The following is a 123,701-nucleotide window of genomic DNA, read 5'->3' as shown; positions in this document are numbered from 1 at the left end:
CCTGTCACGGCAGGCTGACTTCCTCAGAGTTACGTGCAGGCTTGACTTCCTGTTAGCTGGGGAGTGCAGCGTCGGCAGGACCCCGGCGTGGCTGCACGGAGCCACGGTGCTGCTAGCCAGCATTGAAACGATCTTAAAGAAAAACCACAACCAATCTTCACATAATCACTAGTTAACGTATCACAATGGTGAACGATATTACTAGGTTCAACTCAGCTTGTCCCGGCGCTGCACATAATCAATGCGGTGCCTGTCTCATTTATCGCTGTTAAATCACAGCCTCACTTCAACTTCGCCAAATGGCTCGATGATTTCACAAAGCACAATCAAGTCCCACCAATGTACCTTAATCATTTAAACATCAATGCCGTTTCTTAAAATGAATGGCTACAGAAGTCTATATTTTTAAACCTGCATATTTAGTTAAAAGAAATTCATGTTATAGCAGGCAATATCATCTCGGGAGGATGGTGTCACTCTCTCTAAGTGCTCAGTGCAGGCAGAGTCAGGCTATATGGAACGGGTTTCGGTATTTCGGTCTGAAAGAATAAACGCTTTTGTCCTCAATACCAGATAGTTTTCCGGATTTACCATATCAATGACCAAAGGCGTCGTATTTCTGTGCCCCATTATATTATAACTCAGTCTGCGAATTTGGATATTCGACAGAGTAGTCCGGACCGAGCAGTGGTAGGCAGCAGCAGGCTCGTAGGCATTCATTCGCTATTGCATTATACCGTGCTTCGCCAGCAGCTCGGGGCAACGCTCGAAGCTACTGTGCCTCTGTTTATGACTTCAAGCCTCATCAACTCCTGAGATTAGGCCGGCAATGCCAAAAGTGCCTATAAGAGCCATCCAATAGGCCAAAAGGTAAATGAAAATACAAATGGTATAGAGAGACATAGCCTGACGTTGCTTTCACAATTCCTAATAATAACTACAACCTAAAAAACTTCTTAACTGGGAAATATTTGGAAGAACTGGGAATATTGAACCCTCCCAGCTTTGATATGGTTTCATGTTCTGAAGTTGCAAAAGACCTTGAAAGGTCAGCTTCTTTCACATGGCACATATATTGCACTCCTTTACTTTCTTCTCCTCGCACTGTGTTTTTGCATCGGTTTAAACCAAATTGAACATGTTTCATTATTTATTTATTATATTAAGTTCAAATGAAAGTGTCTCATTCAGTATTGGCTGTAAATTGCCGTATTATTACAAATATATATATATATAAATATGTCGCATTAATCGGTATCGGCTTTTTTGGGTCTCCACAAATCGGAATCGCGATGAAAAATCATAAATCGGTCGGCCCTCAGTACATACTCCCAATCCAGAAGTCATGGATTACAGGCAACATCCCCACTGAGATAAAGGGAGCTGGGACTCTAATCCGGAAGCTTATCAGAAATCCCGCTATGCCCTCCGACTAAACCATCAAACAGGCAAAGAGTCAATACAGGACTAAGATCGACCGTTCTACACTGGCTACGAGGTTCGCTTGATATTTGCAGGGCTTGTAAACTATTATCAGACTATAAAGAGAAGCAGAGCCAAGAACTACCCCGTGACACGAGCCTACCAGATGAGCCACAATACTTCTATGCTCGCTTCGAGGCAAGTAACACTGAAGCATGCATGAAAGCATCAGCTGTTCCGGGGTCAACATCTCCCAAGGCAGCAGGTCCAGACGGATTCCCCGGATGTGCACTCCAAGCACTGACCAACTAGCAAGTGTCTTCACTGACATTTTCAACCTTGTCCTGACCGAGTCTGTAATACCAACATGTTTCAAGCAGACCACCATAGTTCCTGTGTCCACGAACACCACTCACGTGTAACCTACCAAAATTACTACCGAATTCGTAGCACTCACGCCTGTAGCCATGAAGTGCTTGTGAAAGGCTGGTCATGGCTCACATTACACCATTATCCCAGAAACCCTAGACCCACCTCCAATTTTCAAACCGCCCCAACAGATCCACAGATGATGCCATCTCTATTGCACTCCACACTGCCCTTTCCTAACTGGACAAAAGGAACACGAATGTGAGAATGCTATTCATTGACTACAGCTCAGCATTCAAAACCATTGTGTCCTGAAAGCTCATCACTAAGCTAAGGACCCTGGGACTAAACACATCTCTCTGCAACTGGATCCTGACCTCCTGACGGGCTACCTCAGGTGGTAAGAGTAGGTAACAACAGCACTAGCCACGCTGATCCTCAACACGGGGCCACCAGGGTGCGTACTCAGCCCTCTCCTGTACTCCTGTTCACTCATGACTGCACGCCAGGTACGACTCCAACACCATCATTAAGTTTGCCAATGACAACAGTGGTAGGCCTGATCACCAACAATGACTGAGACAGCCTATAGGAGGAGGTCAGAGACTTGGCCTGGTAGTGCCAGGACAACAAACTCTCTCCATCACCGTGATGAAGACAAAGAGAGGTGATTGTGGACTACAGGAAAAGGAGGACTGAACACACCCCACTCTCATCACCTGGGCTGCAGTGGAGCAGGTTGAGAGCTTCAAGTTCCTCGAGGTCCACATCACCAACAAACTAATATGGTCCAGACGCCCTAAGAAAGTCGTGAAGAGGGGCACGGCAAAGCCTGCGGCCTCAGGAGACTTGAAAAGATCGGCATGGGTCCAATCAGATCCTCAAAAGGTTCAACAACTGCACCACCGAGAGTATGACTGACTGGCTGCATCACTGTCTGGTGGCGGCAACCGCTTGACCTCGCACCGGCAAGGAACTACAGAGGGTAGTTGAGCACAGCCCAGCACATCACTGGGGCCAGTCAACCTGCCATCCAGGACCCTCGGTACAAGGTGGGAAGTCAGATAGGAAGGTCTCTAAAAAATTGTCAAAGACTTTCAGCCACTCCCCTAGTCAAAAAGACTGTTCTCTTTTACTGCACGGCAAGCTGGTACCAGAGCTGTCCAAGGTCCAAAAGGTCTTTTTTCGAGTTGTGTAAACAACAACAGTAACTGAGTGGATGGTGGGTAGCTGCTCATATATGGTCGATTCCGTGGGAAAGTCAACCTGAACATGCAACGGAGGTGAGAACGCAGCCGTAAACTCACTCCACAGCTTGAAACGTCAGCTGATGGAGCTGTCCAACTGGTACCTTTAAACTCACTCCACAGCTTGGAAACGCCACAGATGGAGCTGTCCAACTGGTACCTTTTGTATCGCCCATCGGGAACCATTGTCAAGGAGAGCGGTCACATGTGTTGAGAAGCAGAGGATCACTAGTTTGAGTCCAGTATGGGGACAGGAGGAGGAAACTAAACTGTAAGCAACACACTGATGTCAAAAAGTTAGTAATTTCCAAAATGGAACTATGTCCTTTAAGGTCTATATAGTATATATATTAAACCATGTTCTTTAAGGTCTATATAGCATATATATATAGTAAAACCATTTATTTAAGGTCTATAGTATATATACATTAAAACCATGTTCTTAAGGTCTGTATAGTATATATATTAAACCATGTTCTTTAAGTGTCCATATAGTATATATATATTAAAACCATGTTCTTTGGAATGGTTCTATATAGATATATATATATATTAAACCATGTTCTTTAAGGTCTATATAGTATATATATATTAAACCATGTTCTTTAAGGTCTATATAGTATATATATATTAAACCATGTTCTTTAAGGTCTATATATTATATATATATTAAACCATGTTCTTTAAGGTCTATATAGTATATGTATGTTCAGCCTTCATTCTTTAACCTGTTAGATAGAATGATAATGAATTTTGTCCATTAGAGACCATAAGAAATGAGTTTGTTTTAAAAGTAGATATAATTTGAATCGTGATGGCCAAGTCTCACAAGAAATGCTTTTCATTCATATCATATTTCATGGCTTTTAGAAAAGGCTTACAGAGCTTGTTTTAAACTATATATTTGTTGTGCAGATCAGATGTTAATGCAAGCAATACTGACATTTTTAACAAGTTCTGTAGATCAGATGTTAATGAAGCAATACAGACCACATTGAAGTGTCTGGAGTTTAGTTGTATGTTCTAGAGTCTAGTGAAGACGGGGGATTGACTGGGACAGGCAATGTAACATCCATAATGTTTTGAGAAAATGTTTTCGTAAAACACAGAACCTTACACTCAGATCATCTTGAAACGCTCCCTAAAGCTAACTTCATCAAGGTTTTATATGGTCTATTAGTTTCTCTCTAAATCTAACTTTCATCAAGGTTTAACAGATACCAGGGGCAGATCTATTGTATTCGTTCAAACTAAACTACAGCACTTACCTTGATGACGTCAAATCTGATCCTTTCTTTCTTCTTCCTCCTCCCACAGTTCCTCTCAGCCCCGCTTGTTTTCCTGCATGGTCCATCACAGCAGCACAGACAACCTCTTCATACCCAGCAGTAAGGCTACGCTACTGGGAGAGGCACGAAGCACGGGACTCCTGGGAGGGAGGAGGGGCTAGTGTTGTCCTGGTAACCATAAAGAGGGGACAGACATATCATTATAGGATGCTGATGTCACTGATGTCATGTGCTTCTTACAGAAACCGGTAGCCCATGACCCAGACAGAGAAAGCTGTATGCTAGACCACCAAGCCAGCTCATCTGGTGATCTGATTTGGGAGACTTTCCTGCCCCGGTCAGCATCAGGATGTTGTTGAGGCTCCGAGAGGATCCACTATAGTCATGTCTCTCCTCCTGTGAATGAGAACATCAAACAGATGGTAAACTTAAGGATCTTCTATTACAATCACAGTCTTACAAGAGGCATGAATAGGTCTAAAAAGTCCTAAAATGGCCACTTTCACCACAGATTTTGCAAGCATATTGTCTGTGTTAAAGTGGGTCGTCTCCACAAAATGTTTTATAGATTATTACATTACTATATTGAATTTTAAAAGCCTATTATTTTAGATGAAGTGTACTTTAATATAGACCACCTGGAGAATTCAATATATCTCATTTAAAAGTCCCAAAACATATGTACCAATGGCAGATTGCCCCTTAACAATTCCTACAGTACAGAACAACACCATTCAAGTGTAGAACTTCAGCAGAATGCCCTTTCAAACCCCACATTAGGTCAACAACTGCATAGTTTGTGCCCCTGTAGTTTAAGAGAGTACTCACTGTGTTAATCGGATCTTCTGCCTCCTCACCTAAACGCTTTCCTCCCAGTTTATTGAGATAGCCTCCTCTTCCTCTTTTGCTCTAAAAGGGTCTTCCCTTCTTCTCTACATTCTCTTCTTTCAATGTTATGGCATCTTCCTCCTTTGATTCTGAAAGCTTCTACCTCCTCCTCCTCCACGCTGACAACCTCTTTCCCATCTTCCTTCACTGTAATATCATCCTCTCTTTCAATGTGATAGCTTCCTCTTCCTCCTTTTCATCCTGAAAGCTTCTTCCTCTCCTCTTTCATCTGAGCTTCTTCTCCTTCAGTTTAGTGAGCTCATGCCAGTTCGCAGTTGTAAAGAGAACTTGTTCTCAACTAGTCTACCTGGTTAAATAAAGGTGAAATATATCAAAAATAAAAAATACTCAGGGAGATTTAGCCTAGTGCAGAAACTAATGTAACACATTTGCTAATTTAACAAGCAAAACTGCGTTTAAAAAAAATGAACGAGTAGATAGGTAAACAGTATGATGTTCTAAACACTAAGATTAATATACACAAGATTTGATTGGTCTAAAGATCTTAAACGTTTCAGTTTTATGTTTGCTAGCAAACCACCGCGACGGGTGAATCAGAAAGCCCTTTGTCGCTGTTGAAGAAGCCTACTGTTCCGTCCACTAGATTATACGTCACGCAAGAAGCATCACCTGAAAGACTCACATCGCCGCCTGCTGACTGGAGTGGGTAACGCAGACTGGGGAAAAAAATCCATTACAACGTTTATTCTGGCAAGCAATGTTATAAGAAGTCATTTAAAAACAACCAGATGTTATGTGTTCTCTTCCTTCCTACAGCCAATACTTTCCTCCAGGCCTGACCTGCCCATTAGGTAGGATTAGGTGACAGATTGAAGAGGGTGGCATATTCCAAGTTCAATTGACCATGGTTCATCGCTAACAACACATAATAACACCTCACATAATGCTGCCCAAAAATAATGAAAATTTCTCTCACCCAGTGGCATATGGGATATTTATGTGAGTGTTGGTGTTGCCACATGAAGCAGTGCCCACTTTGCAAAAGGCAACATGGACAGATATGACTCTACCTGTGTAGAGCACATGCCCCTTTACCCTTCCTGTCTCTGAAGTGCCCTTTTGGGTGGTGATAATAATTTGTTTTAATTTTTTGCCATAGTTATTCTGAACCTACTGCCTGCAAGTTGTCGTTATCTTCACCCAATAAATGAAAATATCTAAGATTTGTTTTTCTATTTTTCTCAGACTTCAAAAGTGGTCTCCTGATGTGGTTTAAGTATTGTTGGGGACTTATAACATCCAATGATGTTGTTTGTCTACTAACAGTGTGATTTTGAGAGCGAAAAAACAGAAAAAACAGGGACAAATCAGAAACATTGAAAAACTAAACATAGAATATACATTAGATATTAGGTCCCTGAATGGTCAAAAACCTCTTCAAGTGGAAGTACGTTTATAACACAAAATATCTTACATCATGTCACAAGCTGTCAGGCTCCCAGAGGCAGGGCAATAAAAGGCCCCAGCTCACTCAACTGCCCCTCCCTCTCCAACAGCCATCAACCTAGAACATCCTGAAGACAGAACATCTAAAAGATCATCTGGGAATCCTTTCTTCCTCATGGAGCTTCTTTTTTTTTTAAATGAGTTGCATATTCAATGTGATGTTTGTCCAGTGCCTTCGGAAAATATTCAGACACCTTTTGTTACATTACAGCTTATTCTAAAATGTATTAAATTCAATTTGTTCCTCAACAATCGACACACGATACCCAATAATAATTGAATTTACCACAAGTGGACTCCAATCAAGTTGTAGAAACATCTCAAGGATGATCAATGGGAACAGGATGCACCTGAGCTCAATTCCGAGGATCAGAGCAAAGGGTCTGAAAACGTATGTAAATAAGATTTATGTTTTTTGTTTTTAATAAATTTGCTAAAATTTCTAAAAGCCTTTTATCGCTTCATCATTATGTGGTATTGTTTGTAGATTGCTGAGGAAATTGTTTAATTTAATCAATTTTAGAATAAGGCTGTAAAGTAACAAAAAGTGGAAAAAGTCAAGGGGTCTGAATACTTTCCAAAGGCATTGGAAGTGATTGAGGAGAGAGCATCATTACTATATTCTAATTACAATCATTGACCCATAAGAGAACACCTGACCAAAGCAATGCGTGACCCATATAGAATTAAAACTATATTATTCTTAATGAGAAATATAATCTAATAAACAAATGTTTGCATAACCAAAGACATGAAAACTGGCACCAACATTGTATTTAGCTTGGCTTTCATAAGGCCAGGAAGGTCATTGAGAATAACAATAGACAATAGTTATTGTTGCTAGTTCAGGGATGAAGATAGTGCAGGTTCATGAATGTTAAAGATGTGTTCACAGTGTGGATGTTGACAGAGGGGGATTCGAACCCCAAAGTAATAGTGGTACAAAATATCATAAAGGTCATTTAACATTCTGGTTTAGGGGGTAATAACTTTATGGAAACCACTATTCACACTGTGTACAGATATAGAAAACCATCACATCAAGGAGGTGTAACAGTGATGAATGACTATTCAATGGACAACAGTAGTCTTCTGTAACAAGCAATACGTGGTAAATATGTTTACATACATCCATGACTGAATGGTTTCAAGAAGTCCTGGTTTCATAAGTAGATTGTAACAGGTCCTCATTCAGCAGTCTGAATTAACCCAGAGGCACCACAACATCAATGTTAAGAGAAGTTTGGAAGTAAGTAAGTAACAAGTAAGGTGCAAAGAGCTGATTTACCTAATTAACCCAGAGGCACCACAACATCAACCTTTAGAGAAGTTTGGAAGTAAGTAAGTAAGTAACAAGTAAGGTGAAAAGAGCTGATTTACCTAATTAACCCAGAGGCACCACAACATCAACCTTTAGAGAAGTTTGGAAGCAAGTAAGTAAGTAACAAGGTAGGTGCAAAGAACTGATTTACGTAACTCTGTACAGACCAAATGAATTCCCAGAGCTAGCCATCCCTGAGACTGTGTATGATAACACCAACTCTTACCTCTAATGGTTATTGTTGATGTTTGCTACAGAGGGAGTTATTGTCAAAGAGCTTTATAAATGCCAAGAGAGCAATGAATGGACCTACGTGACCACAAAGAGGGTCAGCCTACTTCCTGATGGAGAATGCAGGGACGTGTACTGAACCTGTACCCATAATAAAACAAAGTGCACTATGGTCAAATGCATCTAATGGCTTTAATGAAGTGGCAGCTGCATTCATATAGATGATGTCACCATAGTCTAGGACCAGTAAGAACATCGATTGAATGATCTGCTTTGTACTATTAAGCAAGAGGCCTGACCTCTTTCTATAGAAGACCATTTTAATACTCAGCATCTTAATGAACAAACTCATCATTATGTTGTTTAAAAGACTGCTTTTAACGTCTATACAGAAACCCAGCCTAAAACCCCAACTCAGCATCTTAATGAACAAACTCATCAATCAACTGAACTTCAGATACACCATACAAGGTACATACACTTCAATCATTGGAATCATTTTTGTTCACTCTAGAAAACAACATATACTTAGTTTTACACAGATTCAATAATAATTGAAGGTCAGTAAAGGTTTTCTGTAAAATAATGACAGCATACTGTAGTTCAGATAGAGCCCGATCAGCATACTGTAGTTCAGATAGAGCCCGATCAGCAGACTGTAGTTCAGATAGAGCCCGATCAGCAGACTGTAGTTCAGATAGAGCCCGATCAGCAAACTGTAGTTCAGATAGAGCCCGATCAGCATACTGTAGTTCAGATAGAGCCCGATCAGCAGACTGTAGTTCAGATAGAGCCTGATCAGCAGACTGTAGTTCAGATAGAGCCTGATCAGCAGACTGTAGTTCAGATAGAGCCCGATCAGCAGACTGTAGTTCAGATAGAGCCTGATCAGCATACTGTAGTTCAGATAGAGCCTGATCAGCATACTGTAGTTCAGATAGAGCCCAGATCAGCATACTGCATACTGTTTCAGATAGAGCCCGATCAGCATACTGTAGTTCAGATAGAGCCCGATCAGCAGACTGTAGTTCAGATAGAGCCTGATCAGCAGACTGTAGTTCAGATAGAGCCCGATCAGCAGACTGTAGTTCAGATAGAGCCCGATCAGCATACTGTAGTTCAGATAGAGCCCGATCAGCATACTGTAGTTCAGATAGAGCCTGATCAGCATACTGTAGTTCAGATAGAGCCCGATCAGCATACTGTAGTTCAGATAGAGCCCGATCAGCAGACTGTAGTTCAGATAGAGCCCGATCAGCACACACACACACACACACACACACACACACACACACACACACACACACACACACACACACACACACACACACACACACACACACACTCAGACCACAAAAGTATTTTGTTGACATTTACATATGTCCCCATTACCAGTAAAACATCATCAAAACCCATTTCTTTCACTTACTTTCGTGGAGTCATTACATCATCTACAGTGCCTTGTGAAAGTATTCGGCCCCCTTGAACTTTGCGACCTTTTGCCACATTTCAGGCTTCAAACATAAAGATATAAAACTGTATTTTTTTGTGAAGAATCAACAACAAGTGAGACACAATCATGAAGTGGAACGACATTTATTGGATATTTCAAACTTTTTTAACAAATCAAAAACTGAAAAATTGGGCGTGCAAAATTATTCAGCCCCCTTAAGTTAATACTTTGTAGCGCCACCTTTTGCTGCGATTACAGCTGTAAGTCGCTTGGGGTATGTCTCTATCAGTTTTGCACATCGAGAGACTGAAATTTTTTCCCATTCCTCCTTGCAAAACAGCTCGAGCTCAGTGAGGTTGGATGGAGAGCATTTGTGAACAGCAGTTTTCAGTTCTTTCCACAGATTCTCGATTGGATTCAGGTCTGGACTTTGACTTGGCCATTCTAACACCTGGATATGTTTATTTTTGAACCATTCCATTGTAGATTTTGCTTTATGTTTTGGATCATTGTCTTGTTGGAAGACAAATCTCCGTCCCAGTCTCAGGTCTTTTGCAGACTCCATCAGGTTTTCTTCCAGAATGGTCCTGTATTTGGCTCCATCCATCTTCCCATCAATTTTAACCATCTTCCCTGTCACTGCTGAAGAAAAGCAGGCCCAAACCATGATGCTGCCACCACCATGTTTGACAGTGGGGATGGTGTGTTCAGGGTGTTGCTTTTACACCAAACATAACGTTTTGCATTGTTGCCAAAAAGTTCAATTTTGGTTTCATCTGACCAGAGCACCTTCTTCCACATGTTTGGTGTGTCTCCCAGGTGGCTTGTGGCAAACTTTAAACAACACTTTTTATGGATATCTTTAAGAAATGGCTTTCTTCTTGCCACTCTTCCATAAAGGCCAGATTTGTGCAATATACGACTGATTGTTGTCCTATGGACAGAGTCTCCCACCTCAGCTGTAGATCTCTGCAGTTCATCCAGAGTGATCATGGGCCTCTTGGCTGCATCTCTGTTCAGTCTTCTCCTTGTATGAGCTGAAAGTTTAGAAGGACGGCCAGTTCTTGATAGATATGCAGTGGTCTGATACTCCTTCCATTTCAATATTATCACTTGTACAGTGCTCCTTGGGATGTTTAAAGCTTGGGAAATCTTTTTGTATCCAAATCCGGCTTTAAACTACTTCACAACAGTATCTCGGACCTGCCTGGTGTGTTCCTTGTTCTTCATGATGCTCTCTACGCTTTTAACGGACCTCTGAGACTATCACAGTGCAGGTGCATTTATACGGAGACTTGATTACACACAGGTGGATTGTATTTATCATCATTAGTCATTTAGGTCAACATTGGATCATTCAGAGATCCTCACTGAACTTCTGGAGAGAGTTTGCTGCACTGAATGTAAAGGGGCTGAATAATTTTTGCACGCCCTATCTTTCAGTTTTTGATTTGTTAAGAAAAGTTTGAAATATCCAATAAATGTCGTTCCACTTCATGATTGTGTCCCACTTGTTGTTGATTCTTCACAAAAAAATAGAGTAATATATTAAATGTTTGAAGCCTGAAATGTGGCAAAAGGTCGCAAGTTCAAGGGGGCCGAATACTTTCGCAAGGCACTGTACCTACGTTATATAGGAATGTAGGTCATCTACCTACGTTATATAGGTCTGTAGGTCATCTACCTACGTTATATAGGAATGTAGGTCATCTACCTATGTTATATAGGTATGTAGGTCATCTACCTACGTTATATAGGTATGTAGGTCATCTACCTACGTTATATAGGTATGTAGGTCACCTACTTACGTTATGTAGGTCATCTACCTACGCTATATAGGTATGTAGGTCATCTACCTACGTTATATAAGTATGTAGGTCATCTACCTACGTTATATAGGAATGTAGGTCATCTACCTACGTTATATAGGTATGTAGGTCATCTACCTACGTTATATAGGTATGTAGGTCATCTACCTACGTTATATAGGTCATCTACCTACGTTATATAGGAATGTAGGTCATCTACCTACGTTATATAGGAATGTAGGTCATCTACCTACGTTATATAGGTATGTAGGTCATCTACCTACGTTATATCAGAATGTAGGTCATCTACCTACGTTATATAGGAATGTAGGTCATCTACCTACGTTATATAGGAATGTAGGTCATCTACCTATGTTATATAGGAATGGCATGTCATCTACCTACGTTATATATGTATGTAGGTCATCTACCTACGTTATATAGGAATGTAGGTCATCTACCTACGTTATATAGGAATGTAGGTCATCTACCTACGTTATATAGGTCATCTACCTACGTTATATAGGAATGTAGGTCATCTACCTACGTTATATAGGTATGTAGGTCATCTACCTACGTTATATAGGAATGTAGGTTATCTACCTACGTTATATAGGAATGTAGGTCATCTACCTACGTTATATAGGTATGTAGGTAATCTACCTACGTTATATAGGAATATAGGTCATCTACCTACGTTATATAGGAATGTAGGTCATCTACCTACGTTATATCAGAATGTAGGTCATCTACCTACGTTATATAGGAATGTAGGTCATCTACCTACGTTATATAGGAATGTAGGTCATCTACCTACGTTATATCAGAATGTAGGTCATCTACCTTCGTTATATAGGTATGTAGGTCATCTACCTACGTTATATCAGAATGTAGGTCATCTACCTACGTTATATAGGTATGTAGGTCATCTACCTACGTTATATCAGAATGTAGGTCATCTACCTATGTTATATAGGTATGTAGGTCATCTACCTACGTTATATAGGTATGTAGGTCATCTACCTAAGTTATATAGGAATGTAGGTCATCTACCTACGTTATATAGGAATGTAGGTCATCTACCTACGTTATATAGGAATGGCACATCAGCTTTGACATCGGTTTTGCACATCGGCGTTAATTAAACTAGACATCAGTCTGATGCCGATGTTGGCATTTTTATCAAATATTGGCCGATTCCGATATGCTCACCAATTTATCATCCATCCCTACCAAATATCACTTGACTTTCAGAGGGTGTATTATGACATCAGATAGAACTACTCAGACATTCCAAATATCACTTGATTATCAGAGGGGTGTATTATGACATCATATAGAACTACTCAGACATTCCAAATAGCACTTGACTTTCAGAGGGGTGTATTATGACATCATATAGAACTACTCAGACATTCCAAATATCACTTGATTATCAGAGGGGTGTATTATGACATCATATAGAACTACTCAGACATTCCAAATGAGGCTTCATCCATATCATGAAGGTGGATATTGATCCAACCATTTCAAAAGAAATGACCGGGCTGATGGAAACAGGATATGCCTGTACACTTTTCTAAATGCCTCCAGAAGATTTGTTGGTTTGTTTTACATGGTGGGACTTTTTGTGTCAGTAAACATTTATGAGCGAGAAATGGTGGAAACTCCTTTATGTGCAAATATTTATATAATAACCATCATATCGAAGTTAACTTGGAGTCACGTGATGATATGTTGTGTGGTCCTCCCACTATGACTTGGGAAACCATGTAGTTTATTAGGCTACATGTGAAATCAAATCAAATCAAATGTATTTATATAGCCCTTCGTACATCAGCTGATATCTCAAAGTGCTGTACAGAAACCCAGCCTAAAACCCCAAACAGCAAGCAATGCAGGTGTAGAAGCACGGTGGAAAAACTCCCTAGAAAGGCCAAAACCTAGGAAGAAACCTTGAGAGGAACCAGGCTATGTGGGGTGGCCAGTCCTCTTCTGGCTGTGCCGGGTGGAGATTATAATAGAACATGGCCAAGATGTTCAAATGTTCATAAATGACCAGCATGGTCGAATAATAGTAAGGCAGAACAGTTGAAACTGGAGCAGCAGCATGGCCAGGTGGACTGGGGACAGCAAGGAGTCATCATGTCAGGTAGTCCTGGGGCATGGTCCTAGGGCTCAGGTCAGTTGAAACTGGAGCAGCAGCATGGCCAGGTGGACTGGGGACAGCAAGGAGTCATCATGTCAGGTAGTCCTGGGGCATGGTCCTAGGGCTCAGGTCCTCCGAGAGAGAGAAAGAAAGGAGAGAATTAGAGAACGCACGCTTAGATTCACACAGGACACCGAATAGGACAGAGAAGTACTCCAGATATAACAAACTGACCCTAGCCCACCGACACAAACTACTGCAGCATAAATACTGGAGGCTGAAACAGGAGGGGTCAGGAGACACTGTGGCCCCATCCGAGGACACCCCCGGACAGGGCCAAACAGGAAGGATATAACCCCACCCACTTTGCCAAAGCACAGCCCCCACACCACTAGAGGGATATCTTCAACCACCAACTTACCATCCTGAGACAAGGCTGAGTATAGCCCACAAAGATCTCCGCCACGGCACAACCCAAGGGGGGGGGGGACGCCAACCCAGACAGGATGACCACAACAGTGAATCAACCCACTCAGGTGACGCACCCCCTCCAGGGACGGCGTGAGAGAGCCCCAGTAAGCCAGTGACTCAGCCCCTGTAATAGGGTTAGAGGCAGAGAATCCCAGTGGAAAGAGGGGAACCGGCCAGGCAGAGACAGCAAGGGCAGTTCGTTGCTTCAGAGCCTTTCCGTTCACCTTCCCACTCCTGGGCCAGACTACACTCAATCATATGACCCACTGAAGAGATGAGTCTTCAGTAAAGACTTAAAGGTTGAGACCGAGTTTGCGTCTCTGACATGGGTAGGCAGACCGTTCCATAAAAATGGAGCTCTATAGGAGAAAGCCCTGCCTCCAGCTGTTTGCTTAGAAATTCTAGGACAATTAGGAGGCCTGCGTCTTGTGACCGTAGCGTACGTGTAGGTATGTACGGCAGGACCAAATCAGAGAGATAGGTAGGAGCAAGCCCATGTAATGCTTTGTAGGTTAGCAGTAAAACCTTGAAATCAGCCCTTGCTTTGACAGGAAGCCAGTGTAGAGAGGCTAGCACTGGAGTAATATGATCAAATTTTTTGGTTCTAGTCAGGATTCTAGCAGCCGTATTTAGCACTAACTGAAGTTTATTTAGTGCTTTATCCGGGTAGCCGGAAAGTAGAGCATTGCAGTAGTCTAACCTCGAAGTGACAAAAGCATGGATTAATTGTGGAGTGGAGGTGATTTGCTTGATGCTCCTTTTCAATACATTTCAATGGTCTTCTTCTGGTGACATGATGATGATTGATGCTTGGTTGCCATTTGACAAATAAAATAAGGTCTCATCTAGAGAGTAGAATAGCCTACCAACACTGTATCTTTGAGCATCCATAATAATCTCATCATGTAGGTAGCCTACCAACACTGTATCTTTGAGCTGTTGGCTTACAGTGGACGGGACAAGAGGACTTTTACAGTTACTATATAACTGTACAGCCTTACCTGCATCCCCACCTTACAGTTACTAGAGAGTAGAATAGGACTGTACAGCCTTACCTGCATCCCCACCTTACAGTTACTAGAGAGTAGAATAGGACTGTACAGCCTTACCTGCATTCCCACCTGTACAGTTACTAGAGAGTAGAATAGGACTGTACAGCCTTACCTGCATTCCCACCTGTACAGTTACTAGAGAGTAGAATAGGACTGTACAGCCTTACCTGCATCCCCACCTGTACAGTTACTAGAGAGTAGAATAGGACTGTACAGCCTTACCTGCATCCCCACCTGTACAGTTACTAGAGAGTAGAATAGGACTGTACAGCCTTACCTGCATCCCCACCTGTACAGTTACTAGAGAGTAGAATAGGACTGTACAGCCTTACCTGCATCCCCACCTGTACAGTTACTAGAGAGTAGAATAGGACTGTACAGCCTTACTAGAGTAGAATAGGACTGCATCCCCCCACCTGTACAGTTACTAGAGAGTAGAATAGGACTGTACAGCCTTACCTGCATCCACACACACACACACACACACACACACACACACACACACACACACACACACACACACACACACACACACACACACACACACACACACACACACACACAGCCTGAGTTTGAAAAATACAATTTAATCAAAGAGCATAACATTGAAACTGACAATTTTAGTTCAAATCAAATGTTATTTGTCACATGAAAACAACAGGAAATGTGAAATGCAGTGAAATGCTGAATGCTGAATACAAAGCCCAGGTAAAACGTTACCTGTGGAATAGGACTGTACAGCCTTACCTGTGGAATAGGACTGTACAGCCTTACCTGTGGAATAGGACTGTACAGCCTTACCTGTGGAATAGGACATAAAATACAGGCTAATTATGTTCCTCTCAGGAAGCTCCGTGGTTAATCAAGCTATATACAGGCTAATTATGTTCCTCTCAGGAAGCTCTGTGATTAATCAAGCTGTATACAGGATAATTATGTTCCTCTCAGGAAGCTCCGTGGTTAATCAAGCTGTATACAGGCTAATTATGTTCCTCTCAGGAAGCTCTGTGGTTAATCAAGCTGTATACAGGTTAATTATGTTCCTCTCAGGAAGCTCCGTGGTTCATCAAGCTGTATACAGGCTAATTAAGCTCCTCTCATGAAGCTGTGGTTCATCAAGCTGTATACAGGCTAATTATGTTCCTCTCAGGAAGCTCTGTGGTTCATCAAGCTGTATACAGGCTAATTATGTTCCTCTCAGGAAGCTCCGTGGTTAATCAAGCTGTATACAGGCTAATTATGTTCCTCTCGGGAAGCTCCGTGGTTCATCAAGCTGTATATAGGCTAATTATGTTCCTCTCAGGAAGCTCCGGTAAACAGTGGTTGTAGTGCACCTCTCAGGAAGCTCCGTGCAACCACCAGACCTGGTTAGTGCATTTTGACTTTATTGATAGCTACTGTGTATACAGGCTAATTAAGCTAAAAACGCAGCAGCTAATTACTTAATTATGTTCCTCTCCAGCTGGCTACCATCAACCTGTTGTGTGTATTGAACATTCATATTGGACTGTAGCAGCTGGCTAACTGGAAGCTCCGAATCAACCTATTGTGTGTATTGAACATTCATATTTGACTGTAGCAGCTACTCCTCTCAACTGGCTAAGCCATCAACCTATTGTGTGTATTGAACATTCATATTTGACTGTAGCAGCTGGCTAACTGGCTACTGATCAACCTATTGTGTGTATTGAACATTCATATTGAACAGTGGTTGTAGTGCCTTCCCTATAGAGTTGAGCTACCAAAAACCACCCATCAGCCCATTCTCATTCTTGATGTCAAAGCTGCAGTGTATTGTTGCTATAGGAGTTTATGATTAATAATCCTATTTCAAGACACACTAAGATGTCACCATACTATTCATTTAAAGCCCTGGCTCTGTCAGATATAAATCATCAGAGTGGGAAACCAACTGACATGGAAACAATGGAGCAAATGTTCTCTTCTTGATCACTATTATGACATGATTAATAATCAGAGAGAACTACTTTAAAGCCCCTCTGTCAGACATTCCAAATATCACATTGATTATCAGAGGGGTGTATTATGACATCATATAGAACTACTCAGACATTCCAAATCAGGCTTCATCCATATCATGAAGGTGGATATTGATCCAACCATTTCCAAAGTAATGACCGGGCTGATGGAAACAGGATATGCCTGAACAATTTTATAAATCCGGACAGGCAATTTGCTTGTTCATTTTACAGGGTGGGATCCTTTTGTGTCAGTAAAACTGTATGAGCAGGAAATAGCGGTGGAAACTCCTTTAAGCACAAATATTGATATAATAACGATAATATCTTAGTTAACTTGGAGTCCCGTGATGATATGTTGTGTGGTCCTCCCACTACGACTTGGAAACCCATGTAGTTTATTAGGCTACAGATTAAATAAATGATGAACTTCACAGGGTGGTGAAAGTGGAGGTGATGAGCTTGATGCTCCTTTCCAATACATTTTGATGGTCTTATTCTGGGGACATGATGATAGATGCTTGGCTGCCATTTGACAAATAAAATAATATCGCTCTCATCCATAATAATCTCATCATGTACAGTGGGGAGAACAAGTATTTGATTCACTGCCGATTTGTCAGGTTTCCCTACTTACAAAGCATGTAGAGGTCTGTAATTTTTATCATAGGTCCACTTCAACTGTGAGAGACGGAATCTAAAACACAAATCAAGAAAATCCCATTGTATCATTTTTAAGTAATTAATTTGCATTTTATTGCATGACATAAGTATTCGATCACCTACCAACCAGTAAGAGTTCTGGCTCTCACAGACCTGTTAGTTTTTCTTTAAGAGACCCTCCTGTTCTCCACTCGTTACCTGTATAAAAGACACTTGTCCACACACTCAATCAAACAGACTCCAACCTCTCCACAATGGCCAAGACCAGAGAGCTGTGTAAGGACATCAGGGATAAAATTGTAGACCTGCACAAGGCTGGGATTGGCTACAGGACAATAGACAAGCAGCTTGGTGAGAAGGCAACAACTGTTGGCACAATTATTAGAAAATGGAAGAAGTTCAAGATGACGGTCAATCACCCTCGGTCTGGGGCTCCATCTCACCTCGTGGGGCATCAATGATCATGAGGAAGGTGAGGGATCAGCCCAGAACTACATGGCAGGACCTGGTCAATGACCTGAAGAGAGCTGGGACCACAGTCTCAAAGAAAACCATTAGTAACACACTACGCCGTCATGGATTAAAATCCTGCAGCGCAAGCAAGGTCCCCCTGCTCAAGCCAGCGCATGTCCAGGCCCGTCTGACGTTTGCCAATGACCATCTGGATGATCCAGAGGAGGAATGTCAAGTGGTCTGATGAGACAAAAATAGAGCTTTTTGGTCTAAACTCCACTCGCCGTGTTTGGAGGAAGAAGAAGGATGAGTACAACCCCAAGAACACCATCCCAACCGTGAAGCATGGAGGTGGAAACATTCTTTGGGGATGCTTTTCTGCAAAGCGGACAGGACGACTGCACCGTATTGAGTGGAGGATGGATGGGGCCATGTATCGAGAGATCTTGGACAACAACCTCCTTCCCTCAGTAAGAGCATTGAAGATGGGTCGTGACTGGGTCTTCCAGCATATGACAACGACCCGAAACACACAGCCAGGGCAACTAAGGAGTGGCTCCGTAAGAAGCATCTCAAGGTCCTGGCCAGTTTCCAGACCTAGCCAGTCTCCAGACCTGAACCCAATAGAAAACCTTTGGTGGGAGCTGAAAGTCCGAATTGCCCAGCAACAGCCCCGAAACCTGAAGGATCTGGAGAAGGTCTGTATGGAGGAGTGGGCCAAAATCCCTGCTTCAGTGTGTGCAAACCTGGTCAAGAACTACAGGAAACATATGATCTCTGTAATTGCAAACAAAGGTTTCTGTACCAAATATTATGATCTGCTTTTCTGATGTATCAAATACTTATGTCATGCAATAAAATGCAAATGAATTACTTAAAAATCATACAATGTGATTTCTTTAGTTTTTGTTTTAGATTCCGTCTCTCACAGTTGAAGTGTACCTATGATAAAAAATGACAGACCTCCACATGCTTTGTAAGTAGGAAAACCTGCAAAATCGGCAGTGTATCAAATACTTGTTCTCCCCACTGTAGGTAGCCTACCCGCACTGTATCTGTGAGCTGCTGACGACAGTGCACGGGACAAGAGCACGTTTTCTATTTCACACAACAGTTTTGTTAAACCATCAGTAGAGTTGAAAATGCGATGGAAACCATTGGGAATTCAACAACAAAAGTTATTTATTTGTCACGCAAAGCCTTTAATCCGCAATAAGTCTGTTTGATAGAAACATTTCTGGTGGGAAAATGCGTATATTGTTTTATGCAGATTTTTGAATATTCACATGAAAATCTGTCGCAAAATTGCACGGAAACTTAGCTACTAAGGTGGATATTGATCCAAAACCTGCTGCTTATTCAAACCAGCCCACTGGGCACAGACATCAGTTCAACATCTACATTTTACATTACATTTAAGTCATTTAGCAGACGCTCTTATCCAGAGCGACTTACAAATTGGTGCGTTCACCTTAAGACATCCAGTGGAACAGCCACTTTACAATAGTGCATCTAAATCTTTTAAGGGGGGTGAGAAGGATTACTTTATCCTATCCTAGGTATTCCTGAAAGAGGTGGGGTTTCAGGTGTCTCCGGAAGGTGGTGATTGACTCCGCTGTCCTGGCGTCGTGAGGGAGTTTGTTCCACCATTGGGGGGCCAGAGCAGCGAACAGTTTTGACTGGGCTGCGCGGGAACTGTACTTCCTCAGTGGTAGGGAGGCGAGCAGGCCAGAGGTGGATGAACGCAGTGCCCTTGTTTGGGTGTAGGGCCTGATCAGAGCCTGGAGGTACTGAGGTGCCGTTCCCCTCACAGCTCCGTAGGCAAGCACCATGGTCTAGTTTCTATTTACATTTCTTTGATTCGTCAACTAATGTGAATTCAACATGAAATCAACACAAAATGTCACTTGTCATTGGATTTAAATTGCAAGTTCAGTGAATAACCTTATGTTGATGCTTTTTTACAAATCCAATCAGTTTTCTACATTGATCAAACATCACATGGAATCATTTTCATTTCATATCATTGAAACATCACATGGAATCATTTTCATTTCATATCATTGAAACATCACATGGATTTATGTAGTTGAAATGACGTGGAAACAACAGTGGGAGGCTTGGGTCAATCCGTGAGTGGGAGGCTTGGGTCAATCCGTGAGTGGGAGGCTTGGGTCAATCCGTGAGTGGGAGGCTTGGGTCAATCCGTGAGTGGGAGGCTTGGGTCAATCCGTGAGTGGGAGGCTTGGGTCAATCCGTGAGTGGGAGGCTTGGGTCAATCCGTGAGTGGGAGGCTTGGGTCAATCCGTGAGCGAGTCAGTGAACAGTTTCATGTCATTAAATCATCAGTGGGCCACAATGAAAATGTAAACAATGGAGCAAATGCATCGCATCCAAATATCACTTGATTATCTGTAGTGCTGGAGGAATGACACACCCAGATAAACACACACAGTCAGAGTTTAAAAAAGGACCATTTAAACAGTTGGAATCTGATCTACTCTATATTCAAGCTGACATACTCCATATTCACTTCATGTTTTCTAATAAAAACATACAAATATATGTTTGAGTATACTTTGTACAATTCAATTTCATATGGTTTCAACAGGTAAACACATTGTCAGTCAACAATATAAGATAATGGGAGCACTGTGTATGTTCTCTGATGAATTTTAAGTCAATGAGATGTGAAATATCAATATACACGCTAGAATAATTAAGTCAATATGATGTGAAATATCAATTTACACACTAGAAGTAATTATTCTACCTGTGTGGATTTTCATATGACTTTTAAGTGACTGTGATGAGTAATATGTCTTCCCACAGTCTGAGCATTTGTAAGGCTTCTCCCCTGTGTGCAGTCTCATGTGTTCTTTCAGCTTTCCTAACCGGTTAAAACGCTTTCCACACTGGGAACAGTGGTAAGGTTTCTCCCCTGTGTGTATTCGCTCGTGAGCTTTCAGGCTTCCTAACTGGCTAAAACTCTTTCCACACTGGGAACAGTGGAAAGGCTTCTCCCCTGTGTGTATTCGCTCATGAGATCTCAAGTTTCCTAACTGGTTAAAACTCTTTCCACACTGGGAGCAATGGTGTGGCTTCGACCCTGTGTGTGTCCTCTGATGTCTGTTCAGGCTTCCTAACTTGGTAAACCTAGTTCCACACTGGGAGCAGTGGTAAGGCTTCTCCCCTGTGTGTATTCGCTCATGAGATTTCATGTTTCCTAACTTGTTAAAACTCTTTCCACACTCGGCGCAATGGAAAAGCTTCTCCCCTGTGTGTATTCGCTCATGAACTTTCAGCTTTCCTAACTGGTTAAAACTCTTTCCACACTGTGCGCAATTGTGTGGCTTCTCTCCTGGTTGTGTCCTCTCATGTCTTTTCAGGCTTCCTAACTTGGTAAAACTCTTTCCAATCTGGGAGCAGAGGTGTTGTCTTGCTGGTTTGGACGTCCCTGGTTCCGCAGAGTTTGGTTTTCCTCCTGCCAAAGACAGTGTTTATTTAAAGAGAGAACAGAATTATTATTATCATGAATGAAATCTCCACATGATAAAACTGCCTTATGAGGTTTAATCAGATCCCTCAATAACCCGAGGCCAGTGTTCAAACATTTCATAATTTAAAACAATCTTGGTGTGATTTGAAAACAAATGTTGTAGAGCTTCCTGGTAATTATTGTTTACAAGACTTATTTGTATTTCTGTTTTACTAGTCAAAACACAATATGTTTACATTACTTATTTTTAATTCTGTTTTATGACATCACTGGGTTCCAACCGAGCAGGTGGTTGTAAATATATAACCTTCATAGCTGTATGATACAGGATGTGACCTACACACTTCCTTAAACATATAATAAGTCATTTAAAGTGGAAGTTCAAAACTAGTTTTTACGTCGAAGACACAAAGTACATCAGTAACATCTCCCCGTTGTTGAAAGGGTTGATACAGGATGTGACCTACACACTTCCTTAAACATAAAATAAGAAATAAAGGGAAGTTCACACATTTCTAACATTTTGACTTTCATTAATGTCACGATATTTTGGGTAAAGTAAAAAAAGAATGTGAAATATTTTGGGAAGATTAAAAATATAACTATGTAAAGTGTTGGTCCCATGTTTCATGAGCTGAAACAAAATATCCCCGAATTTTTCCACATGCATGAAAGGTTATTTACCTCAAATTTGATGTACACATTTGTTTACATCCGTTAGTGAACATTTCTCCTTTGCCAAGATAATCCATCCACCTGACAGGTGTGGCATTTCAAGAACCTGATTAAACAGCATGCTCATTACACAGGTACACCTTGCGCTGGGGCCAATAAAAGGCCACTCTAAAATGTGCCATTTTGTCACAATGCCACAGATGTCTCAGAGGGAGCTTGTAATTGGCATGCTGACTGCAGGAATGTCCACTGGAGCTGTTGGCAGGGAATTTAATGTACAGCACCAATCAAAAGTTTGGACTCACCTTCACATTCAAGGGTTTTTCATTATTTTTTACTATTTTCTACATTGTGGAATAATAGTGAAGACATCAAGACTAGGAAAAAACAATATGGAATCATGTAGTAACCAAAAAGTGTTAAACAAATCTAAATATATATTAGATTCTTCAAAGTAGCCACCCTTTGCCTTGATGACAGCTTGGCATTCTCTCAACCAGTTTCACCTGGAATGCTTTTCCAACAGTCTTGTAGGAGTTCTCACATATGCTGAGCATTTGTTGGCTGCTTTTCCTTCACTCTGCGGTCCAACTCATCCCAAACCATCTCAATTGGGTTGAGGTCGAGTGATTGTGGAGGCCAGGTCATCTTATGCAGCACTCCATTACTCTTCTTCTGGGTCAAATAGCCCTTACTCAGTGTGGAGGTGTGTTGGGTCATTGTCCTGTTGAAAAACTAATGATAGGCCCACTAAGCCCAAACCAGATGGGATGGCGTATCGCTGCAGAATGCCGTGGTAGCCATGCTGGTTAAATGTGCATTGAATTCTAAATAAATCACAGACAGTGTGACCAGCAAAGTAACCTCACTCCACCTCCTCCATGCTTCACGGTGGGAACCACACATGCAGAGATCATCTGTTCACCTACTCAGTGTCTCACAAAGACACGCCGGGTGGAACCCGAAAATCTCAAATTTGGACAAAGGACAGATCTAATGTCCATTGCTCGTGTTTCTTGGCCCAAGCAAGTCTCTTCTTCTTATTGGTGTCCTTGAGTAGTGGTTTCTTTGCATAAATTCAACATTGAAGGCCTGATTCACACAGTCCCCTCTGAACATGTTGATGTCTGTTACTTCTACTCAGTGAAGCAATTACGTGTGCTGCAATTTGAATAGTGAACTTATCCTCTGCAGCAGAGGTCTCAGAGGGAGTTTGCAATTGGCATGCTGACTGCAGGAATATCCACTGGAGCAGTTTCCAGAGAATTGAATGTTTATCTCTCTACCATAGGCTTAGGCAGAAATGAACATTCAATTAATTATAGAGAATTTGGCATCCAACCGGCTTCACAACCGCAGACCACGTATAGCCAGCTCAGGACCTCCACATTGTCTTAGACCTGCCACCCAGACAGCTTCATTGGCTGGGCTGGTCTTGGCTCCCCAGCGGGTAGGCCTGTCTTCCAAGTGGGTGGGCTTATGCCCTCCCAGGCCCACCCATGGCTGTTCCCCTGCCCAGTAATGTCAAGTACATAGGCCGAATGAATTTATTTACAATGACTGACTTACTGACTGATTTCCTTATATGAACTGTAACTCGTTGAAATTGTTACATGTTGCGTTTACCAAAAAGTGTTAAACAAATCTAAATATATATTAGATTATTCAAAGTAGCCACCCTTTGCCTTGATGACAGCTTGGCATTCTCTCAACCAGCTTCACCTGGAATGCTTTTCCAACAGTCTTGTAGGAGTTACTGACTGATTTCCTTGTATGAACTGTAACTCGTTGAAATTGTTACATGTTACATGTTGCGTTTCTATTTTTGTTCAGTATATACCAGACAAACGTTTGGACACACCTACTCATTCCAAGGTTTTTCTTTATTTAAAAAAAAAAATTCTAAATTATTATTCTACAATGAAGACATCAAAACTATGAAATAACACATGTAGTAACCAAATATATATTTTATATTTGAGATTCTTCAAAGTAGCCTCCCTTTTGCCTTGATGACAGCTTTGCACACTCTTGGCTTTCTCTCAGCCATCTTCATGAGGTAAAATCAAATGTTATAAACATGTTTAGCAGATGTTATTGCGGCTTAATGCTTGTTTCTCCAACAGATGAGTAATAACTAACAAGTAATATCTAACAATTTCACAACAATACACACACATCTAAAGTAAAGGAATGGAATTAATAATATATAAATATTAGGACGAGCGATGTCAGAGTGGCATAGACTAAGATACAGTAGAATAGGATAGAATACAGTATATACATATGAGATGAGTAATGCATAGACTAAGATACAGTAGAATAGGATAGAATACAGTATATACATATGAGATGAGTAATGCATAGACTAAGATACAGTAGAATAGTATAGAATACAGTATGTACATATGAGATGAGTAATGCATAGACTAAGATACAGTAGAATAGTATAGAATACAGTATATACATATGAGATGAGTAATGCATAGACTAAGATACAGTAGAATAGTATAGAATACAGTATATACATATGAGATGAGTAATGCATAGACTAAGATACAGTAGAATAGTATAGAATACAGTATGTACATATGAGATGAGTAATACATAGACTAAGATACAGTAGAATAGTATAGAATACAATATATACATATGAGATGAGTAATGCATAGACTAAGATACAGTAGAATAGTATAGAATACAGTATATACATATGAGATGAGTAATGCATAGACTAAGATACTGTAGAATAGTATAGAATACAGTATATACATATGAGATGAGTAATGCATAGACTAAGATACTGTAGAATAGTATAGAATACAGTATATACATATGAGATGAGTAATGCATAGACTAAGATACAGTAGAATAGTATAGAATACAGTATATACATATGAGATGAGTAATGCATAGACTAAGATACAGTAGAATAGTATAGAATACAGTATGTACATATGAGATGAGTAATGCATAGACTAAGATACAGTAGAATAGTATAGAATACAGTATATACATATGAGATGAGTAATGCATAGACTAAGATACAGTAGAATAGTATAGAATACAGTATATACATATGAGATGAGTAATGCATAGACTAAGATACAGTAGAATAGTATAGAATACAGTATGTACATATGAGATGAGTAATGCATAGACTAAGATACAGTAGAATAGTATAGAATACAGTATGTACATATGAGATGAGTAATGCATAGACTAAGATACAGTAGAATAGTATAGAATACAGTATGTACATATGAGATGAGTAATGCATAGACTAAGATACAGTAGATTAGTATAGAATACAGTATATACATATGAGATGAGTAATGCATAGACTAAGATACAGTAGAATAGTATAGAATACAGTATGTACATATGAGATGAGTAATGCATAGACTAAGATACAGTAGAATAGTATAGAATACAGTATGTACATATGAGATGAGTAATGCATAGACTAAGATACAGTAGAATAGTATAGAATACAGTATATACATATGAGATGAGTAATGCATAGACTAAGATACAGTATAATAGGATAGAATACAGTATGTACATATGAGATGAGTAATGCATAGACTAAGATACAGTAGAATAGTATAGAATACAGTATATACATATGAGATGAGTAATGCATAGACTAAGATACAGTAGAATAGTATAGAATACAGTATGTACATATGAGATGAGTAATGCATAGACTAAGATACTGTAGAATAGGTTAGAATACAGTATATACATATGAGATGAGTAATGCATAGACTAAGATACAGTAGAATAGTATAGAATACAGTATATACATATGAGATGAGTAATGCATAGACTAAGATACAGTAGAATAGTATAGAATACAGTATATACATATGAGATGAGTAATGCATAGACTAAGATACAGTAGAATAGTATAGAATACAGTATGTACATATGAGATGAGTAATACATAGACTAAGATACAGTAGAATAGTATAGAATACAATATATACATATGAGATGAGTAATGCATAGACTAAGATACAGTAGAATAGTATAGAATACAGTATATACATATGAGATGAGTAATGCATAGACTAAGATACTGTAGAATAGTATAGAATACAGTATATACATATGAGATGAGTAATGCATAGACTAAGATACTGTAGAATAGTATAGAATACAGTATATACATATGAGATGAGTAATGCATAGACTAAGATACAGTAGAATAGTATAGAATACAGTATATACATATGAGATGAGTAATGCATAGACTAAGATACAGTAGAATAGTATAGAATACAGTATGTACATATGAGATGAGTAATGCATAGACTAAGATACAGTAGAATAGTATAGAATACAGTATATACATATGAGATGAGTAATGCATAGACTAAGATACAGTAGAATAGTATAGAATACAGTATGTACATATGAGATGAGTAATGCATAGACTAAGATACAGTAGAATAGTATAGAATACAGTATGTACATATGAGATGAGTAATGCATAGACTAAGATACAGTAGAATAGTATAGAATACAGTATGTACATATGAGATGAGTAATGCATAGACTAAGATACAGTAGAATAGTATAGAATACAGTATATACATATGAGATGAGTAATGCATAGACTAAGATACAGTATAATAGGATAGAATACAGTATGTACATATGAGATGAGTAATGCATAGACTAAGATACAGTAGAATAGTATAGAATACAGTATATACATATGAGATGAGTAATGCATAGACTAAGATACAGTAGAATAGTATAGAATACAGTATGTACATATGAGATGAGTAATGCATAGACTAAGATACTGTAGAATAGGTTAGAATACAGTATATACATATGAGATGAGTAATGCATAGACTAAGATACAGTAGAATAGTATAGAATACAGTATATACATATGAGATGAGTAATGCATAGACTAAGATACAGTAGAATAGTATAGAATACAGTATATGAGATGAGTAATGCATAGACTAAGATACAGTAGAATAGTATAGAATACAGTATGTACATATGAGATGAGTAATACATAGACTAAGATACAGTAGAATAGTATAGAATACAATATATACATATGAGATGAGTAATGCATAGACTAAGATACAGTAGAATAGTATAGAATACAGTATATACATATGAGATGAGTAATGCATAGACTAAGATACTGTAGAATAGTATAGAATACAGTATATACATATGAGATGAGTAATGCATAGACTAAGATACTGTAGAATAGTATAGAATACAGTATATACATATGAGATGAGTAATGCATAGACTAAGATACAGTAGAATAGTATAGAATACAGTATATACATATGAGATGAGTAATGCATAGACTAAGATACAGTAGAATAGTATAGAATACAGTATGTACATATGAGATGAGTAATGCATAGACTAAGATACAGTAGAATAGTATAGAATACAGTATATACATATGAGATGAGTAATGCATAGACTAAGATACAGTAGAATAGTATAGAATACAGTATGTACATATGAGATGAGTAATGCATAGACTAAGATACAGTAGAATAGGATAGAATACAGTATGTACATATGAGATGAGTAATGCATAGACTAAGATACAGTAGAATAGTATAGAATACAGTATGTACATATGAGATGAGTAATGCATAGACTAAGATACAGTAGAATAGTATAGAATACAGTATATACATATGAGATGAGTAATGCATAGACTAAGATACAGTAGAATAGTATAGAATACAGTATGTACATATGAGATGAGTAATGCATAGACTAAGATACAGTAGAATAGTATAGAATACAGTATGTACATATGAGATGAGTAATGCATAGACTAAGATACAGTAGAATAGTATAGAATACAGTATGTACATATGAGATGAGTAATGCATAGACTAAGATACAGTAGATTAGTATAGAATACAGTATATACATATGAGATGAGTAATGCATAGACTAAGATACAGTAGAATAGTATAGAATACAGTATGTACATATGAGATGAGTAATGCATAGACTAAGATACAGTAGAATAGTATAGAATACAGTATGTACATATGAGATGAGTAATGCATAGACTAAGATACAGTAGAATAGTATAGAATACAGTATATACATATGAGATGAGTAATGCATAGACTAAGATACAGTATAATAGGATAGAATACAGTATGTACATATGAGATGAGTAATGCATAGACTAAGATACAGTAGAATAGTATAGAATACAGTATATACATATGAGATGAGTAATGCATAGACTAAGATACAGTAGAATAGTATAGAATACAGTATGTACATATGAGATGAGTAATGCATAGACTAAGATACTGTAGAATAGGATAGAATACAGTATATACATATGAGATGAGTAATGCATAGACTAAGATACAGTAGAATAGTATAGAATACAGTATGTACATATGAGATGAGTAATACATAGACTAAGATACAGTAGAATAGTATAGAATACAATATATACATATGAGATGAGTAATGCATAGACTAAGATACAGTAGAATAGTATAGAATACAGTATATACATATGAGATGAGTAATGCATAGACTAAGATACTGTAGAATAGTATAGAATACAGTATATACATATGAGATGAGTAATGCATAGACTAAGATACTGTAGAATAGTATAGAATACAGTATATACATATGAGATGAGTAATGCATAGACTAAGATACAGTAGAATAGTATAGAATACAGTATATACATATGAGATGAGTAATGCATAGACTAAGATACAGTAGAATAGTATAGAATACAGTATATACATATGAGATGAGTAATGCATAGACTAAGATACAGTAGAATAGTATAGAATACAGTATGTACATATGAGATGAGTAATGCATAGACTAAGATACAGTAGAATAGTATAGAATACAGTATATACATATGAGATGAGTAATGCATAGACTAAGATACAGTAGAATAGTATAGAATACAGTATGTACATATGAGATGAGTAATGCATAGACTAAGATACAGTAGAATAGGATAGAATACAGTATGTACATATGAGATGAGTAATGCATAGACTAAGATACAGTAGAATAGTATAGAATACAGTATGTACATATGAGATGAGTAATGCATAGACTAAGATACAGTAGAATAGTATAGAATACAGTATATACATATGAGATGAGTAATGCATAGACTAAGATACAGTAGAATAGTATAGAATACAGTATGTACATATGAGATGAGTAATGCATAGACTAAGATACAGTAGAATAGTATAGAATACAGTATGTACATATGAGATGAGTAATGCATAGACTAAGATACAGTAGAATAGTATAGAATACAGTATGTACATATGAGATGAGTAATGCATAGACTAAGATACAGTAGAATAGTATAGAATACAGTATATACATATGAGATGAGTAATGCATAGACTAAGATACAGTATAATAGGATAGAATACAGTATGTACATATGAGATGAGTAATGCATAGACTAAGATACAGTAGAATAGTATAGAATACAGTATATACATATGAGATGAGTAATGCATAGACTAAGATACAGTAGAATAGTATAGAATACAGTATGTACATATGAGATGAGTAATGCATAGACTAAGATACAGTATAATAGTATAGAATACAGTATATACATATGAGATGAGTAATGCATAGACTAAGATACAGTAGAATAGTATAGAATACAGTATATACATATGAGATGAGTAATGCATAGACTAAGATACAGTAGAATAGTATAGAATACAGTATATACATATGAGATGAGTAATGCATAGACTAAGATACAGTAGAATAGTATAGAATACAGTATATACATATGAGATGAGTAATGCATAGACTAAGATACAGTAGAATAGTATAGAATACAGTATATACATATGAGATGAGTAATGCATAGACTAAGATACAGTAGAATAGTATAGAATACAGTATGTACATATGAGATGAGTAATGCATAGACTAAGATACAGTAGAATAGTATAGAATACAGTATATACATATGAGATGAGTAATGCATAGACTAAGATACAGTAGAATAGTATAGAATACAGTATGTACATATGAGATGAGTAATGCATAGACTAAGATACAGTAGAATAGTATAGAATACAATATATACATATGAGATGAGTAATGCATAGACTAAGATACAGTAGAATAGTATAGAATACAGTATATACATATGAGATGAGTAATGCATAGACTAAGATACTGTAGAATAGTATAGAATACAGTATATACATATGAGATGAGTAATGCATAGACTAAGATACTGTAGAATAGTATAGAATACAGTATATACATATGAGATGAGTAATGCATAGACTAAGATACAGTAGAATAGTATAGAATACAGTATATACATATGAGATGAGTAATGCATAGACTAAGATACAGTAGAATAGTATAGAATACAGTATATACATATGAGATGAGTAATGCATAGACTAAGATACAGTAGAATAGTATAGAATACAGTATGTACATATGAGATGAGTAATGCATAGACTAAGATACAGTAGAATAGTATAGAATACAGTATATACATATGAGATGAGTAATGCATAGACTAAGATACAGTAGAATAGTATAGAATACAGTATGTACATATGAGATGAGTAATGCATAGACTAAGATACAGTAGAATAGGATAGAATACAGTATGTACATATGAGATGAGTAATGCATAGACTAAGATACAGTAGAATAGTATAGAATACAGTATGTACATATGAGATGAGTAATGCATAGACTAAGATACAGTAGAATAGTATAGAATACAGTATATACATATGAGATGAGTAATGCATAGACTAAGATACAGTAGAATAGTATAGAATACAGTATGTACATATGAGATGAGTAATGCATAGACTAAGATACAGTAGAATAGTATAGAATACAGTATGTACATATGAGATGAGTAATGCATAGACTAAGATACAGTAGAATAGTATAGAATACAGTATGTACATATGAGATGAGTAATGCATAGACTAAGATACAGTAGAATAGTATAGAATACAGTATATACATATGAGATGAGTAATGCATAGACTAAGATACAGTATAATAGGATAGAATACAGTATGTACATATGAGATGAGTAATGCATAGACTAAGATACAGTAGAATAGTATAGAATACAGTATATACATATGAGATGAGTAATGCATAGACTAAGATACAGTAGAATAGTATAGAATACAGTATGTACATATGAGATGAGTAATACATAGACTAAGATACAGTAGAATAGTATAGAATACAATATATACATATGAGATGAGTAATGCATAGACTAAGATACAGTAGAATAGTATAGAATACAGTATGTACATATGAGATGAGTAATGCATAGACTAAGATACAGTAGAATAGTATAGAATACAGTATATACATATGAGATGAGTAATGCATAGACTAAGATACAGTAGAATAGTATAGAATACAGTATGTACATATGAGATGAGTAATGCATAGACTAAGATACAGTAGAATAGTATAGAATACAATATATACATATGAGATGAGTAATGCATAGACTAAGATACAGTAGAATAGTATAGAATACAGTATATACATATGAGATGAGTAATGCATAGACTAAGATACTGTAGAATAGTATAGAATACAGTATATACATATGAGATGAGTAATGCATAGACTAAGATACTGTAGAATAGTATAGAATACAGTATATACATATGAGATGAGTAATGCATAGACTAAGATACAGTAGAATAGTATAGAATACAGTATATACATATGAGATGAGTAATGCATAGACTAAGATACAGTAGAATAGTATAGAATACAGTATATACATATGAGATGAGTAATGCATAGACTAAGATACAGTAGAATAGTATAGAATACAGTATGTACATATGAGATGAGTAATGCATAGACTAAGATACAGTAGAATAGTATAGAATACAGTATATACATATGAGATGAGTAATGCATAGACTAAGATACAGTAGAATAGTATAGAATACAGTATGTACATATGAGATGAGTAATGCATAGACTAAGATACAGTAGAATAGGATAGAATACAGTATGTACATATGAGATGAGTAATGCATAGACTAAGATACAGTAGAATAGTATAGAATACAGTATGTACATATGAGATGAGTAATGCATAGACTAAGATACAGTAGAATAGTATAGAATACAGTATATACATATGAGATGAGTAATGCATAGACTAAGATACAGTAGAATAGTATAGAATACAGTATGTACATATGAGATGAGTAATGCATAGACTAAGATACAGTAGAATAGTATAGAATACAGTATGTACATATGAGATGAGTAATGCATAGACTAAGATACAGTAGAATAGTATAGAATACAGTATGTACATATGAGATGAGTAATGCATAGACTAAGATACAGTAGAATAGTATAGAATACAGTATATACATATGAGATGAGTAATGCATAGACTAAGATACAGTATAATAGGATAGAATACAGTATGTACATATGAGATGAGTAATGCATAGACTAAGATACAGTAGAATAGTATAGAATACAGTATATACATATGAGATGAGTAATGCATAGACTAAGATACAGTAGAATAGTATAGAATACAGTATGTACATATGAGATGAGTAATGCATAGACTAAGATACAGTATAATAGTATAGAATACAGTATATACATATGAGATGAGTAATGCATAGACTAAGATACAGTAGAATAGTATAGAATACAGTATATACATATGAGATGAGTAATGCATAGACTAAGATACAGTAGAATAGTATAGAATACAGTATATACATATGAGATGAGTAATGCATAGACTAAGATACAGTATAATAGTATAGAATACAGTATATACATATGAGATGAGTAATGCATAGACTAAGATACAGTAGAATAGTATAGAATACAGTATATACATATGAGATGAGTAATGCATAGACTAAGATACAGTAGAATAGTATAGAATACAGTATGTACATATGAGATGAGTAATGCATAGACTAAGATACAGTAGAATAGTATAGAATACAGTATATACATATGAGATGAGTAATGCATAGACTAAGATACAGTAGAATAGTATAGAATACAGTATGTACATATGAGATGAGTAATGCATAGACTAAGATACAGTAGAATAGGATAGAATACAGTATGTACATATGAGATGAGTAATGCATAGACTAAGATACAGTAGAATAGTATAGAATACAGTATATACATATGAGATGAGTAATGCATAGACTAAGATACAGTAGAATAGTATAGAATACAGTATGTACATATGAGATGAGTAATGCATAGACTAAGATACAGTATAATAGTATAGAATACAGTATATACATATGAGATGAGTAATGCATAGACTAAGATACAGTAGAATAGTATAGAATACAGTATGTACATATGAGATGAGTAATGCATAGACTAAGATACAGTAGAATAGTATAGAATACAGTATATACATATGAGATGAGTAATGCATAGACTAAGATACAGTAGAATAGTATAGAATACAGTATGTACATATGAGATGAGTAATGCATAGACTAAGATACAGTAGAATAGGATAGAATACAGTATGTACATATGAGATGAGTAATGCATAGACTAAGATACAGTAGAATAGTATAGAATACAGTATATACATATGAGATGAGTAATGCATAGACTAAGATACAGTAGAATAGTATAGAATACAGTATGTACATATGAGATGAGTAATGCATAGACTAAGATACAGTAGAATAGTATAGAATACAGTATGTACATATGAGATGAGTAATGCATAGACTAAGATACAGTAGAATAGTATAGAATACAGTATGTACATATGAGATGAGTAATGCATAGACTAAGATACTGTAGAATAGTATAGAATACAGTATGTACATATGAGATGAGTAATGTATAGACTAAGATACAATATAATAGTATAGAATACAGTATATACATATGAGATGAGTAATGCATAGACTAAGATACAGTAGAATAGTATAGAATACAGTATGTACATATGAGATGAGTAATGCATAGACTAAGATACTGTAGAATAGTATAGAATACAGTATGTACATATGAGATGAGTAATGCATAGACTAAGATACAGTATAATAGTATAGAATACAGTATGTACATATGAGATGAGTAATGCATAGACTAAGATACAGTAGAATAGTATAGAATACAGTATGTACATATGAGATGAGTAATGCATAGACTAAGATACAGTAGAATAGTATAGAATACAGTATATACATATGAGATGAGTAATGCATAGACTAAGATACAGTAGAATACAGTATGTACATATGAGATGAGTAATGCATAGACTAAGATACAGTAGAATAGTATAGAATATAGTATGTACATATGAGATGAGTAATGCATAGACTAAGATACTGTAGAATAGTATAGAATACAGTATGTACATATGAGATGAGTAATGCATAGACTAAGATACAGTAGAATAGTATAGAATACAGTATGTATATATGAGATGAGTAATGCATAGACTAAGATACAGTAGAATAGTATAGAATACAGTATGTACATATGAGATGAGTAATGCATAGACTAAGATACAGTAGAATAGTATAGAATACAGTATGTACATATGAGATGAGTAATGCCAGATATGTAAACATGATTAAAGTGACTAGTGTTTCATTCCTTAAAGTGGCCAGTGATTTCTGGTCTATGCCAATAGGCAGCAGCCTCTAATGTGCTAGTGATGGCTGTTTAACAGTCTGATGGCCTTGAGATAGAAGCTGTTTAACAGTCTGATGGCCTTGAGATAGAAGCTGTTTAACAGTCTGATGGCCTTGAGATAGAAGCTGTTTAACAGTCTGATGGCCTTGAGATAGAAGCTGTTTTTCAGTCTCTGGGTCCCAACTTTGATGCACCTGTTCTGACCTCGCCTTCTGGATGATAGCGGGGTGAACAGGCAGTGGCTCGGGTGGTTGTTGTCCTTGATGATCTTTTTGGCCTTCCTGCGACATCGGATGCTGTAGGTGTCCTGGAGGGCAGGTAGTTCACCTTCGGTGATGCATTGGGCAGACCACACCACCCTCTGGAGAGCCTTGCGGTTGCGGGCGGTGCAGTCCAGCCCGACAGGATGCTCTCAATTATGCATCTGTAAAGGTTTGTGAGGGTTTAAGGTGCTGTTGTGCCTTCTTCACCACACTGTCTGTGTGGGTGGACCATTTCAGATTGTCAGTGATGTGTAGGCTGAGGAACTTAAAGCTTTCCACCTTCTCCACTGCGGTCCCATCGATGTGGATGGGGGCGTGCTCCCTCTGCTGTTGCCTGAAGTCCACAATCAGCTGTTTTATTGACGTTGGGTGTGAGGTTAATTTCCTGGGACCACACTCCCAGGGCCCTCACCTTCTCCCTGTAGGCTGCCTCGTCATTGTTGGTAATCAGGCCCACTACTGTTGTGTCGTCTGCAAACTTGATGATTGAGTTCATGGGTGAACAGGGAGTACAGGAGGGGGCTGAGCACGCATCCTTATGGGGCCCCAGTGATGAGGATCAGCGAAGTGGAGGTATTGTTTCCTACCTTCACCACCTGGGGGCGGCCCGTCAGGAAGTCCAGGACCCAGTTGCACAGGGCGGGGTTCAGACCCAGGCTTAATGATGAGGTTGAAGGGTACTATGGTGTTGAATGCTGAGCTACAGTCAATGAACAGTATTCTTACATAGGTATTCCTCTTGTCCAGATGGGATAGGGCAGTGTGCAGTGTGATGGCATTTGCATCGTCTGTGGATCTATTGGTGCGGTAAGCAAATTGAAATGGGTCTAGGGTGTCAGGTAGAGGTGATATGATCCTTGACTAGTCTCTCAAAGCACTTCATGACTACAGAAGTGAGTGCTACAGGACGATAGTTACCTTTGATTTCTTGGGTATGGGAACAATGGTGGACATCTTGAAGCATGTGGGGACAGCAGACTGGGAGAGATTGAATATGTTGAATATGTTCAGCCAGTTGGTCTGCACATGCTCTGAGGATGCAGCTTGGGATGCCGTCTGAGCCGACAGCTTTGCAAGGGTTAACACGCTTAAATGTCTTACTCATGTCAGCCACGGAGGAGATCTCCACAGTCCTTGGTAGCGGGCCGCGTCGGTGGCACTGTGTTATCCTCATAGCGGACGAGGAAGGTGTTTAGCTTATCCGGAAGCAAGACGCCGGTATCCGCGACGTGGCTGGTTTTCCCTTTGTAGTCCGTGATTGTCTGTAGACCCTGTCACATACGTCTGGTGTCTGAGCCGTTGAATTGTGACTCCACTTTGTCTCTATACTGACGTTTTGCCTGTTAGATTGTCTGTAGACCCTGTCACATACGTCTGGTGTCTGAGCCGTTGAATTGTGACTCCACTTTGTCTCTGTACTGACGTTTTGCCTGTTTGATTGTCTGTAGACCCTGTCACATCTGGTGTCTGAGCCGTTGAATTGTGACTCCACTTTGTCTCTATACTGACGTTTTGCCTGTTTGATTGCCTTACAGAGGGAATAACTACACTACCCTGTGACATACGCCATGTTTCCTTGAAAAGGAGTATGCTACAATCCCCAATGTCTCACATACGCCATGTTTCCTTGAAAAGGAGTATGCTACAATCCCCAATGTCTCACATACGCCATGTTTCCTTGAAAAGGAGTATGCTACAATCCCCAATGTCTCACTATGCCATGTTTCCTTGAAAAGGAGTATGCTACAATCCCCAATGTCTCTCTGGAAGGGAATCCTCACCATGAGCTCATCAACTTTACTATCCAGAGACTGAACATCTGCAAGTAATATACTCAGAAGCGGTGGGTGGTGTGCACGCCTCCTGAGTCAGACTAGAAGCCTACTCCGAGTACCTCTCTTCCACAAGTAATATACTCAGAAGAGGTGGGTGGTGTGCACGCCTCCTGAGTCAGACTAGAAGCCTACTCCGAGTACCTCTCTTCCACAAGTAATATACTCAGAAGAGGTGGGTGGTGTGCACGCCTCCTGAGTCAGACTAGAAGCCTACTCCGAGTACCTCTCTTCCACAAGTAATATACTCAGAAGAGGTGGGTGGTGTGCACGCCTCCTGAGTCGGACTAGAAGCCTACTCCGAGTACCTCTCTTCCACAAGTAATATACTCAGAAGAGGTGGGTGGTGTGCACGCCTCCTGAGTCAGACTAGAAGCCCACTCCGAGTACCTCTCTTCCACAAGTAATATACTCAGAAGCGGTGGGTGGTGTGCACGCCTCCTGAGTCAGACTAGAAGCCTACTCCGAGTACCTCTCTTCCAGAAGTAATATACTCAGAAGCAGTGTGTGGTGTGCACACCTCCTGAGTCAGACTAGAAGCCCACTCCGAGTACCTCTCTTCCACAAGTAATATACTCAGAAGAGGTGGGTGGTGTGCACGCCTCCTGAGTCAGACTAGAAGCCCACTCCGAGTACCTCTCTTCCACAAGTAATATACTCAGAAGAGGTGGGTGGTGTGCACGCCTCCTGAGTCAGACTAGAAGCCCACTCCGAGTATCTCTCTTCCACAAGTAATATACTCAGAAGCAGTGGGTGGTGTGCACGCATCCTGAGTCAGACTAGAAGCCCACTCCGAGTACCTCTCTTCCACAAGTAATATACTCAGAAGAGGTGGGTGGTGTGCACGCCTCCTGAGTCAGAGTAGAAGCCCACTCAGAGTACCTCTCTTCCACAAGTAATATACTCAGAAGAGGTGGGTGGTGTGCACGCATCCTGAGTCAGACTAGAAGCCCACTTCGAGTACCTCTCTTCCACAAGTAATATACTCAGAAGAGGTGGGTGGTGTGCACGCCTCCTGAGTCAGACTAGAAGCCCACTCCGAGTACCTCTCTTCCACAAGTAATATACTCAGAAGCAGTGGGTGGTGTGCACGCCTCCTGAGTCAGAGTAGAAGCCCACTTCGAGTACCTCTCTTCCACAAGTAATATACTCAGAAGCAGTGGGTGGTGTGCACGCCTCCTGAGTCAGAGTAGAAGCCCACTTCGAGTACCTCTCTTCCACAAGTAATATACTCAGAAGAGGTGGGTGGTGTGCACGCCTCCTGAGTCAGAGTAGAAGCCCACTCCGAGTACCTCTCTTCCACAAGTAATATACTCAGAAGAGGTGGGTGGTGTGCACGCCTCCTGAGTCAGACTAGAAGCCCACTCCGAGTACCTCTCTTCCACAAGTAATATACTCAGAAGAGGTGGGTGGTGTGCACGCCTCCTGAGTCAGAGTAGAAGCCCACTCCGAGTACCTCTCTTCCACAAGTAATATACTCAGAAGAGGTGGGTGGTGTGCACGCATCCTGAGTCAGACTAGAAGCCCACTTCGAGTACCTCTCTTCCACAAGTAATATACTCAGAAGAGGTGGGTGGTGTGCACGCCTCCTGAGTCAGACTAGAAGCCCACTCCGAGTACCTCTCTTCCACAAGTAATATACTCAGAAGCAGTGGGTGGTGTGCACGCCTCCTGAGTCAGAGTAGAAGCCCACTTCGAGTACCTCTCTTCCACAAGTAATATACTCAGAAGCAGTGGGTGGTGTGCACGCCTCCTGAGTCAGAGTAGAAGCCCACTTCGAGTACCTCTCTTCCACAAGTAATATACTCAGAAGCAGTGGGTGGTGTGCACGCCTCCTGAGTCAGAGTAGAAGCCCACTCAGTACCTCTCTTCCACAAGTAATGTACTCAGAAGCAGTGGGTGGTGTGCACGCCTCCTGAGTCAGACTAGAAGCCCACTCCGAGTACCTCTCTTCCACAAGTAATGTACTCAGAAGCAGTGGGTGGTGTGCACGCCTCCTGAGTCAGACTAGAAGCCCACTCCGAGTACCTCTCTTCCACAAGTAATGTACTCAGAAGCAGTGGGTGGTGTGCACGCCTCCTGAGTCAGACTAGAAGCCTACTCCGAGTACCTCTCTTCCACAAGTAATATACTCAGAAGAGGTGGGTGGTGTGCACGCATCCTGAGTCAGACTAGAAGCCCACTCCGAGTACCTCTCTTCCACAAGTAATATACTCAGAAGAGGTGGGTGGTGTGCACGCCTCCTGAGTCAGAGTAGAAGCCCACTTCGAGTACCTCTCTTCCACAAGTAATATACTCAGAAGAGGTGGGTGGTGTGCACGCCTCCTGAGTCAGACTAGAAGCCCACTCCGAGTACCTCTCTTCCACAAGTAATATACTCAGAAGCAGTGTGTGGTGTGCACGCCTCCTGAGTCAGACTAGAAGCCCACTCCGAGTACCTCTCTTCCACAAGTAATATACTCAGAAGAGGTGGGTGGTGTGCACGCCTCCTGAGTCAGACTAGAAGCCCACTCCGAGTACCTCTCTTCCACAAGTAATATACTCAGAAGAGGTGGGTGGTGTGCACGCCTCCTGAGTCAGACTAGAAGCCCACTCCGAGTACCTCTCTTCCACAAGTAATATACTCAGAAGCAGTGGGTGGTGTGCACGCATCCTGAGTCAGACTAGAAGCCCACTCCGAGTACCTCTCTTCCACAAGTAATATACTCAGAAGAGGTGGGTGGTGTGCACGCCTCCTGAGTCAGAGTAGAAGCCCACTCAGAGTACCTCTCTTCCACAAGTAATATACTCAGAAGAGGTGGGTGGTGTGCACGCATCCTGAGTCAGACTAGAAGCCCACTTCGAGTACCTCTCTTCCACAAGTAATATACTCAGAAGAGGTGGGTGGTGTGCACGCCTCCTGAGTCAGACTAGAAGCCCACTCCGAGTACCTCTCTTCCACAAGTAATATACTCAGAAGCAGTGGGTGGTGTGCACGCCTCCTGAGTCAGAGTAGAAGCCCACTTCGAGTACCTCTCTTCCACAAGTAATATACTCAGAAGCAGTGGGTGGTGTGCACGCCTCCTGAGTCAGAGTAGAAGCCCACTTCGAGTACCTCTCTTCCACAAGTAATATACTCAGAAGAGGTGGGTGGTGTGCACGCCTCCTGAGTCAGAGTAGAAGCCCACTCCGAGTACCTCTCTTCCACAAGTAATATACTCAGAAGAGGTGGGTGGTGTGCACGCCTCCTGAGTCAGACTAGAAGCCCACTCCGAGTACCTCTCTTCCACAAGTAATATACTCAGAAGAGGTGGGTGGTGTGCACGCCTCCTGAGTCAGAGTAGAAGCCCACTCCGAGTACCTCTCTTCCACAAGTAATATACTCAGAAGAGGTGGGTGGTGTGCACGCATCCTGAGTCAGACTAGAAGCCCACTTCGAGTACCTCTCTTCCACAAGTAATATACTCAGAAGCAGTGGGTGGTGTGCACGCCTCCTGAGTCAGAGTAGAAGCCCACTTCGAGTACCTCTCTTCCACAAGTAATATACTCAGAAGCAGTGGGTGGTGTGCACGCCTCCTGAGTCAGAGTAGAAGCCCACTCCGAGTACCTCTCTTCCACAAGTAATGTACTCAGAAGCAGTGGGTGGTGTGCACGCCTCCTGAGTCAGACTAGAAGCCCACCCAGTACCTCTCTTCCACAAGTAATGTACTCAGAAGCAGTGGGTGGTGTGCACGCCTCCTGAGTCAGACTAGAAGCCCACTCCGAGTACCTCTCTTCCACAAGTAATGTACTCAGAAGCAGTGGGTGGTGTGCACGCCTCCTGAGTCAGACTAGAAGCCTACTCCGAGTACCTCTCTTCCACAAGTAATATACTCAGAAGCAGTGGGTGGTGTGCACGCCTCCTGAGTCAGACTAGAAGCCCACTCCGAGTACCTCTCTTCCACGAGTAATATACTCAGAAGAGGTGGGTGGTGTGCACGCCTCCTGAGTCAGACTAGAAGCCCACTCCGAGTACCTCTCTTCCACAAGTAATATACTCAGAAGCAGTGGGTGGTGTGCACGCCTCCTGAGTCAGAGTAGAAGCCCACTTCGAGTACCTCTCTTCCACAAGTAATATACTCAGAAGAGGTGGGTGGTGTGCACGCCTCCTGAGTCAGACTAGAAGACCACTCCGAGTACCTCTCTTCCACAAGTAATGTACTCAGAAGCAGTGGGTGGTGTGCACGCCTCCTGAGTCAGAGTAGAAGCCCACTTCGAGTACCTCTCTTCCACAAGTAATATACTCAGAAGCAGTGGGTGGTGTGCACGCCTCCTGAGTCAGAGTAGAATCCCACTCCGAGTACCTCTCTTCCACAAGTAATGTACTCAGAAGCAGTGGGTGGTGTGCACGCATCCTGAGTCAGACTAGAAGCCCACTCCGAGTACCTGTCTTCCACAAGTAATATACTCAGAAGAGGTGGGTGGTGTGCACGCCTCCTGAGTCAGAGTAGAAGCCCACTCAGAGTACCTCTCTTCCACAAGTAATATACTCAGAAGAGGTGGGTGGTGTGCACGCATCCTGAGTCAGACTAGAAGCCCACTTCGAGTACCTCTCTTCCACAAGTAATATACTCAGAAGAGGTGGGTGGTGTGCACGCCTCCTGAGTCAGACTAGAAGCCCACTCCGAGTACCTCTCTTCCACAAGTAATATACTCAGAAGCAGTGGGTGGTGTGCACGCCTCCTGAGTCAGAGTAGAAGCCCACTTCAGTACCTCTCTTCCACAAGTAATATACTCAGAAGCAGTGGGTGGTGTGCACGCCTCCTGAGTCAGAGTAGAAGCCCACTTCGAGTACCTCTCTTCCACAAGTAATATACTCAGAAGAGGTGGGTGGTGTGCACGCCTCCTGAGTCAGAGTAGCCCACTCAGTACCTCTCTTCCACAAGTAATATACTCAGAAGAGGTGGGTGGTGTGCACGCCTCCTGAGTCAGACTAGAAGCCCACTCCGAGTACCTCTCTTCCACAAGTAATATACTCAGAAGAGGTGGGTGGTGTGCACGCCTCCTGAGTCAGAGTAGAAGCCCACTCCGAGTACCTCTCTTCCACAAGTAATATACTCAGAAGAGGTGGGTGGTGTGCACGCATCCTGAGTCAGACTAGAAGCCCACTTCGAGTACCTCTCTTCCACAAGTAATATACTCAGAAGAGGTGGGTGGTGTGCACGCCTCCTGAGTCAGACTAGAAGCCCACTCCGAGTACCTCTCTTCCACAAGTAATATACTCAGAAGCAGTGGGTGGTGTGCACGCCTCCTGAGTCAGAGTAGAAGCCCACTTCGAGTACCTCTCTTCCACAAGTAATATACTCAGAAGCAGTGGGTGGTGTGCACGCCTCCTGAGTCAGAGTAGAAGCCCACTTCAGTACCTCTCTTCCACAAGTAATATACTCAGAAGCAGTGGGTGGTGTGCACGCCTCCTGAGTCAGAGTAGAAGCCCACTCAGTACCTCTCTTCCACAAGTAATGTACTCAGAAGCAGTGGGTGGTGTGCACGCCTCCTGAGTCAGACTAGAAGCCCACTCCGAGTACCTCTCTTCCACAAGTAATGTACTCAGAAGCAGTGGGTGGTGTGCACGCCTCCTGAGTCAGACTAGAAGCCCACTCCGAGTACCTCTCTTCCACAAGTAATGTACTCAGAAGCAGTGGGTGGTGTGCACGCCTCCTGAGTCAGACTAGAAGCCTACTCCGAGTACCTCTCTTCCACAAGTAATATACTCAGAAGCAGTGGGTGGTGTGCACGCCTCCTGAGTCAGACTAGAAGCCCACTCCGAGTACCTCTCTTCCACGAGTAATATACTCAGAAGAGGTGGGTGGTGTGCACGCCTCCTGAGTCAGACTAGAAGCCCACTCCGAGTACCTCTCTTCCACAAGTAATATACTCAGAAGCAGTGGGTGGTGTGCACGCCTCCTGAGTCAGAGTAGAAGCCCACTTCGAGTACCTCTCTTCCACAAGTAATATACTCAGAAGAGGTGGGTGGTGTGCACGCCTCCTGAGTCAGACTAGAAGCCCACTCCGAGTACCTCTCTTCCACAAGTAATGTACTCAGAAGCAGTGGGTGGTGTGCACGCCTCCTGAGTCAGACTAGAAGCCCACTCCGAGTACCTCTCTTCCACAAGTAATGTACTCAGAAGCAGTGGGTGGTGTGCACGCCTCCTGAGTCAGAGTAGAAGCCCACTTCGAGTACCTCTCTTCCACAAGTAATATACTCAGAAGCAGTGGGTGGTGTGCACGCCTCCTGAGTCAGACTAGAAGCCCACTCCGAGTACCTCTCTTCCACGAGTAATATACTCAGAAGAGGTGGGTGGTGTGCACGCCTCCTGAGTCAGACTAGAAGCCCACTCCGAGTACCTCTCTTCCACAAGTAATATACTCAGAAGCAGTGGGTGGTGTGCACGCCTCCTGAGTCAGAGTAGAAGCCCACTTCGAGTACCTCTCTTCCACAAGTAATATACTCAGAAGAGGTGGGTGGTGTGCACGCCTCCTGAGTCAGACTAGAAGACCACTCCGAGTACCTCTCTTCCACAAGTAATGTACTCAGAAGCAGTGGGTGGTGTGCACGCCTCCTGAGTCAGAGTAGAAGCCCACTTCGAGTACCTCTCTTCCACAAGTAATATACTCAGAAGCAGTGGGTGGTGTGCACGCCTCCTGAGTCAGAGTAGAATCCCACTCCGAGTACCTCTCTTCCACAAGTAATGTACTCAGAAGCAGTGGGTGGTGTGCACGCATCCTGAGTCAGACTAGAAGCCCACTCCGAGTACCTCTCTTCCACAAGTAATATACTCAGAAGAGGTGGGTGGTGTGCACGCATCCTGAGTCAGACTAGAAGCCCACTTCGAGTACCTCTCTTCCACAAGTAATATACTCAGAAGAGGTGGGTGGTGTGCACGCCTCCTGAGTCAGACTAGAAGCCCACTCCGAGTACCTCTCTTCCACAAGTAATATACTCAGAAGCAGTGGGTGGTGTGCACGCCTCCTGAGTCAGAGTAGAAGCCCACTTCGAGTACCTCTCTTCCACAAGTAATATACTCAGAAGCAGTGGGTGGTGTGCACGCCTCCTGAGTCAGAGTAGAAGCCCACTTGAGTACCTCTCTTCCACAAGTAATATACTCAGAAGAGGTGGGTGGTGTGCACGCCTCCTGAGTCAGAGTAGAAGCCCACTCCAGTACCTCTCTTCCACAAGTAATATACTCAGAAGAGGTGGGTGGTGTGCACGCCTCCTGAGTCAGACTAGAAGCCCACTCCGAGTACCTCTCTTCCACAAGTAATATACTCAGAAGAGGTGGGTGGTGTGCACGCCTCCTGAGTCAGAGTAGAAGCCCACTCAGTACCTCTCTTCCACAAGTAATATACTCAGAAGAGGTGGGTGGTGTGCACGCATCCTGAGTCAGACTAGAAGCCCACTTCGAGTACCTCTCTTCCACAAGTAATATACTCAGAAGAGGTGGGTGGTGTGCACGCCTCCTGAGTCAGACTAGAAGCCCACTCCGAGTACCTCTCTTCCACAAGTAATATACTCAGAAGCAGTGGGTGGTGTGCACGCCTCCTGAGTCAGAGTAGAAGCCCACTTCGAGTACCTCTCTTCCACAAGTAATATACTCAGAAGCAGTGGGTGGTGTGCACGCCTCCTGAGTCAGAGTAGAAGCCCACTTCGAGTACCTCTCTTCCACAAGTAATATACTCAGAAGCAGTGGGTGGTGTGCACGCCTCCTGAGTCAGAGTAGAAGCCCACTCCGAGTACCTCTCTTCCACAAGTAATGTACTCAGAAGCAGTGGGTGGTGTGCACGCCTCCTGAGTCAGACTAGAAGCCCACTCCGAGTACCTCTCTTCCACAAGTAATGTACTCAGAAGCAGTGGGTGGTGTGCACGCCTCCTGAGTCAGACTAGAAGCCCACTCCGAGTACCTCTCTTCCACAAGTAATGTACTCAGAAGCAGTGGGTGGTGTGCACGCCTCCTGAGTCAGACTAGAAGCCTACTCCGAGTACCTCTCTTCCACAAGTAATATACTCAGAAGCAGTGGGTGGTGTGCACGCCTCCTGAGTCAGACTAGAAGCCCACTCCGAGTACCTCTCTTCCACGAGTAATATACTCAGAAGAGGTGGGTGGTGTGCACGCCTCCTGAGTCAGACTAGAAGCCCACTCCAGTACCTCTCTTCCACAAGTAATATACTCAGAAGCAGTGGGTGGTGTGCACGCCTCCTGAGTCAGAGTAGAAGCCCACTTCGAGTACCTCTTTCCACAAGTAATATACTCAGAAGAGGTGGGTGGTGTGCACGCCTCCTGAGTCAGACTAGAAGCCCACTCCGAGTACCTCTCTTCCACAAGTAATGTACTCAGAAGCAGTGGGTGGTGTGCACGCCTCCTGAGTCAGACTAGAAGCCCACTCCAGTACCTCTCTTCCACAAGTAATGTACTCAGAAGCAGTGGGTGGTGTGCACGCCTCCTGAGTCAGAGTAGAAGCCCACTTCGAGTACCTCTCTTCCACAAGTAATATACTCAGAAGCAGTGGGTGGTGTGCACGCCTCCTGAGTCAGAGTAGAATCCCACTCCGAGTACCTCTCTTCCACAAGTAATGTACTCAGAAGCAGTGGGTGGTGTGCACGCCTCCTGAGTCAGACTAGAAGCCCACTCCGAGTACCTCTCTTCCACAAGTAATGTACTCAGAAGCAGTGGGTGGTGTGCACGCCTCCTGAGTCAGACTAGAAGCCTACTCCGAGTACCTCTCTTCCACAAGTAATATACTCAGAAGAGGTGGGTGGTGTGCACGCCTCCTGAGTCAGACTAGAAGCCCACTCCGAGTACCTCTCTTCCACAAGTAATATACTCAGAAGAAGTGGGTGGTGTGCGTGCCTTCTGAGTCAGACTAAAAGCCCACTCCGAGTACCTCTCTTCCACAAGTAATATACTCAGAAGCAGTGGGTGGTGTGCACGCCTCCTGAGTCAGAGTAGAAGCCCACTTCGAGTACCTCTCTTCCACAAGTAATATACTCAGAAGAGGTGGGTGGTGTGCACGCCTCCTGAGTCAGACTAGAAGCCCACTCCGAGTACCTCTCTTCCACAAGTAATGTACTCAGAAGCAGTGGGTGGTGTGCACGCCTCCTGAGTCAGACTAGAAGCCCACTCCGAGTACCTCTCTTCCACAAGTAATGTACTCAGAAGCAGTGGGTGGTGTGCACGCCTCCTGAGTCAGAGTAGAAGCCCACTCCGAGTACCTCTCTTCCACAAGTAATGTACTCAGAAGCAGTGGGTGGTGTGCACGCCTCCTGAGTCAGACTAGAAGCCTACTCCGAGTACCTCTCTTCCACAAGTAATATACTCAGAAGCAGTGGGTGGTGTGCGTGCCTCCTGAGTCAGACTAGAAGCCCACTTCGAGTACCTCTCTTCCACAAGTAATATACTCAGAAGCAGTGGGTGGTGTGCACGCCTCCTGAGTCAGAGTAGAAGCCCACTCCGAGTACCTCTCTTCCACAAGTAATATACTCAGAAGAGGTGGGTGGTGTGCACGCCTCCTGAGTCAGACTAGAAGCCTACTCAGAGTACCTCTCTTCCACAAGTAATATACTCAGAAGAGGTGGGTGGTGTGCACGCCTCCTGAGTCAGACTAGAAGCCCACTCCGAGTACCTCTCTTCCACAAGTAATATACTCAGAAGAGGTGGGTGGTGTGCACGCCTCCTGAGTCAGACTAGAAGCCTACTCCGAGTACCTCTCTTCCACAAGTAATATACTCAGAAGAGGTGGGTGGTGTGCACGCCTCCTGAGTCAGACTAGAAGCCCACTCCGAGTACCTCTCTTCCACAAGTAATATACTCAGAAGAGGTAGGTGGTGTGCACGCCTCCTGAGTCAGACTAGAAGCCTACTCCGAGTACCTCTCTTCCACAAGTAATATACTCAGAAGCAGTGTGTGGTGTGCACGCCTCCTGAGTCAGACTAGAAGCCTACTTCGAGTACCTCTCTTCCACAAGTAATATACTCAGAAGCAGTGGGTGGTGTGCGTGCCTCCTGAGTCAGACTAGAAGCCTACTCCGAGTACCTCTCTTCCACAAGTAATATACTCAGAAGAGGTGGGTGGTGTGCACGCCTCCTGAGTCAGACTAGAAGCCTACTCCGAGTACCTCTCTTCCACAAGTAATATACTCAGAAGAGGTGGGTGGTGTGCACGCCTCCTGAGTCAGACTAGAAGCCTACTCCGAGTACCTCTCTTCCACAAGTAATATACTCAGAAGAGGTGGGTGGTGTGCACGCCTCCTGAGTCAGACTAGAAGCCTACTCCGAGTACCTCTCTTCCACAAGTAATATACTCAGAAGAGGTGGGTGGTGTGCACGCCTCCTGAGTCAGACTAGAAGCCTACTCCGAGTACCTCTCTTCCACAAGTAATATACTCAGAAGAGGTGGGTGGTGTGCACGCCTCCTGAGTCAGACTAGAAGCCTACTCCGAGTACCTCTTTTCCACAAGTAATATACTCAGAAGAGGTGGGTGGTGTGCACGCCTCCTGAGTCAGACTAGAAGCCTACTCCGAGTACCTCTCTTCCACAAGTAATATACTCAGAAGAGGTGGGTGGTGTGCACGCCTCCTGAGTCAGACTAGAAGCCCACTCCGAGTACCTCTCTTCCACCGTCATTTTTTTGGATCAGCCTCTGGAATCAGTCAAATTGGGGGCTATGAACAAAGGATCAGATTCAAGGAAAGTTGAATAACAGGTGTGCCTTGTTAAAAGTTCATTTGTGTTAATTTCTTTCCTTTTAAATGCATTTGAGCCAATCAGCTGTGTTGTGACAAGGTAGAGTTGGTTTAGAGAAGATGTGATGAAACTGTCTCATAAAGGAGCCACAGGAAAGGAAGACCCAGTTATCCCTGCTGCAGAGGACAAGTTAACGGCACCTCAGATTGCAGCCCAAATAAATGCTTCATAGAGTTCCAGTAACAGGCACATCTCAACATCAACTGTTCAGAGGAGACTGTTCAGAGGAGACTGTTTAGAAGAGACTGTTTAGAGGAGACTGTTTAGAGGAGACTGTTTAGAGGAGACTGTTTAGAGGAGACTGTTCAGAGGAGACTGTTTAGAGAAGACTGTTTAGATGAGACTGTTTAGAGAAGACTGTTTAGATGAGACTGTTTAGAGGAGACTGTTTAGAGGAGACTGTTTAGAGGAGACTGTTTAGAGGAGACTGTTTAGAGGAGACTGTTTAGAGGAGACTGTTTAGAGGAGACTGTTCAGAGGAGACTGTTCAGAGGAGACTGTTCAGAGGAGACTGTTCAGAGGAGACTGTTTAGAGGAGACTGCGTGAATCAGGCGTTCATGGTCGAATTGCTGCACAGAAACCACTACTAAAGGACACCAATAAGAAGAAGAGACTTGCTTGGGCCAAGAAACACGAGCAATGGACATTAGACCTGTGTAAATCTGTCCTTTGGTCTGTGAGTCCAAATGTGAGATTTTTGGAGAGAGCTGCATCAGATGACCGGGCCTCCACAAATCAACCGGCCTCAACCCGATTTAATTTTTACGTTTTTTAATGTGTCCGTTATTTTACCAGGTAAGTTGACTGAGAACACGTTCTCATTTGCAGCAACGACCTGGGGAATAGTTACAGGGGAGAGGAGGGGGATGAATGAGCCAATTGTAAACTGGGGATTATTAGGTGACCGTGATGGTTTGATGGCCAGATTGGGAATTTAGCCAGGACACCGGGGTTAACACACCTACTTTTACGATAAGTGCCATGGGATCTTTAATGACCGTAGAGAGTCAGGACACCCGTTTAACGGTGTCCTGCCAATTGAGATGGTTTTGGATGAGTTGGATGGCAGAGTGAAGGAAAAGCAGCCAACAAGTGCCCAGCATATGTGGGAACTCCTCCTAAAATCGTCTGAGACTCCAGTCACCCAAGTTATAGACTGTTTTCTTTGCTACCCCACGGCAAGCGGTACTGGAGCGCCAAGTCTAGGACCAAAAGGCTCCTCAACAGCTTCTACCCCAAAGTCATTAGACTGCTGAACAATTCATACAAATACCCACCAGACAATTTACATTTAACTGCACTGTTGGTTAAGGGCTTGTAAGTAAGCATTTCACGGTAAAGTCTACACTTGTTGTATTCGGCGCATGTGGCAAATAAAGTTTGGTTTGAAGACTGTTGGAAAAGAATTCCAGGTGAAGCTGGTTGAGAGAATGCCAAGAGTCTGCAAAGCTGTATTTGTATTAGTCGGGGATAGCCCTACTGGGAACAGATACCAGCGAAAGATCTATTTATTTGTTCAAACTAAACTACTTACTTTGATGTGTCAAATCTGATCCATCCTTCTCTTCTCCTCCTCTCACAGTTCCAGTCAGCTCCATTGTTTTCCTGCAGTCCACCAGCAGCACAGACAACCTCTTCATAACCAGCGGTAAGGTGCTACTGGGAGAGGCACGGCATGGGGACTCCGGGAGGGTGGAAGGGCTAGCGTTGTCCTGGTAACGATAAAGAGGGGACACAGACACATATCATGATGGATGCTGATGTCACTGTTGACATAAACTGCTTTACAGAAACCCGGCCCAGACCCCGATAGACCAAGCTGTACCATCTGGTGTTCTGATCTGGAGAGACTCATCTCTGCCTCATCAGCATCAGGATGTTGTTGAGGCTCCCCAGAGGATCCAGGATAGTCATGTCTCTCTCCTGTGTGAACGAGAACATCAAACAGATGGTGAACTTATGATCTTCTATTGCAATCAATGAAATTGGTGCCTTTTGTGTCCCTTTGATATTTTAAGTAGAAATGATGCACCAACATCATTTTTTAAAAGCCTGTTATATTAGATGAGGGGAACTTTAATATAGACCACATGGAGAATGAGAATTCAATACATCGAAATCCCATAACATATGTACCAATGGCAGATTGCCCCTTCAACAATTCCTACAGTACTGAACAACATATTCAAGAGGAGATCTTCAGTAGAATGGCCCTTTAAAACCACACATTAGTTCAACAACTGGGTAGTTTGTGGCCCTGTTTTTAAGACAGTACTCACTGGTGGAAATTGGAACCTCAGTCTCCTCCTGTTTTATTGAGATATCCTCCTCTTCCTCTTTTACTCCAAAAGGTTCTTCCTCTTCGTTCACTTCATTCTCTTCTTTCAATGTTATGGCATCTTCCTCCTTTTTGATTCTGAAAGCTTCTACCTCCTCTTCTTCCACTCTGACAACCTCTTTCCCATCTTCCTCTTTAACTGTAATATCATCCTCTTCTTCTTTCAATGTGATAGCCTCCTCTTCCTCCCTTTTCATCCTGAAAGCTTCTTCCTCTCCTTTCACCAGAGCTTCTTTCTCCGTCGAGATTAGTGAGCTCATGTTCCGAGCGATTAGCCTCGTGCCGTATCAAATCACGTTTAAATGAACTAGTAGAAACGTAAACACGTAAACAGTTCTAAACACCAAGAGTAATATACACATCAATGTTTTAGGTTCGCTAGCAAACCACCGCGGTGGGTGAATCAGAAGCCCTTTGTCGTTGTTGAAGACGCTTCCAGTTCCGTCCACTAGATTATACGTCACGCAAGAAGCATCACGTGAAAGACTCACATCAGCCTCCTGCTGACTGGAGTGGGTAACGCAGATTGGAAACGTATTAATTACAATGTTTATTCTGGCAAGCAATACCATAAGTAGTCATTTAAAAACAACCAGATGTTGTTTTCTCTTACTTCTTACAGCCAATACTTTACTCCAGGGCTGACCTGCCCATTAGACAGGATTAGGTGGAATATTCAAGCTAAATTTACCAAGGCTCATCGCTAACAACACATAATAACACCTCACATAATGCTGCCCAAAAACAATGAAATCTTCTCTCACCCAGTGGCATATGGGCTATTTAGGTGAGTGTTGATGTTGCCGCATGAAGCAGTGCCCACTTTGCAAAAGGCAACATGGACAGATAGGACTCTACCTGTGTAGAGAAAGATGCCCCTTTGCCCTTCCTGTCTCTAAAGTGTGATTTTGGGTGGTGGTATAGTTTGGATCAATTTTTTGTTATAGTTATTCTATATTCACTGTCTGCAAGCCATCTTTAAATTAGCCTCAGTGATTTGTAGTTTCCTTCAACTTTCTGAAGAGGAAACAGCCAGTAAATGCCCCTGTCTGAGTGCATTTGTCTACCACTATGTGTAGCTGTTAGCAATGATGCTAATGTCGTCTGCGTAGAGGTGGATCAGAGAATCACCAGCAGCAAGAGCAACATTATTGATGTATACAGAAAAGAGAGTCGGCCCGAGAATTGAACCTTGTGGCACACCCATAGAGACTGTCAGAGGTCCGGACAACAGTCCCTCCGATTTGACACACTGAACTCTATCAGAGAAGTAGTTGGTAAACCAGGCGAGGCAATCATTTGAGAAATTGTCTGCCAATAAGAATGTTGTGATTGACAGAGTCGAAAGCCTTGGCCAGGTCGATGAATACGGCTGCACAGTAATGTCTCTTATCGATGGCGGTTATGATGTCGTTTAGAACCTTGAGCTTGGCTGAGGTGCACCCATGACCGGCTCTGAAACCAGATTGCATAGCGGAGAAATTATGGTGGGATTTGAAATGGTCAGTAATCTGTTTGTTAACTTGGCTTTCGAAGACCTTAGAAAGACAGGGTAGTATAGATATAGGTCTGTAGCAGTTTGGGTCTAGAGTGTCACCCCATTTGAAGAGGGGATGACCGCGGCAGCTTTCAATCTTTGGGAATCTCAGACGATACGAAAGAGCGGTTGAACAGGCTAGTAATAGGGTTGCAACAATTTCGGCAGATAATTTTAGAAAGAGAGGGTCAGATTGTCTAGCCCGGCTGATTTGTAGGGGTCCAGATTTTGCAGCTCTTTCAGAACATCAGCTATCTGGATTTGGGTAAAGGAGAAATGGTGGGGGCTTGGGCGGGTTGTTGTGGAGGGTGCCGGGCAGTTGACCGGGGTAGGGGTAGCCAAGTGGAAAGCATAGCCAGCCGTAAATGCTTATTGAAATTCTCAATTATAGTGGATTTATCAGTGGTGACAGTGTTTCATAGCCTCAGAGTAGTGGGCAGCTGGGAGGAGGTGCTCTTAATTCTCCATGGACTTTACAGTGTCCCAGAACTAGGTGACCAAATACGTATTTTCCACCATAATTTGGGAGAATGTGGGAGAACTTGCACAATTGGTGGCTGACTAAATACTTTTTTGCCCCACTGTAATGTTGTCCATGCCCAGGGCGCCTCTCCAGGGAACTGTTGGATGTCTTCTTGCAATTGCCAATCAAAAAGGGGTCTTGGCTGTACCTAGCTGTACCTGGCTGTACCTGGCTGTACCTAGATGTACCTGGCTGTAACTGGCTGTACCTACCTGTACCTAGCTGTAACTACCTGTACCTGGCTGTACCTAGCTGTACCTGGCTGTACCTGGCTGTACCTAGCTGTACCTGGCTGTACCTAGCTGTACCTGGCTGTACCTAGCTGTAACTGGCTGTACCTACCTGTACCTGGCTGTACCTAGCTGTACCTGGCTGTACCTAGCTGTACCTGGCTGTACCTAGCTGTACCTGACTGTACCTGGCTGTACCTATCTGTACCTGGCTGTACCTAGCTATACCTAGCTGTACCTATCTGTACCTGGCTGTACCTAGCTGTACCTAGCTGTACCTGGCTGTACCTGGCTGTACCTGGCTGTACCTAGCTCTACCTGTGCCAACTGACATGCAAGAGTTTGCGATACAGCCTGGATTCGAACCAGGGTTGTCTGTATTGACGCCTCTATATCGCTGAGATGCAGTGGCGTACCACCGCTGTGCCACTCGAGAGCCCATACTGTTCTTGTATGCATTTCTTCTTCTTTCTAGTGGCAGCCCATAGGTACAATAAAATATAAAATATGAAATTCGAATATGAAAACTACCTGTAACCCTGTTAAAAAAAAATGGGAATCCAATGGGAATTTTCCTTGAGGGTTCTACGTCTGTGTATATGAAGGTATTATTTGCAAGACGTAAGAGAAAACATATCTTGTGTTTGAAAAATGACATTTTTTTTTACTAATGTAAACAATGTTGTAAATATTTTTCCAAACTGCGTTACCCACTCCAGTCAGTCATCAGGTTTTTCTGGTGACGCTTCTTGCGTGACGTATAATGGACTGGACGGGACGCTTCTTCAGGAACAACAACACGGCTACTCTTTCAGCCATTTTTTTTTTTTTAGCTTGCTAGCCAACTTAAAACCGAAGCATTTGATGCGCTTTACACCATGTTTTATTTACATTCGCGAATCGCAGTGTTTCAAACACAATTCTGTTTACGTATATCTACTGTAAACTTTAACCAAATTTGCAAACTTGTTAAGATTGATACTGAGCCTAGCACTAGGCTAGTCGCTAATGCTAACTAACATCCCTGACCATGAGCTCACTAAACTTCTCCTCCCTTGGTAAAGAAGAGGAGGTCTACTGGACGGAGAAAGAAGCTCTGGGGCTGAACATTGTCGTGAAAGAAGAAGAAGAAGAAGAAGAAGGGGGTGTTACAGTGAAAGAAGAGAAATCTCCGTTTGGAGTGGAAGAGGGGATAGAGGCTGTCACAGTGGAAGAGGAGGAGGTAGACACTTTCAGAATGAAAAATGAGGAAGAGGAGGCTGTTAAAGTGAAAGAAGAAGAAGATGTTGCTGTGAAAAAATATAAAGAACCTTTAGGAGTGGGAGAGGGGATATTTTTTTATTTTTTTTATTTCACCTTTATTTAACCAGGTAGGCTAGTTGAGAACAAGTTCTCATTTGCAACTGCGACCTGGCCAAGATAAAGCATAGCAGTGTGAACAGACAACACAGAGTTACACATGGAATAAACAATTAACAAGTCAATAACACAGTAGAAAAAAAAATGGGCAGTCTATACAATGTGTGCAAAAGGCATGAGGAGGTAGGCGAATAATACAATTTTGCAGATTAACACTGGGGTGATAAATGATCAGATGGTCATGTACAGGTAGAGATATTGGTGTGCAAAAGAGCAGAAAAGTAAATAAAAATTTTTAAAAAACAGTATAAAAACAGTATGGGAATGAGGTAGGTGAAAATGGGTGGGCTATTTACCAATAGACTATGTACAGCTGCAGCGATCAGTTAGCTGCTCGGATAGCTGATGTTTGAAGTTGGTGAGGGAGATAAAAGTCTCCAACTTCAGCGATTTTTGCAGTTCGTTCCAGTCACAGGCAGCAGAGTACTGGAACGAAAGGCGGCCAAATGAGGTGTTGGCTTTAGGGATGATCAGTGAGATACACCTGCTGGAGCGTGTGCTACGGATGGGTGTTGCCATCGTGACCAGTGAACTGAGATAAGGCGGAGCTTTACCTAGCATGGACTTGTAGATGACCTGGAGCCAGTGGGTCTGGCGACGAATATGTAGCGAGGGCCAGCCGACTAGAGCATACAAAGTCGCAGTGGTGGGTGGTATAAGGTGCTTTGGTGACAAAACGGATGGCACTATGATAGACTGCATCCAGTTTGCTGAGTAGAGTGTTGGAAGCCATTTTGTAGATGACATCGCCGAAATCGAGGATCGGTAGGATAGTCAGTTTTACTAGGGTAAGCTTGGCGGCGTGAGTGAAGGACGCTTTGTTGCGGAATAGAAAGCCGACTCTTGATTTGATTTTCGATTGGAGATGTTTGATGTGAGTCTGGAAGGAGAGTTTGCAGTCTAGCCAGACACCTAGGTACTTATAGATGTCCACATATTCAAGGTCGGAACCATCCAGGGTGGTGATGCTAGTCGGGCATGTGGGTGCAGGCAGCGATCGGTTGAAAAGCATGCATTTGGTTTTACTCGCGTTTAAGAGCAGTTGGAGGCCACGGAAGGAGTGCTGTATGGCATTGAAGCTCGTTTGGAGGTTAGATAGCACAGTGTCCAATGACGGGCCGAAAGTATATAGAATGGTGTCGTCTGCGTAGAGGTGGATCAGGGAATCGCCCGCAGCAAGAGCAACATCATTGATATATACAGAAAAAGAGTCGGCCCGAGAATTGAACCCTGTGGCACCCCCATAGAGACTGCCAGAGGACCGGACAGCATGCCCTCCGATTTGACACACTGAACTCTGTCTGCAAAGTAATTGGTGAACCAGGCAAGGCAGTCATCCGAGAAACCGAGGCTATTGAGTCTGCCGATAAGAATATGGTGATTGACAGAGTCGAAAGCCTTGGCGAGGTCGATGAAGACGGCTGCACAGTACTGTCTTTTATCGATGGCGGTAATGATATCGTTTAGTACCTTGAGCGTGGCTGAGGTGCACCCGTGACCGGCTCGGAAACCAGATTGCACAGCGGAGAAGGTACGGTGGGATTCGAGATGGTCAGTGACCTGTTTGTTGACTTGGCTTTCGAAGACCTTAGATAGGCAGGGCAGGATGGATATAGGTCTATAGCAGTTTGGGTCCAGGGTGTCTCCCCCTTTGAAGAGGGGGATGACTGTGGCAGCTTTCCAATCCTTGGGGATCTCAGACGATATGAAAGAGAGGTTGAACAGGCTGGTAATAGGGGTTGCGACAATGGTGGCAGATAGTTTCAGAAATAGAGGGTCCAGATTGTCAAGCCCAGCTGATTTGTACGGGTCTAGGTTTTGCAGCTCTTTCAGAACATCTGCTATCTGGATTTGGGTAAAGGAGAACCTGGAGAGGCTTGGGCGAGGAGCTGCGGGGGGGGGGCGGAGCTGTTGGCCGAGGTTGGAGTAGCCAGGCGGAAGGCATGGCCAGCCGTTGAGAAGTGCTTATTGAAGCTTTCGATAATCGTGGATTTATCGGTGGAGACCGTGTTACCTAGCCTCAGTGCAGTGGGCAGCTGGGAGGAGGTGCTCTTGTTCTCCATGGACTTCACAGTGTCCCAGATAGAGGCTGCCAGAGTGGAAGAGGTAGAAGCTTTCAGAATGAAAGAGGAGGATGTTATAGGGAAAGAAGAGGATATTACAGTGAAAGGAGAGGAAGAAGCTTTCAGAATGAAAAAGGAGGAAGATGAGGCTGTTATAGGGAAAGAAGAGGAGGAGGGTATTACAGTGAAAGAAGAGACATCTCCGTTTGGAGGGGATAGAGGCTGTCATAGTGGAAGAGGAGGAGGTAGAAGCTATCAGAATGAAAGAGGAGGCTGTTATAGGGGAAAAAGAGGAAGAGATCTCCATTCTTCCCATATGGTTTAACAGTGATCTCCATTCTGCACCATATGGTTTAACAGTGATCTCCATTCTGCACCATATGGTTTAACAGTGATCTCCATTCTGCACCATATGGTTTAAAGGTGATCTCCATTCTGCACCATATGGTTTAAAGGTGATCTCCATTCTGCACCATATGGTTTAACAGTGATCTCCATTCTGCACCATATGGTTTAACAGTGTGATATGGTTTAAACTAGTGATCTCCATTCTGCACCATATGGTTTAAAGGTGATCTCATTCTGCACCATATGGTTTAAAGGTGATCTCCATTCAGTCACTCTGTTAGATGTGACCAGATGTGACCAGACTATAAAGACTCTGTTAGATGTGACCAGACTATTGGTGTCACTCTGTTATAGATGTGACCAGACTAGTAACTCTGTTAGACTAGTGTGACCAGACTAGTAAAGTCACTCTGTTAGATGTGACCAGACTAGTAAAGCCACTCTGTTAGATGTGACCAGACTAGTAAACTCTGTTAGATGTGACCAGACTAGTAAAGCCACTCTGTTAGATGTGACCAGACTATTAAAGCCACTCTGTTAGATGTGACCAGACTAGTAAAGCCACTCTGTTAGATGTGACCAGACTAGTAAAGCCACTCTGTTAGATGTGACCAGACTATTAAAGCCACTCACCAGACTCTGTTAGATGTGACCAGACTATTAAAGCCACTCTGTTATAGATGTGACCAGACTAGTAAAGCCACTCTGTTAGATGTGACCAGACTAGTAAAGCCACTCTGTTAGATGTGACCAGACTCTGTCTGTTAGATGTGACCAGACTAGTAAAGCCACTCTGTTAGATGTGACCAGACTATTAAAGCCACTCTGTTAGATGTGACCAGACTAGTAAAGCCACTCTGTTAGATGTGACCAGACTAGTAAAGCCACTCTGTTAGATGTGACCAGACTAGAAAGCCACTCTGTTAGATGTGACCAGACTAGTAAAGCCACCAGACTCTGTTAGATGTGACCAGACTAGTAAAGCCACTCTGTTAGATGTGACCAGACTAGTAAAGCCACTCTGTAGATGTGACCAGACTAGTAAAGCCACTCTGTTAGATGTGACCAGACTAGATGTAAAGCCACTCTGTTAGATGTGACCAGACTAGTAAAGACTCAGATGTGACCAGACTAGTAAAGCCACTCTGTTAGATGTGACCAGACTAGTAAAGCCACTCTGTTAGATGTGACCAGACTAGTAAAGCCACTCTGTTAGATGTGACCAGACTAGTAAAGCCACTCTGTTAGATGTGACCAGACTACCAGACTAAAGCCACTCTGTTAGATGTGACCAGACTAGTAAAGCCACTCTGTTAGATGTGACCAGACTAGTAAAGCCACTCTGTTAGATGTGACCAGACTAGTAAAGCCACTCTGTTAGATGTGACCAGACTAGAAAGCCACTGTTAGATGTGACCAGACTAGTAAAGCCTCTGTTAGATGTGACCAGACTCTCTGTTAGATGTGACCAGACTAGTAAAGCCACTCTGTTAGATGTGACCAGACTAGTAAAGCCACTCTGTTAGATGTGACCAGACTAGTAAAGCCACTCTGTTAGATGTGACCAGACTAGTAAAGCCACTCTGTTAGATGTGACCAGACTAGTAAAGCCACTCTGTTAGATGTGACCAGACTAGTAAAGCCACTCTGTTATAGATGTGACCAGACTAGTAAAGCCACTCTGTTATAGATGTGACCAGACTAGTAAAGCCACTCTGTTAGATGTGACCAGACTAGTAAAGCCACTCTGTTAGATGTGACCAGACTAGTAAAGCCACTCTGTTAGATGTGACCAGACTAGTAAAGCCACTCTGTTAGATGTGACCAGACTAGTAAAGCCACTCTGTTAGATGTGACCAGATGTGACCAGACTAGTAAAGCCACTCTGTTAGATGTGACCAGACTAGTAAAGCCACTCTGTTAGATGTGACCAGACTAGTAAAGCCACTCTGTTAGATGTGACCAGACTAGTAAAGCCACTCTGTTAGATGTGACCAGACTAGTAAAGCCACTCTGTTATAGATGTGACCAGACTAGTAAAGCCACTCTGTTATAGATGTGACCAGACTAGTAAAGCCACTCTGTTATAGATGTGACCAGACTAGTAAAGCCACTCTGTTAGATGTGACCAGACTAGTAAAGCCACTCTGTTAGATGTGACCAGACTAGTAAAGCCACTCTGTTAGATGTGACCAGACTAGAAAAAGCCACTCTGTTAGATGTGACCAGACTAGTAAAGCCACTCTGTTATAGATGTGACCAGACTATAAAGCCACTAAGATGTCACTCTGTTAGATGTGACCAGACTAGTAAAGCCACTCTGTTAGATGTGACCAGACTAGTAAAGCCACTCTGTTAGATGTGACCAGACTATTAAAGACCACTCTGTTAGATGTGACCAGACTAGTAAAGCCACTCTGTTAGATGTGACCAGATGTGACCAGACTAGACTATTAAAGTCACTCTGTTAGATGTGACCAGACTAGTAAAGCCACTCTGTTAGATGTGACCAGACTAGTAAAGCCACTCTGTTAGATGTGACTCAGACTAGTAAAGCCACTCTGTTAGATGTGACCAGACTAGTAAAGCCACTCTGTTAGATGTGACCAGACTAGTAAAGCCACTCTGTTAGATGTGACCAGACTATTAAAGATGTGACCAGACTACTCTGTTAGATGTGACCAGACTATGTCACTCTGTTAGATGTGACCAGACTAGTAAATGTGACCAGTCACTCTGTTAGATGTGACCAGACTATTAAAGTCACTCTGTTATGTGACCATGTAAAGCCACTCTGTTATAGATGTGACCAGACTATTAAAGCCACTCTGTTATAGATGTGACCAGACTATTAAAGCCACTCTGTTATAGATGTGACCAGACTAGTAAAGCCACTCTGTTAGATGTGACCAGACTAGTAAAGCCACTCTGTTATAGATGTGACCAGATGTAAAGCCACTCTGTTATAGATGTGACCAGACTAGTAAAGCCACTCTGTTAGATGTGACCAGACTAGTAAAGCCACTCTGTTATAGATGTGACCAGACTAGTAAAGCCACTCTGTTAGATGTGACCAGACTAGTAAAGCCACTCTGTTACCAGACTAGTAAAGCCACTCTGTTAGATGTGACCAGACTAGTAAAGCCACTCTGTTAGATGTGACCAGACTAGTAAAGCCAAGATGTGACCACTCTGTTATGTGAGATGTGACCAGACTAGTAAAGCCACTCTGTTATAGATGTGACCAGACTACCAGACTAAATGTGACCAGACTAGTAAAGCCACTCTGTTAGATGTGACCAGATATTAAAGCCACTCTGTTAGATGTGACCAGACTAGTAAAGCCACTCTGTTAGATGTGACCAGACTAGTAAAGCCACTCTGTTAGATGTGACCAGACTAGTAAAGCCACTCTGTTATAGATGTGACCAGACTAGTAAAGCCACTCTGTTATAGATGTGACCAGACTAGTAAAGCCACTCTGTTAGATGTGACCAGACCAGACTAGTAAAGCCACTCTGTTAGATGTGACCAGACTAGTAAAGCCACTCTGTTAGATGTGACCAGACTAGTAAAGCCACTCTGTTACCAGACTAGTAAAGCCACTCTGTTATAGATGTGACCAGACTAGTAAAGCCACTCTGTTAGATGTGACCAGACTAGTAAAGCCACTCTGTTATAGATGTGACCAGACTAGTAAAGCCACTCTGTTATAGATTGACCAGATGTGACCAGACCAGACTAGTAAAGCCACTCTGTTATAGATGTGACCAGACTAGTAAAGCCACTCTGTTAGATGTGACCAGACTAGTAAAGCCACTCTGTTATAGATGTGACCAGACTAGTAAAGCCACTCTGTTAGATGTGACCAGACTAGTAAAGCCACTCTGTTAGATGTGACCAGACTAGTAAAGCCACTCTGTTAGATGTGACCAGACTAGTAAAGCCACTCTGTTAGATGTGACCAGACTATAAAGCCACTCTGTTATAGATGTGACCAGACTAGTAAAGCCACTCTGTTAGATGTGACCAGACTAGTAAAGTCACTCTGTTAGATGTGACCAGACTATTAAAGTCACTCTGTTAGATGTGACCAGACTAGTAAAGCCACTCTGTTAGATGTGACCAGACTAGTAAAGTCACTCTGTTATAGATGTGACCAGACTAGTAAAGCCACTCTGTTACCAGACTAGTAAAGCCACTCTGTTAGATGTGACCAGACTAGTAAAGCCACTCTGTTAGATGTGACCAGACTAGTAAAGCCACTCTGTTAGATGTGACCAGACTAGTTAGATGTGAAGACCACTCTGTTAGATGTGACCAGACTAGTAAACCAGACTAGTAAAGCACTCTGTTATAGATGTGACCAGACTAGTAAAGCCACTCTGTTATAGATGTGACCAGACTAGTAAAGTCACTCTGTTAGATGTGACCAGACTATTAAAGTCACTCTGTTAGATGTGACCAGACTATTAAAGTCACTCTGTTATAGATGTGACCAGACTAGTAAAGCCACTCTGTTAGATGTGACCAGACTAGTAAAGACTCTGTTAGATGTGACCAGACTAGTAAAGCCACTCTGTTAGATGTGACCAGACTATTAAAGTCACTCTGTTATAGATGTGACCAGACTAGTAAAGCCACTCTGTTAGATGTGACCAGACTATTAAAGTCACTCTGTTAGATGTGCCACTCTGTTAGATGTGACCAGACTATTAAAGTCACTCTGTTAGATGTGACCAGACTATTAAAGCCACTCTGTTAGATGTGACCAAACTAGTAAAGCCACTCTGTTATAGATGTGACCAGACTATTAAAGCCACTCTGTTAGATGTGACCAGACTAGTAAAGCCACTCTGTTAGATAGACTAGTGACCAGACTAGTAAAGCCACTCTGTTAGATAGATGTAAAGACTCTGTTAGATGTGACCAGACTAGTAAAGCCACTCTGTTATAGATGTGACCAGACTATTAAAGCCACTCTGTTATAGATGTGACCAGACTAGTAAAGCCACTCTGTTATAGATGTGACCAGACTAGTAAAGCCACTCTGTTAGATGTGACCAGACTAGTAAAGCCACTCTGTTAGATGTGACCAGACTAGTAAAGCCACTCTGTTATAGATGTGACCAGACTAGTAAAGCCACTCTGTTAGATGTGACCAGACTACTAGCGTCCCACCTCGACAACAGCCAGTGAATGCAGGGCGCCAAATTCAAAACAACAGAAAATCCCATAATTAAAATTACTCTGTTATAGATGCATCCATTTAAAGATCAACTTCTTGTAAATCCAGCTGAGTGTCCGATTTCAAAAAGGCTTTGCAAGGCGCCAAAGCACACCAACCGATAGGCTTTACATCCATTTAAGCACACCAACCGATAGGCTTTACGGCGAAAGCACACCGACCTATTATGTTAGGTCAGCGCCTAGTCACAGATAACCATACAGCCATTTTCCAGCCATGGAGAGGGCTCATAAAAGTCAGAAATAGCGACTAAAATGAATCACTAACCTTTGGTGATCTTCATCAGATGGCACTCACAGGACTTCATGTTACACAATAAATGTGTGTTTTGTTCGATAAAGTTAATCTTTATGTCCAAAAACCTAATTTGAAATTGTTTTCATGTTCAGAAATGCATTGTCTCAAACAAACATCCGGTGAAAGTGCAGAGAGCCACATCAATTAACATAAATACTCATCATAAACATGGATAAAAGATACAAGTGTTAAACATACGAATAGAGATAAACTTCTCCTTAATATAATGTGTTAATATAATGCTGTGTCAGATTTGAAAAATGCTTTACGGCAAAAGCACACTTTGCGATTATGTTAGGTCAGCTCATAGCCACAGAGAACCATACAGCCATTTTCCAACCAAGGAGAGTGTCACAAAAGTCAGAAATAGCGACTAAAATGAATCACTTACCTTTGATGATCTTCATCTGGTGGCACTCCCAGGTCTCCATGTTAGACAATAAATGTTCATCTTTATGTCCAAATACCTCCAATAATATTTCAACCGGACAAAAGCTTTGTCAATAGGAAAGGAGCGTTCACGATCAGGCGCATGGCTGATGAATGGACATTTCCACAGAGCACTTTCAATCAGAGGACAATCTCCCTCATTTTTCAGAGTAAAAGCCTGAAACAATGCCTAAAGACAGGTCACATGTAGAAGAACCCATATAGCTTGTGAACTGGGTCCTAAGTCTTTGTATGGTGGATAGGCTTCCAATGGAAAAACAGCCTTTCAAAATAATAGTACTTCCTGGTTGGATTCTCCTCAGGTTTTCGCCTGCCATATCAGTTCTGTTATACTCAGAGACATGATTTTAACAGTTTTGGATACTTTAGAGTGGAAATATGCTTGGGGTCATTGTCCGTTTGGAAGACCCATTTGCAACTAAGCTTTTAACTTCCTGACAAATTCTAGCTAATTTTTCCCAAAACAAGCCTGAAACTCTTTCTAATGACTGTTGACATCTACTGGAAGCCCCAGGAACTGCAATCTGGGAGGTATTCCATTTGATATTCCCATAGAAAGTCATTATAAAAAAATACAAATACTTGGGTTGGATTCTCCTCAGGTTTTCGCCTGCCGTATCAGTTCTGTTATATTTACAGTTTTGGAAACGTTAGAGTGGAAGATTTAGGCAGTTTAATTTGGGCTTTTCATCCAAAATTCCGAATGCTGCCCCCACCCTAGTGAAGTTAAAGCCACTCTGTGTACCTCCCTGGTTAGGTTGCAGACGCATGCCAGATCTCATCTTACAACGTCTGAATAGGTATTTAACATATCAGCTAACCACATCATATGATATAGCATTCCGATGCCCTACTGCACAGTTAAAGACGTGACACGCAACCATTGGTTGATGCAATGCAACATCTGCACGTCAAGTCGGTCAGGAACTCCACCAAGATCTGTATGATGTCATCATACTATTCATTTACAGCCCCTCTGTCAGATATAAATCATCAGAGTGGGAAACCAACTGAAATGGAAACAATGGAGAAAATGTGTCACTATCAGAGGGGTCTATTATGACATCAGATAGAACGACTCAGACATTCCAAACATCACTTGATTATCAGCGGGGTGTATTATGACATCATATAGAACTACTCAGACATTCCAAATCAAGCTTCATCTGTAAAATGTGACCATACTATTTATTTTACAGCCACTCTGTCAGATATAAATCATCAGAGTGGGCCACCAACTGAAATGGGTATGGGGAGAAACACCTCTGGTAGTGGGGTTACTAGGAGTCTGGAAGGTTACTGTTGTGGCTTGTTCCAGCAATGCATTGAAGGGTTCCCGTCAAGGTACGGAGGCCCTCCACAACGTTAAGAAGTAACTCCTTGTGTCTTCCAATGGTGGCTCCTTGGAGGGAAACAATGGAGCAAAATGCATCACATCCAAATAGATTATCTGTAGTGCTGGAGGAATGACACACTCCGATAAACACAGAAACACACACATAGCCAGAGTTTTAAAATTATAATTTAATCACAGAGCAGTCTACATCAACACGGGCGTACTGTATATTTAAACTGAAATACTCCATATTCAATTCATGTTTTCTAATAAAAACATACAAATCAATTTTTTGTACAGTTCGATTTCATATGGCATAATCAAAAAACACATTCTTCGTAAAAAATATAAGACAATGGGAGCACTGTAAGTTCTCTGATGATGTGATGTGAAATATCAATTTACAGGTCCTGGGAGCATTGGAAGGCTTATCTCCTGTGTGTGTCCTCATGTCTTTTCAGGTTCGCTAGCGAGGAAAATGTCTTTCTACACTGGGAGCAGTGGTAAGGCTTCTCCCCTGTGTGCAATCTCTTATGTTCTTTCAGGTGACATAACTGGGCAAAACTCTTTCCACACTGAGAGCAGTGGTAAGGCTTCTCTCCGGTGTGTGTTCTTTGATGACGTTTCAGGTGACCTAACTGTGTAAAACGCTTTGCACACTGGGAGCAGTGGTATGGCTTTTCCCCTGTATGTATTCTCTCGTGTTCTTTCAGGTCCCTTGACTGGTTAAAACTCTTTCCACACTGGGAGCAGTGGTGTGGCTTTTCTCCTGTATGTATTCTCTCGTGATCTTTCAGGTCCCTTGACTGGTTAAAACTCTTTCCACACTGGGAGCAGTGGTATGGCATTTCTCCTGTATGTATTCTCTCGTGCATTTTCAGGGACCCTATCCGGGTAAAACTCTTTCCACACTGGGAGCAGTGATGAGGAGTATTTCCTGTGTGTGTCCTCTCATGTCTTTTCAGGCTCGCTGACAAGGAAAAGTTCTTTCCACACTGGGAGCATTGGAAAGGTTTATCGCCTGTGTGCGTCTTCTCATGTATTTTCAGGCATCCTGATGAGGAAAATCTCTTTACACACAAGGAGCAGGGGTAAGGCTTGTCTCCTGTGTGCATTCTCTCATGCATTTTCAGGGACCCTATCCGGGTAAAACTCTTTCCACACTGGGAGCAGTGGTAAGGTTTATCACCTGTGTGTGTCCTCTCATGTCTTTTCATGTTCCCAAACTGGGTAAAACTCTTTGCACACTGGGAGCAGTGGTATGGTCTTGCTGGTTTGGACATTTCTTCCTCTGGTTCCTCAGAGTCTGGTCTTTCTCCTGCCAAAAACAAACAAAGTGTTTATTTAATCATAGAGACATGAATGAAACTTCCACATGATTCCACATATTTATTCCACATTTTTAATCCAAATCAGATCCATTTTACAGTGTGGCTTTAGAGGAATTCTGGTAACTAGCATTAGCGCAATGACTGGAAGTCTACAGGTACAGTAGCATATGCTAAGGTACCTGTATTCCCAATCTGGCCCTCATACCATCACGGTCACCTAATCATCCCCAGTCTACAATTGGCTCATTCATCCCCCATCCTCTCCCCTGAAACTATTCCCCATTTCGTTGGTTTAAATGAGAATGTGTTCTCAGTCAACTTACCTGGTAAAATAAGGGTTAAATAAAAGAAAGAGGGAAACTCTAGAACTTCACTAGAATGTCCATACAGGGGGATTCATCACTACATGCCATCCTTCTACAGTAGAATGTCCATACAGGGGGATTCCTCACTACGTGTCATCCTTCTACAGTAGAATGCCCATACAGGGGGATTCCTCACTACGTGTCATCCTTCTACAGTAGTATGCCCATACAGGGGGATTCCTCACTACGTGTCATCCTTCTACAGTAGAATGTCCATACAGGGGGATTCCTCACTACGTGTCATCCTTCTACAGTAGAATGCCCATACAGGGGGATTCCTCACTACGTGTCATCCTTCTACAGTAGAATGTCCATACAGGGGGATTCCTCACTACGTGTCATCCTTCTACAGTAGAATGTCCATACAGGGGGATTCCTCACTACGTGTCATCCTTCTACAGTAGAATGTCCATACAGGGGGATTCCTCACTACGTGTCATCCTTCTACAGTAGAATGTCCATACAGGGGGATTCCTCACTACGTGTCATCCTTCTACAGTAGAATGTCCATACAGGGGGATTCGTCACTACATGTCATCCTTCTACAGTAGAATGCCCATACAGGGGGATTCCTCACTACATGTCATCCTTCTACAGTAGAATGCCCATACAGGGGGATTCCTCACTACATGTCATCCTTCTACAGTAGAATGCCCATACAGGGGGAGATGATATGATAATGTAGCAATACAGAGCCTGTTCTTCTATATGGAGATGAGATGACAATGGAGCAATACAGAGCCTGTTCTTCTATTTACAGCTGTTATGGAGATGAGATGATAATGTAGCAATACAGAGCCTGTTCTTCTATTTACAGCTGTTATGGAGATGATAATGAGGCAATACAGAGCCTGTTCTTCTATTTACAGCTGTTATGGAGATGAGATGATAATGAGGCAATACAGAGCCTGTTCTTCTATTTACAGCTGTTATGGAGATGATAATGTAGCAATACAGAGCCTGTTCTTCTATTTACAGCTGTTATGGAGATGAGATGATAATGTAGCAATACAGAGCCTGTTCTTCTATTTACAGCTGTTATGGAGATGAGATGATAATGTAGCAATACAGAGCCTGTTCTTCTATTTACAGCTGTTATGGAGATGATAATGTAGCAATACAGAGCCTGTTCTTCTATTTACAGCTGTTATGGAGATGATAATGAGGCAATACAGAGCCTGTTCTTCTATTTACAGCTGTTATGGAGATGAGATGATAATGTAGCAATACAGAGCCTGTTCTTCTATTTACAGCTGTTATGGAGATGATAATGTAGCAATACAGAGCCTGTTCTTCTATTTACAGCTGTTATGGAGATGATAATGAGGCAATACAAAGCCTGTTCTTCTATTTACAGCTGTTATGGAGATGATAATGAGGCAATACAAAGCCTGTTCTTCTATTTACAGCTGTTATGGATATGATAATGTAGCAATACAGAGCCTGTTCTTCTATTTACAGCTGTTATGGAGATGCTAATGAGGCAATACAGAGCCTGTTCTTCTATTTACAGCTGTTATGGAGATGATAATGAGGCAATACAAAGCCTGCTCTTCTATTTACAGCTGTTATGGAGATGATAATGAGGCAATACAGAGCCTGTTCTTCTATTTACAGCTGTTATGGAGATGATAATGAGGCAATACAGAGCCTGTTCTTCTATTTACAGCTGTTATGGAGATGATAATGTAGCAATACAGAGCCTGTTCTTCTATTTACAGCTGTTATGGAGATGATAATGAGGCAATACAGAGCCTGTTCTTCTATTTACAGCTGTTATGGAGATGATAATGTAGCAATACAGAGCCTGTTCTTCTATTTACAGCTGTTATGGAGATGATAATGAGGCAATACAAAGCCTGTTCTTCTATTTACAGCTGTTATGGAGATGATAATGAGGCAATACAGAGCCTGTTCTTCTATATACAGCTGTTATGGAGATGATAATGAGGCAATACAGAGCCTGTTCTTCTATTTACAGCTGTTATGGATATGATAATGTAGCAATACAGAGCCTGTTCTTCTATTTACAGCTGTTATGGAGATGCTAATGAGGCAATACAGAGCCTGTTCTTCTATTTACAGCTGTTATGGAGATGATAATGAGGCAATACAAAGCCTGCTCTTCTATTTACAGCTGTTATGGAGATGATAATGAGGCAATACAAAGCCTGTTCTTCTATTTACAGCTGTTATGGAGATGATAAAAAGACAGGGGTGAGGCAATACAGAGCCTGTTCTTCTATATACAGCTGTTATGGAGATGATAATGAGGCAATACAGAGCCTGTTCTTCTATTTACAGCTGTTATGGATATGATAATGTAGCAATACAGAGCCTGTTCTTCTATTTACAGCTGTTATGGAGATGCTAATGAGGCAATACAGAGCCTGTTCTTCTATTTACAGCTGTTATGGAGATGATAATGAGGCAATACAAAGCCTGCTCTTCTATTTACAGCTGTTATGGAGATGATAATGAGGCAATACAGAGCCTGTTCTTCTATTTACAGCTGTTATGGATATGATAATGTAGCAATACAGAGCCTGTTCTTCTATTTACAGCTGTTATGGAGATGAGATGATAATGTAGCAATACAGAGCCTGTTCTTCTATTTACAGCTGTTATGGAGATGATAATGTAGCAATACAGAGCCTGTTCTTCTATTTACAGCTGTTATGGAGATGAGATGATAATGTAGCAATACAGAGCCTGTTCTTCTATTTACAGCTGTTATGGAGATGATAATGTAGCAATACAGAGCCTGTTCTTCTATTTACAGCTGTTATGGAGATGATAATGAGGCAATACAAAGCCTGTTCTTCTATTTACAGCTGTTATGGAGATGATAATGAGGCAATACAAAGCCTGTTCTTCTATTTACAGCTGTTATGGATATGATAATGTAGCAATACAGAGCCTGTTCTTCTATTTACAGCTGTTATGGAGATGCTAATGAGGCAATACAGAGCCTGTTCTTCTATTTACAGCTGTTATGGAGATGATAATGAGGCAATACAAAGCCTGCTCTTCTATTTACAGCTGTTATGGAGATGATAATGAGGCAATACAGAGCCTGTTCTTCTATTTACAGCTGTTATGGAGATGATAATGAGGCAATACAGAGCCTGTTCTTCTATTTACAGCTGTTATGGAGATGATAATGTAGCAATACAGAGCCTGTTCTTCTATTTACAGCTGTTATGGAGATGATAATGAGGCAATACAGAGCCTGTTCTTCTATTTACAGCTGTTATGGAGATGATAATGTAGCAATACAGAGCCTGTTCTTCTATTTACAGCTGTTATGGAGATGATAATGAGGCAATACAAAGCCTGTTCTTCTATTTACAGCTGTTATGGAGATGATAATGAGGCAATACAGAGCCTGTTCTTCTATATACAGCTGTTATGGAGATGATAATGAGGCAATACAGAGCCTGTTCTTCTATTTACAGCTGTTATGGATATGATAATGTAGCAATACAGAGCCTGTTCTTCTATTTACAGCTGTTATGGAGATGCTAATGAGGCAATACAGAGCCTGTTCTTCTATTTACAGCTGTTATGGAGATGATAATGAGGCAATACAAAGCCTGCTCTTCTATTTACAGCTGTTATGGAGATGATAATGAGGCAATACAGAGCCTGTTCTTCTATTTACAGCTGTTATGGATATGATAATGTAGCAATACAGAGCCTGTTCTTCTATTTACAGCTGTTATGGAGATGATAATGAGGCAATACAAAGCCTGTTCTTCTATTTACAGCTGTTATGGAGATGATAATGAGGCAATACAGAGCCTGTTCTTCTATTTACAGCTGTTATGGAGATGATAATGAGGCAATACAAAGCCTGTTCTTCTATATACAGCTGTTATGGAGATGATAATGAGGCAATACAGAGCCTGTTCTTCTATTTACAGCTGTTATGGATATGATAATGTAGCAATACAGAGCCTGTTCTTCTATTTACAGCTGTTATGGAGATGCTAATGAGGCAATACAGAGCCTGTTCTTCTATTTACAGCTGTTATGGAGATGATAATGAGGCAATACAAAGCCTGTTCTTCTATTTACAGCTGTTATGGAGATGATAATGAGGCAATACAGAGCCTGTTCTTCTATTTACAGCTGTTATGGAGATGATAATGAGGCAATACAAAGCCTGTTCTTCTATTTACAGCTGTTATGGAGATGATAATGGAGCCTGTTCTTCCATTTACAGCCAAATTGAATTGCCTTGAGTTTTGTGTTTTTACAGTCTTGTAAAGACAGGGGGTTTATCAGGACAGGCAATGTGACATGCATCACTTTATTAACAATTTATCAGCGCTGGTTAATAAAGTAGCTTAAAAAATACTTTTCTGCTGCTTCCCCCACGGATCGGATCTGGATCCAACCAGGTCTATACGGAACCGAGACATTTGGTTTGTTCACAGGTTATGGGCACAGATTGAACATCCTTTGTTTTTTTTCTGAAAGAAAATTGAGGAATTTATTTTACATTAATTTATTAGTTAACGTTTTGAACTTTAAATTTCAATAGCTCCTTCCCCACCAACCATAAACCCGATTCACATGGGATTTGCGGAATGTTGCCCGGAAAAAAAATAATTGGCGACGTTTATATGGTCCCCTTTCAAACAGCTTAACTTTTACCACATTCTAGTCAGCAATTGCCTTTAATATCGCCATCGATTAGCTGCAACTGAGCAAGAGACATTCAACCTTTGACCTTGTTGTTGCGATCGTTGTAAATGGTAAATAATTAGTCAATATTTAGCTTTTAAATGGTGTTAATTTAAACTGTTATTCACGGTACATACATCTTTATGTGCACCCAATATCCTTATTAATTTGGGTTTCAACACCTGAGGAAGTGGAAACTCAAATCACATTAGCTAGATCTCTAAATAATAATACTACTCCTAACAGGCCCATGGGTGTCACCTTCATAATCTATAAATCACATTAGCTAGATCCATGTCACCTTCATAATCTATAAATCACATTAGCTAGATCCATGTCACCTTCATAATATATAAATCACATTAGCTAGATCCATGTCACCTTCATAATCTATAAATCACATTAGCTAGATCCATGTCACCTTCATAATATATAAATCACATTAGCTAGATCCATGTCACCTTCATAATCTATAAATCACATTAGCTAGATCCATGTCACCTTCATAATCTATAAATCACATTAGCTAGATCCATGTCACCTTCATAATCTATAAATCACATTAGCTAGATCCATGTCATCTTCATAATATATAAATCACATTAGCTAGATCGCTACCTCTAAATAATAATACTACCCTAACAGGCCCATGGGGCGCCGGCCATGTCACCTTCATAATCTATAAATCACATTAGCTAGATCCATGTCACCTTCATAATCTATAAATCACATTAGCTAGATCGCTACCTCTAAATAATAATACTACTCCTAACAGGCCCATGGGGCGCCGGCCATGTCACCTTCATAATCTATAAATCACATTAGCTAGATCGCTACCTCTAAATAATACTACTACTCCTAACAGACCCATGGGGCGCCGGCCATGGCACCTTCATAATATATTTTTTGTAAGCGTCAATTTTGACCATCCCACCCAACTATAAAACCAACCTGGAACAAACTTGGGATTGTTCATGCAATAGGAACACACACACACTGCACACACCCTTTGATTTTCCCATGAAGAACTTGGAACAACTTCAACAATATTTTTTATTCATAATAATTGTTGTTATTTTTATGTATAAAGAATAAAAGCCTAAATTACTTAAGTATCCATTTTATTTTGACTAATAAATCCTAAATATTGGTGCGTAACGGTAATGACACGAGGGTTCCGTAACGGTAATGACAAGTGGGTTTCATAACGGTAATGACAAGAGGGATTTATTACGGTAATGACAAGAGGGTTTTGAAACGGTAATGACAAGAGGGTTTTATTACGGTAATGACAAGAGGGTTTTGAAACGGTAATGACAACAGGGTTTTGAAACGGTAATGACAAGAGGGTTTGAAACGGTAATGACAAGAGGGTTTTGAAACGGTAATGACAAGAGGGTTTTGAAATGGTAATGACAAGAGGGTTCCGTAACGGTAATGACAAGAGGGTTTCATAACGGTAATGACAAGAGGGTTTTGAAACTGTAATGATAAGAGGGTTTCGTAACGGTAATGACAAGAGGGATTTATTACGGTAATGACAAGAGGGTTTTGAAACGGTAATGACAAGAGGGTTTTGAAACGGTAATGACAAGAGGGTTTTGAAACGGTAATGACAAGAGGGTTTTGAAACGGTAATGACAAGAGGGTTCCGTAACGGTAATGACAAGAGGGTTTGAAACGGTAATGACAAGAGGGTTTTGAAACGGTAATGACAAGAGGGTTCCGTAACGGTAATGACAAGAGGGTTTTGAAGCGGTCTATTTCATAATAATTGTTATGTTATTTTTATGTATAAAGAATAAAAGCCTAAATTACTTAAGTATCCATTTTATTTTGACTAATAAATCCTAAATATTGGTGCGTAACGGTAATGACAAGAGGGTTTTGAAACTGTAATGATAAGAGGGTTTCGTAACGGTAATGACAAGAGGGTTTCATAACGGTAATGACAAGAGGGTTTCATAACGGTAATGACAAGAGGGTTTCATAACGGTAATGACAAGAGGGTTTTGAAACTGTAATGATAAGAGGGTTTCGTAACGGTAATGACAAGAGGGTTTTGAAACTGTAATGATAAGAGGGTTTCGTAACGGTAATGACAAGAGGGTTTCATAACGGTAATGACAAGAGGGTTTCATAACGGTAATGACAAGAGGGTTTTGAAACTGTAATGATAAGAGGGTTTCATAACGGTAATGACAAGAGGGTTTCATAACGGTAATGATAAGAGGGTTTCGTAACGGTAATGACAAGAGGGTTTCAGAAATGAGCGTTGCATAGATTACCTTCAAAAAACTGTACTAGAGATTCAGTAACCCAATACATCATCAGACTGTGTCATTTGTTAACACCAATTTCATAATAATAAAACCACTGATCTTAATGATGACCCCTCTTATGTAAGTATTGTAATACCACGCATGTATTCAGATCCAGTCATCGTGGAGGTACTCAGATCCAGAGTCAACGTGGAGGTACTAAGATCCAGAGTCATTGTGGAGGTACTCAGATCCAGAGTCAAAGTGGAGGTACTCAGATCCAGAGTCATCGTGGAGGTACTAAGATCCAGAGTCATTGTGGAGGTACTCAGATCCAGAGTCAACGTGGAGGTACTCAGATCCAGAGTCATCGTGGAGGTACTCAGATCCAGAGTCATCGTGGAGGTACTCAGATCCAGAGTCATCGTGGAGAAGAAACTAACGTCTGTGGGCGTGGCGTTTGGACCGGAGCAAGGACATTGGGTAGCCGTCTGAAACAGAGAACGCCTCGTTGTACTTTTGCCGATAGTTCATTAGCCTCTGTTGCTCTCTTGGTGTGGTGCAGGTGAAGTACCCCTCTACTGTTCTCTTGGTGTGGTGCAGGTGAAGTACCCCTCTACTGCTCTCTTGGTGTGGTGCAGGTGAAGTACCCCTCTACTGCTCTCTTGGTGTGGTGCAGGTGAAGTACCCCTCTGCTGCTCTCTTGGTGTGGTGCAGGTGAAGTACCCCTCTGCTGCTCTCTTGGTGTGGTGCAGGTGAAGTACCCCTCTATGGTTCTCTTGGTGTGGTGCAGGTGAAGTACCCCTCTACTGCTCTCTTGGTGTGGTGCAGGTGAAGTACCCCTCTGCTGCTCTCTTGGTGTGGTGCAGGTGAAGTACCCCTCTGCTGCTCTCTTGGTGTGGTGCAAGGTGAAGAACCAGCATGGAACCCTAGAGATGTGTTATTGACTGTGAGTATGGACCAGCATGGAATCCTAGATACAGTTGAGGTCGTAAGTTTTTCAACCACTCCACACATTTATTGTTAACAAACTATAGTTTTGGCAAGTCGGTTAGGACATCTACTTTGTGCATGACACATGTCATTTTCCCAACATTTGTTTACAGACAGATTATTTCACTTATAATTCACTGTATCACAATTCCAGTGGGTCAGAAGTTTACATACACTATGTTGACTTTGCCTTTAAACAGCTTGGAAAATTCCAGAAAATGATGTCATGGCTTTAGAAGCTTCTGATAGGCTAATTGACATCATTTTTGTGGATGTATTTCAAGGCCTACCTTCAAACTCAGTGCCTCTTTGCTTGACATCATGAGAAAATCAAAAGAAATCAGCCAAGACCTCAGAAAAAAAATTGTAGACCTCCACAAACAGAAAAGGACCTTGTGAAGATGCTGGAGGAAACAGGTACAAAAGTATCTATATCCACAGTAAAACAAGTTCTATATTGACATAACCTGAAAGGCTGCTCAGCAAGGAAGAAGCCACTGCTCCAAAACTGCCATAAAAAAGCCAGACTACGGTTTGCAACTGCACATGGGGGACAAAGATCGTACTTTTGGAGAAATGTCCACTGGTCTGATGAAACAAAAATAGAACTGTTTGGCCATAATGACCATCATTATTTTGGAGGAAAAAGGGGAGGCTTGCAAGCCGAAGAACACCATCCCAACTGTGAAGCACGGGGTGGCAGCATCATGTTGTGTGGGTACTTTGCTGCAGGAGGGACTGTTGCACTTCACTAAATAAATGGCATCAGGAGGAAGGAAAATTATATGGATATATTGAAACAGCATCTCATGACATCAGTCAGGAAGTTAAAGCTTGGTTGCAAACTGGTCTTCCAAATGGACAATGGTCCCAAGCATACTTCCAAAGTTGTGGCAAAATGACTTAACTGGACAACAAAGTCAAGGTATTGGAGTGGCCATCACAAAGCCCTGACCTCAATCCTATAGAAAATGTGTGGGCAGAACTGAAAAAGCGTGTGTGAGCAAGGAGGCCTACAAACCTGACCCAGTTACACCATCTCTGTTAGGAGGAATGGGCCAAAATTCACCCAACTTATTGTGAGAAGCTTGTGGAAGGCTACCCGAAATGTTTGACCCAAATTAAACAATTTAAAGGCAATGCTACCAAATACTAATTGAGTGGATGTGAACTTCTGACCCACTGGGAATGTGATGATAGAAATGAAAGCTGAAATAAATTATTCTCTCTACTATTATTCTGACATTTCACATTCTTAATAAAAGTGGTGATCCTAACTGACATAAGACAGGGCATTTTTACAAGGATTTAATGTCAGGAATTGTGAAAAACTGAGTTTAAATATATTTGGCTAAGGTGTATGTTAGTAAGGTTTCATATCAACAATTTGATTTATATTTTTGAGTAAGGTTTCATGTAAAAAAAAATGATTGATGTGAGTAAGGTTTCATAAAAACAATATGACTTCCAAGTTGCATAAACAAAAACACAAATTCCCAGTCAAAAACACAAGTCAGAACACAGCCTCTCTATTCTCTCATGTGATTTCAGGTCCTCTGACTGAGAAAATGTCTTTCCACATTGAGAACAGTGGAAAGGCTTCTCTCCTGAATGTGTTCTTTTATGTGATTTCAGGTGCTTTAACAGGTTAAAACTCTTCCCACATTGGGAGCAGTGGTAAGACTTCTTTCCAGAGTGTATTCTGTTATGTATTTTCAGGCTCCTAACTGGGTGAAACTCTTGCCACACTGAGAACATTGGTAAGGTTTTTCTCCTGTGTGTATTCTCTCATGCCTTTTCATGTTAACTAACAAGGTAAAACTCTTTCCACATTGGGAACATTGGTAAGGCTTTTCTCCCGTGTGTATTCTCTCATGCCTTTTCATGTTAACTAACACGGTAAAACTCTTTCCACACTGAGAACATTGGAAAGGCTTTTCTCCCGTGTGTGTCCTCTCATGCTCTTTAAGGTTCCGTAACTTCATAAAACTCTTTCCACAATGGGAACACTGGTGTCGTCTTGCTGGTTTGGGAGTCTCTGGTTCTGGTTTCCCTGAAGGACTCTTCCCGCTATCGGAGAATCTCTTCCTACTGGAGTGAGAATCTGGTCTCTTTCCTGCCAAAGACATATTATTGTGTTAAACAAAGACCTGAATGAAACCTGAAACATGATACAACTTTATTTCTATTAGGGTTGCAAAAACCCAGGTAGCTTTTCACAAAGATCCCAAGCTTTCCAGATATCCTGGTTGGAGGTAGAGGTCTTCACGGGTCCAAAAAGTTGGACCTGTTCCGAAAGGGACCTGGGGTTCTACCACCCGGATCCGAAGGGGACCTGGGGTTCTACCACCCGGATCCGAAAGGGACCTGGGGTTCTACCACCCAGATCCTAAAGGGACCTGGTGTTCTACCACCCAGATCCTAAAGGGACCTGGGGTTCTACCACCCAGATCCTAAAGGGACCTGGGGTTCTACCACCCGGATCCGAACGGGACCTGGGGTTCTACCACCCGGATCCGAACTAACAAAAAGCAGCAGGAAAGTAAAAAAATAAAAATACTTTATTATCTGAAGCTGACAAAGTAGGAGAAGAGCGGGAGAGGGGCCGTACTATGAAAGCCTGGGCTACAGTAGACTAATAGCTACCATTACTAGGTTATTTATCAAATAAGATTACGTAGTACCTGTCTAAAAACCAGGGAGAAACTAGTTAAGCTACATAGCTAAGGTTAGCTAGCTACTCTAATTCAGGCTGGGAGTGCATACGCTTTCTGATCCTACAGTTACAAACAACAACAACTCCATTCAGACTATTAGGTAGCAGTCTACCTGTTGGCTCTTGGTCGTTGCAGACTATCCTTCTCCTTGACCTTTTATTCCGTCATTTTAATTCCATCTTCTTTTAATTAATCCATTTTGCTGTTTGCCTACAATCCTTAGTGACTTGACCAGCCACTACTGAAGTGCTTTAGTAGAAGAAAGAGATGGCCCTGAACTGAACGTTGATCCTCCCCATCGGGCTTCTGTTTTCTAAACTGAGTTCCTGTCCTGATTGGTTAACATGTTGTGTGGAAGGGCATGCCACGGGAGGAAAACGCAAGGTCATGTGTCTCCTAACTTTTGCCACACAGAGAGGATCTGTAAAAATGTCTCTCTCTACTGCAGAAGTCACGTTCAGATCTGTATGGGCCCTTCTCTCTCTACTGCAGAAGTCACGTTCAGATCTGTATGGGCCCTTCTCTCTCTACTGCAGAAGTCACATTCAGATCTGTATGGGCCCTTCTCTCTCTACTGCAGAAGTCACGTTCAGATCTGTATGGGCCCTTCTCTCTCTACTGCAGAAGTCACATTCAGATCTGTATGGGCCCTTCTCTCTCTACTGCAGAAGTCACATTCAGATCTGTATGGGCCCTTCTCTCTCTACTGCAGAAGTCACATTCAGATCTGTATGGGCCCTTCTCTCTCTACTGCAGAAGTCACGTTCAGATCTGTATGGGCCCTTCTCTCTCTACTGCAGAAGTCACGTTCAGTCTAGAATACAAGGACACCAGAGACCCGAATCATTTTAGATCCAACCTAAAACATTATCTAGAATACCAGGACACCCGAGACCCGAATAATTTTAGATCCAACCCAAAACATTATCTAGAATACCAGGACACCCGAGACCCGAATCATTTTAGATCCAACCCAAAACATTATCTAGAATACCAGGACACCCGAGACCCGAATCATTTTAGATCCAACCCAAAACATTATCTAGAATACCAGGACACCCGAGTCCCGAATCATTTTAGATCCAACACAAAACATTATCTAGAATAACAGGACACCCGAGACCCGAATAATTTTAGATCCAACACAAAACATTATCTAGAATACCAGGATTGTGTATTCGGGAACAGTTGGAGCTGCAGAGACCTCTGATTCCGGGAATCTTTCAACTGGGTTTGCTTTCATGGATTGTCATGTTTACAGGCTGAGCAGAGCTCTATAATACTAGATAATGTCATGTTTATAGGCTGAGCAGAGCTCTATAACAATAGATAATGTCATGTTTATAGGCTGAGCAGAGCTCTATAATACTAGATAATGTCATGCTTATCGGCTGAGCAGGGCTCGAAAATAATAGATAATGTCATGTTTATAGGCTGAGCAGAGCTCTATAATAATAGATAATGTCATGTTTATAGGCTGAGCAGAGCTCAATATTAACAGATATTGTCATGTTTATAGGCTGAGCAGAGCTCAATATTAACAGATATTGTCATGTTTATAGGCTGAGCAGAGTTCAATATTAACAGATATTGTCATGTTTATAGGCTGAGCAGAGCTCAATATTAACAGATATTGTCATGTTTATAGGCTGAGCAGAGTTCAATATTAACAGATATTGTCATGTTTATAGGCTGAGCAGAGCTCAATATTAACAGATATTGTCATGTTTATAGGCTGAGCAGAGCTCAATATTAACAAATACGGTCATGTTTATTGGCTGAGCAGAGCTCAATATTAACAGATATTGTCATGTTTATAGGCTGAGCAGAGCTCAATATTAACAGATATTGTCATGTTTATTGGCTGATCAGAGCTCAATATTAACAGATATTGTCAGCACAAAAACATCCTGTGGCGGACTGCAATAGCATCGAATAGTCCCCGTGATATGCAACTGTTCAGGGAAGTCAGGAACCAAAACACGCAGTCAGTCAGGAAAGCTAAGGCCAGCTTCTTCAGGCAGAAGTTTGCATCCTGTAGCTCCAACTCCAAAAAGTTCTGGGACACTGTGAAGTCCATGGAGAACAAGAGCACCTCCTCCCAGCTGCCCACTGCACTGAGGCTAGGTAACACGGTCACCACCGATAAATACATGATTATCGAAAACTTCAATAAGCATTTCTCAACGGCTGGCCATGCCTTCCGCCTGGCTACAACCTCGGCCAACAGCTCCGCCCCCCCCCCCCCCCCCCCCCGCAGCTCCTCACCCAAGCCTCTCCAGGTTCTCCTTTACCCAAATCCAGATAGCAGATGTTCTGAAAGAGCTCCAAAACCTGGACCCGTACAAATCAGCTGGGCTTGACAATCTGGACCCTCTATTTCTGAAACTATCCGCCGCCATTGTCGCAACCCCTATTACCAGCCTGTTCAACCTCTCTTTCATATCGTCCGAGATCCCCAAGGATTGGAAAGCTGCCGCAGTCATCCCCCTCTTCAAAGGGGGAGACACCCTGGACCCAAACTGTTACAGACCTATATCCATCCTGCCCTGCCTATCTAAGGTCTTCGAAAGCCAAGTCAACAAACAGGTCACTGACCATCTCGAATCCCACCGTACCTTCTCCGCTGTGCAATCTGGTTTCCGAGCCGGTCACAGGTGCACCTCAGCCACACTCAAGGTACTAAACGATATCATAACCGCCATCGATAAAAGACAGTACTGTGCAGCCGTCTTCATCGACCTTGCCAAGGCCTTCGACTCTGTCAATCACCATATTCTTATCGGCAGACTCAGTAGCCGGATGACTGCCTTGCCTGGTTCACCAATTACTTTGCAGACAGAGTTCAGTGTGTCAAATCGGAGGGCATGCTGTCCGGTCCTCTGGCAGTCTCTATGGGGGTGCCACAGGGTTCAATTCTCGGGCCAACTCTTTTCTCTGTATATATCAATGATGTTGCTCTTGCTACGGGCGATTCCCTGATCCACCTCTACGCAGACGACACCATTCTATATACTTTCGGCCCGTCATTGGACACTGTGCTCTCTAACCTCCAAACGAGCTTCAATGCCATACAACACTCCTTCCGTGGCCTCCAACTGCTCTTAAACGCTAGTAAAACCAAATGCATGCTTTTCAACTGATCGCTGCCTGCACCCGCATGCGATGTCATCTACAAAATGGCTTCCAACACTCTACTCAGCAAACTGGATGCAGTCTATCACAGGGCCATCTGTTTTGTCACTAAAGCACCTTATACCACCCACCACTGCGACTTGTATGCTCTAGTCGGCTGGCCCTCGCTACATATTCGTCGCCAGACCCACTGGCTCCAGGTCATCTACAAGTCCATGCTAGGTAAAGCTCCGCCTTATCTCAGTTCACTGGTCACGATGGCAACACCCATCCGTAGCACGCGCTCCAGCAGGTGTATCTCACTGATCATCCCTAAAGCCAACACCTCATTCGGTCGCCTTTCGTTCCAGTACTCTGCTGCCTGTGACTGGAACGAATTACAAAAATCGCTGAAGTTGGAGACTTTTATCTCCCTCACCAACTTCAAACATCAGCTATCTGAGCAGCTAACCGATCGCTGCAGCTGTACATAGTCTATTGGTAAATAGCCCACCCATTTTCACCTACCTCATCCCCATACTGTTTTTATTTATTTACTTTTCTGCTCTTTTTGCACACCAATATCTCTACCTGTACATGACCATCTGATCATTTATCACTCCAGTGTTAATCTGCAAAATTGTAATTATTCGCCTACCTCATGCCTCTTGCACACATTGTATAGACTCCCCCCCTTTTTTTTCTACTGTGTTATTGACTTGTTAATTGTTTACTCCATGTGTAACTCTGTGTTGTCTGTTCACACTGCTATGCTTTATCTTGGCCAGGTCGCAGTTGCAAATGAGAACTTGTTCTCAACTAGCCTACCTGGTTAAATAAAGGTGAAATAAAAAATAAAATAAAAAAAAATGTTTATTGGCTGATCAGAGCTCAATATTAACAGATATTGTCATGTTTACAGGCTGAGCAGAGCTCTATAATAATAGATAATGTCATGTTTATAGGCTGAGCAGAGCTCTATAATAGATATTGTCATGTTTATAGGCTGATCAGAGCTCTACAATAATATTCAGAATAAAAATATAAATGCAACATGTAAAGTGTTGGCCCCATGTTTCATGAGCTGAAATTAAAGATCCCAGAATGTTTTGCCATTTGCTAATGAGCTGAATGTTGAGACAATTTTACATCCCAGTTCGTTAACATTTCTCCTTTGCCAAGATAATCCATCCATCTGACAGGTATAGCTGATTAAACGGCATGATCATTACACACGTGCACCTTGTGCTGCGGACAATAAAAGGCCACTGTAAAATGTGCAGTTTTGTCATACAACACAATGCCACAGATGTCTCAAGTTTTGAGGGAGCGTGCAATTGGCAATGCTGACTGCAGGAATGTCCACAAGAGCTATTGCCAGAGAATTTGGCAGTACGTCCAACCAGCCTCACAACCACAGACCACGTGCCAGCCGAGGACTTCCACATCCGGCTTCTTCACCGGCGGGATTGTCTGAGACCGGCCACCTGAGAGCTTATGAAACTGATGAGTATTTCTGTCTGTAATAAAGCCCTTTTGTGGGGAAAACTCATTCTGATTGGCTGGGCCTGGCTCCTAAGTGGGTGGGCCTATGCACCCTGGCCCACCTATGGCTGTGCCCTGCCCAGTAATGTGGAATCCATAGATTAGGGCCTAATGAATTTATTTCAACTAACTGATTTCCTTATGTGAACTATAACTCAGTAAATTCCAAGTGCTTTGAAAGGCTGGTCATGGCTCACATCAACAATATCATCCCAGAAACCCTAGACCCACTCCAATTTGCATACCACCCCAACAAATGCACAGATGATGCAATCTCTATTGCACTCCACACTGCTCTTTCCCACCTGGACAAAAGGAACACCTATGTGAGAATACTATTTATGGACAACAGCTCAGCGTTCAATACCATAGTGCCCTCAAAGTTCATCAATAAGCTAAGGACCCTGGGACTAAACACCTCCCTCTGCAACTGGATCCTGGACTTCCTGATGGGCCGCCCCAGGAGGTAAGGGTAGGTAACAAAACATCCGCCACGCTGATCCTCAACACAGGGGCCCATCAGGGGTGAGTGCTCAGCCTCCTCCTGTACTCCCTGTTCACTCATGACTGCATGGCCAGGCACGACTCCAACACCATCATTTATTTTTCGATGGTAGGCCTGATCACTGACAACAACGAGACAGCCCATAGGGAGGAGGTCAGAGACCTGTCCATGTGGTGCCAGGACAACAACATTTCCCTCAACATGATCAAGACAAAGGAGATGATTATGGACTACAGGAAAAGAGGACCGAGCACACCCCATTCTCATCGATGGGACTGCAGTGGAGCAGGTTGAGAGCTTCAAGTTCCTTGGTTTTCCACATCACCAACAAACTAACATGGTCCAAGGCACCTGTGAAGAGGGCACGGTAAAACCTATTCCCCCTCAGGTCCTCAGATCCTCAAAAGGTCCTACAGCATCACTGCCTGGTACGGCAACTGCTCGGCCTCCGACTGCAAGGCACGACAGAGGGTAGGTAGCGAACGGCCCAGTAAATCACTGGGACCAAGCTTCCTGCCATCCAGGACCTCTATCCTAGGTGGTGTCAGAGGAAGGCCCTAAAAAATGTCAAAGACTCCAGCCATCCTAATCATAGGCTGTTCTCTCTGATACCGCACGGCAAGCGGGACCGGAGCACCAAGTCTAGGTCCAAGAGGCTTCTAAACAGCTTCAACCCCCAGGCCCCACTATAGGTAGGTGTTATAACAACTGGGATATCTAATAACACTATAGGTAGGTGTTATAACAACTGGGATATCTAATAACACTATAGGTAGGTGTTATAACAGGTAGGATACCTAACAACACTACAGGTGTTATAACAGGTGGGATATCTAACAACACTACAGGTGTTATAACAGGTAGGATATCTAACAACACTACAGGTGTTATAACAGGTAGGATATCTAACAACACTATAGGTAGGTGTTATAACAGGTAGGATACCTAACAACACTACAGGTGTTATAACAGGTGGGATATCTAACAACACTACAGGTGTTATAACAGGTGGGATATCTAACAACACTACAGGTGTTATAACAGGTGGGATATCTAACAACACTACAGGTGTTATAACAGGTGGGATATCTAACAACACTACAGGTGTTATAACAGGTGCTCATGTCAAAATTAGGGGATATCCTTCTTTAAGTGGTGGGGTTGCTCTTTGCTATAACACAAACTCCAGATTGTGGCTTTATGTTAATTAAATGGGGTTTATACACCCATGTTTATTGACAAGCCCTACTTAACCCCTACTGCTTTCACCTACCTATACAATAGGTTTATTGACAAGCCCTACTTTTTTTTAAATTTTATTAATAAAAAAAAAAAAAAGTTTTACCTTTATTTTACTCGGCAAGTCAGTTAAGAACAAATTCTTATTTTCAATGACGGCCTAGGAACAGTGGGTTAACTGTTCAGGGGCAGAACGACAGATTTGTACCTTGTCAGCTCAGGGATTCGAACTTGCAACCTTTCGGTTACTAGTCCAACGCTCTAACCACTAGGCTACCCTGCCGTCCCTTAACCCCTACTGCTTTCACCTATACAATAGGTTTATTGACAAGCCCTACTTAACCCCTACTGCTTTCACCTATACAATAGGTTTATTGACAAGCCCTACTTAACCCCTACTGCTTTCACCTATACAATAGGTTTATTGACCAGCCCTACTTAACCCCTACTGCTTTCACCTATACAATAGGTTTATTGACCAGCCCTACTTAACCCCTACTGCTTTCACCTATACAATAGGTTTATTGACAAGCCCTACTTAACCCCTACTGCTTTCACCTATACAATAGGTTTATTGACAAGCCCTACCCTGGGGCGGCAGGGTAGCCTAGTGTTTAGAGCGTTGGACTAGTAACCGGAAGGTTGCAAGTTCAAATCCCTGAGCTGACAAGGTACAAATATGTCGTTCTGCCCCTGAACAGGCAGTTAACCCACTGTTCCTAGGCCGTCATTGAAAATAAGAATTTGTTCTTAACTGACTTGCCTAGTTAAATAAAGGTAAAATAAAATAAATAAAAACCCCTACTGCTTTCACCTATACAATAGGTTTATTGACCAGCCCTACTTAACCCCTACTGCTTTCACCTATACAATAGGTGGTCCTAGTAAATAATGAAAGTTACCAGCACAGCACACCCACTGACGATACATTAGAATTAACTTATTATCATTACCGAAATGAAGGTTCTCATTACCGAAACGAGCCTAAAAATGATGCGGTAATGAGAAATGTGTGTTTTAGTAAAGAGAGGCCCTCAGCTTCATCTGGAAGTAACAGGAGACAGACATTATGAGTCAGCAAACTACTGACGACATCACTAAAGCCCATTCATGCCTCCATGTTGGTAAGCTAATGGGTCTCTAAGTGTTGACCACATCACTAAAGCCCAACATCTCCATGTTGGTAAGGTAATGGTTCTCTAAGTGTTTAACACATCACTAAAGCCCATTCATGCCTCCATGTTGGTAAGGTAATGGTTCTCTAAGTGTTTACCACATCACTAAAGCCCATTCATGTCTCCATGTTGGTAAGGTAATGGTTCTCTAAGTGTTTACCACATCACTAAAGCCCATTCATACCTCCATGTTGATAAGGTAATGGTTCTCTAAGTGTTTACCACATCACTAAAGCCCATTCATGTCTCCATGTTGGTAAGGTAATGGGTCTCTTAAGTTTTTCCCAATCTAATCTTTTTTGTCATTTCGGTAATGTCAAGGTCAAATGTCGTAAAGGGGGTGTTTGAGAATAAGATCCTCATTCTGAATGCATAAGTGAAAAATGTTAACGAACTTGTGCTCATCTCAGGGCTCCTTCACTAGATGATGCATCATGGGTGAATAAAACTGAATAAAAACAAATATTGGAGTTTTTACAGCAACTTGAACAAGTGTTACGGTAATGAGAAATATGTCCACAATATGTCCACTTACACGTTTTTATACAAATATTAGTAACTTTTAAATTTCAATACCTCATCTTCAAACATGTGACCGAACAATCTTCAAGGACTGAAGAGTTTGTGCCCCCGTTTTTAAGACACTACTTACTGGTGTTACTCAGATCTCCCGTATCCTCTTCCTCCTCTTTCAACGTGACAGTAATCTGCCCCTCCTCTTCTTCCTCTTTCAACGTGACAGTAATCTGCCCCTCCTCTTCTTCCTCTTTCAACGTGACAGTAATCTCCCCCTCCATCTTCACTCCAAAAACTTCTTCCTCCTCTTGTTTAACAGTAACATCCTCCTCCTCTTTCACTCTGAAAGCTTCTTTCTCTTCTTTCACAGTAACAGCCTCCTCTTCTTTCACAGTAACAGCCTCCTCTTCTTTCACTGTAACTTCCTCCTCCTCTTTCACTCTGAAAGCTTCTTTCTCTTCTTTCACAGTAACAGCCTCCTCTTCTTTCACTGTAACTTCCTCCTCCTCTTTCACTCTGAAAGCTTCATTCGCTTCTTCTTTCACAGTAACAGACTCATCCCCTACTTGTTGTTTAACTGTGTCAGCCTCTTCTTCTTTCTCCGTCCAGCAGACCCCCTCTTCTTCAGCAGGAGTGGAGTAGCTAAGTGAACTCATGGTCGGGGATGTTAACTAGCTAGCTACTTAGCATTAGCGATTAGCCTCGTGCAAAACTAATTTAGCAAGCCAGCTACCTGACAAACAACGTAAATATTAACGTTACATTAAATGGGCCAACAAATAGACACGACAGAAGTATGTTTAAAACACAGTGACTGTTTTCGATAATGTTGGATACGGAGGTGGCCGACGAACTGTTGTTACTGTTGATGAAGTGTCCCGTCCACTACATTAGACGTCACACTAGAAGTAATCGCCTGAAATCTGCACATCGCCATCTGCTGACTGGAGTGGGTAACGCAGTTGTATTTTTTTTTTTTTTTTTTGGGGGGGGGGACATTTGTTTCATAGAAGTGTAATATTGTATGTAAACGTACAGAGACGCGTGTTCATGAATTAGTGCAGATTTTGTAAAGAGGGAATTTAAATACTATAAGACACAACAGTAGTAGGTCTGATTACCAACAATGACGAGACATCAACAAAGCCGGGACCGAGAGACTGAAAAACAGCTTCTATCTCAAGGCCATCATACTGTTTTTTGTCTATCACTGAGCTGGTTACCACCCGGTTACTCAACCCTGCACCTTAGAGGCTGCCGGCCTATGTACATAGACATGGAATCACTGGTCACTTTAATCATGTTTACATACTGTTTTACTCACTTCATATGCATATACTGTATTCTACTGTATTTTAGTCAATGCCACATTGCTCATCTTAATATTTATATATTTCTAAATTCCATTATTTTACTTTTAGATGTGTGTGTATTGTTGTGAATCGTTAGATACTACTGCACTATTGGAGCTAGGAACACAATCATATTGCTACACCCGCAATAACATCAGCTAAATATGTGTATGTGACCAATACAATTGGATTTGATTTTAAAGAGCATCGATATGAGCATTTAAGCCCTAGTTCATGCAGCGCTCTATCGCCGCACAAAACAAACAAAAATATGTAACTTTCTCTTAGGAAATATTAGCGATAGAGTGGCCTTTCGGCTCAAACTGAATTATTCCACTGTTCTGTCGTTAGCAACATACTTCAGTCTGAGACTGACATCATTGAAGTCAATTGTTGTGACGTCTAAATGAGGGGTGTTGCAGAAAACAAAGTAATCAACGATTGGCTCATCCTCAACCAATCAGAGTAGCAGCGCCAGACGAACCGTCACTCCAAAATTAGACTCAATGTCTACGTCTCCCTCTAAACCTGATTAAACTAAACTTGGGAAAATGATGCGTCTTGGCCAGAGAGATCTGGCACATACAAAATGACACCAATTGGCCAGATGGTGGCGCTATAAACAAGATATTGAAAATGTACACTTTGAAAGGTCATGCTCCCTTCACCCCGTTTTACTCAGTCAGGAAATTCGGTACAAAAATCCCTCTCCTCCACCAGTAACCACAGCCACAAAGTCAGAAGACCCGCCTCCTCGACCAATCAGATGGGGGAGTGTGTACGCTGACCGGATTCTTTAGTGACCACAGAGTTGAGACACCAGTTTAAAGTCCCATCTTCTTCCATTTTGTTGAGGAACATTCCATTGTTAGTTAGTAATTCAACATAATTCATGTGAAATTAGTGTTGGAAATATGTATGGTATAAATTACAGTGATCTGTCTTTGCAATTACAGACTTCTTGTTAATTTCAGCTTCATATTTCTCTTTGGCTTTTGTTTGTCTGTCTTTCCTCTTGGTGGCATTCATACGTCTTTGTGTCAACAACTTGAAATGGAACTCCATTTAAATAGAAGCTTTTTCCTCTCCCAACTGTTGTTTTCCTGTTAAAGGCTGGGCATCTGGTGAAGGTCAACAACATGATATATTACTATTAGAATGAAAGGCTGGGCATCTGGTGAAGGTCAACAACATGATATATTACTATTAGAATGAAAGGCTGGGCATCTGGTGAAGGTCAACAACATGATATATTACTATAGAATGAAAGGCTGGGCATCTGGTGAAGGTCAACAACATGATATATTACTATTAGAATGAAAGGCTGGGCATCTGGTGAAGGTCAACAACATGATATATTACTATTAGAATGAAAGGCTGGGCATCTGGTGAAGGTCAACAACATGATATATTACTATTAGAATGAAAGGCTGGGCATCTGGTGAAGGTCAACAACATGATATATTACTATTAGAATGAAAGGCTGGACATCTGGTGAAGGTCAACAACATGATATATTACTATTAGAATGAAAGGCTGGGCATCTGGTGAAGGTCAACAACATGATATATTACTATTAGAATGAAAGGCTGGGCATCTGGTGAAGGTCAACAACATGATATATTACTATTAGAATGAAAGGCTGGGCATCTGGTGAAGGTCAACAACATGATATATTACTATTAGAATGAAAGGATGGACATCTGGTGAAGGTCAACAACATGATATATTACTATTAGAATGAAAGGCTGGTTTGGAAACTAACAGCGTTTCTCTGTCCAATAGAATAACTCCTCTGTCCAATAGAATAACTCCTCTGTCCAATAGAATAACTCCTCTGTCCAATAGAATAACTCCTCTGTCCAATAGAATAACTCCTCTGTCCAATAGAATAACTCCTCTGTCCAATAGAATAACTCCTCTGTCCAATATAATAACTCCTCTGTCCAATAGAATAACTCCTCTGTCCAATAGAATAACTCCTCTGTCCAATAGAATAACTCTTCTTTCCAATAGAATAACTCCTCTGTCCAATAGAATAACTCTTCTTTCCAATAGAATAACTCCTCTGTCCAATAGAATAACTCCTCTGTCCAATAGAATAACTCCTCTGTCCAATAGAATAACTCCTCTGTCCAATAGAATAACTCCTCTGTCCAATAGAATAACTCCTCTGTGCTTGGAATGTAATCCCTTATGCCAGCGAGCTCATTTTAGATGAGGGTATTAACAGTTAGCTTCTAGGCATCTACAATAAGACTACTTACCCTTTTTACCAAAATAATTGTCCTTTCGCAATGTTATGAATGTTAGGGACATTGGTCCTTCCTCAATGTTGTGAATGTTAGGGGACATTGGTCCTTCCTCAATGTTATGAATGTTAGGGACATTGGTCCTTCCTCAATGTTATGAATGTTAGGGACATTGGTCCTTCCTCAATGCTGTGAATGTTAGGGACATTGGTCCTTCCTCAATGTTATGAATGTTAGGGGACATTGGTCCTTCCTCAATGTTGTGAATGTTAGGGGACATTGGTCCTTCCTCAATGCTGTGAATGTTAGGGGACATTGGTCCTTCCTCAATGTTATGAATGTTAGGGACATTGGTCCTTCCTCAATGTTATGAATGTTAGGGGACATTGGTCCTTCCTCAATGTTGTGAATGTTAGGGACATTGGTCCTTCCTCAATGTTATGAATGTTAGGGGACATTGGTCCTTCCTCAATGTTGTGAATGTTAGGGGACATTGGTCCTTCCTCAATGTTATGAATGTTAGGGACATTGGTCCTTCCTCAATGTTATGAATGTTAGGGGACATTGGTCCTTCCTCAATGTTATGAATGTTAGGGGACATTGGTCCTTCCTCAATGTTATGAATGTTAGGGGACATTGGTCCTTCCTCAATGTTATGAATGTTAGGGGACATTGGTCCTTCCTCAATGTTATGAATGTTAGGGGACATTGGTCCTTCCTCAATGTTATGAATGTTAGGGGACATTGGTCCTTCCTCAATGTTATGAATGTTAGGGGACATTGGTCCTTCCTCAATGCTGTGAATTTGAGTGACATTGGTTCTTCCTCAATGCTGTGAATTTGAGTGACATTGGTTCTTCCTCAATGTTGTGAATTTGAGTGACGTTGCCAATTCTTGTTCCCGAATGTATTTAGATATTTGGTTCTCAAACTTGAACTTGAGATGCAGCGCATTCATTAAGTATTCAGACTGCTTCACTTTTTCCACATTTTGTTACGTTACAGCCTTGTTCTAAAACGGATTAAACACTTGTTTTTTTCTCGTCATCAATATACACACAATACTCGATGACAAAGCAAAAACAGGTTGTTTGACATGATCAAATTTATAAAATAAAAATTCTGGGCTCTGTCTTGGCCACTCAGTGACATTCAGAGACTTGTCCCGAAGCCACTTCTGCGTTGTCCTTTGTCTGTGTGCTTAGGGTCGTTGTTCTGTTGGAAGGTGAACCTTCGCCCCAGTCTGAGGTCCTGAGCGCTCTGGAGCAGATTTTCATCAAGAATCTCTCTGTACTTTTCTCCATTCATCTTTCCCTCGATCACCTCCCTGACCAAGGCCCTTCTCCCCTGATTGGTCAGTTTGGCTGGGGCGGCCAACTCTAGGAAGAGTCTTGGTGGTTCCAAACTCCTTCCATTTAAGAATGATGGAGGCCACTGTGTTCCTGGGGACATTCAATGCTGCAGACATGTTTTGGTACCCTTCCCTAGATCTGTGCCTCGACACAATCCTGTCTCGGAGCTCTACGTTCAACCTCATGGCTTGGTTTTTGCTCTGACATGCACTGTCAACTGTGGGACCTTATATATACAATCATGTCCAATCAATTGAATTTACCACAGGTGGACTGCCAATGAAGTTGGAGAAACATCTCAAGGATGATCAACGGAAACAGGATGCACCGGAGGTCATTTTCGAGACTCATAGCAAAGGGTCTGAATACTTAAACAAGGTATTTCATCTTTTTTTCTTCTAATTTTTAATACATTTGCAAACATTTCTAAAAACCTGTTTTTCGCTTTGTCATTATGGGGTATTGTGTGTTGATTGATGAGCATTTTTATATATTTCTAATCCATTTTAGAATAAGGCTGTAACGTCACAAAATGTGGAAAAGGCAAGGTGTCTGAATGCTTTCCGAATGTAATTTTAAAAAATGTGTTTCATGCAAATCGGAATACACTCCCTCATCTGATTGGTCAAGTAGGCGGACCTTCTGACTTTGTGACTGTGGTAAACTTTGGAATTTTGGGGAAAACACCGAAAACGCTACTCTTCTGGCACCGAAAGATGTGGCATCTATGGCCAAAAGTCTCTAAACAAAATATTTTCCAGACTTGTACCTAAAATAAAATGGCTGCTATTTGACCAATAACCCTGCAGGTGGGCGTGGTCTGGCACATAAATCAGTCAAGGATATTCGTATTGTAACAACATTTGGTACACATGTTGCAAACACGGTCAAGACTCAATATATACAAGAACATTCGTATCTACCACACTGTGGTGATCTGTGACTCAGAGTATCTACCACACAGTAGGTGATCTGTGACTCAGAGTATCTACCACACAGTAGGTGATCTGTTTGACTCAGAGTATCTACCACACAGTAGGTGATCTGTTTGACTCAGAGTATCTACCACACGGTGGTGATCTGTTTGACTCAGAGTGGTGAAATGTGGCTCAGGGATATGAGTCTAGCTAACCCAAATTATATCTCAAGACACCACTGGGCTAATTTTGACGAAACTTGGGTGAATGATGTGTTTTTGCCATAGATCCGGCATTTGCTAAATTACACTGATTGGCCCAAAGGGGGCGCTGCATCATTCGTGGGGGTCAACATGTTTACTGTTGCCTTTTTTCTATTCAATTCAACTCTCCTTTAATGCTGCATCTGAACAGTGATTGGCTAGATCTGATAGATCTGAACAGTGATTGGCTAGATCTGAACAGTGATTGGCTAGATCTGAACAGTGATTGGCTAGATCTGATAGATCTGAACAGTGATTGGCTAGATATGAACAGTGATTGGCTAGATCTGAACAGTGATTGGCTAGATCTGATAGATCTGAACAGTGATTGGCTAGATCTCATAGATCTGAACAGTGATTGGCTAGATCTGAACAGTGCGTAAGGCAATTTCATATTAATTCAATTCAAGATATGTGGTAGTAGAGTAGAGGCCTGAGGACACACAATATGTTGTAGATATGTGGTAGTAGAGTAGAGGCCTGAGGACACACAATATGTTGTAGATATGTGGTAGTAGAGTAGAGGCCTGAGGGCACAATGTGTTGTAGATATGTGGTAGTGGAGTAGAGGCCTGAGGACACACACTTAATGTGCTGTAGATATGTGGTAGTAGAGTAGAGGCCTGAGGGCACAATGTGTTGTAGATATGTGGTAGTAGAGTAGAGGCCTGAGGGCACAATGTGTTGTAGATATGTGGTAGTAGAGTAGAGGTCTGAGGGAAGACAATGTGTTGTAGATATGTGGTAGTGGAGTAGAGGCCTGAGGGCACACATTTAATGTGTTGTAGATATGTGGTAGTAGAGTAGAGGTCTGAGGGAACACAATGTGTTGTAGATATGTGGTAGTAGAGTAGAGGCCTGAGGACACACAATATGTTGTCGATATGTGGTAGTAGAGTAGAGGCCTGAGGGCACAATGTGTTGTAGATATGTGGTAGTAGAGTAGAGGCCTGAGGACACACAATATGTTGTAGATATGTGGTAGTAGAGTAGAGGCCTGAGGGCACAATGTGTTGTAGATATGTGGTAGTAGAGTAGAGGCCTGAGGGAACACAATATGTTGTAGATATGTGGTAGTAGAGTAGAGGCCTGAGGACACACACTTAATGTGTTGTAGATATGTGGTAGTAGAGTAGAGGCCTGAGGACACACAATATGTTGTAGATATGTGGTAGTAGAGTAGAGGCCTGAGGACACACAATATGTTGTAGATATGTGGTAGTAGAGTAGAGGCCTGAGGACACACAATATGTTGTAGATATGTGGTAGTAGAGTAGAGGCCTGAGGGCACAATGTGTTGTAGATATGTGGTAGTAGAGTAGAGGTCTGAGGGAACACAATGTGTTGTAGATATGTGGTAGTGGAGTAGAGGCCTGAGGCCACACACTTAATGTGTTGTAGATATGTGGTAGTAGAGTAGAGGCCTGAGGACACACTTAATGTGTTGTAGATATGTGGTAGTAGAGTAGAGGCCTGAGGGCACAATGTGTTGTAGATATGTGGTAGTAGAGTAGTGGTCTGAGGGAACACAATGTGTTGTAGATATGTGGTAGTAGAGTAGTGGTCTGAGGGAACACAATGTGTTGTAGATATGTGGTAGTAGAGTAGAGGCCTGAGGGCACAATGTGTTGTAGATATGTGGTAGTAGAGTAGAGGTCTGAGGGAAGACAATGTGTTGTAGATATGTGGTAGTGGAGTAGAGGCCTGAGGGCACACATTTAATGTGTTGTAGATATGTGGTAGTAGAGTAGAGGTCTGAGGGAACACAATGTGTTGTAGATATGTGGTAGTAGAGTAGAGGCCTGAGGACACAAAATATGTTGTCGATATGTGGTAGTGGAGTAGAGGCCTGAGGCCACACACTTAATGTGTTGTAGATATGTGGTAGTAGAGTAGAGGCCTGAGGACACACTTAATGTGTTGTAGATATGTGGTAGTAGAGTAGAGGCCTGAGGGCACAATGTGTTGTAGATATGTGGTAGTAGAGTAGTGGTCTGAGGGAACACAATGTGTTGTAGATATGTGGTAGTAGAGTAGTGGTCTGAGGGAACACAATGTGTTGTAGATATGTGGTAGTAGAGTAGAGGCCTGAGGGCACAATGTTTTGTAGATATGTGGTAGTAGAGTAGAGGTCTGAGGGAAGACAATGTGTTGTAGATATGTGGTAGTGGAGTAGAGGCCTGAGGGCACACATTTAATGTGTTGTAGATATGTGGTAGTAGAGTAGAGGTCTGAGGGAACACAATGTGTTGTAGATATGTGGTAGTAGAGTAGAGGCCTGAGGACACAAAATATGTTGTCGATATGTGGTAGTAGAGTAGAGGCCTGAGGGCACAATGTGTTGTAGATATGTGGTAGTAGAGTAGAGGCCTGAGGACACACAATATGTTGTAGATATGTGGTAGTAGAGTAGAGGCCTGAGGGCACAATGTGTTGTAGATATGTGGTAGTAGATAAGAGGCCTGAGGACACACAATATGTTGTAGATATGTGGTAGTAGAGTAGAGGCCTGAGGACACACAATATGTTGTAGATATGTGGTAGTAGAGTAGAGGCCTGAGGACACACAATATGTTGTAGATATGTGGTAGTAGAGTAGAGGCCTGAGGGCACAATGTGTTGTAGATATGTGGTAGTAGAGTAGAGGCCTGAGGACACACAATATGTTGTAGATATGTGGTAGTAGAGTAGAGGCCTGAGGGCACAATGTGTTGTAGATATGTGGTAGTAGAGTAGAGGCCTGAGGACACACAATATGTTGTAGATATGTGGTAGTAGAGTAGAGGCCTGAGGACACACAATATGTTGTAGATATGTGGTAGTAGAGTAGAGGCCTGAGGACACACAATATGTTGTAGATATGTGGTAGTAGAGTAGAGGCCTGAGGGCACAATGTGTTGTAGATATGTGGTAGTAGAGTAGAGGTCTGAGGGAACACAATATGTTGTAGATATGTGGTAGTAGAGTAGAGGCCTGAGGACACACAATATGTTGTAGATATGTGGTAGTAGAGTAGAGGCCTGAGGACACACAATATGTTGTAGATATGTGGTAGTAGAGTAGAGGCCTGAGGGCACAATGTGTTGTAGATATGTGGTAGTAGAGTAGAGGTCTGAGGGAACACAATGTGTTGTAGATATGTGGTAGTAGAGTAGAGGCCTGAGGGCACAATGTGTTGTAGATATGTGGTAGTAGAGTAGAGGTCTGAGGGAACACAATGTGTTGTAGATATGTGGTAGTAGAGTAGAGGTCTGAGGGAACACAATGTGTTGTAGATATGTGGTAGTAGAGTAGAGGCCTGAGGGCACAATGTGTTGTAGATATGTGGTAGTAGAGTAGTGGTCTGAGGGAACACAATGTGTTGTAGATATGTGGTAGTAGAGTAGTGGTCTGAGGGAACACAATGTGTTGTAGATATGTGGTAGTAGAGTAGAGGCCTGAGGGCACAATGTGTTGTAGATATGTGGTAGTAGAGTAGAGGTCTGAGGGAAGACAATGTGTTGTAGATATGTGGTAGTGGAGCAGAGGCCTGAGGGCACACATTTAATGTGTTGTAGATATGTGGTAGTAGAGTAGAGGTCTGAGGGAACACAATGTGTTGTAGATATGTGGTAGTAGAGTAGAGGCCTGAGGACACAAAATATGTTGTCGATATGTGGTAGTGGAGTAGAGGCCTGAGGCCACACACTTAATGTGTTGTAGATATGTGGTAGTAGAGTAGAGGCCTGAGGACACACTTAATGTGTTGTAGATATGTGGTAGTAGAGTAGAGGCCTGAGGGCACAATGTGTTGTAGATATGTGGTAGTAGAGTAGTGGTCTGAGGGAACACAATGTGTTGTAGATATGTGGTAGTAGAGTAGTGGTCTGAGGGAACACAATGTGTTGTAGATATGTGGTAGTAGAGTAGAGGCCTGAGGGCACAATGTTTTGTAGATATGTGGTAGTAGAGTAGAGGTCTGAGGGAAGACAATGTGTTGTAGATATGTGGTAGTGGAGTAGAGGCCTGAGGGCACACATTTAATGTGTTGTAGATATGTGGTAGTAGAGTAGAGGTCTGAGGGAACACAATGTGTTGTAGATATGTGGTAGTAGAGTAGAGGCCTGAGGACACAAAATATGTTGTCGATATGTGGTAGTAGAGTAGAGGCCTGAGGGCACAATGTGTTGTAGATATGTGGTAGTAGAGTAGAGGCCTGAGGACACACAATATGTTGTAGATATGTGGTAGTAGAGTAGAGGCCTGAGGGCACAATGTGTTGTAGATATGTGGTAGTAGAGTAGAGGCCTGAGGACACACAATATGTTGTAGATATGTGGTAGTAGAGTAGAGGCCTGAGGACACACAATATGTTGTAGATATGTGGTAGTAGAGTAGAGGCCTGAGGACACACAATATGTTGTAGATATGTGGTAGTAGAGTAGAGGCCTGAGGGCACAATGTGTTGTAGATATGTGGTAGTAGAGTAGAGGCCTGAGGACACACAATATGTTGTAGATATGTGGTAGTAGAGTAGAGGCCTGAGGGCACAATGTGTTGTAGATATGTGGTAGTAGAGTAGAGGCCTGAGGACACACAATATGTTGTAGATATGTGGTAGTAGAGTAGAGGCCTGAGGACACACAATATGTTGTAGATATGTGGTAGTAGAGTAGAGGCCTGAGGACACACAATATGTTGTAGATATGTGGTAGTAGAGTAGAGGCCTGAGGGCACAATGTGTTGTAGATATGTGGTAGTAGAGTAGAGGTCTGAGGGAAGACAATGTGTTGTAGATATGTGGTAGTGGAGTAGAGGCCTGAGGGCACACATTTAATGTGTTGTAGATATGTGGTAGTAGAGTAGAGGTCTGAGGGAACACAATGTGTTGTAGATATGTGGTAGTAGAGTAGAGGCCTGAGGACACACAATATGTTGTCGATATGTGGTAGTAGAGTAGAGGCCTGAGGGCACAATGTGTTGTAGATATGTGGTAGTAGAGTAGAGGCCTGAGGACACACAATATGTTGTAGATATGTGGTAGTAGAGTAGAGGCCTGAGGGCACAATGTGTTGTAGATATGTGGTAGTAGAGTAGAGGCCTGAGGGAACACAATATGTTGTAGATATGTGGTAGTAGAGTAGAGGCCTGAGGACACACACTTAATGTGTTGTAGATATGTGGTAGTAGAGTAGAGGCCTGAGGACACACAATATGTTGTAGATATGTGGTAGTAGAGTAGAGGCCTGAGGACACACAATATGTTGTAGATATGTGGTAGTAGAGTAGAGGCCTGAGGACACACAATATGTTGTAGATATGTGGTAGTAGAGTAGAGGCCTGAGGGCACAATGTGTTGTAGATATGTGGTAGTAGAGTAGAGGTCTGAGGGAACACAATGTGTTGTAGATATGTGGTAGTGGAGTAGAGGCCTGAGGCCACACACTTAATGTGTTGTAGATATGTGGTAGTAGAGTAGAGGCCTGAGGACACACTTAATGTGTTGTAGATATGTGGTAGTAGAGTAGAGGCCTGAGGGCACAATGTGTTGTAGATATGTGGTAGTAGAGTAGTGGTCTGAGGGAACACAATGTGTTGTAGATATGTGGTAGTAGAGTAGTGGTCTGAGGGAACACAATGTGTTGTAGATATGTGGTAGTAGAGTAGAGGCCTGAGGGCACAATGTTTTGTAGATATGTGGTAGTAGAGTAGAGGTCTGAGGGAAGACAATGTGTTGTAGATATGTGGTAGTGGAGTAGAGGCCTGAGGGCACACATTTAATGTGTTGTAGATATGTGGTAGTAGAGTAGAGGTCTGAGGGAACACAATGTGTTGTAGATATGTGGTAGTAGAGTAGAGGCCTGAGGACACAAAATATGTTGTCGATATGTGGTAGTAGAGTAGAGGCCTGAGGGCACAATGTGTTTGTAGATATGTGGTAGTAGAGTAGAGGCCTGAGGACACACAATATGTTGTAGATATGTGGTAGTAGAGTAGAGGCCTGAGGGCACAATGTGTTGTAGATATGTGGTAGTAGAGTAGAGGCCTGAGGACACACAATATGTTGTAGATATGTGGTAGTAGAGTAGAGGCCTGAGGACACACAATATGTTGTAGATATGTGGTAGTAGAGTAGAGGCCTGAGGACACACAATGTGTTGTAGATATGTGGTAGTAGAGTAGAGGCCTGAGGAAGCACAATGTGTTGTAGATATGTGGTAGTAGAGTAGAGGCCTGAGGACACACAATATGTTGTAGATATGTGGTAGTAGAGTAGAGGCCTGAGGGCACAATGTGTTGTAGATATGTGGTAGTAGAGTAGAGGCCTGAGGACACACAATATGTTGTAGATATGTGGTAGTAGAGTAGAGGCCTGAGGACACACAATATGTTGTAGATATGTGGTAGTAGAGTAGAGGCCTGAGGACACAATGTATGTTGTAGATATGTGGTAGTAGAGTAGAGGCCTGAGGGCACAATGTGTTGTAGATATGTGGTAGATATCTGAGGGAACACAATATGTTGTAGATATGTGGTAGTAGAGTAGAGGCCTGAGGACACACAATATGTTGTAGATATGTGGTAGTAGAGTAGAGGCCTGAGGACACACAATATGTTGTAGATATGTGGTAGTAGAGTAGAGGCCTGAGGGCACAATGTGTTGTAGATATGTGGTAGTAGAGTAGAGGTCTGAGGGAACACAATGTGTTGTAGATATGTGGTAGTAGAGTAGAGGCCTGAGGGCACAATGTGTTGTAGATATGTGGTAGTAGAGTAGAGGTCTGAGGAACACAATGTGTTGTAGATATGTGGTAGTAGAGTAGAGGTCTGAGGGAACACAATGTGTTGTAGATATGTGGTAGTAGAGTAGAGGCCTGAGGGCACAATGTGTTGTAGATATGTGGTAGTAGAGTAGTGGTCTGAGGGAACACAATGTGTTGTAGATATGTGGTAGTAGAGTAGTGGTCTGAGGGAACACAATGTGTTGTAGATATGTGGTAGTAGAGTAGAGGCCTGAGGGCACAATGTGTTGTAATATGTTAGAGTAGATCTGAGGGAAGACAATGTGTTGTAGATATGTGGTAGTGGAGCAGGCCTGAGGGCACACATTTAATGTGTTGTAGATATGTGGTAGTAGAGTAGAGGTCTGAGGGAACACAATGTGTTGTAGATATGTGGTAGTAGAGTAGAGGCCTGAGGACACAAAATATGTTGTCGATATGTGGTAGTGGAGTAGAGGCCTGAGGCCACACACTTAATGTGTTGTAGATATGTGGTAGTAGAGTAGAGGCCTGAGGACACACTTAATGTGTTGTAGATATGTGGTAGTAGAGTAGAGGCCTGAGGACACAATGTGTTGTAGATATGTGGTAGTAGAGTAGTGGTCTGAGGGAACACAATGTGTTGTAGATATGTGGTAGTAGAGTAGAGGCCTGAGGGCACAATGTTTTGTAGATATGTGGTAGTAGAGTAGAGGTCTGAGGGAAGACAATGTGTTGTAGATATGTGGTAGTGGAGTAGAGGCCTGAGGGCACACATTTAATGTGTTGTAGATATGTGGTAGTAGAGTAGAGGTCTGAGGGAACACAATGTGTTGTAGATATGTGGTAGTAGAGTAGAGGCCTGAGGACACAAAATATGTTGTCGATATGTGGTAGTAGAGTAGAGGCCTGAGGGCACAATGTGTTGTAGATATGTGGTAGTAGAGTAGAGGCCTGAGGACACACAATATGTTGTAGATATGTGGTAGTAGAGTAGAGGCCTGAGGGCACAATGTGTTGTAGATATGTGGTAGTAGAGTAGAGGCCTGAGGACTATGTTGTAGATATGTGAAGAGTAGAGGCCTGAGGACAACAATATGTTGTAGATATGTGGTAGTAGAGTAGAGGCCTGAGGACACACAATATGTTGTAGATATGTGGTAGTAGAGTAGAGGCCTGAGGGCACAATGTGTTGTAGATATGTGGTAGTAGAGTAGAGGCCTGAGGACACACAATATGTTGTAGATATGTGGTAGTAGAGTAGAGGCCTGAGGGCACAATGTGTTGTAGATATGTGGTAGTAGAGTAGAGGCCTGAGGACACACAATATGTTGTAGATATGTGGTAGTAGAGTAGAGGCAGGACAATATGTTGTAGATATGTGGTAGTAGAGTAGAGGCCTGAGGACACACAATATGTTGTAGATATGTGGTAGTAGAGTAGAGGCCTGAGGGCACAATGTGTTGTAGATATGTGGTAGTAGAGTAGAGGTCTGAGGGAACACAATGTGTTGTAGATATGTGGTAGTGGAGTAGAGGCCTGAGGACACACACTTAATGTGTTGTAGATATGTGGTAGTAGAGTAGAGGCCTGAGGACACACAATATGTTGTAGATATGTGGTAGTAGAGTAGAGGCCTGAGGGCACAATGTGTTGTAGATATGTGGTAGTAGAGTAGTGGTCTGAGGGAACACAATGTGTTGTAGATATGTGGTAGTAGAGTAGTGGTCTGAGGGAACACAATGTGTTGTAGATATGTGGTAGTAGAGTAGAGGCCTGAGGGCACAATGTGTTGTAGATATGTGGTAGTAGAGTAGAGGTCTGAGGGAAGACAATGTGTTGTAGATATGTGGTAGTGGAGTAGAGGCCTGAGGGCACACATTTAATGTGTTGTAGATATGTGGTAGTAGAGTAGAGGTCTGAGGGAACACAATGTGTTGTAGATATGTGGTAGTAGAGTAGAGGCCTGAGGACACAAAATATGTTGTCGATATGTGGTAGTAGAGTAGAGGCCTGAGGGCACAATGTGTTGTAGATATGTGGTAGTAGAGTAGAGGCCTGAGGACACACAATATGTTGTAGATATGTGGTAGTAGAGTAGAGGCCTGAGGGCACAATGTGTTGTAGATATGTGGTAGTAGAGTAGAGGCCTGAGGACACACACTTAATGTGTTGTAGATATGTGGTAGTAGAGTAGAGGCCTGAGGACACACAATATGTTGTAGATATGTGGTAGTAGAGTAGAGGCCTGAGGACACACAATATGTTGTAGATATGTGGTAGTAGAGTAGAGGCCTGAGGACACACAATATGTTGTAGATATGTGGTAGTAGAGTAGAGGCCTGAGGACACACAATATGTTGTAGATATGTGGTAGTAGAGTAGAGGCCTGAGGGCACAATGTGTTGTAGATATGTGGTAGTAGAGTAGAGGTCTGAGGGAACACAATGTGTTGTAGATATGTGGTAGTAGAGTAGAGGCCTGAGGCCACACACTTAATGTGTTGTAGATATGTGGTAGTGGAGTAGAGGCCTGAGGACACACTTAATGTGTTGTAGATATGTGGTAGTGGAGTAGAGGCCTGAGGACACAAAATATGTTGTCGATATGTGGTAGTGAGTAGAGGCCTGAGATGTGTTGTAGATATGTGGTAGTAGAGTAGAGGCCTGAGGACACACAATATGTTGTAGATATGTGGTAGTAGAGTAGAGGCCTGAGGGCACACAATGTGTTGTAGATATGTGGTAGTAGAGGCCTGAGGGCACAATGTGTTGTAGATATGTGGTAGTAGAGTAGAGGTCTGAGGGAAGACAATGTGTTGTAGATATGTGGTAGTAGAGTAGAGGCCTGAGGACACACAATATGTTGTAGATATGTGGTAGTAGAGGAGAGGCCTGAGGGCACAATGTGTTGTAGATATGTGGTAGTAGAGTATTTGTCTGAGGGAACACAATGTGTTGTAGATATGTGGTAGTAGAGTAGAGGCCTGAGGGAACACAATATGTTGTAGATATGTGGTAGTAGAGTAGAGGCCTGAGGACACACACTTAATGTGTTGTAGATATGTGGTAGTAGAGTAGAGGCCTGAGGACACACAATATGTTGTAGATATGTGGTAGTAGAGTAGAGGCCTGAGGACACACAATATGTTGTAGATATGTGGTAGTAGAGTAGAGGCCTGAGGACACACAATATGTTGTAGATATGTGGTAGTAGAGTAGAGGTCTGAGGGAACACAATGTGTTGTAGATATGTGGTAGTAGAGTAGAGGCCTGAGGCCACACACTTAATGTGTTGTAGATATGTGGTAGTGGAGTAGTGGTCTGAGGGAACACAATGTGTTGTAGATATGTGGTAGTAGAGTAGAGGCCTGAGGACACACAATATGTTGTAGATATGTGGTAGTAGAGTAGAGGCCTGAGGGCACACAATGTGTTGTAGATATGTGGTAGTAGAGTAGAGGCCTGAGGGCACAATGTGTTGTAGATATGTGGTAGTAGAGTAGAGGTCTGAGGGAAGACAATGTGTTGTAGATATGTGGTAGTGGAGTAGAGGCCTGAGGACACACACTTAATGTGTTGTAGATATGTGGTAGTAGAGTAGAGGCCTGAGGACACACAATATGTTGTAGATATGTGGTAGTAGAGGAGAGGCCTGAGGGCACAATGTGTTGTAGATATGTGGTAGTAGAGTAGTGGTCTGAGGGAACACAATGTGTTGTAGATATGTGGTAGTAGAGTAGAGGCCTGAGGGAACACAATATGTTGTAGATATGTGGTAGTAGAGTAGAGGCCTGAGGACACACACTTAATGTGTTGTAGATATGTGGTAGTAGAGTAGAGGCCTGAGGACACACAATATGTTGTAGATATGTGGTAGTAGAGTAGAGGCCTGAGGACACACAATATGTTGTAGATATGTGGTAGTAGAGTAGAGGTCTGAGGGAACACAATGTGTTGTAGATATGTGGTAGTAGAGTAGAGGCCTGAGGCCACACACTTAATGTGTTGTAGATATGTGGTAGTGAAGTAGAGGCCTGAGGACACAAAATATGTTGTCGATATGTGGTAGTAGAGTAGAGGCCTGAGGGCACAATATGTTGTAGATATGTGGTAGTAGAGTAGAGGCCTGAGGACACACAATATGTTGTAGATATGTGGTAGTAGAGTAGAGGCCTGAGGGCACACAATGTGTTGTAGATATGTGGTAGTAGAGTAGAGGCCTGAGGGCACAATGTGTTGTAGATATGTGGTAGTAGAGTAGAGGTCTGAGGGAAGACAATGTGTTGTAGATATGTGGTAGTGGAGTAGAGGCCTGAGGGCACACATTTAATGTGTTGTAGATATGTGGTAGTAGAGTAGAGGTCTGAGGGAACACAATGTGTTGTAGATATGTGGTAGTAGAGTAGAGGCCTGAGGACACAAAATATGTGGTCGATATGTGGTAGTAGAGTAGAGGCCTGAGGACACACAATATGTTGTAGATATGTGGTAGTAGAGTAGAGGCCTGAGGACACACAATATGTTGTAGATATGTGGTAGTAGAGTAGAGGCCTGAGGGCACAATGTGTTGTAGATATGTGGTAGTAGAGTAGAGGTCTGAGGGAACACAATGTGTTGTAGATATGTGGTAGTAGAGTAGTGGTCTGAGGGAACACAATGTGTTGTAGATATGTGGTAGTAGAGTAGTGGTCTGAGGGAACACAATGTGTTGTAGATATGTGGTAGTAGAGTAGAGGCCTGAGGGCACAATGTGTTGTAGATATGTGGTAGTAGAGTAGAGGTCTGAGGGAAGACAATGTGTTGTAGATATGTGGTAGTGGAGTAGAGGCCTGAGGGCACACATTTAATGTGTTGTAGATATGTGGTAGTAGAGTAGAGGTCTGAGGGAACACAATGTGTTGTAGATATGTGGTAGTAGAGTAGAGGCCTGAGGACACAAAATATGTTGTCGATATGTGGTAGTAGAGTAGAGGCCTGAGGGCACAATGTGTTGTAGATATGTGGTAGTAGAGTAGAGGCCTGAGGACACACAATATGTTGTAGATATGTGGTAGTAGAGTAGAGGCCTGAGGGCACAATGTGTTGTAGATATGTGGTAGTAGAGTAGAGGCCTGAGGACACACACTTAATGTGTTGTAGATATGTGGTAGTAGAGTAGAGGCCTGAGGACACACAATATGTTGTAGATATGTGGTAGTAGGTAGAAGAGGACACACAATATGTTGTAGATATGTGGTAGTAGAGTAGAGGCCTGAGGACACACAATATGTTGTAGATATGTGGTAGTAGAGTAGAGGCCTGAGGACACACAATATGTTGTAGATATGTGGTAGTAGAGTAGAGGCCTGAGGGCACAATGTGTTGTAGATATGTGGTAGTAGAGTAGAGGTCTGAGGGAACACAATGTGTTGTAGATATGTGGTAGTAGAGTAGAGGCCTGAGGACACACACTTAATGTGTTGTAGATATGTGGTAGTAGAGTAGAGGCCTGAGGACACACAATATGTTGTAGATATGTGGTAGTAGAGTAGAGGCCTGAGGACACACAATATGTTGTAGATATGTGGTAGTAGAGTAGAGGCCTGAGGACACACAATATGTTGTAGATATGTGGTAGTAGAGTAGAGGTCTGAGGGAACACAATGTGTTGTAGATATGTGGTAGTAGAGTAGAGGCCTGAGGCCACACACTTAATGTGTTGTAGATATGTGGTAGTGGAGTAGTGGTCTGAGGGAACACAATGTGTTGTAGATATGTGGTAGTAGAGTAGAGGCCTGAGGACACACAATATGTTGTAGATATGTGGTAGTAGAGTAGAGGCCTGAGGGCACACAATGTGTTGTAGATATGTGGTAGTAGAGTAGAGGCCTGAGGGCACAATGTGTTGTAGATATGTGGTAGTAGAGTAGAGGTCTGAGGGAAGACAATGTGTTGTAGATATGTGGTAGTGGAGTAGAGGCCTGAGGACACACACTTAATGTGTTGTAGATATGTGGTAGTAGAGTAGAGGCCTGAGGACACACAATATGTTGTAGATATGTGGTAGTAGAGGAGAGGCCTGAGGGCACAATGTGTTGTAGATATGTGGTAGTAGAGTAGTGGTCTGAGGGAACACAATGTGTTGTAGATATGTGGTAGTAGAGTAGAGGCCTGAGGGAACACAATATGTTGTAGATATGTGGTAGTAGAGTAGAGGCCTGAGGACACACACTTAATGTGTTGTAGATATGTGGTAGTAGAGTAGAGGCCTGAGGACACACAATATGTTGTAGATATGTGGTAGTAGAGTAGAGGCCTGAGGACACACAATATGTTGTAGATATGTGGTAGTAGAGTAGAGGTCTGAGGGAACACAATGTGTTGTAGATATGTGGTAGTAGAGTAGAGGCCTGAGGCCACACACTTAATGTGTTGTAGATATGTGGTAGTGAAGTAGAGGCCTGAGGACACAAAATATGTTGTCGATATGTGGTAGTAGAGTAGAGGCCTGAGGGCACAATATGTTGTAGATATGTGGTAGTAGAGTAGAGGCCTGAGGACACACAATATGTTGTAGATATGTGGTAGTAGAGTAGAGGCCTGAGGGCACACAATGTGTTGTAGATATGTGGTAGTAGAGTAGAGGTCTGAGGGAAGACAATGTGTTGTAGATATGTGGTAGTGGAGTAGAGGCCTGAGGGCACAATATGTTGTAGATATGTGGTAGTAGAGTAGAGGCCTGAGGACACACAATATGTTGTAGATATGTGGTAGTAGAGTAGAGGCCTGAGGGCACACAATGTGTTGTAGATATGTGGTAGTAGAGTAGAGGTCTGAGGGAACACAATGTGTTGTAGATATGTGGTAGTAGAGTAGAGGCCTGAGGACACAAAATATGTGGTCGATATGTGGTAGTAGAGTAGAGGCCTGAGGACACACAATATGTTGTAGATATGTGGTAGTAGAGTAGAGGCCTGAGGGCACAATGTGTTGTAGATATGTGGTAGTAGAGTAGAGGCCTGAGGACACACAATATGTTGTAGATATGTGGTAGTAGAGTAGAGGCCTGAGGACACACAATATGTTGTAGATATGTGGTAGTAGAGTAGAGGCCTGAGGACACACAATATGTTGTAGATATGTGGTAGTAGAGTAGAGGCCTGAGGGCACAATGTGTTGTAGATATGTGGTAGTAGAGTAGAGGTCTGAGGGAACACAATGTGTTGTAGATATGTGGTAGTAGAGTAGTGGTCTGAGGGAACACAATGTGTTGTAGATATGTGGTAGTAGAGTAGTGGTCTGAGGGAACACAATGTGTTGTAGATATGTGGTAGTAGAGTAGTGGTCTGAGGGAACACAATGTGTTGTAGATATGTGGTAGTAGAGTAGAGGCCTGAGGGCACAATGTGTTGTAGATATGTGGTAGTAGAGTAGAGGTCTGAGGGAAGACAATGTGTTGTAGATATGTGGTAGTGGAGTAGAGGCCTGAGGGCACACATTTAATGTGTTGTAGATATGTGGTAGTAGAGTAGAGGTCTGAGGGAACACAATGTGTTGTAGATATGTGGTAGTAGAGTAGAGGCCTGAGGACACAAAATATGTTGTCGATATGTGGTAGTAGAGTAGAGGCCTGAGGGCACAATGTGTTGTAGATATGTGGTAGTAGAGTAGAGGCCTGAGGACACACAATATGTTGTAGATATGTGGTAGTAGAGTAGAGGCCTGAGGGCACAATGTGTTGTAGATATGTGGTAGTAGAGTAGAGGCCTGAGGACACACACTTAATGTGTTGTAGATATGTGGTAGTAGAGTAGAGGCCTGAGGACACACAATATGTTGTAGATATGTGGTAGTAGAGTAGAGGCCTGAGGACACACAATATGTTGTAGATATGTGGTAGTAGAGTAGAGGCCTGAGGACACACAATATGTTGTAGATATGTGGTAGTAGAGTAGAGGCCTGAGGACACACAATATGTTGTAGATATGTGGTAGTAGAGTAGAGGCCTGAGGGCACAATGTGTTGTAGATATGTGGTAGTAGAGTAGAGGTCTGAGGGAACACAATGTGTTGTAGATATGTGGTAGTAGAGTAGAGGCCTGAGGACACACACTTAATGTGTTGTAGATATGTGGTAGTAGAGTAGAGGCCTGAGGACACACAATATGTTGTAGATATGTGGTAGTAGAGTAGAGGCCTGAGGACACACAATATGTTGTAGATATGTGGTAGTAGAGTAGAGGCCTGAGGACACACAATATGTTGTAGATATGTGGTAGTAGAGTAGAGGTCTGAGGAACACAATGTGTTGTAGATATGTGGTAGTAGAGTAGAGGCCTGAGGCCACACACTTAATGTGTTGTAGATATGTGGTAGTGGAGTAGTGGTCTGAGGGAACACAATGTGTTGTAGATATGTGGTAGTAGAGTAGAGGCCTGAGGACACACAATATGTTGTAGATATGTGGTAGTAGAGTAGAGGCCTGAGGGCACACAATGTGTTGTAGATATGTGGTAGTAGAGTAGAGGCCTGAGGGCACAATGTGTTGTAGATATGTGGTAGTAGAGTAGAGGTCTGAGGGAAGACAATGTGTTGTAGATATGTGGTAGTGGAGTAGAGGCCTGAGGACACACACTTAATGTGTTGTAGATATGTGGTAGTAGAGTAGAGGCCTGAGGACACACAATATGTTGTAGATATGTGGTAGTAGAGGAGAGGCCTGAGGGCACAATGTGTTGTAGATATGTGGTAGTAGAGTAGTGGTCTGAGGGAACACAATGTGTTGTAGATATGTGGTAGTAGAGTAGAGGCCTGAGGGAACACAATATGTTGTAGATATGTGGTAGTAGAGTAGAGGCCTGAGGACACACACTTAATGTGTTGTAGATATGTGGTAGTAGAGTAGAGGCCTGAGGACACACAATATGTTGTAGATATGTGGTAGTAGAGTAGAGGCCTGAGGACACACAATATGTTGTAGATATGTGGTAGTAGAGTAGAGGTCTGAGGGAACACAATGTGTTGTAGATATGTGGTAGTAGAGTAGAGGCCTGAGGCCACACACTTAATGTGTTGTAGATATGTGGTAGTGAAGTAGAGGCCTGAGGACACAAAATATGTTGTCGATATGTGGTAGTAGAGTAGAGGCCTGAGGGCACAATATGTTGTAGATATGTGGTAGTAGAGTAGAGGCCTGAGGACACACAATATGTTGTAGATATGTGGTAGTAGAGTAGAGGCCTGAGGGCACACAATGTGTTGTAGATATGTGGTAGTAGAGTAGAGGTCTGAGGGAAGACAATGTGTTGTAGATATGTGGTAGTGGAGTAGAGGCCTGAGGGCACAATATGTTGTAGATATGTGGTAGTAGAGTAGAGGCCTGAGGACACACAATATGTTGTAGATATGTGGTAGTAGAGTAGAGGCCTGAGGGCACACAATGTGTTGTAGATATGTGGTAGAGAGTAGAGGTCTGAGGAACACAATGTGTTGTAGATATGTGGTAGTAGAGTAGAGGCCTGAGGACACAAAATATGTGGTCGATATGTGGTAGTAGAGTAGAGGCCTGAGGACACACAATATGTTGTAGATATGTGGTAGTAGAGTAGAGGCCTGAGGGCACAATGTGTTGTAGATATGTGGTAGTAGAGTAGAGGCCTGAGGACACACAATATGTTGTAGATATGTGGTAGTAGAGTAGAGGCCTGAGGACACACAATATGTTGTAGATATGTGGTAGTAGAGTAGAGGCCTGAGGACACACAATATGTTGTAGATATGTGGTAGTAGAGTAGTGGTCTGAGGGAACACAATGTGTTGTAGATATGTGGTAGTAGAGTAGTGGTCTGAGGGAACACAATGTGTTGTAGATATGTGGTAGTAGAGTAGTGGTCTGAGGGAACACAATGTGTTGTAGATATGTGGTAGTAGAGTAGAGGCCTGAGGGCACAATGTGTTGTAGATATGTGGTAGTAGAGTAGAGGTCTGAGGGAAGACAACGTGTTGTAGATATGTGGTAGTGGAGTAGAGGCCTGAGGGCACACATTTAATGTGTTGTAGATATGTGGTAGTAGAGTAGAGGTCTGAGGGAACACAATGTGTTGTAGATATGTGGTAGTAGAGTAGAGGCCTGAGGACACAAAATATGTTGTCGATATGTGGTAGTAGAGTAGAGGCCTGAGGGCACAATGTGTTGTAGATATGTGGTAGTAGAGTAGAGGCCTGAGGACACACAATATGTTGTAGATATGTGGTAGTAGAGTAGAGGCCTGAGGGCACAATGTGTTGTAGATATGTGGTAGTAGAGTAGAGGCCTGAGGACACACACTTAATGTGTTGTAGATATGTGGTAGTAGAGTAGAGGCCTGAGGACACACAATATGTTGTAGATATGTGGTAGTAGAGTAGAGGCCTGAGGACACACAATATGTTGTAGATATGTGGTAGTAGAGTAGAGGCCTGAGGACACACAATATGTTGTAGATATGTGGTAGTAGAGTAGAGGCCTGAGGACACACAATATGTTGTAGATATGTGGTAGTAGAGTAGAGGCCTGAGGGCACAATGTGTTGTAGATATGTGGTAGTAGAGTAGAGGTCTGAGGGAACACAATGTGTTGTAGATATGTGGTAGTAGAGTAGAGGCCTGAGGCCACACACTTAATGTGTTGTAGATATGTGGTAGTGGAGTAGAGGCCTGAGGACACACTTAATGTGTTGTAGATATGTGGTAGTGGAGTAGAGGCCTGAGGACACAAAATATGTTGTCGATATGTGGTAGTAGAGTAGAGGCCTGAGGGCACAATGTGTTGTAGATATGTGGTAGTAGAGTAGAGGCCTGAGGACACACAATATGTTGTAGATATGTGGTAGTAGAGTAGAGGCCTGAGGGCACACAATGTGTTGTAGATATGTGGTAGTAGAGGCCTGAGGGCACAATGTGTTGTAGATATGTGGTAGTAGAGTAGAGGTCTGAGGGAAGACAATGTGTTGTAGATATGTGGTAGTAGAGTAGAGGCCTGAGGACACACAATATGTTGTAGATATGTGGTAGTAGAGAAGAGGCCTGAGGGCACAATGTGTTGTAGATATGTGGTAGTAGAGTAGTGGTCTGAGGGAACACAATGTGTTGTAGATATGTGGTAGTAGAGTAGAGGCCTGAGGGAACACAATATGTTGTAGATATGTGGTAGTAGAGTAGAGGCCTGAGGACACACACTTAATGTGTTGTAGATATGTGGTAGTAGAGTAGAGGCCTGAGGACACACAATATGTTGTAGATATGTGGTAGTAGAGTAGAGGCCTGAGGACACACAATATGTTGTAGATATGTGGTAGTAGAGTAGAGGCCTGAGGACACACAATATGTTGTAGATATGTGGTAGTAGAGTAGAGGTCTGAGGGAACACAATGTGTTGTAGATATGTGGTAGTAGAGTAGAGGCCTGAGGCCACACACTTAATGTGTTGTAGATATGTGGTAGTGGAGTAGTGGTCTGAGGGAAACCAATGTGTTGTAGATATGTGGTAGTAGAGTAGAGGCCTGAGGACACACAATATGTTGTAGATATGTGGTAGTAGAGTAGAGGCCTGAGGGCACACAATGTGTTGTAGATATGTGGTAGTAGAGTAGAGGCCTGAGGGCACAATGTGTTGTAGATATGTGGTAGTAGAGTAGAGGTCTGAGGGAAGACAATGTGTTGTAGATATGTGGTAGTGGAGTAGAGGCCTGAGGACACACACTTAATGTGTTGTAGATATGTGGTAGTAGAGTAGAGGCCTGAGGACACACAATATGTTGTAGATATGTGGTAGTAGAGGAGAGGCCTGAGGGCACAATGTGTTGTAGATATGTGGTAGTAGAGTAGTGGTCTGAGGGAACACAATGTGTTGTAGATATGTGGTAGTAGAGTAGAGGCCTGAGGGAACACAATATGTTGTAGATATGTGGTAGTAGAGTAGAGGCCTGAGGACACACACTTAATGTGTTGTAGATATGTGGTAGTAGAGTAGAGGCCTGAGGACACACAATATGTTGTAGATATGTGGTAGTAGAGTAGAGGCCTGAGGACACACAATATGTTGTAGATATGTGGTAGTAGAGTAGAGGTCTGAGGGAACACAATGTGTTGTAGATATGTGGTAGTAGAGTAGAGGCCTGAGGCCACACACTTAATGTGTTGTAGATATGTGGTAGTGAAGTAGAGGCCTGAGGACACAAAATATGTTGTCGATATGTGGTAGTAGAGTAGAGGCCTGAGGGCACAATATGTTGTAGATATGTGGTAGTAGAGTAGAGGCCTGAGGACACACAATATGTTGTAGATATGTGGTAGTAGAGTAGATGCCTGAGGGCACACAATGTGTTGTAGATATGTGGTAGTAGAGTAGAGGCCTGAGGGCACAATGTGTTGTAGATATGTGGTAGTAGAGTAGAGGTCTGAGGGAAGACAATGTATTGTAGATATGTGGTAGTAGAGTAGAGGCCTGAGGACACACACTTAATGTGTTGTAGATATGTGGTAGTAGAGTAGAGGCCTGAGGACACACAATATGTTGTAGATATGTGGTAGTAGAGGAGAGGCCTGAGGGCACAATGTGTTGTAGATATGTGGTAGTAGAGTAGTGGTCTGAGGGAACACAATGTGTTGTAGATATGTGGTAGTAGAGTAGAGGCCTGAGGGAACACAATATGTTGTAGATATGTGGTAGTAGAGTAGAGGCCTGAGGACACACACTTAATGTGTTGTAGATATGTGGTAGTAGAGTAGAGGCCTGAGGACACACAATATGTTGTAGATATGTGGTAGTAGAGTAGAGGCCTGAGGACACACAATATGTTGTAGATATGTGGTAGTAGAGTAGAGGCCTGAGGACACACAATATGTTGTAGATATGTGGTAGTAGAGTAGAGGTCTGAGGGAACACAATGTGTTGTAGATATGTGGTAGTAGAGTAGAGGCCTGAGGCCACACACTTAATGTGTTGTAGATATGTGGTAGTGGAGTAGTGGTCTGAGGGAACACAATGTGTTGTAGATATGTGGTAGTAGAGTAGAGGCCTGAGGACACACAATATGTTGTAGATATGTGGTAGTAGAGTAGAGGCCTGAGGGCACACAATGTGTTGTAGATATGTGGTAGTAGAGTAGAGGCCTGAGGGCACAATGTGTTGTAGATATGTGGGAGTAGAGTAGAGGTCTGAGGGAAGACAATGTGTTGTAGATATGTGGTAGTGGAGTAGAGGCCTGAGGACACACACTTAATGTGTTGTAGATATGTGGTAGTAGAGTAGAGGCCTGAGGACACACAATATGTTGTAGATATGTGGTAGTAGAGTAGAGGCCTGAGGACACACACTTAATGTGTTGTAGATATGTGGTAGTAGAGTAGAGGCCTGAGGACACACAATATGTTGTAGATATGTGGTAGTAGAGTAGAGGCCTGAGGACACACAATATGTTGTAGATATGTGGTAGTAGAGTAGAGGTCTGAGGGAACACAATGTGTTGTAGATATGTGGTAGTAGAGTAGAGGCCTGAGGCCACACACTTAATGTGTTGTAGATATGTGGTAGTGGAGTAGTGGTCTGAGGGAACACAATGTGTTGTAGATATGTGGTAGTAGAGTAGAGGCCTGAGGACACACAATATGTTGTAGATATGTGGTAGTAGAGTAGAGGCCTGAGGGCACACAATGTGTTGTAGATATGTGGTAGTAGAGTAGAGGCCTGAGGGCACAATGTGTTGTAGATATGTGGTAGTAGAGTAGAGGTCTGAGGGAAGACAATGTGTTGTAGATATGTGGTAGTGGAGTAGAGGTCTGAGGGAAGACAATGTATTGTAGATATGTGGTAGTAGAGTAGAGGCCTGAGGACACACACTTAATGTGTTGTAGATATGTGGTAGTAGAGTAGAGGCCTGAGGACACACAATATGTTGTAGATATGTGGTAGTAGAGTAGAGGCCTGAGGACACACAATATGTTGTAGATATGTGGTAGTAGAGTAGAGGTCTGAGGGAACACAATGTGTTGTAGATATGTGGTAGTAGAGTAGAGGCCTGAGGCCACACACTTAATGTGTTGTAGATATGTGGTAGTGGAGTCGAGGCCTGAGGACACACTTAATGTGTTGTAGATATGTGGTAGTCGAGTAGAGGCCTGAGGACACACAATGTGTTTTAGATATGTGGTAGTAGAGTAGAGGTCTGAGGGAACACAATGTGTTGTAGATATGTGGTAGTAGAGTAGAGGCCTGAGGGCACAATGTGTTGTAGATATGTGGTAGTAGAGTAGTGGTCTGAGGGAACACAATGTGTTGTAGATATGTGGTAGTAGAGTAGTGGTCTGAGGGAACACAATGTGTTGTAGATATGTGGTAGTAGAGTAGAGGCCTGAGGGCACAATGTGTTGTAGATATGTGGTAGTAGAGTAGAGGTCTGAGGGAAGACAATGTGTTGTAGATATGTGGTAGTGGAGTAGAGGCCTGAGGGCACACATTTAATGTGTTGTAGATATGTGGTAGTAGAGTAGAGGCCTGAGGACACACAATATGTTGTAGATATGTGGTAGTAGAGTAGAGGCCTGAGGGCACACACTTAATGTGTTGTAGATATGTGGTAGTAGAGTAGAGGCCTGAGGACACACAATATGTTGTAGATATGTGGTAGTAGAGTAGAGGCCTGAGGGCACAATGTGTTGTAGATATGTGGTAGTAGAGTAGAGGTCTGAGGGAACACAATGTGTTGTAGATATGTGGTAGTAGAGTAGAGGCCTGAGGCCACACACTTAATGTGTTGTAGATATGTGGTAGTAGAGTAGAGGTCTGAGGGAACACAATGTGTTGTAGATATGTGGTAGTGGAATTAGAGGCCTGAGGGCACACACTTAATGTGTTGTAGATATGTGGTAGTAGAGTAGAGGCCTGAGGACACAATGTGTTGTAGATATGTGGTAGTAGGTGCCTGAGGGCACACAATATGTTGTAGATATGTGGTAGTAGAGTAGAGGCCTGAGGGCACAATGTGTTGTAGATATGTGGTAGTAGAGTAGTGGTCTGAGGGAACACAATGTGTTGTAGATATGTGGTAGTAGAGTAGAGGCCTGAGGGAACACAATATGTTGTAGATATGTGGTAGTAGAGTAGAGGCCTGAGGACACACACTTAATGTGTTGTAGATATGTGGTAGTAGAGTAGAGGCCTGAGGGCACACTTAATGTGTTGTAGATATGTGGTAGTAGAGTAGAGGCCTGAGGACACACAATGTGTTGTAGATATGTGGTAGTAGAGTAGAGGCCTGAGGGCACAATGTGTTGTAGATATGTGGTAGTAGAGTAGAGGTCTGAGGGAACACAATGTGTTGTAGATATGTGGTAGTGGAGTAGAGGCCTGAGGACACACAATATGTTGTAGATATGTGGTAGTAGAGTAGAGGCCTGAGGGCACAATGTGTTGTAGATATGTGGTAGTAGAGTAGAGGCCTGAGGACACACAATGTGTTGTAGATATGTGGTAGTAGAGTAGAGGCCTGAGGGCACAATGTGTTGTAGATATGTGGTAGTAGAGTAGAGGTCTGAGGGAACACAATGTGTTGTAGATATGTGGTAGTAGAGTAGAGGCCTGAGGACACACACTTAATGTGTTGTAGATATGTGGTAGTAGAGTAGAGGCCTGAGGACACACAATATGTTGTAGATATGTGGTAGTAGAGGAGAGGCCTGAGGGCACAATGTGTTGTAGATATGTGGTAGTAGAGTAGTGGTCTGAGGGAACACAATGTGTTGTAGATATGTGGTAGTAGAGTAGAGGCCTGAGGCCACACACTTAATGTGTTGTAGATATGTGGTAGTAGAGTAGAGGCCTGAGGCCACACACTTAATGTGTTGTAGATATGTGGTAGTAGAGGCCTGAGGGCACACAATATGTTGTAGATATGTGGTAGTAGAGTAGAGGCCTGAGGACACACACTTAATGTGTTGTAGATATGTGGTAGTAGAGTAGAGGCCTGAGGACACACAATATGTTGTAGATATGTGGTAGTAGAGTAGAGGCCTGAGGACACACACTTAATGTGTTGTAGATATGTGGTAGTAGAGTAGAGGCCTGAGGACACACAATATGTTGTAGATATGTGGTAGTAGAGTAGAGGCCTGAGGGCACAATATGTTGTAGATATGTGGTAGTAGAGTAGAGGTCTGAGGGAACACAATGTGTTGTAGATATGTGGTAGTAGAGTAGAGGCCTGAGGGCACAATGTGTTGTAGATATGTGGTAGTAGAGTAGAGGTCTGAGGGAACACAATATGTTGTAGATATGTGGTAGTAGAGTAGAGGCCTGAGGACACACACTTAATGTGTTGTAGATATGTGGTAGTAGAGTAGAGGCCTGAGGACACACAATATGTTGTAGATATGTGGTAGTAGAGTAGAGGCCTGAGGGCACAATGTGTTGTAGATATGTGGTAGTAGAGTAGAGGTCTGAGGGAACACAATGTGTTGTAGATATGTGGTAGTAGAGTAGAGGCCTGAGGCCACACACTTAATGTGTTGTAGATATGTGGTAGTAGAGTAGAGGCCTGAGGACACACACTTAATGTGTTGTAGATATGTGGTAGTAGAGTAGAGGCCTGAGGACACACACTTAATGTGTTGTAGATATGTGGTAGTAGAGTAGAGGCCTGAGGGCACACAATATGTTGTAGATATGTGGTAGTAGAGTAGAGGCCTGAGGGCACAATATGTTGTAGATATGTGGTAGTAGAGTAGAGGTCTGAGGGAACACAATGTGTTGTAGATATGTGGTAGTAGAGTAGAGGCCTGAGGGCACAATATGTTGTAGATATGTGGTAGTAGAGTAGAGGCCTGAGGACACACAATATGTTGTAGATATGTGGTAGTAGAGTAGAGGCCTGAGGGCACAATGTGTTGTAGATATGTGGTAGTAGAGTAGAGGCCTGAGGGCACAATATGTTGTAGATATGTGGTAGTAGAGTAGAGGTCTGAGGGAACACAATGTGTTGTAGATATGTGGTAGTAGAGTAGAGGCCTGAGGGCACACACTTATTAATGTGTTGTGAAATCTGTTATGAAGGTTTTGTAATATTTTTAAAATGTTTAACTGCCTTTGTTTAGCTGGACCCCAGGAAGAGTAGGGGCCTGAGGGAACACACTTAATGTGTTGTAGATATGTCTTAGTTTCGGGAAGAATCCATCATAAATACAAACACAAAGACTTGTGCCACTTACTTACTTATATAATCGTTGACACTTTGCAATAGTGTTACTGGAATTAAAGTCCTACATGTTTTATTACCCAATTAAATTAAACACGGTCCACTCCTAAGAATTTGTAAGACTTTTTTTTTTGTGCATAAAATGGACAGAGACCAGTCTGGAAATCAATCAGCAGCGTTTATTCTCGAGAACTGAACATGAAACATTATACAACGGGTTATAAACTGAAAATGACGTCATTAGTCTTCGTTCCGTCTCTTCTCCACACCGGTACAAAGGCTGTATAGGTCTCAAGCCTTCTCACATCGTCTCTCACCAATTTAGATCATGTATGACCGAGACAAGGTCTCCCTGTGTAGATCAGCATTCTAGCCAGTCTGACGATAAGTTCATTCATTTCTACCAGTCATTGTTCTAATTCTTGATTATATTTACACACATTATATTCAGTACTAGGATTAAAAGAAAATTCATACATATACAGTAACATAATTAGTATTCTGATTAGTCAGTCCTGATTGAAATGTATACATAATTAGTTATTATTGATTTTAAAAAATCCCTTAACAAATAGAAAATCATATGATGAACAACAGAGGGTTTATACTTATCAAATCAATCAAAGCTCATCAAAACCAAATAGACAATTTTAAATATTTAATCTGATATTAGAAATGATCATGTCTCAAAATGAAAAAACAACAAAAGTAAAAACCTTTTTTCTGGTTTCATACAATTTGATTTCACATGAAACAAAAACACAAATGATCAGTCAGAAACACAAGTCAGAACACAGCCTCTCTATTCTCTCATGTGATTTCAGGTCCTCTGACTGGGAAAATGTCTTTCCACACTGAGAGCAGTGGTATGTCTTCTCCTCCTGTGTATGTATTCTTTCATGCTTATTCAGGTGCCTTAACCAATTAAATCTTTTTCCACACTGGGAGCAGTGGTAGGTCTTATCCCCTCCTGTGTGTTTCCTGTCATGCATAATCAGGGCTTCTAACTGGGTAAACCACTTTCCACACGAGGAACATTGGTACTTTTCCTTTTTGTATGTGTGTATTTGCTCATGTGATTTCAGAGTGCTTAACCTCAGAAAACTCTTTCCACAATGAGAACATGTGTTAGACTTCTCTCCAGAGTGCATTTGCATATGATCTTTGAGGCTCGTTAACTGCCTAAAACTCATTCCACACTGGGAACAGTGGTAAGGCTTTTCTCCTGTGTGTATTCTCTCGTGTAATTTCAGATGTTGCGATCGTCTAAAACTCTTTCCACAGTAGGAACAGTGGTAAGGCTTCTCACCTGTGTGTATTCTCTCATGCATTTTCAAGACATTTAACACTGAAAAAGCAATTCCACATTTGGAGCAGTGATAAGGCTTCTCTCCAGAGTGTATTCGCGTATGACTTTTCAGACTCCCTAACTGAGTAAAACTCTTTCCACACTGGGAACAGTGGTGGCGCTTTTCTCCTGTATGTATTCTCTTATGATCTTTCAGGTCCCTTGACTGGTTAAAACTCTTTCCACACTGGGAGCAGTGGTATGGCTTTTCTCCTGGATGTATTCTCTTGTGCTTTTTCAGGGACCCTATCTCGGTAAAACTCTTTCCACACTGGGAGCAGTGGTAAGGTTTATCACCTGTGTGTGTCCTCTCGTGTCTTTTCATGTTCCCTAACTGGGTAAAACTCTTTGCACACTGGGAGCAGTGGTATGGTCTTGCTGGTTTGGACGTTTCTTCCTTTGGTTCCTCAGAGTCTGGTCTTTCTCCTGCCAAAAACAAACAAAGTGTTTATTTAATCATAGAGACATGAATGAAACTTCCACATATTTATTCCACATATTTAATCCAAATCAGATCCATTTTACAGTGTGGCTTTAGAGGAATACAGAGAGATTCTGGTAACTAGCATTAGCGCAATGACTGGAAGTCTACAGGTACAGTAGCATATGCTAAGGTACCTGTATTCCCAATCTGGCCCTCATACCATCACGGTCACCTAATCATCCCCAGTCTACAATTGGCACATTCATCCCCCATCCTCTCCCCCGAAACTATTCCCAATTGCGTTGGTTTAAATGAGAATGTGTTCTCAGTCAACTTACCTGGTAAAATAAGGGCTAAATAAAATTAGGGGCTAAATAAAATAAGTGCTAAATAAAATAAGGGCTAAATAAAATAATGGTTAAATAAATGAAAGAGGGAAAAAGAAAGACATCCAGTCATTTCATTAACACTAGTTATCATTGGCTCACAAAACAACCTCTTCAGTTCCTTCCTGCTGCACACAGACACCATAACAATGGTATCCAGGACAACCAGAAAGAATCTCACGCTGTTCCTACATTAAAAAACAACACATTCAATGTAGAACTTCACTAGAATGTCCATACAGGGGGATTCCTCACTACGTGTCATCCTTCTACAGTAGAATGTCCATACAGGGGGATTCCTCACTACGTGTCATCCTTCTACAGTAGAATGTCCATACAGGGGGATTCCTCACTACGTGTCATCCTTCTACAGTAGAATGTCCATACAGGGGGATTCCTCACTACGTGTCATACATCTACAGTAGAATGGATTCCTCACTACGTGTCATCCATCTACAGTACAGGGGGATTCCTCACTACATGTCATCCTTCTACAGTAGAATGTCCATACAGTGGGATTCCTCACTACGTGTCATCCTTCTACAGTAGAATGTCCATACAGTGGGATTCCTCACTACGTGTCATCCTTCTACAGTACAATGTCCAATACATGGGGATTCCTCACATTACATTCAGCTCTTTAACACCACCAGTTAGTCCTAGCAGTAAGGGTATATTACATTACATACAGCTATTTAACACCACCAGTTAGTCCAGCAGTAAGGGTACATTACATACAGCTATTTAACACCACCAGTTAGTCCTAGCAGTAAGGGTACATTACATACAGCTATTTAACACCACCAGTTAGTCCTAGCAGTAAGGGTACATTACATACAGCTATTTAACACCACCAGTTAGTCCTAGCAGTAAGGGTACATTACATACAGCTATTTAACACCACCAGTTAGTCCAGCAGTAAGGGTACATTACATTACATACAGCTATTTAATACCACCAGTTAGTCCTAGCAGTAAGGGTACATTACATTACATACAGCTATTTAACACCACCAGTTAGTCCTAGCAGTAAGGGTACATTACATACAGCTATTTAACACCACCAGTTAGTCCTAGCAGTAAGGGTACATTACATTACATACAGCTATTTAACACCACCAGTTAGTCCTAGCAGTAAGGGTACATTACATACAGCTATTTAACACCACCAGTTAGTCCTAGCAGTATTTAACACCACCAGTTAGTCCTTACATTACATTACAGCTATTTAACACCACCCCAGTTAGTCCTTACATACAGCTATTTAACACCACCAGTTAGTCCAGCAGTACATTACATTACATACAGCTATTTAACACCACCAGTTAGTCCAGCAGTAAGGGTACATTACATACATACAGCTATTTAACACCACCAGTTAGTCCTAGCAGTAAGGGTACATTACATACAGCTATTTAACACCACCAGTTAGTCCTAGCAGTAAGGGTACATTACATTACATACAGCTATTTAACACCACCAGTTAGTCCCAGCAGTAAGGGTACATTACATTACATACAGCTATTTAACACCACCAGTTAGTCCAGCAGTAAGGGTACATTACATTACATACAGCTATTTAACACCACCAGTTAGTCCTAGCAGTAAGGGTACATTACATACAGCTATTTAACACCACCAGTTAGTCCTAGCAGTAAGGGTACATTACATACAGCTATTTAACACCACCAGTTAGTCCTATTAGTAAGGGTACATTACATTACATACAGCTATTTAACACCACCAGTTAGTCCTAGCAGTAAGGGTACATTACATACAGCTATTTAACACCACCAGTTAGTCCTAGCAGTAAGGGTACATTACATATAGCTATTTGCCTTCGACCGCTGCGATACAGCCTGGAATCGAACCAGAGTCTGTAGTGACGCCTCGAGCACGGAGATGCGGTGCCTTCGACCGCTGCGATACAGCCTGGAAACGGCTTAGAGAGCTTTCATTACAGAGGAGGCCAAGTCTGGCTGATAGAAACGGCTTAGAGAGCTTTCATTACAGAGGAGGCCAAGTCTGGCTGATAGAAACGGCTTAGAGAGCTTTCATTACAGAGGAGGCCAAGTCTGGCTGATAGAAACGGCTTAGAGAGCTTTCATTACAGAGGAGGCCAAGTCTGGCTGATAGAAACGGCTTAGAGAGCTTTCATTACAGAGGAGGCCAAGTCTGGCTGATAGAAACGGCTTAGAGAGCTTTCATTACAGAGGAGGCCAAGTCTGGCTGATAGAAACGGCTTAGAGAGCTTCCATTACAGAGGAGGCCAAGTCTGGCTGATAGAAACGGCTTACAACCTTACATCAGATCATCTTGAAACTTTCTCTCTAAATCTAACTTTCATCAAGGTTTTATATGGTCTATTGGTTTCTCTCTAAAGCTAAATTTCATCACGGTTTTATATGGTCTATTGGTTTCTCTCTTTTCATTGGCAGAATCCTTTTTCAGTGTTATGATATTCATAACATCCATATCCACCAGTCTATCTTCCTGTCAACTAACAGAACTCTGCTGGTTGTCCTGGTAACAGATACCAGTGGGCAGATCTGTTGTATTTGTTCAAACTAAACTAAATCACTTACTTTGATGAGTCAAAACTGATCCTTTCTTCTTCTCCTCTCGCAGTAAGGTGCTACCGGGAGAGGAACGACACGGGGACTCCGGGAGGGAGGAGGGGCTAGCGTTGTCCTGGTAACCATAAAGAGGGGACACAAACACATACCATTATGGATGCTGATGACACTGTTGACATAAAGTGCTTTACAGAAACCCAGCCCAGACCCAGAGAGAGCAAGTTGTATGCTAGACCAGACCAAGCTGTACCATCTGGTGTTCTGATCTGGAGAGACTCTTCTCTGCCTCGTCAGCATCAGGATGTTGTTGAGGCTCCCCAGAGGATCCAGGATAGTCATGTCTCTCTCCTGTGTGAATGAGAACATCAAACAGATGGTAAACATATGATCTACTATTGCAATCAGAGTCTTACAAGAGGCATGAATATGTCTAAAATGGGCCCAAATGTCCACTTTCATCATGATGCACTTTAATTTACGATGCAAATGTAAAAGGGTCGTTCCACTAAATGGGTGCATTTTTCGTCCACTTCGATATTTTAAGTATGAATTACGCACCAATATTGATTTTTAAAAGCCTGTTATATTAGATGAGGTGCGCTTTAATGTAGACCACATGGAGAATTCAATACTCAATAATTCAATAATCTCATTTATAAGTCCCATTAGCAGGGGCAGAACGACCGAGTTTCACCTTGTCCGCGCAGGGATTTGAGTTGCAACGCTCTAACCACTAGGCTACCTGCCACCCCGATATGTGCCACTGCCAGATTGCCCCTTCAACAATTCCTACAGTACTGAACAACATATTCAAGTGTAGAACTTCAGTATAATGCCCTTTAAAATCACACATTAGTTCAACAACTGCAGTTTGTGTCCCTATTTTTAAGACAATACTCACTGGTGTTAACAGGATCTTCAGTCTCCTCCTCATCCTCCTCTTTAATTGAGATAGCCTCCTCTTCCTCTTTTACTCCAAAAGGTTCTTTCTCTTCTTTCACTGTAATATCCACCTCTTCTTCTTCTAATGTGACAGTCTCCTCTTCTTCCTTTTTTATTCTTAAAGCTTCTTCCTCTTCTTCTTTTACGATGACGTTCAGCCCTAGAGCTTCTTTCTCCGAATAGCTTAGTGAGCACATGGTCGCGATGTTAGCTAGCTAGATAGTTAGCATTAGCGTTTAGCCTAGTGCAGTAACGTTAACAATTGAACAAATTAGCCAATTTCATTTAACAAGTAAATAACTTATTTTTTTCAACTAGTCAATACGTTCAACAGAATGATGTTTAAAAACACTGGCATTAATATAAACAAGACTGGTTTAATGTGCGCTACCGAAGTGGTTGAATCAGTAGTCTTTTACTGCCGTTGAAGCTTTCCGTCCACTAGATTATACGTCACGCAAGAAACATCACCTGAAAGCCTTCCATCGCCATCTGCTGACTGGAGTGGGTAACACAGATTGGTAAAATCTCCATTCCATAATTTATTCTGGCGAACAATGTCATGAGAAGTAATTTAAAAACAACCGGATGTTGTGTTCTCTTTTACTTCATACAGCTAAAACTTTCCTCCAGGGCTAACCTTCCCATTAGGCAACAAATTGTCGATGGCCACATTAAAAATATTTAAAAAATGGGCCAAGACACATGGCTAACAACACATAATTGGGGTGGCTGGTAGCCTAGTGGTTAGAGCATTGGCCTAGTAACCGAATCCCTGAGCTGACAAGGTAAAAATGTGTCATTCTGCCCCTGAACAGGCAGTTAACCCACTGTTCCTAGGCTGTCAATGAAAATAATAGTTTATTATTAACTGACTTGCCTAGTTAAAGGTAAAGTAATTCTGCCCAAAAACAATGAAAACGTCTCTCTCTCTTTAGGTGAGTGTTGGTGCCCACTTTGTAAAAGGCAACATGGACAGATAGGACTCTACCTGTGTCGAGCACATGCCCCTTTACCCTTCCTGTCTCTAAAGTGCCTCTCTATTGGCCCAGCGTCGTTCGTGGTTAGGGGAGGGTTTGGCCCAGCGTGGTTAGGGGAAGGTTTGGCCCAGCGTGGTTAGGGGAGGGTTTGGCCCAGCGTGGTTAGGGGAGGGTTTGGCCCAGTGTGGTTAGGGGAGGGTTTGGCCCAGCGTGGTTAGGGGAGGGTTTGGCCCAGCGTGGTTAGGGGAGGGTTTGGCCCAGTGTGGTTAGGGGAGGGTTTGGCCCAGCGTGGTTAGGGAGGGTTTGGCCCAGTGTGGTTAGGGGAGGGTTTGGCCCAGCGTGGTTAGGGGAGGGTTTGGCCCAGCGTGGTTAGGGGAGGGTTTGGCCCAGCGTGGTTAGGGGTTAGGGAGGTTTGGCCCAGCGTGGTTAGGGAGGGTTTGGCCCAGCGTGGTTAGGGGAGGGTTTGGCCAACGTGGTTAGGGGAGGTTTGGCCCAGTGTGGTTAGGGAGGGTTTGGCCCAGTGTGGTTAGGGGAGGGTTTGGCCCAGTGTGGTTAGGGGAGGGTTTGGCCCAGCGTGGTTAGGGGAGGGTTTGGTCCAGTGTGGTTAGGGGAGGGTTTGGCCCAGTGTGGTTATAGGCCCAACGTGGTTAGGGGAGGATTTGGCCCAGCATGGTTAGGCCCAACGTGGTTAGGGGAGGGTTTGGCCCAGCGTGGTTAGGGGAGGGTTTGGCCCAGCGTGGTTAGGGGAGGGTTTGGCCCAGCATGGTTAGGGGAGGGTTTGGCCCAGCGTGGTTAGGCCCAACGTGGTTAGGGGAGGGTTTGGCCCAGCGTGGTTAGGGAGGGTTTGGCCCAGCGTGGTTAGGGAGGGTTTGGCCCAGCGTGGTTAGGGGAGAGTTTGGCCCAGCGTGGTTAGGGAGGGTTTGGCCCAGCGTGGTTAGGGAGGGTTTGGCCCAGCATGGTTAGGGAGGGTTTGGCCCAACGTGGTTAGGGGAGGGTTTGGCCCAGCGTGGTTAGGGAGGGTTTGGCCCAGCATGGTTAGGCCCAACGTGGTTAGGGGAGGGTTTGGCCCAGCGTGGTTAGGGGAGGGTTTGGCCCAGCGTGGTTAGGGGAGGGTTTGGCCCAGCGTGGTTAGACGGAGGGTTTGGCCCAGCGTGGTTAGGGAGGGTTTGGCCCAGCGTGGTTAGGGGAGGGTTTGGCCCAGCGTGGTTTGGGGAGGGTTTGGCCCAGCGTGGTTAGGGAGGGTTTGGCCCAGCGTGGTTAGACGGAGGGTTTGGCCCAGCGTGGTTAGACGGAGGGTTTGGCCCAGCGTGGTTAGGGGAGGGTTTGGCCAACAGTGTTAGGGGAGGTTTTGGCCCAGTGTGGTTAGGGGAGGGTTTGGCCCAGCGTGGTTAGGGGAGGGTTTGGCCCAGCGTGGTTAGGCCCAACGTGGTTAGGGGAGGGTTTGGCCCAGCATGGTTAGGCCCAACGTGGTTAGGGGAGGGTTTGGCCCAGCGTGGTTAGGGGAGGGTTTGGCCCAGCGTGGTTAGGGGAGGGTTTGGCCCAGCATGGTTAGGGGAGGGTTTGGCCCAGCGTGGTTAGGCCCAACGTGGTTAGGGGAGGGTTTGGCCCAGCGTGGTTAGGGAGGGTTTGGCCCAGCGTGGTTAGGGAGGGTTTGGCCCAGCGTGGTTAGGGGAGAGTTTGGCCCAGCGTGGTTAGGGAGGGTTTGGCCCAGCGTGGTTAGGGAGGGTTTGGCCCAGCATGGTTAGGGAGGGTTTGGCCCAACGTGGTTAGGGGAGGGTTTGGCCCAGCGTGGTTAGGGAGGGTTTGGCCCAGCATGGTTAGGCCCAACGTGGTTAGGGGAGGGTTTGGCCCAGCGTGGTTAGGGGAGGGTTTGGCCCAGCGTGGTTAGGGGAGGGTTTGGCCCAGCGTGGTTAGGGGAGGGTTTGGCCCAGCGTGGTTAGACGGAGGGTTTGGCCCAGCGTGGTTAGACGGAGGGTTTGGCCCAGCGTGGTTAGGGGAGGGTTTGGCCCAGCGTGGTTTGGGAGGGTTTGGCCCAGCGTGGTTAGGGGAGGGTTTGGCCCAGCGTGGTTAGACGGAGGGTTTGGCCCAGCGTGGTTAGACGGAGGGTTTGGCCCAGCGTGGTTAGGGGAGGGTTTGGCCAACAGTGTTAGGGGAGGGTTTGGCCCAGTGTGGTTAGGGGAGGGTTTGGCCCAGCATGGTTAGGCCCAACGTGGTTAGGGGAGGGTTTGGCCCAGCGTGGTTAGGGGAGGGTTTGGCCCAGCGTGGTTAGGGGAGGGTTTGGCCCAGCGTGGTTAGACGGAGGGTTTGGCCCAGCGTGGTTAGACGGAGGGTTTGGCCCAGCGTGGTTAGACGGAGGGTTTGGCCCAGCGTGGTTAGGGGAGGGTTTGGCCCAGCGTGGTTTGGGGAGGGTTTGGCCCAGCGTGGTTAGGGGAGGGTTTGGCCCAGCGTGGTTAGACGGAGGGTTTGGCCCAGCGTGGTTAGACGGAGGGTTTGGCCCAGCGTGGTTAGGGGAGGGTTTGGCCAACAGTGTTAGGGGAGGGTTTGGCCCAGTGTGGTTAGGGGAGGGTTTGGCCAACAGTGTTAGGGGAGGGTTTGGCCCAGCGTGGTTAGGGGAGGGTTTGGCCCAGCGTGGTTAGGGGAGGGTTTGGCCCAGCGTGGTTAGGCCCAGCGTGGTTAGGGAGGGTTAGCGTGGTTAG

At 42.5% G+C, this 123,701-nt stretch overlaps 3 protein-coding genes across 4 annotated transcripts; all 3 read right to left on the bottom strand.

The window, feature by feature from the left end:
* Positions 1–19,858: 19,858 nt before the first annotated feature.
* LOC115117047 (zinc finger protein 436-like) lies at positions 19,859–50,795 on the bottom strand. The gene is made up of 4 exons (XM_065016298.1): positions 50,304–50,795; positions 49,850–49,947; positions 49,559–49,736; positions 19,859–21,746 (listed from the first exon to the last, which is right to left on the bottom strand). The coding sequence occupies exons 1-4, from the start codon at positions 50,620–50,622 to the stop codon at positions 21,010–21,012; spliced, it is 1,332 nt and encodes a 443-aa protein (XP_064872370.1). The 5' UTR covers positions 50,623–50,795; the 3' UTR covers positions 19,859–21,009.
* Positions 50,796–64,112: 13,317 nt separating this feature from the next.
* LOC135570191 (zinc finger protein 239-like) lies at positions 64,113–85,154 on the bottom strand. 2 transcript variants are annotated; one of them, XM_065016296.1, is made up of 2 exons: positions 84,403–85,154; positions 64,113–65,131 (listed from the first exon to the last, which is right to left on the bottom strand). In XM_065016296.1, the coding sequence occupies exons 1-2, from the start codon at positions 84,920–84,922 to the stop codon at positions 64,242–64,244; spliced, it is 1,410 nt and encodes a 469-aa protein (XP_064872368.1). In that variant the 5' UTR covers positions 84,923–85,154; the 3' UTR covers positions 64,113–64,241. The 2 variants fall into 2 exon arrangements, with proteins under 2 accessions (XP_064872368.1, XP_064872369.1); XM_065016297.1 differs by lacking the exon at positions 84,403–85,154 and adding an exon at positions 72,620–74,010.
* A 29,355-nt stretch (positions 85,155–114,509) lies between these two features.
* LOC115118609 (zinc finger protein 501-like) lies at positions 114,510–121,365 on the bottom strand. The gene is made up of 4 exons (XM_065016295.1): positions 119,985–121,365; positions 119,334–119,431; positions 119,093–119,198; positions 114,510–116,124 (listed from the first exon to the last, which is right to left on the bottom strand). Exons 1-4 carry the CDS (start codon positions 120,220–120,222, stop codon positions 115,124–115,126), a joined length of 1,443 nt encoding a protein of 480 aa, XP_064872367.1. The 5' UTR covers positions 120,223–121,365; the 3' UTR covers positions 114,510–115,123.
* Between the last annotated feature and the right edge of the window lie 2,336 nt (positions 121,366–123,701).

Source organism: Oncorhynchus nerka, unplaced genomic scaffold (genome assembly GCF_034236695.1).
Source record: "Oncorhynchus nerka isolate Pitt River unplaced genomic scaffold, Oner_Uvic_2.0 unplaced_scaffold_1049, whole genome shotgun sequence".
Lineage (NCBI taxonomy): Eukaryota > Metazoa > Chordata > Actinopteri > Salmoniformes > Salmonidae > Oncorhynchus > Oncorhynchus nerka.
Note: the sequence above shows the minus strand (reverse complement) of the source record. Positions and strands in the feature narration are given on the sequence as shown.

Excerpts from the sequence above, each read along its gene's own strand:
- LOC115117047 (XM_065016298.1), bottom strand. The coding sequence starts at position 50,622 with ATGAGCTCACTAATCTCGACGGAGAAAGAAGCTCTGGTGAAAGGAGAG. Across the intron at positions 49,948-50,303 it reads TGAGGTTCCAATTTCCACCA|GAGAGAGACATGACTATCCT; the intron begins GTGAGTACTGTC and ends TCGTTCACACAG. Across the intron at positions 21,747-49,558 it reads ATCAGATTTGACACATCAAA|GAGGAAAACCAAACTCTGCG; the intron begins GTAAGTAGTTTA and ends TGTCTTTGGCAG.
- LOC135570191 (XM_065016296.1), bottom strand. The coding sequence starts at position 84,922 with ATGAGTTCACTTAGCTACTCCACTCCTGCTGAAGAAGAGGGGGTCTGC. Across the intron at positions 65,132-84,402 it reads GGGAGATCTGAGTAACACCA|GAGAAAGACCAGACTCTGAG; the intron begins GTAAGTAGTGTC and ends TGTTTTTGGCAG.
- LOC115118609 (XM_065016295.1), bottom strand. The coding sequence starts at position 120,222 with ATGTGCTCACTAAGCTATTCGGAGAAAGAAGCTCTAGGGCTGAACGTC. Across the intron at positions 119,199-119,333 it reads CCAGATCAGAACACCAGATG|GACAACGCTAGCCCCTCCTC; the intron begins GTACAGCTTGGT and ends TATGGTTACCAG. Across the intron at positions 116,125-119,092 it reads ATCAGTTTTGACTCATCAAA|GAGAAAGACCAGACTCTGAG; the intron begins GTAAGTGATTTA and ends TGTTTTTGGCAG.